We start from the raw sequence: 144,179 nt of genomic DNA, 5'->3' as shown, positions 1-144,179 counted from the left end.
AAGCAACTTGACAGAAAATAAATTTTCAACAATATTTAGTAGTAGCTTATCAGTGGTGACTGTCAGTCTATGTGCATGTGGCAAAAATGTATGGAAAAATCAATTAAAAACATAAACAAACAGACGATGAACACTATTAACAGAAATTAATACTGTATATAATGCAAAATTTGGTGGTTATGTATGTTGTTTCAGGGTTAGCATCATCTGGGGTCCTCTGAGGGTCAGCATCATCTCTTCTCAGGTGTTCTGGATCCAGACTGGAGCTTGTGTAAATCCCAGTTACCACAGGATGTAAATCCCGTGGCAAATCAGAGAAACAAATAGAGACATAATTAGCATAGCTGCAGTTAAATTCCAAGTAAAATTCATTAGTTTAACCCAAGCTAAAGTATAATAATGTTCATTTGTTCAGATATAAGTGCAGTCCAAAATTATGAGATGCATTATTTGAATGCTTCGTGAAAGAGATGGTGTTTTTAATCTAGATTTAAACAGAGAGAGTGTGTCTGAACCCCGAACATTATCAGGAAGGCTATTCTAGAGTTTGGAAGCCAAATGCAAATCTCCTTTACTGGACTTTTCTTAGGGAGCGTGATGGATTGTAGTGTGGTAGAAGACTAGTTAGGTACACAGGAGCTAAACCAATTAGGGCATTATAAGTAATAATATTTTGTAACTGATACGGAACTTCATAGGTAGCCAGTGCAGAGACTGTAGAATTTGGGTAATATGATCATATTTTCTTGACCTGGTAAGGATTCTAGCCTCTGCATTTTGGACTACCTGTAGCTTGTTTATTGAAGATGAGGTTTGCCTGCTCGTATAGCCCTGCCATGTAATGGTAAAACAAACTTGGCTTGCTTTCGGTGAAGGAGGCTCAAAACCCGAGGCTCAGCTTGAGCTCTGAGTAAGAAACCCCCCATCGGTGTGCTTGAAAGAGAAGAGATTTAAAGGAGGAGAAGCGGTGGTGGAGGGATGCCGGAAGTATATACGCTTGGACAGAACAATGACTGCTGCTTATATAAGGATGAAAACAATGATAGGCAGGATTGGTTGTTTAGGCTCCTCCCGAACCTGCGTTGTGAACTTCATATAGTTTTGTAATCGATCTATGAGTATGTCATGATCTATGGTGTCAAACACAGTACTAAGATCAAGTAAAACTAGCAATGAGATGCAGCCTTGATCTGACACAAGAAGCAAGTCATTTGAAATTTTAACAAGTGCAGATTCTGTGCTATGGTGGGGCCTGAAATTCTTCATACAGATAATTTTTTTTGCAGGAAGGAGCACAATTGAACAGGTACAACTTTTTCTAAAATTTTAGACATAAATGGAAGATTTGAAATGGGGCTATAATTTGCCAGTTCACTAGGATCTAGTTGTGGTTTCTTAATAAGAGGCTTAATAACCACCATCTTGAATGGTTTTGGGACGTGACCTAAAGATAACGTTGAGTTAATAATGTTGAGAAGCAGTTCCTCGGCTACAGGTAACAACTCTTTCAGTAATTTAGTGGGTACAGGATCTAATAAACATGTTGTTGGTATAGATACAGTGATAAGTTTATTTAGCTCTTCCTGTCCTATATTTGTAAAGCACTGCAGTTTATCTTTGGGTGCGATGGATGAAACTGAAGTATTTGACGTTGTAAAATCTACATTTGTTATTGTATTTCTGATGTTATCTATTTTATCAGTGAAGAAATTCATAAATTCATCACTATAAAACTGTGAGGGAATATTTAAATCGGGTGGCGTCTGATTATTTGTTAATCTAGCCACTGTGCTAAAAAAAACCTTGGATTGTTTTGGTTATTTTCAATTTGTGGATATGCTCTCTATGTCTACAGCTGGACATAATGTTTTTTCATGCAATTCTAAAAACTTCCATGTTAGTTTTTAACACTGAGCTATATAGTTTATTTCAGTGATATGCAGCATGCACGGTACAGGGAAATGGTCAGTAACATCACTTTGAGGGTCGTTATCTATATCAGTAAGATCGATTCCATGTGATATGATTAAATTTTAGTGTATGATTAAAACTATGAATGGGCCCGGTGACATTTTGCTTGACTCCAAAAGAGTTTATTAAACGCAAGTCCTAATGCATAATTTCTATTATCAATGTGAACTTTAAAATCTCTGACAATTAGCACTTTATCAATGATAACCAATAGGTCTGAGGAAATCTGCAAATTCTTTGAGGAATTCTGTATACGGCCCTGGTTGTCTATACACAGTAGTCAGAGCAAGAGATACAATAGATTTCTTTTGCATATCTGACAGTGTAACACGAAGCAGAAGTATTTTGAATGATTTAAACCTGTATGAAAGTGAGTAACAGTGAGTAAAGCAATGGTAATGTGTGTGAATAGAGTATTAGCAACGTACGCGGGATTAGCAGCAACCACGCTGCCAATGCTAACAAGCTATAAGCTAAACAGCTCGGGAAATCAAAATAAACCTAGTAATAACAAGGCACTCTGATTGTTTTTGTTGTAGAATATGATAGAGGATGTATTTTTGTAAACAAAAATAATAGAGTATAAAATAGATTTTGAGAGAAAAAAATAGTCAATAAAGAATTAACATGAGCTCAAACTCAAGACACGCAGCAGCAACAAACAGGCCACTGTCTTCTCCATATATATATATTTATATATATATAATAAGTTTTGCCCTGTATTTGCATTGTTACCTGATTTGTATGATTCTTTTAGTTAAGAGGTCCACAACAGGGGGTCAACGGCAATCTTGTGTCTGCCAGTTATTGTTTGATCTCAATATATATATATATATATATATATATATGCACTAAATAAAAATACACATTATTTAACCCACAGAAATATGAAACTACAGGCATGTTTTTTATAGGCTTAACTTAAAATTCAGCAGTTTTACATTACACAAAGAGCCTATAAATGGCCAAAGATCCCAACTTCACTAAATCAAGCGCTAAAACACAGCAGATGGCATGCGCAAATAAACAACACCATCAGCAGGCCGACTCTATCTTTGTTTTTGTGCACTGGGTACAAAACTAATGGCGGCACAACAGTTCACAGTTTGTTCATCCACTGCAGAAGGTGGTAGACTGTCACACTGTGTCTGTCCTTCTTTCAGCTCCCCGAACAGAGCAGAGACATCCCAGCTCATCCGTGGAAAATGCCGTTATGCCCCGCAGGGAAGGGCTTGTGATCGGCTGCCTGTCTGCATGATCCCCCTTGAGCCCTGATTCTATCTCTGCATAGAGCCATTAGCCAGATCTGCATGCTTAGATACACATGACTCCAAGGTTTCTGCTTTCCTTGGAATTAATGCAGCTTATCACTGCGCCATAAGTGTTGCCGGTGACATATAAAGCTCCCTGCACCTGAATGATAATCAGACGTTCTGTACGGTACACTACTCAGGATATGTTACAACGTGGAAAGTGGGTTTGTTGTGTGCGCTGTCACCTACTGCAACGTGTGTGTTCATGCATGTTTGGGTTTGCGAAAGAAAGAGAAGGTGAGAGAGCAAGCAAGCATGTCTTGCTTGCACTCTCTTACATGGACAGTGAGTCTGGCAGAGGCCAGCGGGGGTTTGTGTGTTGCCATGGAAATGTGAGGCAGGCTTGAAAGAGCAGTGCGGTTTGCCCAACAGGACATGTCTTAAATGGACCGAAGGAACACATGTGAACCTCTATTCCTCTCTCTCTCTCTCTCTCTCTATCTCTCTCTCTCACTCTTGCTCTTTCTCTATTCAGTATTTATCATCTTTATTTGCAGAGCATTCGAATTGTAGCACTCTTTGCCAGGTTATAATGTAATATATTAAAACCTCTCTGGCTAATGTGGCTGAAATTATATACTGTGTTATTTTTCCTGTTCTTCATTTAATTTGATTTATATTTTTGTTTCATATTTCAAGTCATGACCGCAGTGATTGTCGAATTTCTGAAAAAAAAAAAAAAAGTTAATAACAAAAAATGTGTGTTCTGTGCTAGTACGGTTTGAGATGTGTCAGGAAAAATAAACATAATTAGGACTCTGTAATATAGAAGTAATTATTTTTAATGACATGTTTTGTGATGTTTACACTCTAAAAAAAATCTAACCTAAGGTAACATAAAATGGACCTCATGTGGTAAATATCTAAATTAACTGGTCTTATTAAAGTCAAAATAATATTTAATAAGGCTAAGCTAATGTGAGTTCAACATTCCCTGCTGAGAAACATGCTTAAACCAGCTTAAAATGGTTTGCTGGTCTTAGCTGGTTTAAACTGGTCTCTCAGCCTGACCAATATTTCTATTATATGAAATAAATAAAACAACTAAACAAGTACATTCTTGCCTAAAAAAAATTAATGTAATAAAAAGCCCCTTAAACCTACATTCCGTGACACAAAACCTGTACTATTTATATAATTACAGTGGATTTGGGTGTCCGCCATGATACTCGCTGTGAGAAATAGAGCAAAACAGAATGATTCAAATGGTTGGAGTTCTGTTATCACTAGAATATTGCACTTCTCTCAGCCAATCTGATTCGAGGACCAAAAATAACTGTTGTAAAAATATACATGAATACATTAAACAACAATAATAATATTAATAATAAATAAATACTATAATTGTGTATATAATAACAACTAAAATAACACTTGAGTCCAACTTGGTGTTATAGCCTGACCAACTGAAAATTTCCCCAAAACTCCTCTAAAACCAGCATGGGATACCACCTAAAACTAGTAAACTGGCTTAGGCTGGTTTAAGATATTTTTCTTAGCAGGGTTTGGTTATACATAGGGTCAAATCAAGGTCACTTAGTCACTTAATTTTTGGGTGAACTATCCTTAAAGACAACGACTGCACAATCTTTGATAGTAGGTATGATATTTCTATAAACATTAAAGGGATACTCCACCCCAAAATGAAAATTTTGTCATTAATCACTTACCCCCATGTTGTTCCTTACTCGTAAAAGCTTCGTTCATCTTCGGAACATAATTTAAGATATTTTTCCAAGTTATACTGTCAAGGTCCAGAAAAGGTCATCAGAGTGGTCCATCTGCCATCAGTGGTTCAACCGTAACATTATGAAGAGATGAGAATACTGTTTGTAAGCGAAGAAAACTAAAATAATGATTTTATTTAACAATTCCTCTCCTCTGTTTCACCGCAGGGCCATTTTGGAGATTATGAGCTGAACATAGGCAGCGTGCACTCTTCTAAGTCAGCCGCGCCACAAGGTTGCGCTGTTTTATTTCAAATCAAAGTGTAAATATACGTAAAAAACGTATTCTTGTGGTGCTGATAAGAGCGTACGCTGCCTGCTTTAAGAAAGATTTTTTATTAGTATGTATTAAATGCATGATTTTTCCATTGCACAATGAATTAAATTTAAAAAACGTACTAACACACTCATACAATTGTGGTAATATCTGGAGGACAGCACTCTACCCTTTGGAAAATAAATGGAAAAAGAAAGAGCAATTCTCACTCAAGCTTCTATTTATCACAGGTCAGTGTTTGACATTCTAAATTTGCTGAGACAAGATGCCGCTGCAAACGTGGGCCGGTACATTTACAAATCCTCGCTTGCTCAGAGATCTTTATTTAGAGAAATAAACAAGGAGTAACAATGCTGAAACGCAGAAGAATGAATGTGACCTTTTCCAAACGGAATCAAGCCTGACATGCATTAAATTAATATCACAAATCAGTTTGAGTGATTTGCTTATTTTGTACACAATCATTTTAGTTGGCAGAATCTGCTCCGCCATGTATCCAGGCAACCGAGTCGTGCATTTGTGACCCCTTTGGGAATAACAGTGAAAGGGAAGATGTACATTTAAATTAGGTTAAAATGACAATTTGTTTCTGTTCTACATTTCTTTTTATCACCAGCCCATTAACTCCTGTCAGGTCTGTCATTCCCTCAATCTGCTTTACTTTTTATTAAACCTCTTTGCCTGTCACACATACTTAGCGCAAACAAAGCAAGGGAAGGAGGAATCCTCAAAAGTGGAGCATTGTCGTGATTGGGTTTGGTTTTGCGTGCAGCGCCGAGGCCCTGAGCATGGACATTGTATTTTTTATTTTTTTTTATCACGCGTCCTTGAGACGTTTTCACACTCGGGCCTTAAGTGCAGCCGTGGCATTGTGAACAGGTGAATGCACACGTGCTGTGAAGCGTCCAGGTAAATGGCCCACATTCCTGCTCAGAATGGTGATGTCATGACCCCGTATTGAACAACACCTGGGGAAATGAGCAGCAGAGTGTGAATGAGATCTTTCAGTCAGATGCACAATGCAACACAAGTTGACGTTTAGTTGCCACTGTCGGCTTGTTGTGAAGCTCTGACAAAATAGATATTTTTAAATAAACAAAAGCTTGAACACACTTCGCCTGCATCTCGTCTCTGGTAATCCACTACAGTTAAGCTGTGTGGGCCTGACAGGGACTCGGATGAAAGCGTTCCTGACTAAGACTGACTTCACAACAAGAGAAAATTTTGCTGAAAAACAAAACTTAGAACATTTATTTCCAGTCCTGTTCTCTCTCTCTCTCTCTCTCTCTCTCTCTCTCTCACACACACACACACACACACACACACAAATATAATTGCGTTCCCCTGCAAACACTTTGTGTTCCCTCGCAAAGATATCTCTGCAATCTCTCACGAAACCAGTTGATTTTGGACAAACACTTCCTGTGCTCTATAACGCTTGCAGTGGTTAATACAGCTCAGTATGTTCACAATGGTTGGTTCATAGACTTTTATTTTGAACTCGGACTCAAGTAAGAAACACAGTCAGTACTTTCTTCAAGGCACAGTTTTGAGACATTCTAAAATGCTTAATGTGGCTTAATGTACTAAAACAGTGACATTGGAAAATCAAATTCAGTACAAACATTATTAATAAAGCCTATATTTACAGACAAGCAGAATAGCACAGAATATGAGTGAATGCAAAGTTTCTCAAGGGAACACAAAAGATTTGAAAAATAATACTTCTTTCCACCATGTCCCTTTATGGACCCCATAGCCTTGGAAATAAATAACATAAATACAGTTTTAGTTTAAGTCCTAAAATTACTAAAACTGAAATAAAAATAAAGCTTAATAGAAACATAAAAAAATAAAAATAAAAATGCACATAACAAAAAGCTATTTCAAATTATTTTGTTAAAAATAATACTTTTGTTTAGAAAGGATGCTTTACGTTATTCAAAGTGACAGTAAAACACTTAAAATGATGCAAATGATTTATAAATAAAAGTTTTTTTTTTTCAACAACATCAAAGAATCCTAAAACAAAACACACACACACACACACACAAAATAAAAATAAATAAATAAATAAATAGCACAATTGTTTTCAACATTGATAATTATAAATCTTTCTAATCTTTGATTTCTGAAGGATCTTGTGACACTGAAGACTGGAATAATGATGCTGAAAATTCAGCTTTTCATCACAGGAATACATTTTAAAAGATATTCAAACAGAAAATATTTTAATATTTAAAAATACTACCTATATATATATATATATATATATATATATATATACGATCAAATACATGCAATCTAGGTGAACATAAGAGACTTCTTTTAAAAACATTTTAAAAAATTTATTGACCACAAACAAGCACAAAATTAGCTTCAGTACTGCAATCCTGGCTCAATATCTAGATGTAATTTTGTTATTTATAAAATAAAATGTTTTGAAATTTCAAATCTCAACATTCCCCAAATCCTGATTTACATTACAGCTAGCTGTCCTTCAGATCATTGTTGATGTGTTGACTATGAATTCTCAAGTGGTTCACATTGGTGGTGTTGAGTCATTAGACCAAAAAGTTTTAAAGGTCCATAAAAGTGATTCCCAACTCAATTCGCTCACTTGAAAACATCACCAGCTGCTCATAAATCAAAGCTCTTTCATGAGAAAAAAAAGTTATTGCAGACATGCAGAAATAACACTTCTAATGACATAACATTTCTTCAGTTCAAGTTTGAAGTGTTTTTTGACAGCTCTGAAATGATTTATGAAATAAGATTCATGAAACACTCTCTCTGGGTTCTCTAGGCTCTCTCTCTAGGTTCTATATTCTCTTTCCTGTCAATAAATAAAACTACACTTCATTTTTTTATACATCTAACCCCCCATAAATAAATAATAATAATAATAATAATAATAATAATAACTGAGCTATTTGTTAAGTGGAATTAATTTAATGCAAGTACAGAAACTTCATTAGTTCCTTATCAAATACTAAATCACATTACTATATCAGACTACAAGCAAGACATGCCAGCAACACCTGTCGAGGCTAAGCAAGTGTCGGCAAAGATAACCTGAGAAATCTTTCTTGACTTTCTTGTCATCATTAAAATTCCCAGGGCACTTCTTGCAGGAAAGCTAGGGTGATAACCTGGCACCTTGGACAAATTCCTCGCTGCGGCCTATTGCTTATAGCCTCCTCCATCAAAGAGAAAATTCTCCCATGCCCTTCGATGATAAGTGGCCAGTGCCCATGGCCAGCCTAAGTACTTCTGCAAGCTTTACAGTGTAATTACATATGGAAGTGCCCAGTAAAAATAATGAACAACATGCACTTTTATGTAATTGTGTTGTGGAACAGTCTGTGATTTTTGTTGTTGTTAATTACATTAATTAAAGTAATTTATTAGCAACATGGGATCCATAATGTAAATCATTAGTATTTACTGATACTACAGCTCCTTTATTTCATGGATTTTTACTAAGAAATCACCAGACTGACACACTTATTCCTCATGGATCCTGATTATACCAAACTGTACAAGTGCCACTGATGAGTTTTCAAAACGCTGTTAAAATTGACAGTTTTTAGAGAAACGTTTTATAATGCCAATTTACACTTAAGGGATCCGCAAAAGGCCATTTTCACAAAAGGAAAGTATTCAAACAAGACATCAAATGTTCTCTCCGGCAGGGAAATTACTACAAGCTTTTATAGTGTTTTATAAGCTCTAGCAATCTTCAACCTTGTTTTAGGTGGAACGGCATTGTCAAAGCTTTATGAATCTCTACTTTTAGAGAGATTTTAAGCTTCAGCAATTACAAAACTCAGTAGAAGTCTAAAAAGAAACCTCCAAAAGAATAATGATGCTTTACAGCAGGTCCAAAACTCAGAGATCTGTTCAAATCAAAGCTAGAAGCCTTGGAGTTATGATTGATGATCAGTTGACTTTTTCAGACCACATTGCTAAAACTGTCCGATCCTGCAGATTTGCTTTATTCAACATCAAGAAGACCAGGCCCTTTCTTTCGGAACATGCTGCACAACTCCTTGTTCAAGCTCTTATTCTGTCCAGGCTGGACTATTGCAATGCCCTCTTGGCAGGTCTTCCAGCCAATTCTATCATACCTTTACAATTAATTCAGAACGCGGCAGCAAGATTAATTTTTAATGAGCCAAAAATAATACATGTCACACCTCTGTTTATCAATATGCACTGGCTTCCAATAGCTGCTCGCATAAAATTCAAGGCATTGATGTTTGCCTACAAAACTACCACTGGCTCTGCACCCATTTACCTAAATTTGTTACTTCAGACTTATGTGCCCTCTAGAAGCTTGCGTTCTGCAAGTGAACGTCGCTTGATTGTGCCATCCCAAAGAAGCACAAAGTCATTTTTAAAAGGGCTTTTAAATTAAATGTTCCCTCCTGTTGGACTGACCTCGCCAACTCAATCCGGACAGCTGAGTCCTTAGCCATCTTCAAGAATCAGCTTAAAACACATCTCTTCCATCTTTATTTGACCCTCTAACCTTAACACTCACTATTCTAATTCTATTCTTTAAAAAAATCTAGCTACCTTTCTAATCTTTTTATATTCCATTTTCTTTTCATTAATTATGCAATTGTATGTGTGTGTGTGTGTATGTGTAAAGACCTCTAACACTAGCTTGCTCTATTCTTTTTTTATTCTATCTGTTTTCTTTATATTATATTATTTAAAATCCCATGCTAGGTGTACTGTGTTAACCTAACTGAGACTTGTTATAGCACTTATATATCATTGCTCTTTTTGTTGTTTTTGATTGCTTCCACTGTCCTCATCTGTAAGTTGCTTTGGATAAAAGCCTCTCCTAAATTAATAAATGTAAATGTAAATGTAAATGTAAAAGTAAATCTCCTTCCCTTTAAAACATATAAAATATGTTATTTGCTGAGTGCAAAATAGCATCTACATTTTAAAAAGCTGGTATTTGCATCACAATACTATCAAATGATGTTTCTCTTTCTCTTGCTCTTTCTGTTGCAAGAACTTGTTTTGGGTGGAAAAAGCTTATTGTTCAAATGACATGTTTTATTTACATTTAAATGTTGTGTTCTTACAAACAATTGCAGAGAATTAAGTTCAAGGTTTTCTAGTTGTGGCACACAATTACTTTTTGCTGTGAGTAATTATGACAGCTTTGGTTTCTTTTTTCTTCTGTGGTCCAAATATTCTCTTTATGAACAACAATCTCTGTTTAAATGTCAAAACGCTTCCATATTTGGTTGTTGCCGCTCTGAGCCTCTCTTGACCCCCAACCCCTTCCAAGTCTTAATGGCCTTTTCGCCAACCATAAGCAGATGGAATATTTACAGTATACCTACTCTTCCTGAGCATGTCCAGAGTTCACTGTAAGGTCTGGCCACTTCTTATTCCGCTCTGTGAACATCCCCCTCATGCCGCAGGGCTGCAGGGTGTGTCTGAGGAGGCGTATGAAGGGAGGTCTGCACATCTGGCCGAGTCTTCTGCAGGGTTTGAAACTGCTGCAGGAAGGTGAGAAAGAGGACATAGGCTTGTTAGTATCTGTTTTTTTTATTATATATTTAGTATTATTTTATATTTAGTATTATACTATTATTTAAGTTTTTAGAAAAGAAAACCTCTTTCTTCTGTGGAAAACAAAAGATATTCTGAAAAAGGTTCAACATTTGACATCCATTGTATGGATAAAAAAGCCACATAGATGTTTCTAATCAGCGTTTTTGTGTGTTGCACAGAGTATTTTTTAAGTTCTTTGAAATGAGATTTATACTTGGAAAAAATATCTTCTTATTTCAAGTTATGTCTTGAAATAAGAAGTTTATTTGGGAAATAACACAGCATACGATATTAAGACTTGTTTTGAGATAATGTATTTTTAATACAAGTGTGATTTATCTTTCTGCACTGGTGGATTTTTTCTTTTTTTAAGAATAAACAAGTTTAAAAAACAACAAGTGAAAAATATCTGCAGTAAGACTGGAAGACATAATAGACACAAAAAACATCTTCATATCTTATGCAATATTGCTTCTCCACTAAATGTATCTTGTTTCATGGATTTTTAGATTTTTTTTTCACTAGAAAACAAGCAAAAAACTATTTTTTTTTTTTTTTTTGCAGAATGATTTCTAAATGCAGCAACACAGTTGAGGAGTAAATGAAAGAAGAGGAGGAACGTGATTTGTAAATGTTGCTAATCAGATTCAGATTAATCTCACATTTTAAGTGCCAGGGCTCAATGGCTACATCTATACAGCATCAGAAGTTCTGTGTTTTGCTGTACAGCTTTGAAAGCCACTGCTGGTTAATTAAGATTTGACGGATTAACTGACACCTTCATTAGACTCGTCTAATAATTAATGTTGTGTCATTGTGATAAGACTTTAGAAAATTATGCACATCACTATGTTTGCTATTTGATTCCTGTTGCTATATGGTTAAGGGTGATATTCATGATTAGCTTGAGAATCCAAGAGCTGCTTGACTTTGGTTATTTGTTCATACAGGTGGATATGGGATCTTTTAACAATTCCATGGTAAATAAAATATATAGATAATGATAGCATTGGTCAGAAAAGAGAATGATATGCAATTTGACATTACTTCCTTCTTAAAAATGTAAATGTAAAAAACATTGCTAGATTAGATTTACACTTCTTAATAGTCTCTAAAAAGTTTCTTTAGTGATGCCATTGAAGAACCATTGTTCATTCCTCAAAAAAAAAAAAAACTTTCAGTGATCAGTTCTTAAAATATATATTTTTGTTGTTATGTAGTGTGAAGAACATTTTAATAATCTAAAAAAACTTTACATTATAAAAAACCTTGTGTGAAAAATTCCATAGATGGTGAAGTTTCTTCGAGGAATGATAGATGCCAATAAAGAACCTTGATTTTTACGAATGTATGATGTTATGGATAGTTCACCCAAAAATGAAAATTCTGTTATTTATTATAAACCCTTATACCATTCCAAAAAGTAAGACCTTCATTCATCTTCAGAACTCAAATTTAAATATTTTTGATGAAATCTGAGAGCGCTCTGACCCTACCTAGTCAGCAATGCAACTACCATGTTCAAGGCCGAGAAAGGAGTAATTAATGACAGAACTTTCATTTTTGGGTGAACCAACCATTTAACTGCAGGAATGTGTCATCACAGTCTAAGAGGGTTCATAGTATGAACAGGATGTTTTGAAAGTCACGCCAGAATTGAATCTCGAACACCGCTTATGTGAACGCAGCATGCACACTCTCTGCTAAGCTACGATTCATGATAGTCCAGCATATCTGAAGCAATTTTAAAATGAATACAATATGTGCTCAGAGTTCAGGCAACATTTTGTGTTCAGGATACCCTTTCTCTTAAGGTGCTGCTCACGGCGAGGTGAAGGTAATGCCTTCGGAGGCAGATAATACCCTGACACTGCGCTCCCAACATTTTTCGTTACAACATCAAAGAGGTACAGATCATGTAAACAGAGAGCACATTACATCAAAGCAGAAGACTTCATGTTTATACCCCCTTACTCCCTCTTGCTCTCTCTTTTCAAACACCTGCATTTACTCTGCAAATAGGGCCAGTCGTGGTTATTTTGTTTTTCCACTCTACTCGGCTCGGAAAACCATGCTCTGGCTGCTGGGGAAATGTTTTCTTTGTTCCCAGATGAAGAAACTCCTCAGATTGCATTTGAGAATGTTATCCAATGGAATATGCAATAAATGTGCAGAAGCACATAAAGTACCACATGCACCTGGGAACAGATGTACATGTGTTCCATATATAACAGTCAGAGATAAATATATGCCACAAAGTTGGAGCCGGTGGATTCATATATTATCAGGATTTTCCGCCGGTCGGAATGGGATCATATCTTCAAAGCTGGTCCGGATTGACATTCAGCTACTTCTGAGAGAGTGTGTGTGATAAGCTGGCAAATGAGACTGTAAGAAGCATGCGATTCAGAAGAAAACACGTACGCAAACTTGATATCCCACAAAACTAGGTGTGAACTGTTTGCAAAAGACAACAGGGTAACATGTATCACCAGCTAAGGATTTGCAAACTGTTTGCAAAAGACATCAAGGTAACATGTATCACCAGCTAAGGATTTGTACAAAGAGCCAATTGTTAACAACTAATTACAGACGCTCACCGCGATCATAAATTAATAGTGTTTCAAGGGGCAGAATTAATCCTAATGGAAAAAAGCAGCTTAAAACGATACCAAACCTAGAGAAATGTGCAAATAGACACTGTCTGCGCTAATCCACTAAATCTGTGATATTGATTCAAAAGCATTTTTCTCTTCCTTTTCTTTTCTGTTCTTTTTGACAAACCGTTTCATTAGACCACTGTATCGTTAAGAGGCTTAATATGCTGTTTCCTTGCTGGCTGTCTTCTCTGTGTTTGGTGCGTGGATAAAAAAAATAGCATGATAGACATTAAAGCAGAGCTCTATCACTGTTGGCCATGTCGGTTTGACGAGAGCCCCACAACAGATTCACACAGATGTAATCCCACTAAACAACCCGATGGCAGATAGCCTAGAAGGTAGAAAACAAGCATCTGCTGGAAGAGTAAACAGCACGGCAGGGAAAGAGGTGAAACGTGGCTGGGAGCATGTACACAGACATTAAACATATATCTGAGAAAGAGAGAAGAGACAGAGAGAGATCTCAAAAGCAAGATGACAAATTCAAACACCAACTACTTTGATAGTTAAGACATGTTAGGACATGTCATATTTTTCTTGTTTTCTCTGTGGTAATTGCTGTGGATGACAGTGTGTGATGTGCAAGACTGCAATGTTGGGGTAAAATAACTTGTACTAGCTAAACTAGCGCAAATACCAATGTCACGGGTTCAATTTCAATGGAACAGGTATAGAAAAATCTGTTGAGCTATCCACAGAGGAAGCGTTCTTATGAAATCGAACAGATGCATTGTAATAAAAAAAAATTACAATACTAAAATCATTAAAATAATGATTTTAATTTTTTAAAGTAGCATTCTTTTCAAAATTCTAATTGTTATATATTTTGACTTATTATTATTTTTTTTATATAATTGGAGTTTTAGTATTCCGTATTAGTATACGTAGAAATTAAAATAAATATTCAATCAATCAATCAATCACTTCAGATTTAAATAGCAATCACTTGTAGAATAAAGTGATGTTTTTCAATCAAAAACAACATTCTCCAACACTGGACGTTGAGGACACAGTGTAACTGAGGTTATTCTGTCTGTATACAAGCCTTTCTTAAAGTTGCCCACTGTCTAAAGCACAAAGTCACAACATACCAAATTTATAAGTTGCTTCTTTCTAGTCTGATACTCTCCTGTCTGTCCTACAACCTACCAACAGTTTCTGCCCTGTTAGCTTTTCCAGAGGGGAACTGAGGTGGGTCATGTCCTGGATCAGGCCAGAGGGTTAGGCTTCTGTTTGACACCCCAAGCATCAAAGCATTACAGCTGAAGTCCAAAAAAAAAAAACACAGAGGTTTAATGCATATTTTAAAAAGTGGAAAATAAATAATATAAAATGGATTCTTAAAGTTTAGGCTGAAATGTCAGAATTGACGAAAACAAATCTCCCTCTGCCTGTTTTCCCATTGCCCTCTGTCTCCATTGACATGTTTTACCAACCTTTACAGGGCCTCTATGTGCTGACTACCCAGCTTACATCTAGACTAGCATTTCTTTAATTAACTCACAGGATGTTCTGTTTGACCCACTGTGCTCCGAAGGGGATGACGGCTCATGTTGCACGGGACATGAGTCGTGAGTCGGTAATTGTCACCGAAAAAGCCTCATTCTTTCTTTTCTCTAAATTAAGTCATCTCTCTTTTTCTCCAAATTAATGCACTCCATCTAAAACCTACCTGGACCCACCCCCTCGTAGCAGAAACAAACCCCTCCTTTTTACTCTATTCCTCATGCTCATTAAACTATAATGTGGTTTTAATCAGCTCATCACCTCTGGAATAGATCTGTGGAGATGATTTTCTCCTCCCAGAGGAAAACTGTACTGCTCAAAGGGTCTTTTATAGCAGAGGAGACTTTAAAGATATGTTTCATATGAGTAGCAACATTGATGTTTCTCCTGCAATTCCTATGAGAAATACAAACACTTGCATCTTCTGTTGGCTGGATAAACAGACCACCCATCCCAAATTACACAACTGGTTGAACTAATATGTATTTTAAATGTACAAGTTAAGTTCATTTGACAGGAGAGAAAATTGTGCCACTTGTAATTTTATAAAAGCACTTACAATAATTTAAACTTGCATATCATTTAACCTTGTAAAGCCTGACATACATGTATGGGATAACAGTAGTATATATATATATAATATAAATATAAATATATATATATATATATATATATATATATATATATATATATATATATATATATATATATATATATATATATATATATATATATATATATATATATATGTATGTATGTGTGTGTGTGGGACATATCAGGACACAACTCTGTATAATGACATGGGTATGAAACAGGTATTACAAAGAGAGGGTGACTTATGAGGACATAACCCATGTCCCCATTTTTCAATTTCAATTTTTTTTAGTTTTTTTGAGAAAGTAAAAATGCACAAAGTTTCCTGTGAGGGTTAGGTTTAGGGCCATAGAATATACAGTCTGTACATTATAAAAACCATTACGCCTATGGGATGTCCCCACTTTTCACAAAAACAAACGTGTGTGTGTGTGTGTGTGTGTGTGTGTGTGTGTGTGTTTGTGTGTGTGTGTGTGTGTGTGTGTGTGTAACGATCGGGAACACCGGAGACGAGAGATCCATGAGCAGTGAGAGTATTATTGGGTAATCCAAATCAAAATCCAAAAACAGGCAAAAGGTATAACCAGAAACATCAGTCCAAAAACAAAACAAACAGAAACAAGAAACAGGAACTTGAATACTAGGAACGCAGAGGAAACCAGGTGATGGAAAGTAAGGACTCCATGAAACAAACAGAAACAGACCAGTTTAAATAGGCAGGGTAATGACTATGAAGTGAAGACACCTGAGTGCAATTAACAGGAGTGCAATTACTGTGATGAAGGGACAAGGCCTTGTGGGAATTGTAGTGCCTGAGGTGAGGTGCCTATGGGGAAGCGAGACCACTAGTGGACACCCGGGGAAACACAGACCAGACACCGTGACATTACCCCCTCCTCTACAGAGCAGCTACCAGATGCTCCACCCGAACATAAGAACAACCCAAGGAACACAGAGACCAGGAGGGAGGTGGACCGGTGGAGGACCAGGGGGAGGGATGGAGGGCCAGGTAATAGAGGGTAACAGAGACAGGAAGAGCCAAAGCACAAAAACAACAATGAGACCAGGAGGGAGGTGGACCGGCGAAGGACCAGGGGGAGGGATGGAGGGCCAGGTCCAAAGAGGGAAACAGAGAGAAACAAAACTAAAACAAAAACAAAACACAAGGCCAGGAGAGAACAGAAAGTTCAGGGGCCCAGGGCCGAACCGACAGGGCAGGAATCCAGGGTGGAGCAAGGTGGAACTGGAGCCATGCGGTCGAGACAGAAACCCACCAGGGCGGCGCAGAAGACCACCACATCCGTGCGGTCGAGACAGAAGCCCACCAGGGCGGCGCAGAAGACCACCACAGCTGTGCGGTCGGGACAGGAGCCCACCAGGGCGGCGCAGAAGACCACCACATCCATGCGGTCGAGACAGAAGCCCACCAGGGTGGCGCAGAAGACCAACACATCCATGGGGTCGAGACAGAAGCCCACCAGAGCGGCACAGAAAACCACCACATCCGTGGGTCGAGACAGAAGGCCACCAGGGCGGTGCAGAAGACCACCACATCTGTGCGGTCGAGACAGAAGCTCATGAAGATCATTGGTGACCTGACTCTGCTCATGAAGATCATTGGTGACCTGACTCTGCTCATAAAGATCATTGGTGACCTGACTCTGCTCATGAAGATCATTGGTGACCTGACTCTGCTCATGAAGATCATTGGTGACCTGACTCTGCTCATGAAGATCATTGGTGACCTTAATCTGCTAATGAAGATCACTGGTGACCTGACTCTGCTCATGAAGATCACTGGTGACCTGACTCTGCTCATGAAGATCACTGGTGACCTGACTCTGCTCATGAAGATCACTGGTGACCTGACTCTGCTCATGAAGATCAATGGTGACCTGACTCTGCTCATGAAGATCACTGGTGACCTGACTCTGCTCATGAAGATCACTGGTAACCTGACTCTGCTCATGAAGATCACTGGTGACCTGACTTTGCCCATGAAGATCATTGGTGATTTGACTTTGCCCATGAAGATCATTGGTGACTTGACTTTGCCCATGAAGATCACCGGTGACTTGACTTGACTCCTGAGATCTAACTGTGGTAGTGCTTAACTCATGAGTGTCAACGGTGACCTGACCCGACTCTGGAGGGTCAACGGGAACCTGACCCGACTCTGGAGGGTCACCTGTGGCTGTCATCTTGTGCAGAGACGCCGGACCGGCAGCTATCTTGTACCGTCTGTGGACCCCGGTCTAGAGTCGGCCATCCCACCGGGAGAGACAGGTGTGGCTGGGTTATCCCACTGAGATCGATGTTGTAGGTAACTGGTGAACCCCCAAAAGTCCAGGATCTCCAGCCCCTTCATCTTCCACCCAGGCAAAGGCTTATCCAGGCAGCCGTTGAATAGGTCCTTCAGCGCCTCATAATTGTACCCCAATCCTACCGCCAACGTCCAGAACTCTTGTGCCACACCACCCACCGGATTCCCCCTTTGATGGAGGGTGGTTAATTTACTGAATCTTCTCCTCCGCTCCTCCATGCTGGCTGGGGAATGGAGACAAAATCCTACACGGCTGGATCTGATTTGATGGAGTCCTAACGATTGGGAACACAGGAGATGAGAGATCCATGAGCAGTGAGAGTTTTATTGGGTATGGGATTGGGAGATTTAACAAATAAATTTTCATTAAAAGTCTTATTATAAAAGCATAAACTATCAATCAGATGAGAGAAGGGATGCATACAACAGGTTTTATAGCAACATTTTTAATCAGTATTTCAGTATATTTCATAGAATTTTGAGAATCAAATACGATATAGTAGGATTTATAATGTTTAACTGTAAAGATGTGTAAATTATTGGCATTTATTGTGTTATGTTGTCATGGCAACAAAGCTAGAAAAGGTTAATTACCTTTTTTTACTTAAAAAAAAATATATCTTGTAGCTATATTATTGCGAGTATTTTATATGGATTTGCCCCATTCACGTCCATTGTAAGTCTTTCACTATAACAGATGTTGGTTATTTTCTTTTCAGAAAAAGAAACTACAAGTTGGAAATAATGTATCTAGCTGTCAATCAATATTATGTCAGAAATGCTGTCTATAAATGATATTCCCAGAATATTCCTTTAAGCGGAAGTCTCTTCCCTTTCTATTGAATTGCATTGTTGTCTACGAAAAGCAATTGAGATATTAAGATCTCGTTGTGGTTTTTCGTTCTTATGGGCTTTTTCCCACCTCCTCTGTGAGTTAAATAACCACTGTACACCGTCTGAGAAAATACAAGGCCAAACCTTTCTTCACTGTTTTTGACCAAACTTATATCCGGCCCGTAAACGAAGGCACCCAGAGGCAGGAAGCGTAAATAAAGTAAATTGCTATAGGATGCCATAACATGAGGCTGTTTGAAATAGAGGGTGAAGTGACAGTCATTTAAAAGCTCATCTGGCTGGGCTGACATGGCGTTACTCAACAAGATAAATGGCTGGAGTAGTCAGCTTGCTGTAGTGGCTTCACCAGCAGCCAGAGAAACCTACTTAATAGATATTACAAAGCAAAGCCAGAAAGTTCTGCACTACTCTGCTCACACAATCTATTTCTTAAAGGCTGCCCATGTTTCTTTCCCTACAGTATCTCTCCTCTTTTAGCCATCTCGGCATGCTGCGTTTTCTCTAAAGCTTTCATCACCTCTCCTCCCCAGCTGCCTTCAGCATCGCCTACACACAGCTGCTTCGAGCATGACTTCCCGGGCAGATGCTTCCTCTGGACACTAGAATAGAGAAAGTATATAAGTTCAGTGTGCATGATACTGACAAGGACAGCGCTGTATATTTAACTGCAGTCAAGGAGGAGGAAAATATAGAGACTTCATCTATTATGGGAAAAGTGTTACTTCAGCTATGGGCACTTTGGCCCTGACTAAACTCACTTTAAACAAACTTTTCACACTCTCGCTAGCTTAACTTGTCCAGTAACAAAGTTCAGAGGTGTATATATTCATGCATCACAAGAGAATTGTGTAACATTTTCTGAAAACCAAGAATATTTTCAGCATATTTGCAATTCTTTATTGTGTTTAATGTTGATCTGACATGGAAATGAAGATGGCAGAAATGACGTGTGGCATTCAATATTTTTAATAAAAGTAATATGACGGCGACCAAAGTGTTTTTAACTAAACCACCGTCAACTGGGCCAATGTGTTTTGTTTATGTTTGGAAGTGCTCTTGAAGTTTTGCCATGTCCACTTATTATAAGTGATGCTTATTAACTCTTTCTTGGCCAAACACTGAATTTTCCGTTATTCATGAGACAACGCTTCCCTGCCAAACACAGAATTTTCCAACTTTCCGGGTTTTCACTGTTATACACTCTGGGATGCTATTACCCATCTCCTGAATAAGTCTTGAAAGTTCTGATCAAAAACACAGGCCAGGAAGACGCAGAAACAAGCAATCTCATATTTAAGCATATGCATATGACTAACTGCATATAAATGAAAACTGCAAAATGTTACAGAGTGAAATGTCAATCCAGAAAGGTAAAGGCCTGTGCAAGCTTTGGGATTATTGATGGAAGCCATCTACTGCATCATTGCTTAAATAATATATCCTGATCCAGATATTTGCTAAATAAAAATAAAATAAATAAATAACAAAAAAAAAAAAGTTCTCAGCTTTTTGCTCAAAATGTTGCTTTTTTATGACACCTAACAACATTTAAGTGTTGATAGAAAAAAAAAAAACTTGAAGCTAGAATAAAAGATTTAATATTTTGATGTATTGCATGTTCATACAACAAAATATTCTGGGGGCCAGAAATTTTAGTCAAAATCGAAAATCTGCAAAAACATGCAGCTGGAAACTTTTTTCAAAAACGCTGGCGGGGAAAGAGTTAAATCTTTGTGCTTGTTGTTTGGGGCCATAAAGTGATCCAGTTCATGAAGTTAATAAAGAGGGTAGATGCAGAATGTTATATTTTAATATGTGGCTTGTTTCCAAGATGAGTTTATTAAAGGCTTGTTCTTATTTGCTTTCAACAATAATCAACATTAATGGATCATAAATGTATCTTGTGATTTCGTACACTGCACATACAGAAGAGACACTATGATGCATGTTAACATAAGTCTAGTTGTTTGGTTCCAAACACACAGTGTAGAATTTTGTACATGCAGTTCTCACTGAATTTAGTCAAATCTGGAGTCAAATTAGATGTAGAATGCAGTTGTCTCTCCTGTAAATTACTGAACAGAGGAGTGACTGTGTACAGAACAGAATCAAGAACGAAAAGGTGACTTGACAACCAAATTTAGCTGCAGTGTGTATTTGGCCTACTTTGTCTTCTCCCAAGGCTAATTTCACAATAATTTCACAAGACCAAACCATGCTTCATAATTTCTGACCAAATTCATATTTACCCATTAAAAAAAAAAAAAGCCGGTAAAGTAGATATACATTCTTCACAGAAGAATTCTGTCTATTTTATTTTTTTCTTTTCTGAAAAGCAAGAACATTTTCACTATATCTCAAAATATGCCTTGTTTAATATCGTTCTAAGATGGAAATGACATATTTGTCTTTGGCTGATTTCACAAGTAGCATATTACGTATCTGAAATACACACAACATATTATGTTTATACTTTTGGCATAAATTGACAATTGCAGCTTGATTGGAAATTAAACAAAAAAAGTTAAATCTTCCTTGATTTCCCTTTGTTTTCTTCACACATTACATTTCTCATATTTCATTTCAAGCACCCTGTCCACTGAGGGTTTGTTTCCATGATAACTGAGAACACTAACTTGTGAAAAAAAACTTTATTTCGGACAAATGGTTGGTTTTAGAATTAAATGAAGAAATAGTCACCAGTCTCTCTGTGTGTTTGTGTGTATGTGTGTGTGCTGTATACACACACACACACACACACACACACACACTATCAATTATATGCTCTCCCCAATACAGTTGCAAATGGACTTTGCCTTTTCATTTGAAATTTGGCAGTCACTGTGTGTTTGCGACAGCAAAAATGCAAACGGTAATGCAGGATTTGCAATTGCATTTATATTTTGTTACAATGCTGAAACAATGGCTGAAATCTTTACAGCGATGTGACCATTGAGTACCTTGTTCTTATAAAGGCTGGTTAAGTACATTTTCCTTATTTATTCAGGTTGATTTACATTTTATGTTTGTGACTTTGTATAAAGTTACAAATGTGTGTAGGTATGTCAATATGCCATTGTTGACTGTTTAGGTACAACATATACACATATAGATCTATATATCTATATATGCATGTTATTTGTACTCGTTTTGTTTCTTGCTTTCATCCTGCTTGTTTTGATTTTATATAAAAGCCTAACCAGGGATGAGAGCTGCAGACTAGCTTTATGCTGTATGCCCTATGTACACGGCATCGGTTGTCTGTGTGTAACAATGCCTAGTGGATTGTCCCAGTTAAATAAACAGACAAACAAATAAAATACAAATATTTTTCATAGCTTTATATAACATAAATTAAAAAGGCGTTTAAAAAGCCAAAATAATTGATGATGGCATGGTTAATATGATCTAAAACAGCTGATGTTCATTTAATAAATGTTTTGTTGTCTCATTGTTGTTTTTAAAGCATAAAAAGTCCCCAGATGCATATGTTTGATGGATTTGTGAAATCAAATCTGTGTATGTGTGTAAGGGAAGAAGAAGGGTGGTGAAGATGTAGGGGCTATTTGTGATAAGGGGGTTGACATCAGTTGATAACAACGTGCGTGAGCCAAAACACCAGACTCTTTGAGCTGTCAGTCAGGTTTACACACACACACCCACACCCCCCTCCTTCCTTCTCAAACCTATCTGAGATGTCAGATTGGATAACTAATAGCCCCATCGATGTGGAAATAGCATCTCAAAGCAAATTAGATGCTGATGTCTCTCAAACAGGAAGAAAATCAATTACACACCATTTTTAGTTTTGCTGCTCTGAGACGTAAAGGCCAAACACAATTATCAACAACACGGAAACAAATACAATACGAACTGACAGAATCACATGAGCAGCTATCTAATAGATGTCAATGGAGACTGACTAGTAGAAAGCAATTATATTACATAAATCACATACCACAACAATTTAGAAGGAACTGCAATCAAATTGCATTTTCTTACCTCAAATGGCAACAGGCTTTACTGATAACTTAAGTTATCATTTTACCTGTACAATAACAGACAAGTATTAAAAAAAGAAAGAAAGAAATTGAAACAACTTGTGCAAATTAGAGTTAAATGAACTCTGGTCAGTCTTATCAATGCAGAGTTAATTTTGCACGACAAATGTTAATGTCGCTTTTTATTACATCTATATGGAGATGTTTAGCTTTAATTACCTTACAATGTATTTTCACTATATGTAACTACCATATAGATTTCAAAACAGTCAATCCACAGTCAAATGCACACAGCCTACATAAAGTAGCTGTGCCTTTTCACGAGCCGTTGTGACTTCCGTAAAAATGTGTCGTCAGAACTACTTAGTCATTCCCTTTAGTCACCACCCCAAGCACCATCCACCGTCCCACCAGAATGAGCAACAACAACACGGAAACACGTCGAGAAAATGCTGTTCAGTCGATGGATGTCAGGAAACTACATCATTGCACAGGCTTCCGAACAGCATTAATATAAGAGACCAGTGGCTAATGATCATTTATTCGGAAATACCACAGCAATTTAGTTCAAACTAAACCGTCTGTTCTGCACATTTCACAAGTGACTGCTTCATCAATCAGGCACAGTTCAATGGCGGTTTTTCAAAGAAGCTACTCATCAAAGATGCTGCTGTTACTACATTGTTGGGTCTGACCTTAAACCCGCAACCCGTAAATAAACATCTCACACATTTTATGTTACATTATTGAGCCAGCATAATCTGAAATTATAGTTTGTAAATGGTTATGCAACGCTTACGTGATGTTAACGTCAACTTACTGTATCAGTAGGAAAGCAATAGTTACATAGCTTCCTGCATTCAGTGTCTGAAAAAAAAAGTTTTATTACCTTTCTGAACCATCCTGTTGTAAGTGCATTTGAGGAGGTGGTTGGTTGTCTCCTGTTGACACTAATTCAGGGTCTGAGTTCGGTTCAAACGTGTAAGGCTGGACAACATTTCCCTCAGCAGTGGCCATCATTACCAGTGTTTCTATTTACCTTATTTGTGAGTATCACCAAGACACAGCAGGCTACAGCATACATGACCTTAGTTACCTGTGGTTGGTCTGGCCGTGTGTCACTCAGAAAACAACATGCCAATCAGAAGAGAGCCTCAAGAATATTAATTAGACAGGACAATTTGACCTGCTCTCAGCAGAGCTACTGAGGGAAGAGCTGTAAAATATATTGAGATGGTTTTTGGTAATTATACCACAAATACATATTCTTAAGGACATCCAAACCTAAAATAAAACTCCATTGGCGTGACATTGCGCCGCTTCTTAAAACACTAATGCACTTCTCTTGTTAAAGTCTATTGTGCTCTCACATCTCTTTCTTTCAGGATATTGAATGCCTTTTTCCCCTACAACTCTCTGTTTAACCTTGTTCTTGTTTTGTCGATTGCTGTTTTTATTTTGACTACAATGTTTAATTATGCTTGGCACAAAGACACCGTCTTGAACAGCATTGGACTTAGTGATTTGGATCATGCAATAAATACTGATTCTCTTCACATTTTATTTTCTATTTCTTTTAATGATATTGTGCTACAACAATGAAAATGTTGTAGGCTAAAACCTGAAAATGAGTTATGCTTCCATCGTCCCAAAAAGTTTTTTATTTGTTGTTGTTGTTTTTTACAGGTTTTTGGCTAGCACAAGCTCAAGATATTTTCATGTTTTATTCTATGATACAATATACATCAGTAATACCTCCTTCTGAATTTTTAAAGCTTTTCCTTGCCTAAAAAAAAGGCAGTTTCTAACAAGTAGTTAGATAGGACTACAAAGGTTAATGGTGGTGACATTAAAATCATGCGACCGTAGTTACTTTATAGGACAATTTCAGCTTCTTACTTCTGCCGATTGTATTTAGGCTTCAAAATGTATGACATCTGTGTTGATTTGTAAATATTATGATGAACAAAACATGTAAGAATTATAATATTTTGTTGGTCACAGAGCTTCCTGCTCTGCAATATTCCAAAATGATATTGGGTTTTATCGAAGGAACTATGGTGATGTAAACTTACGGTTTGGAGAACTATTTACTTACTATACATACATTTAAAAAATAAACACTGTCTCTTTTCACATAGAGACATTTTATTAATCATAAACATTACATTTTTACCACCATTTGTGGTACAGTCATCTTGAACAATACATCAAATTGTCTGGAAACATCTTAACAGCCACATGGAACAACATGCAACCATAAAGCAATGCCTTGGTAATCACCTACAACACCTCACCATATGCAGATGTCAAGAATACATCTGAATGCAGAATAAAAAGACATTATCTGGTTTGTCCTTACGTGTTCTTTGTACGCTTCCAACATTCAATCCTATTGTTTGGAGGTATCAACTATAAAACACTTTAGTTGCAATCAGCAGCACTTTCGATGCAAATGAGCTCTTCTGTTTTCAAGATTCCGTTGTAACCAGAACAAAGACAATGATGACAATAATGCATGTTGTTCCATCAATTTCTCTTCTGGTATTTTCGCTACAAGAATAGACACATAATCATTCATCTACAGTACACCATTGTTACTGTGAAATTTCTAATTGTTCCCATTACAGATTGTAGCCCACTGATTTACAATGGACATAGAAGCCAGTTATAATTACTCTGTGATATATGGGGGTTATAATACCATATTGAACACTGTAATACGATAAAAGGCCTCCACGCCATCAACCTCTGTCACAATCCGTGGGGGCGTACGCCGCCTCAGAGCACTGAGGTGTGACAGACCTTTGATGAAGGACTTCATTTAGACCTGTTTGTTCAGTGGCTGGTCAGTCTGAGCTGAAAGAGACCTGCAGGGGATCGCGTTAAGAGACCTCTCATTAGAGAGAGTGAGGCATTATGGAGTCTTCAAGCCCATTCGATGGCCACATACGGTTTTAGTGTTTGTTTTTGGAATTTCGGCGTCTCGCTGGGGTAGATCACAGGAAAGTGCTGGTAAGATCGTAACAACATAGAGTCGAGGGGATTATGTCACCTGTTCATGGTGCCAAAACTCATATTGGACAATGCTCAGTTTAAGTGAGGACAAATACTGGCCTCTGGCGAAACTGGCAGGTTTAAATAGCACACTTGCCATTGGAGAAGATGGAGACTTCCAAACTGTTCCATAAAAATGTATTACGTATATGAACATATTCAATCCAAGCCCTGAAGCTGATTCAGTCTTTACCTTATGTGGGAAAAGGAGAAGCAAATGTCTACAATTTTGAGCAGCATGGGCTAAAACAATGTTCTCACCAAATCCGAAATAGCTTATCCCAGGAGGAAAAAAAATCTATGATACTTGTTATGCATAATTATTATACTTTTTTCTTCATCAGCATTGATATTGGATATTTAATTATGGATTTGTAAAACTTTAGAATAGGGAACACATATTCACTATTAAATAAGAGGTTTCAATGAACAAACTCTCATTGAAAAAAAATTGTTGCTTATTAATAATTAGTAAGGTAGTTGTTAAGTTTAGGTATGGGGTTGGATTAAAGGGATCTAAAATCTTATCATGCAGAATAAGGCATTACTATATGCTTTATAAGTACTAATAAACAGTCAATATGTTAGTAATACACTAATACACAACTAGTTAACACTGAGAATTGGTCCTTAAAATAAAGTGTTACCAATATGAAAATATACTACTAATTCATTAATAAATAAATAAATCTTTAATAAATATCTATTAATTATGGAAGCCCATTTCCACCACTGATAGAAAAAATAAAAAAAGGTATTCATAATTTTGTTTATCTTAATTATAACTCTTTTTGATACAAATTGCCAAAAAAAAAAAAAAAAATCTCAAAACTGCATGATATAAACTTGCATTTGTGAATTGTAAAGTCAGAATTGTGAGATATAAACTCGTACTTGCGAGTTATAAAGTCCAGTCTGACGGGGAAAAGACTGATATTTTACTGACTTCATTTCTCAGAATTGTGAGATTATATTGCAATGCAATTGCTATTGCACCAAAGGTGGAAAAAGCTGTTCAGATTAATAAAATATTGTTTGCACTCAGAAAATGACACAATAAGAGGATCATTTGGGAACCCAACCATTGTGGTGCTATGGACATTCTGCAAAACCCTCTTTTTGTAACCTTTATTTTAAGTCATAAATATGTCTGTTAAGAAAAAGAAATATTAGACAGCATTGTGTCTAGAATGAGGAAAGTGCATCACGTGCACTCATTATGATGAGACATGAGCCACTTGGGAAAGGAGAGAGACAGATCACAGCAATATTTGTTTGCTTACTAACAGTAGAAACATAATGCTACCAGTGCAGTTTCTTTTCCAAGCACCATTTTCTGAAGCACACTAATGAAAAATAATTATTTAAGCTTGCTCTCTAAGTGAGAATCTGCAATTTTACATTGTGTTGGCTAATGTTCCTTTGGATGGACGCCATACACATTAATCATTGTCTTTGAATTTAACAAACCTAAAGGTTTATAATCATCATTATTATTTATTCATTTACATTTTTCAAGCATTGCTTTAGCAATCTGAGCTACTGTGAAAATTAGTCCTCCACTGAGGTAGCCAAGACATCAGCTCTGTTCCAAAACCTAGTGAGCTGCTTCTTTATAGGCAGCATTTTAAATCATCATAGGCACACTCTCGACGCGAAGCCTGCTCCAAAGTGTAATTTATTCAACTTAAACGTAATTATGCTGGCTCCTAAGACACCATCTTTTGCCCAAATGGAAAGGCAACATCATATGTATCCTTCACAGAGGAAGTATTCCCAGAATTCACTGAAATGAACAAAGAAACAAAGTTGATTATAAGGATTTTTTACCTCTTTCAATACTGAAAAGTATAAATAGTTTAAAAAAACTGACTTTTTTTCCCAAACGTCCTGGATGCTAAGCTTATTAAAGTCATTCCTCTCATGTTGTGTGAATTTAAATCAATTGTGTGGTTCACTGTTGCTGCCTAAATCGGTCACTTATGAGATTTAATTTCAGTTATAATGATGCATTAGAAGGGAGCTGCCAATGTAGTTAGTAGCATCTCATACGGGTTTCACATTTTTGTAAAAAAAAAAATATATATATAGGTTTATAGTGTTTTTCCATTGCTGTCAGTGATTTTTGTCTACCGCATGTGGAATAAAACCGTTCAGCATTCTGACACAGCAAAGGCAACAAGCCCTCGCAGAGAAACAGCCAATGTCAGTCATTTTTCTTACATTATATGATCTCTATACTTTCAAGGCTTCAGATGATGGGGTATTTGATGCAACTGTAGGAATTGTTATATGTAGAATGTGAAATTTCCTTCCATAAAGTCAGTCGGCTTGAAAAGCAAACTCGCTGAGTTTTCAATCAGTATACCTGCTCTGTTTTATTCAAAGCTTTCAGGTGAAGATCAGAGTTTTGGCAGTCATGACAACTCACTATGTGTTCTGTAGAAATATAATAAAACATTACAGTGTATGTATTCTGCAGAGTGTTTATTATTTATTATTGTAGCACAGCATCTGCAGTCAGTAAAGGGGCCTGCATGCTGACAGTGATTTGCAGAAACGAAGTCATTCATTTTCTATGAGAGTTTGTGATTTCTGGCGGCAGGAATGACAGTGCCAGGTGTTGGCGTGTCCAGCAGGGTCACAAAGATGATACAAATTTTACTTCATGCAAATGACCAACAAATCTATGCAGCAGCTACAGTACCAGTACGAATGAAAACAATGGAGTTCATGTGATCTGTCAGTAGGGAGTGATTTCACTGTTCTATATGATTTGTCTGTGCTCACATGGTATGATATAATTATGCATGGAAACTATGTTAGAAATTGTCAGCATTGAGTTTGATTCATGCATTGATAATTGTTCATCTTGTTCGTGATATGATGAATTATGCACTACTGTAATTTATATACCAACACTTTCGCCTCCAGAATGAATTTTGAGCAGGAAGAAAACAGATTCTGTTTAAAATAGAATTGAAGCTTATTTTTACCAGCAAACATCTAATTTAGACAGACAGAAAGACAGACAGACAGAGAGATAGATAATAGATGGATGGATGGATGGATGGATAGATAGATAGATAGATAGATAGATAGATAGATAGATAGATAGATAGATAGATAGATAGATAGATAGATAGATAGATAGATAGATAGATAGATAGATAGATAGATAGATAAAAAATCATTACAGTTCTTCGATTTCCAGCAGTAGAAACTAGTGACCAACAGTATAGTGACTTTATGACCTCCAATAATAATATCTCTGTCACTGTGAATGGGGCATTAAGTGGTGTTTTTAGGGGCCGGCAGAGTTAAAAGTGGTGGGTCAACCAAAATATAGCTTTTACATAAGGTCAACAAACCATCTGAATACCAGTGTGCCCTTACATTCAGAGATCCACAAGGCACTAGCTAAATGTGTTTGGCCTTCTCTTAACATTACTTTCCTGTTCGGTGTCCAAGGCTGGATCTAATGCTTCGAAAGCTGCAATTTTGTCAGGTTCCTTGGGCAGAAATATCTTGATCTTCATGCACTGGCTCTATGCTGTCATAGAGCTGTTGACCCTGAAATGTGTAGAAAAGTTTCCTTCTTGGTTTTGTTCCTAAGCCCAGTTAATTGTTCCCCGTCGTCTTGTCACGTGAATCAGCCTCAAGGCTGAAGCATTAATTCACACAGGTTTCTCAAAAACAGAGTCGTTTTAATGCGTACATGTCAGTTTGTGGAAACAAAAAATGCCCACACACATTATGCTTTTCTATTCATTACTAAAATCATCAGCGTGATAGTCAGAGATAGAAACAGAAGAGAAAAGAGTGAGTTTCAGCAGCAAAAGAACAATGTCTATGTCATCTGCATGCATATTCTGTGAAGTTGACTGTGGGGAAATGTCAAAACCATCTCAAGCTCTAAAGTGGAGAATAATCAAACTGCTTTGCTTGTGAAATAGAGCACTAACCAAAGCAACTCCTCTGCACCCCCCTCTGAGTTTGCTATGCCATTATGCAGTTTTATCCCCTTTGAATATCTCTGAATATACTGATTGACAGTGGGGGGTGTCATTATCGCAAACTGTGTGAAGAATGAGTCACTGCTATTACACAACCAAAGAACAAAAGGGGTGATTTAAAAGTCTCTCACCTTTCATTAGAACAGGTTTCAGGCTGTACAAAACCTGCATATAGACTTTCTTTTGTGAGACAACTTGCTTCCGTCTGGAGTATTTAACAGAATTCTGTAAAATATGTCTTTACTACTGGTTGGGTTTCTAACACCACTTCAGCAAGGTGGGAAATGCAATTTAAAGGCAAGTGTGTCTTTTGTCATCTTTTGTGTTTTTTTTTTACTGTAATGCTTGTGAGTAGGAATGCATTTTTTGCAGTTATTAATTATAAATTACTAACTATAATTAATAATAATTATAAATTATATATATATATATATATATAATTAGATCAGCATGCCCATAGGTGCACAAATGGGTGCAAATGCATTTGCTAATTAAACAACGTGGCGCTAGACGGGAAAATGCGAATGGTGCCGGACTAAAACTAGCAAACGCACTTGCACTGCGCCTTGCATCGCATTGCACCGGGTGTATGATAGGGCCCATTATCTCTAATGCGTAATTTTCGACAAAGTCTCTCATTCCAACAAACGCAAAAAAAAAAGGAAAGACAAGTGCAGTCTGCTCTGATTGGCCAACTGACCAGTGCAGTGCATTTTGGCTGAACACCAAGCAAGCACTTGTCGGAAATGTAATGCCCCTTTCCATAGTTGTGAGCTTCATCTTTAAAAATAAATGTAAAGACAGTAATGTCCTTAGATTTACCATCAGTTCAAAAGAGTTGCATGACAGACACAGTGATGAAGCTCGTATGTGTTTGCAGTACACAAGCCATGGACGGTTAAAGGTGTCATATGATGCGATTTAAATTCTTCCTTTTTCTTTGGAGTGTTACAAGCTCTTGGTGCATAAAGAATTTCTGTACTTATGAAGAGTAAAGTCTCAAATCCAAAGAGATATTCTTTATAAAAATTAAGATTTGTCCACGGCCTCTAAAACGGCTTGTTTAAACACGCCCCCACATCTCTACATCACTATGTGGGAAGATTTGCAAAACGCCGGCCAAATGTTCACACAAAGAAATAAGGCATGCCTTTTATTCTCTCTGTTGCTGCTGGCGCCATTTCGTTGAGAAGCTGTGTGTTTCATTGTGAAAATGAAACTCTTCTTTTTGGCCTTCCAAAAAAGCACAATATTCGCTTTGACATGCCTAGAGCAGATCCGTGCTGGTCACTGAGGAAATACATCAACTTTGCACTGTGGCTCGCCAGATCAGCTTTCACTTTGGATGAAGCGGAGACCAGCAAATCACAAATGCAGACATGGTTTTATGTTTACGCAGCGCAATATGCAACGCAAAGCAAGAAAAGACAGTATGAGTCATTATATCAGTAATTATGTTCCCACTGGATGCAACAACTGTCTCGTTTGTAAAGGGTTTTATTGTTTGTGTCCTGTCATGCTGGTGTTCTGACTGGGACACACCATAACAGTATATGTGTTGGGGTGGTGTTGGCGCAGTGGATAAGACGCATGCCTTTGGTGTGAGAGACCCGGGTTCGAATCCACTGTGGTTCGAATCCTGGGTTTGAATCCACTGTGCGACACCAATGTGTCCCTGAGCAAGACACTTAACCTCTAGTTGCTCCAGAGGCGTGCGACCTCTGACATATACAGCAATTGTAAGTCGCTTTGGATAAAAGCGTCAGCTAAATGAATAAATGTAAATATGTCGAGGGGTGTAACATTTCCGTCAGATACTTGAAACATTTGGTCAATAACACACCCTGAATAGCTGGCCAATCAGAGCACATCTTGCTTTTCAGAACGACAAGCCTTGTAAAAATCAATGCGTTTCACAAGGCAGGGTTTTTGAGCCCGTAAGTCACGACTTCAAACCACGACTCACGACTTTGTAGTGTTCCAGGCAAGTCACGCCAAACTTCCTTAGTGCAAGGAATTGTAGATTATAAATTTTATTGCAACATTATATTGTCCTAAAATCTATTTTTCAACGTGTACCACTTGAATAAACATTGCATCTGTAAGCAATATTTTCCGTAGGGGCTGCCATTGTTGTTTTCGGGCCTTATGAGACATCAGAGCCTAGAACTGGGAGTACATAGATCCAGTTCACGGGTGGGAAGTCACGGGTTTGACTGCTGTTCCAGTGCACTTCACGGGTAGAAGGTTGGAAAAACAAGGGTTACAGGTTGCCTGGAACGCGGCATAAGTAATCATAAATTCCTAAATGCATCTACTTTCACAAGACCAAAAAAAGTGCTTTTGCTTTTGCCTAGATACACACAGCATCTCCCTGACATGGCTGCTTCGACACTAACTGTGATTACTGAAACCACACCTTCTTTCTTGCATGAACGCTTGGGCAGCATTACACAACTATTTACACATAGTGACGTAAACATATGGGGGGCGTGTTTGAATGAGCCATTTTGTGGGGGATGGCAGAGTTTTAACTTTGATAAAGAAAATCTCTTTGGATTTGGATTTCAAGAGTTTGCAATATTCTAAAGAGAGAGGAAAAATTATTTATTGCATTATATGACCCCTTTAAGTAAGGTATAAAAATGACAATTATATATATATATATATATATATATATATATATATATATATATATATATATATATATATATATATATATATATATATAGTTGTTGTATAAAAAAAATCGTTTTACACTACAACTGTAAAGTTAAAATGCAAATATTTATGGTTGTCTTAGTGTCTTCATTTTTACATGCTAAATCAACATTTGTTTTGATGGAAAAATGCACTACAAGTATGGGTAGGTGGCTGCCAAATACACATTAAAGCAACTCAAACTCAAAGCACATGCAGAGATGAGTGTTTGTGTGGTATAGCATATACTGCAAACAGAGCAGCTCTGGGATACTGCAGACACCTCAGATAATGAGCTGGTGTGTAAGAACACAGTGCCATCCTTCACTCTGAAACACAGCACATATATTCATTTAATTAAATTGCAGCCTTAGCGAGTTGATAATTGGACTAGGTCATATCGCAGTCTTGCTATTATTTAGATCAATTGTGCAGCCCCACTTGTGAGACACAAAGACATAGTGGGAAAATGCTGTCTCATATGTAGCTGACCTCTGACCTCCTCCCTGTTGCATGTAGGCTGGACAGCATGGGTGAAAGTATCGCTTTGATTGGCTGGCGCCAGGCACATAAATGATTGACAGCACTTAATGAGAGCCCAGGAGAGGTAACCCAACAGCTGTTTGTTTGCTGCTAATGAGAGACTGGTAGAGGAGAGAAAAAGGCTCACACACTGGAACTCTTTGAAAGAGTCTGCCTTCTGAGCGCTTGGCAAAAAGAGAAGAAGTCCTACCTCTCCCTGAGGGCCGTGCTCCGGGGTCTGCTGCAGTGAGCCGCTCTGGAGACTCCTGGGTTCTGCCACCGCTGTTCACCACAGATCGAATTTGATGTTTGCACAGAGACCAGGGAGATGTGGCTCATAAAAGCTTTGCTCTGTCTGTGATAATTAGGTTTAACAAGTTTTTATTGATCTTTCATAAAAGACGATGATATGAAAAGATGATGAACCATTTTAAGGATTTAGGTCATGTGATTTTGGTAACAATACACGCTGGATTGGCTCAGTTTTATCTGTACAGAATCCTACTTCAATTGTTCTTTCTCTTTGAACTGTTATAACCAAAACACCCCCCCCCCCCCACAGCATGGTGGAAATAATTAACTCTGTAGTTTCCGACTCGAAAAATCATAAACGTCTGTTGCATTCTTTCCGAAGGACATACTGCCTGCTGTCTTTCTTTTATACAGACCTCTTCTCGGCTGGTGGGAGCTGCATGATTTTAACAGACAGCATCAGGTGGCATGCTGTTACACCCAGTTTAGGAGACCTCTACCATGTTGAAAACATACAAGGCTAAAAATAAAAAAATTTGAATCCTCAGTTTCGCAATGTAAACACTGAATTAAGCATAGCGGGTTCTACTTTCTGCTCTGCTGGTCTCACGACAATCAATAAAGGTCTTGGCAGACTGTTTTAAGTTACTTAAAGTGATAGTTATGGCATAATTGGAAATTCTGTCATTGTTTACTTACCCTCATGTTGTTCTAAACCTCCAAAACATAAGAAGATATGTTTAGCAGAATGTCTACAATGAAAGTGGATGAGGACCGGTGCTGTCAAGCTGCAGCAAGGACACAAAGCATACTAAAAGTAGTTCGTACAGACTTGTGCGCTAAATTCAGAAGTCATACGGCAGCTTTTTAAAAAATCTTGTTTGACATCTTCGGTCATTTTTTTCACTTCACACAGTTTTTTCAAATTACACAGTTTACAAAAGGGATGAGGGTGTGTAAATCTTCATTTCAGGTAGGTGATATCATTGAATGAAAGATGAATGAATGAGAGTTCACAAGTTCACGTTAATATAATGCTTGAATGAGATGAAGGTAAACTTGCTGGCTTGCTGTCTGTAATGGAGGGCTTGAGAATGAAACATGATTCAAGCTCTCAACTATCTCCTTGACTAGCTAAATATTGAATATAGAATGGAAATTAGTAGAAATAGATGTGGAGTTAGGGTAATTGACAAGATTAGATGAACATACTTCTCCCAAAATTTAATGTAGAACTCCAAGATGAGAGAAATAAATGTCAGCATACAATCATGACTATCACATCACTGGTATTTGCATGACATTCTCTTGCTATCATGGCTCCTCAGATAGCACTGATGCTAACAAAACACACAAGACACTAGGTATGTTTACATGCACCAATTTTCCATGGATTTATCAGAATAAATTGAATCTGCTTTCAGATTCTGAAAGTGCTGCTTATGAATCGTCAACTTTACAGTCCGATTCACTCACACACACACACACACACACACACATATATATATATATATATATATATATATATATATATATATATATAATATACACTGTATGTGTTATGAAAACACTTCACTGAAGCTACTGTGAGTGGAATTGTAATTTTTGCTTTAATGACAAATCTAAAACAAAACTGACATATGTAAGAAGAGCTTTTTTAGACAATCGGTCTTCTCCACTGACCAGTGCATGAGATAAAAATAAACAGGAACGTTCGTAAGACATAACATTTATGCAACTATGTATACAATTAGGTGATTTTTTTAAATCTGTCACACTTTAAATACAAGCAAAAGTCTTTATTCCAGGAATCACAGGAATAATCCACAACAGTATGGACAAAGTAAACTCGATAGAGGGGATACGCAAAGACAGGTACTTAAATACTATAGATAATTAAAAAAACAGGTATATAGAATGAGACAATTAACATGGGACATGGAACACATGGGAAGGGAAGTACGTCCTGATATTGCTGAGTTAGATGTGTTCCTAGGTCAACATATTTTGTTGACCCTGGAACAACATTTTACTCAAAAAATGTAGTCTTGACCATATCCCTACACCTAAACCTAACCTTAACCATGAGTGATCCTTAAAATAAGAGGAAATGATAGATGAATGACACTGATGTACAAGCACCTAACAGTGATTGTAAGCGTAAACTTCACAAAATCTATTAACTTGTTCTTCAAATCTGATTGGTTAATCACAATGTTGTTCCAGGGTCACCAAAGATGTTGTCCCAGGAACATGTCTCACTTGGTAAAATCAGGTTCTGCGGAAGAAATCTAATGTATCTCTTGCTCTGGCTACTGTGTATAGACCACCAGGGCCGTATACAGAATTCCTAAAAGAATTTGCAGATTTCCTCTCAGACCTTCTAGTTACAGTTGATAAGGTGCTAATCATGGGAGATTTTAATATTCACGTTGATAATGCAAATGATACATTAGGACTTGCGTTTACTGACCTAATAAACTCCTTTGGAGTCAAGCAAAATGTCACCGGGCCCACTCATCGTTTTAATCATACACTAGATCTAATTATATCGCATGGAATCGATCTTACTGCTATAGATATTGTACCCCAAAGTGATGATATTACAGACCATTTCCTTGTATCGTGCATGCTGTGATATTAACTATATGTCTCAGCGTTACCGTCTGGGCAGAACTATTGTTCCAGCCACCAAAGACAGATTCACAAATAACCTGCCTGATCTATCTCAACTGCTATTTGTACCCAAAAATACACATGAATTAGACGAAATTACTGACAACATGGGCACTATTTTCTCTAATACATTAGAAGCTGTTGCCCCCATCAAATTAAAAAAGGTTAGAGAAAAACGTACTGTGCCATGGTATAACAGTAATACTCACTCTCTCAAGAAAGTACCTCGTAGTCTTGAACGCAAATGGAGAAAAACTAACTTGGAAGTTTTTAGAATTGCATGGAAAAACAGTATGTCCAGCTATAGACAGGCTCTAAAAACTGCTAGGGCAGAGCATATCCACAAACTCATTGAAAATAACCAAAACAATCCAAGGTTTTTATTTAGCACAGTGGCTAAATTAACAAATTACCAGACGCCACCTGATTCAAATATTCCACCAACGTTAAATAGTAATGACTTTATGAATTTCTTCACTGATAAAATAGATAACATTAGAAATACAATAGCGAATGTAGATTCTACAGCGTCTAACACTTCAGTTTCATCCATTGCACCCAAAGATAAACTGCAGTGCTTTACAAATATAGGACAGGAAGAGCTAAATAAACTTATCACTGTATCTAAACCAACAACATGTTTATTAGATCCTGTACCCACTAAATTACTAAAAGAGCTGTTACCTGTAGCCGAAGAACCGCTTCTCAATATCATTAACTCGTCGTTATCTTTAGGTCACGTCCCAAAACCATTCAAGCTGGCGGTTATCAAGCCTCTTATTAAGATACCAAAACTAGATCCTAGTGTACTGGAAAATTATAGGCCTATTTCAAATCTTCCATTTATGTCTAAAATTTTAGAAAAAGTTGTGTCTGCTCAATTGAGCACCTTCCTGCATAAAAATGATCTGTATGAAGAATTTCAGTCAGGTTTTAGGCCCCACCATAGCACAGAAACTGCACTTGTTAAAATTACAAATGACCTGCTCCTTGCGTCAGATCAAGGCTGCATCTCATTTCTAGTCTTACTTGATCTTAGTGCTGCGTTCGACACCATAGATCATGACATACTCATAGATCGATTACAAAACTATACAGGTATTCAAGGGCAGGCTCTAAGATGGTTTAGATCCTACCTGTCCGATCGCTACCATTTTGTTTACTTAAATGGGGTGTCATCTCATTTATCATCAGTAAAATATGGAGTGCCACAAGGATCCGTCCTAGGTCCTCTTCTATTTTCAATATACATGTTGCCCCTTGGTAATATTATTAGAAAATACGGAATTAGCTTCCACTGTTATGCTGATGATACTCAGCTATATATCTCAATGAGACCAAATGAAACTTCCCAATTATCTAAGCTAACAGAGTGTGTTAAAAATGTAAAAGATTGGATGACAAATAATTTTCTCCAATTAAATTCGGATAAGACAGAGATATTAATTATTGGACCAAAAAACACCACACAGAATCTTGTAGATTACAATCTGCAGCTAGACGGATGTACTGTTACTTCCTCTACAGTCAGAAATCTGGGTGTTATATTGGACAGCAATTTGTCTTTTGAAAATCATATTTCCAATGTTACAAAAACTGCATTCTTCCATCTTAGAAACATTGCCAAGCTACGAAACATGTTATCTGTTTCTGATGCAGAAAAGCTAGTTCATGCATTTATGACCTCTAGACTGGACTATTGTAATGCACTTCTAGGTGGTTGTCCTGCTTCATCAATAAACAAGCTACAGGTGGTCCAAAATGCAGCAGCTAGAGTCCTTACGAGGTCAAGAAAATATGATCATATTACCCCAATTTTACAGTCTCTGCACTGGCTACCTATTAAGTTCCGTATCAGTTACAAATTATCATTACTTACCTATAAGGCCCTAAATGGTTTAGCTCCTGCGTACCTAACTAGCCTTCTACCACGCTACAACCCATCACGCACCCTAAGGTCACAAAACGCTGGACTTTTGGTAGTTCCTAGGATAGCAAAGTCCACTAAAGGAGGTAGAGCTTTCTCACATTTGGCTCCCAAACTCTAGAATAGCCTTCCTGATAATGTTCGGGGTTCAGACACACTCTCTCTGTTTAAATCCAGATCAAAAACGCATCTCTTTCGCCAAGCATACGAATAATGTATCTCTTAAATTGTGAGTGTAGTTGCATCTGCATTTTTATTCTTTAGCTTGGGTTAAACTAATTTTACTTTGTTGGATCAGCAGGTATGCTAATGATGTCTCTATTTTGTTTCTATGTTTTGCCACGGGATTTACACAAGCTCCAGTCTGGATCCAGAACACCTGAGAAGAGATGATGCTGACCCTCAGAGGACCCCAGATGATCCTAACCTTGAATCAACAAACAGAACTAACAATTATTGCTACATGTGTGACTGCATCATATAATTACTATTAATTAATAATATTGATAGTTCATCGTCTAGCTGACTACATCTTGTATTATTATTATTATTTTTTATTTTTTCTAAAATCCTGTCAAACGTGCACAAACTACTAGCTACTACTAAATATTGTAGAAACATAATTTTCTGTAAAGTTGCTTTGTAACGATTTGTATTGTAAAAAGCGCTATACAAATAAACTTGAATTGAATTGAATTGAATTGAATTGAAAGGGAACACAACAAAATAAGTCCAGGGAACACAAAGAAATAAGCCAAGGGATGTGACATTACTCCCCCCTCCCGGTAGGTGCGACCTCGCACCGTAGAACAACAGAGAGGGGAATGGGTGGGAACCAAGGAGGAGTTTCTGGTGGAGGACGGACACCCAGGAGGGGGCCGGCAGACAGAGTCCACAGAGAAGAGGATGGAGGGAGGAGCCAGGGAGAAGACAGGAGGGGCTTGGAGCAGGAGGAGTCCAGCTGGGCCCAGGCCACAGCCATGATGTCGACCCATGGTGGAGCCGACGGAGGGAGGAGCCATGGAGGAAGAATGGCCGCCGACTCCAGGGGACCGACCAACGGCAGCAGAGAAAGTGGTAGAGGAGCCTGAGGCAGAGATGGAGAGACAATGAGCCAGGGCGATGGGAAGGATCCAGAGGTCCTAGGCGGAGCCGATGGCGCCGGAGACCAATGTGGAGATGTGGATCCAGGAGGCCGCGGTGGAGCCAAAGCGACAGAGGACAGAGATGGAGCCGAGGGGATGAAGGAGCCTGATGGAGCCAGAATGCCGGAGGGACTAGGCGAAGCCAGAGGAGTTGAGTCCCGAGGCGCAGGATGGTTGACGCCAGACCAAGGTGTAGCCGGAGGGACGAGGGAGCCAGGCGGAGCTTGTGGACTGTTGGGCCATGATGGAGAGGAAGGAGCCAGGTCTAATGTAATGTAGTAATGTCTGCATTAACGTAAACTTCTGTGTGAAAGAGAACTTAGTTTAGTACTCACATGCTGTGACAGCATTTTTTTGTCCTGTGCTTCGAACGTGTGCTCTAAGAAAACTGTATATCAGAAGTGTAAACTTGTATGTTTTAAAATGCATGATTTCAGCACGATAAACATGATAATCAGAACCAGAACAGATAGTTTTAGCAGGTCTGAGCTGTAATAGCTCTATTCTGGAAAAGGTGTTGGAGAGCAGCAGATCATTTGCATTTAAAGATACAGGCCTGAAAACCAGGCTTGTTTCTGTATCCACTCAAAATATACATATTCAAAGTGATATAATAAATGATCTATGGAGTATTTTGAGCTGAAACTTCACAGACACATTCTAAAGAAACGAGAGACTTATTCACATAGTCTATTGTAAAAAGGGGCATATGTCTCCTTTAAGTGTCTTCATTCAAAGCTTAAACGCACATCTCCATTCATTCCTATATGTGCTCTTTTCTATATAGTGTGTTCTATATAGTAGCCTTCTCTTCGTACTGTTTCACAATCTAGCATCCTTTCTTCAGCATGAGAACAACAACAGCCTCTCTGTCTCTCTCTCTCTCTCTCTCTCTCTCTCTCTCTCTGTGTGTGTGTGTGTGTGTGTGTATGTGTGTGTGTGTGTGTGTGTGTGTGTGCGTGCGTAGGCGATGGGGGAGTGGATTTATGGGGTAGATTAGAGCAAACGTGAACACGCTTTGCCAGCCGAGTGTACATTCAAACGCCCGTGGGTGGCGCCAAAAGAGCAAAGAGCCCTCAGCTCTTTACTGTTTAATGCATCGAACTGTATTTGTTCATTGGATGCGATTCCAACGCGATCAATACTCATCATATTTTACGACCCAATTGCTCAGTATTATGATCCATGCACGATCAAGTAATGACACAGCGAGCAGAGCTCCGTGGGTGACCCTTAAGGTCTGATGCTTAAAGACTTTGAAGCCACCTTTTTAAAACTAACAGCTCTTTAAATGAAAAACAGATAAAGAGTTTGCTCAAAGAAATGATGATGGATGAGACTCACCTCCACGCGATTCGTTTCCCCCGATCAGTTTCAAAAACTGGTTCAGAAGCTATTATTTTAATAAGGCCAACATGGTCCATGCCACGTGCTCTTTTTTATTAGCCTATTATTATTACATTTCATTTATAGGTATGTTTTGTGTAATGTTATGCCTACCAGCCCAGTATAGGCAACAGCTCATTAAATTATAGAAACATTTGCAACATTTGGAAATGTTCATTGTATAGGCATACCTAACTGATGTTCGGTCATTTAAGTAACTCACATTTAGGTCCATCAGTCAAATCCTCAGTTCAGTCCAAAGGCTCTTACCATCAGACCACATTTCTCGTTCCGAGGTAGGCGGTTTTGAACACAAGAAAGTTCAAAGATCAATGACTTTTGAACCGATTCGGTCGAATTCTGGTTTAGTGCAAATAATGAATGGTCTGAACCGATGTGTCCACGAATCTGACTTGCTAATAGGAAGCAATGAAACACAATAAAAAAGAATATGGGCCATATATATTAGGCTATTAACAATTATGCTATTTTCCTAATCTAATTGTGCCTTTTTCATCAAACAGCCTGTGGCGCGCGAGAGCCCCACCTCCTCTCGCTTTGCGCGTCCGCCTGCGCGCGCTTCTAGAGGGGAACAGCGCGCGGTGCTGAGAAATCTCTTCGCTCACTCTCTCACATGCATAGAAATGCGGGATTAACCCTGTGCGGAGAAGATCCCTGTGCCAAAACTGCGTTGATAGTCTACTTCTGAGGAAAGCGAAGGGGGAAACCCGACTCCATACGCTCTACCATATATTGTTACATTTTTACATTATTTCCGGTAGATTACGCTATCATTCCGAGACGAATTACGAGTGTGATAAATCTTGTGAGAACCTGTACCGTCCTAAAATTAGTGTTTGAGTATTTATGGACTGAAACGGGGGAAGTTGCTGGCAATTAGAACTGTTCCTGTGTTGAGAAACAACAGAAAAGACATTTCTACACCCATCATCAACCGTATTTCTAATAGATTAACACTTAAATGAGTGCCGACGTTATCAAACTGACGCGGAGTCCTGGGAATGGCGAGGAAAAATAACGCGGCTACTTATGGATTGGTTTCCAACGAAGGGATTTTATGTTTTCTTGATGTCTGGATTCTTTAAAGCAGGTGTTTAGGGCACCGTTTAACCACGAAGGAAACGTCCACTGTAGTTGATCCTCAGACAAGAAGCCTCATTCTCGGCAGGAAAAAGTGATCGACGAAGGTAGGCAACGAACTTTATTGACGCAACTAGAAAATGAATAAAGCTGAGGGGAATGTTCGATATGTCGATGGGTCGTATTTAATTATTCGACACACGGGCTTGTACGCCGTTGCAGAAACTATTGTGATTTTGAAAGATTACGTATGGATGTCAGAGAATTGTGGCAGCCCTTGTTATTTAGAGATTCTGACCACATTTAGTCTTAGTTTATTGTGCTGCTGAATCAATCGGGCTGTTTAGGTTTACATGCAAATAACCAAATGACACTTGTTTGTTGTCGCTAGTATTTAATGCGACGCGAATTCACGAATCGTATGTATTAGTGCAGTAAACGTTTTGCAGATCTTTTGGTGCGTATTACGAAAACAGCTGCAATGAAGATAGTTGACGAAGGACCAGTTGAATGTGCTGTTTGCCGTGCGCAACTAACTGCAAGTCATGTATAACATTATTATCGTTCATATCTCGCCATCTAGCCGCACTGGGTTGGATTGTATTCCACAGGGCTGCAGATATAAAGAAAATCGCAGTGGTGCGCCCACCTGGGCTGGCAGGGTCAACAGCAGGATCAGTGTTTGGTCAAATCCCAGTAAGACTGATTACAGGATTCCCCCATCCACCATCTCCACCCACAACCCTGTCTGAGCTCAAAGGACAGGATGGTGTGCATCTACAACGTGGGGTTTATAAAAAATATAAAAAAATAAAAAATACTTTCATACAACCCCAGGTGAAGTAATACTACTAATTATTATTATAATTATTATTATTGTTTTTGCTACATATATGATCACATATCAATATCAAAAAAGAAAACTAATAATGCACTTAAAAAAAAGAAAAGATTCTACTCCTAATGATCTCGTTCAAGGATAAAAATAGTGCATGGTCTTTAACAGCCATTACTGAATTCATTTGCCTGTAAAATGGCCCAGCGTTTGTCCACAGGGAAAGGTATGGCTAATAATATGGGTAACTGATTTAATTGGACTGAGCTGAAATTCTAAACCTGTTGAACCTGAATAAATGCGATAACAGATGATTTACTGCACTGCATAAAAATAAAAGGTCACAATACTTCAGGGAAAATAAAATGTCTGCATGAACTATCATTCTCAAGAGCAGAGCGAAAATGAGTTCAGAACTAGTTTAAGGTGGCTTTCATGTATGTTCATTTCTGAAATTGTTGCAGGCATCTTGTGGAGTGTAAGCAAGGATTGAAATGTACAACTGAGGGTTCTGTCTAAAAGTGCTTGTGGTGTATTTTCAACAGACCTCTGAAAACCTTAGTACTGTGTGAGACTGATACACTGGCTGAATGTGCCTGGTTCATTTAGATTGTCTAGGTGTTTACCAGCGTTCACACTGGAAGTAATACATAGTGAACATGCCTCTCCACAGCATGTAAGAAACTGATGTCTTTGAAACAAACCCTATAGTTAATGTTTTCATCAACATATTTTTCAGCACTTACACTAGAGTTCAGAGCATATTATAATAACCTTTTGTTCATGAGGCAACACCAAATAGCTAAAAATTGAACAGCACTTAAATAGTTTGTCTAGTGTTTGTAGACTCTAATCAGGATGAGATGAAGTGCTTATGCTCTTGGGGTATTTGAAGAGTCTCTTATGTAAAGTGTGTTTCCGTGTTTAATTTTTTTAATATTATTATTATTATGATTTGCTGGATCCATGTATGAATCTGTGTCAATTTATTGTGACTATTGAGGGAGTGAAAATTTATAATGGCTTCTATAACCTGTGAAAGGTTACATGGAAAAGCAGTCAAATGAAACCCCCTCCACATTTCAACAAAATGTGTCCACTTCCCTGTGAACTGCCCCAACAAAGGCAAAATGCAATTACTACATCCATGCTAGAACTGAGGAAAAACAGCTTCAAAGTTTTTTGATTGATTTTTACACTGTTTTCTCTGAATCTGAGGATAGTTGAGCTAGACCTGTCTGTCAGAGGACATATCATAGACTAAGAGACCCATTTTCGGTCATAACCCACTTTTGACAAAATGTGTAGTTATTGTGCTTTTGTCTTTGTAGGGCAGTGAATTTCTATTCAGTTTGAATCGAGTGGTTATACAGTAGAACTGGCTTTAAGGTTCCTTGGTTGTAGGAAGTTTTATTGGCTGGAATTTTTTTTTTTTTTTTTTGTGGTCATAAATCATTACATGCACTAATTCAATGACTTTCTGGCAGCATACTTAAAGCCCTTAAGGTCTATAAATTCTGAAATAAAAAAAAAACAATGCACCAAAACGCCACAAAATTGCATTTTCTACAATAGGACATAATGCATGGGCCAACATATCATCACCATTATGAGTATTTTCACGTCCGTAGCAGTAGATCCAGTGTTCCAGTTTCACTGTATTACAAGGGTCCACCTTCCCACTGCCATGAGCACAAGTTATTGCCTGGGCCTTCAGAGGCTGTGCTTTATGCCACAGTCCCTAATCATGTTTTTACCCTATACACTATCAGCACAGCTAAATTGACAGGAGGCTGCCCTGCAAATGCAAAAAGAGGACACATCAATACCTGGGCAATTAGTGCATCAATATGCTGCACTCCAAATCTTAACAGATACGAAGGAATTGGATTTCTGATTGGATTTCTATGCATTCTTGTGTTTAGCTATTTTGTATAACACTTATTTACTTTCCTTTGGATCATGGGCGCTTGCAAAGCCTGTATCGATTCTGGTTTGACTCATGCTCCTTTCTAGATGTTACATGGATGTTTTGCGTATAAAAATACAAGGGCTTCAAAGACCGCAGCATTAAGTGTCCCAGCTCAGTAAACTGTCTGATGTCATTTAAAGGCACAACATCTTCTCACTTAAGAAATAATTAAACTCTAAAACTATTTGGTGCTTAAAAAGGAGAGAAACCTAGTTCCAGGGGAAAACAGATCAAAGCAGACGCTAAAATAGAGGATAGTGATTAATGAGGAGGCCAAGCAGGTTGAAAATCAAACATGAGAGCATTACAGTGTGTAAATTAGCCTGAAACTTCTGAGCCTTGATAGGACAGATATTTCTCATCTTTTTTGCGTAAATCTGTACTTTGAGATAAGGGCTGGCCTTCAGGTCCTCTGTGACCTGGGAGTGCAGTGTCTTAATTTACCGGTGTTTCACTGAGGGGAATCTTTCAGCCTACATTCTGTGATTTTTTGTGCTATGTTAGCAGTCTTCTTCGGACCTTTTGTCTCATCAGCACTTTGCATTGAGAAACTGCCTATTTTACGTTATGGGCCAATCAAATGAGTGTAACCTTCATTAAAGGGAAGTCATCCAAAATAATAGCCCCATCACTGGCTGTGAATATGCACCGGATTAAGCATATGTTTGAGGAAGGTGCATTATAAACTGCATATAAGATGGTTTAATTTATCTTGTAAATAGTACAAAGCTTGCTGAGCTGTTGTTTTGAGCCTAACAGTAACCCATACCTTCTTATTAAAAAGCCCATTAAGAAGTGTCTTATTGCGTGTTCTAAATCATTAATTTTCAAAAGCAGCTTAGCTTGGACAGGCACTCAAAAGGGTGATAATTAACATTTTCCTGTGTGGTATTAATAGGGATGATTTAATTCCCAGATTTAAGAAATTAAGCATTTTTGCAGCAGTCATGCTACTAAATTATTGGCTGATGGTTTCAAACACCTTTTTGAATGACATATGTACAGTAGGTCTTCTTTGTCTTTCTTTACATAGAAGTATTGTCTGCTCAAAAATGAGGATGATAAATAATGTAAGATAATGAGAGAGGAGGCTTTTAGTGGTGTCAGGGGAAGAGGCATTTTCCGGAGAGCTTTTTCAACTCTTAGCCTTGGATTTAGTGCTCATAATGTGTACACAAAACAGTGTGTGCTGTGTGCATTCTGTTTCACCCTCAGCTAGTCCCTTACTGGTAAAGTAAAAAAAAAAAAAAAAAAAATTCAAGGAAGTTTGTTTTTCTATGTTTGTTCAAGAACAGCACCACATGACACACTTGTTTATGATTTAACATGTTTTTCACACTGTTTTGCAGACTGAAGTGTTACCTCTCCAAGGGCCCATGGATCTCCCGGTGGTTTTGTTTCTGCTGTGGGGACTGTTGCTGGACTTGCTGAGTGGTGCTGTGGGTGGCATTCTATATCGTGTGCATGAGGAACAACCTCCAAGCACACTGATTGGCAGTCTGGCTGCTGACCAGGGCCTACCAGACACTGGACACCTGTACAAACTGGAGGTGGGCACTCCCTATCTGCGGGTGGATGGCAAAACTGGAGATATCTTTACCACTGAGATCCCCATAGACAGAGAGACATTGAAGGATTGTCGTAATAAAGGCAAGCCCTGCTTTCTTGAGTTTGAGGTGTCCGTCACAGACCTCATTCAGAATCAGAGTCCACGGCTGATAGAAGGAAGGATCGAAGTGCAGGATATCAATGATAACACACCACAGTTTCCCTCACCTGTCCTTACCCTCTCAGTTCCAGAGAACACCCACGTGGGGGCACTCTTTTCAATTCCACTGGCCACTGACAAAGATACGGAGAGAAATGGAGTAGCTGACTACACCCTATCAGCAGGACCAGAGGCTGTAGCACTCTTTGGTCTGCAAGTTGCAGAGGACCGAGGTGAAAAATTACCTCAACTCATTGTATTGGGAAGCCTTGATCGGGAACGTAAAGACTCCTACGATCTCACCATCAAAGCTGTGGATGGAGGCAATCCACCTCGCTACAGCAGTGCCTTGCTGAGGGTTGTCATTGCTGATGCCAACGACAATGCACCCCAATTTGAAAAATCCTCCTACGAAGCAGAGGTTGCAGAGAACAGCCCAATTGGACACTCTGTGTTACAGGTAAAATGGCAAACATGCTCAGTCAAACTTTAGATCCAAACAAGGCAAGATACATTGCCTATTGCATCATGTTGGAGTGTGAAAATTTAATGAGTGCTGCTTTTCCAACCTCCCAGATGTCTGTTCTTTACTTTGATGCCTTACATCAGTGGAGCAGGATTACTAAATTAATTTCCCTTAATTATCATAATAATCTAGTTTGATCATCATGTACACGTTGAACAATAAATAAGTATAAAAAATACACATTAATTTGGTTGAGTAAAATATGTTCATTTGGTTAAATATGTAAATCACTATAAACTTTTTGAATCTAAAATATTAGATTATTGAAATGATCTGAGTAGTCTGTGAAGTTTCCAAGGAACCCCACTCTCTATAGATATCCTATGCCCTAGAAATCCCGTTATGCAATGCTTTGACTATGTTCCCAGTTTGGTACTATAAATAGATTCACTCTGTTTAAATACCCAATATTTAATGCCCAGTGTCTAATGGATATAATTTTGCAGTCTGCAGTATTTTTTTGTTCATTGTCTTGAGTATGTGTAAAATTTTGCTGTTATTTTAGTAGTTTACATTTTAACTGATTTCAGTACAAATCATGTTTTAATAACTATATTTTCTATTGCAGGTGAAGGCTAATGATTCAGACTTGGGTCCTAATGGTGAGATTGAATACACATTGCATCAGGCCGTTGACCCTGTGCCAAAACTTCTCCGGATAGACCGCTCATCAGGCATCATATATGTCAAAGGCCCATTGGATCGTGAGGAGATCAACAATTTGAAGTTTTACGTCGTTGCACGAGACAAAGGCCCCTCACCCAAAAGTTCCAAAACATATGTTTCTATTGATGTAACTGACCAGAATGACAATGCACCAGCAGTGGAGATTCGAGGCATTGGTCTTGTGACCCATAGTGATGGAGTAGCAAACATTTCAGAGGATATGCCTGTAGGCACTGCAGTGGCATTGGTACAGGTTTCAGACAAGGATGAGGGAGAGAATGCCGTGGTGACCTGTGTGGTTGCTGGTGATGTTCCTTTCCAACTTCGGCCAGCCAGTGATTCATCAGTTGATAACAAGAGGAAGTATTTTCTGCAGACCACAACACCTCTGGACTATGAAAGGGTTAGGGACTACCGGGTGGAGATAGTGGCAGTGGATTCAGGCAATCCGGCTCTGTCCAGCACTAACTCACTAAAAGTCCAAGTGACTGACACAAATGACAATTCCCCCATTTTCTCACCGACTCTGTTTGAAGTAGAGTTTGCTGAGGAGAATCAGCCAGGAGAAAAGGTGGTAGATGTAGTCGCCTCAGATGCAGACAGTGGCACTAATGCAGAGCTGGTCTACAGTATTATTGCAGACTCTTCAACTAGGGGACTTTTTGAGATTGACCCTAACTCAGGTGAAGTACGTGCTCGGAGCCCTCTTGATCGTGAGCACAAGGAGCGGTACGAGTTCCGTGTTACTGCAGCAGATAAAGGGGTTCCCAGTCACAGGGGTACTGCCACAGTTGTAATCAAGGTACTTGATCGGAATGACAATGATCCCAAATTCATGCTGAGTGGATATAGCTTCTCAGTCTTGGAGAACATGCCACCCCTTAGCCCTGTTGGCATGGTAACAGTACAGGACATGGACGAGGGTGAGAATGCTCAAGTGCAACTTTCTGTGGAACCTGATGTAGGCAAATTTGTGATCCAGAATGGTACTGGGACCATTCTGTCCAGTATCTCCTTTGACCGAGAGAAGGAGAGCAGTTACACATTCCGCTTGAAAGCTGTTGATGGAGGGAATCCACCAAGATCATCCTATGTTGGCGTGACCATAAATGTCCTCGATGAAAATGATAATGCACCAGTTGTCACCAAACCATCTAACTCATCATTCATACGTCTATCACCCATGACTGCTCCAGACAGTGTTGTGGAAGTGGTCGAAGCGGAGGACATTGATTCAGGCTCCAATGCTGAGCTCGTATACAGCATTTCTGGGGGAAATCCACATGATCTTTTTTACATCTCTCCATCTAATGGCGAGATCACATTAACCAAGGAACTAACTCGGAAACACAGTGGTCTGCATCGACTGGTGATAAAAGTGAGCGATAGGGGCAAACCTTCCCGTCACGCCATTGCCTTGGTACACATTTACGTAAATGAAACCATTGCCAATGTAAGTCACGTGGAGGCACTTGTGGGGCATAGCTTGTACACCCCACTGGACATGGACATTGCAGGAGACCCAGATTACGGTTTGGCTGCCCAAAGAAGCAACATTGTATATGGTAGTTTGGCTGGAGTGGCGGGAGTGGTCACTGTGATTGTTGTAGTGGTCTTCATCAGGCATCGCCTTCAAAGAGAATCTAAGAGTGGTTATCAGGCTGGCAAGAAAGAGACCAAAGATTTGTATGCCCCCAAGCAAGGGCCAAAAAGTGGCAAGGGGAGAAAGGGTAAAAAAGGTAAGCCACCAAAATCACCCAAACCTCTTGGAGAGGATGAGGAAGTCAGCCTTCAAAAGAGTCTGAAATTTAACCTTGATGGGGTCAACGACAGCCCCAGGATCCATTTGCCTCTGACATATCCGCCTGGAAGCCCTGACCTAGGCAGGCACTACCGTTCCAATTCCCCATTGCCCTCCATCCAGCTCCAGGCCCAGTCCCCATCTGCCTCCCAAAAGCATCAGGCTGTTCAGGAGCTTCCAGCTGCCAACACCTTTGTCGGAACAGGCGGTGATGACAACTCCACCGGCTCAGACCAGTACTCGGATTACAGCTACAAGACCAATCAACCAAAATACAGCTCAAAAACGGTACCAATCTTTATTTCTTATTTTGTATGTGTAATGCTATGATGGAAAAATTGGTTTTGCTTGCAATTGCTGATATGAGGCATTTCAATTTTGTTCAGAGTGGTACTTGTGCTAAAGTGGTGGGTGTTGATATGTGAATATTTTGCTATATGCTAAATGTTATTCTTCTCATTTCGTTCATTAGTTGCTTGGTTAATTCATAATATATGACATGAAAAATCATCTTGCCAACAAGAAGAATCTGTCAGTTTGAAACATGTCAAAAATGGCTCTTGTATTGCATCATGTACCCTTTTATATATTATCTGGCCACCAGTTCACTGTCTGAAAATACAATTTACTTTGTGATCAGACAATTTCAAAGGTCCAGTCATGAAATGATTTCATTGTATTTTTGTAGTGTGGTTAGAATGCAAAATGGGCATATTTGTTGGAGCTCATGTTTTCTCAGATTTCTCATGAAATCTGATCTACTCAGTGAGAGGCGCCTGTGTGACCTGCCGCTATTGAATAAGTGCAAAGTCATTTTCTTTGGCTCAGATGCCTATTCAGTCTGACCCATTTAGATGCCAATTCAGCATGCTAATTTCAGATTGAATCCAAGGGGAAATAAAATTAAAGCAACTGGTGCTACAATTTGTGTGTGGATCAAGGGGAAACAAGAAATTTCAAATTGAGTGTAATCTCCAGTGAGAGGGGTAGTGAAGTTTACTGGGCAGAGGCTTGAGACAGAAAGCAAGGGCACATGGGTCCTGACTCCGTCAGTACCAGTCTGGTGTTTGATAAAGCCAGCAGATGCTATATGACAGTCAGGGTGAGTGCAGGCCTTGTAGACTCACTGACTGGGGAGAATAGTTACCCACGGCAGCTCCCACACTGTGATGGACAGCATATGGCATGGAAGTGACAATAGACTCCAGCTATGGAGAGTGTGCTGCATTGGTGTGTATTGTTTCTGTGTGTGTGTGCTTCCAGGTTTCTGCGTGTACTCATGTAATCCATTTGTGTGAATGTGGGCTGAGTTTACTCTGTGTGCACTGGTTTCAGCAAGTCGACCTGACCGATCAGATTCTTACTCTGTGACATAAGTTACATAAATGGATATTTGTATCTGTGAGAGTTGACTGATAGGTGTGTAAACAAGGGACAGATGTTGACTCGTGTGACATCTTTTGGCAGATGTCCATCCCATCCCAAACCCACATCAGGCTTAACAGATTGACCAAAATAAAAAATTAAAATCTCAGCCCAACTGAGTGACAGATGTGGAGAGTAGAGCGTGACAGAGCGAATGGTAATACGCTCACCAATGACTCTGTGCAATGTGCTCAGGTGCGTGACATCCTTGGCTCAAGCTCTCCCAGTTTAAGCTCTTATGAGTGTAAACACAGTGGCCTTGTTTGCCGTTTATTGCCAGTGAGGATTGAGCGTGATGACTGGCTCCACTGCTTTCCTTCCTGGTCCGTAAAAAACTCATTAAGAGGAGTTTGTTTGTTCGGAAAGTCTTCTCCTGACGTGTGAAAAAAAAAAAAAAACTCAATGCTCAATTCACAATGGCATGGCCTGACTCAGTGAGCAAAGATTTGTTTGAATGTGTTGCTGTGTGTTGTGTTTGTGCGTGTGTCTTTCACGGTTCATGGATCTTCCCAAAACTCTCTCCCTATAACCTCCAAATGTGTTAGACTGTGTGACAGTTACCGAGGGGACTGCATAGGCTCATCAAGTACAGCGTTGATAATTAGCATGGTCATGGCAAAGATCTAACACCTTTTTTGTGATGTGTTCCTCTCTCTCCGGAACAGCCTTGAGTGAAAGACATAGCGCACAGACAGGGATCAAGGGAGAGAACTTCCTAGTTATTTTTAAATGGGCGTGATGAGAGCTTGTGAAGCTGTAAATCTGTGCCTAAATTAAACCCATACAATTAAAATGCTTTATTAGACAGAGATAAAACTCAATTTTCCCCCCTCTTCACCATGGGCTGCCCTTCATCTCCAGGATGGGAAGGCAGGAATTCAGGTTGGATTTTGGGGTGGGCTTTAATTAGTGAAACACATCTCTTAACCTTGCAAGTGCGAGTGTGTTGGAAGAACGCTTATAAAACACTCAACACACACACTTGGGGCTGGGCAGGTTATAGTATAAATTAAGAGATGGTAGAAATGTCTCATCTGGCAAAGATTTTGCATCTTTAACTATTAGTATGCATGACTGCTTTGCTTTTAATGATGAGGAGGAATCTTTATAAAGAAAGCAGTGTGAAGCACAGTTCAGTTATTTAAGTTACATATGTGTTTCACAGCTTTCCAGTAGAATTCAGTTATATGATATATTGGACTGTGTTTTTTTTTTTTTGACAATAACATTAAGTCAAAGAAAAAAATATGCTTTATCGTCTGTGACATTATCGTCTTGTTGTTATATTCCATTTATGCTGTCTGCACCTGATAATTCTAAAAAGTGTTGGGTTTGCATTTGATGATGTCCATTTACTGCTCAGCTCACACAGCTCAAGTGGTGGAAATACATTATTGACTGTAATTGGATTATTCAAAACATTCATATTCATATTGTGTATAGATTGTGTTGCATGTTTTAAAATGGTGTTTTAATTGAAATAGTTTGTTGTTATGCCTTAGGTATAATTTTTTTTATTTTTTTTTATAATTCCCTTAAAGGTATAGTTCACCCAAAAATGAAAATTCTGTCAACAGTCATTCACCCTTATGTAGTTCCAAACCCGTGAGACCTTGGTTTATCAGGAACAAACATTAAGATATTTTTAATGAAATCCGAGAGCTGCATAGACTGCAGCACAATTACCATGTTCAAGAACGAGAAAGGCATTGGACATCATTGAAGTAGTTCATGTGAAATCTGTGGTTCAGCCTTAATTTTATGAAGCTATGAGAATAATTTTTCTGCACAAAGAAAACAAAAAATAATGACTTTTTTCAAAATTTATTTTGTCAGTCTTTGACTTGCATTCACATGAGTACCAAGACGCAGATGCCTGGTGCTGCTGACACATTTGCATTGGAACTATCAGTTTTCTGGTATTTCTTTTGAAATGTTACTTAATGTAAATGTTAAGAACTTACTCTTTTTGTTGTTACTGTTGCAAGTATTTACATGTGAAATGTGTGATTTCTGAGCACAGTTGCAAAAATAATGTTTGCCCTAACACATTTAAAAAACTTGTTGGATGAGCAGGTACTTCTGTCCCAAACTAACACCATTGGTTCAGCTATTAACTATATATTTAGACTCCGGTCAGGTCCCTCAGTTCCATATCACACTTTACCTTTAATTCACTAAACCATTTCAGTTAATTTTACAGGACAAATAACTATTGTGATACAGTCATACACTACGGATAAAGTGGTATAGAATTTCTCATAACCTGATATACAATTTATAAGATTCAGTTTACCCCAACTCAGTCCGGCTGCTTTGACAATCCACGGCATGGCAAAACTAAGTAAAAGCAATGATGTGCTGGCTAACAAAACACTGTAGCTGAAAAATAGCTATAAGCCAAGCCCTTCCCTGCTATCTCCACCCCATCTCTCTATCTTCATATCTACCACACATGCCTCAAATTCTCTGGCAAGCAAAGATTTAAGATAAGAGGATCTACCATCGAAATGTTGCCTTTCTACAGAGTGTTCTTCCTTTTCCTCACCGTCTTTTCCTTTTTCACTTTACTAAATTATGCACCCTATATAACAAATCCAGTATGGCCATAAATCAGCCCCAGCACCAAGAGAAGCTAAAGGAGTAAATATTCAGTACCTTTAGAGCTCCCTACTCTTTGTATGGTTCATCTCCTACTCAAATATTCACTATGTGAAGCAGCCTTGCCTTTATGGAGGCTGCCTCAAGGCCCTTTCCAAAATCCCACATTTTGAGCATCTGCTCAACCCAGCTCTGGCTAATATCCATAGCAGAATGCAGCCGTAAACCTCAAACCTGGCGCCCACCCTTTCAGATCTCTCCTCAGTGAATACAGCCCATAATACTCTCAGACTGCTCCTCATTAGAGCACAATACTGCCGGCACTCAGCTCCCTCTCGGTGGACCAATCTACTGTCAGGTGCGAAGGCCTCACAGGCTCATGCTCAGCGTGAAGACAACTGCTGCACTTACAGGGATTCAAGAGTTCGAGGCACCCTCTCTGCCATCCAGCCTGTGGGAGCGAGCAACTAAGCAATTATCAAGAAATACTTTGCAATTATATTCTACAGAGATCGCTCACACTGAGGGAAATTAGTACAATAAGAAGAAATTCCATTGCACCTTCAGCCAGTATTATTGTGTCAACATGGCAGATGTCGTGAAGACAACAGTGTGGGTCACATATGCATTCTTGTTTGCTCTTGGACTCTCACAGGAGGGTCTCACTGGGACTAACAAGTCTCTGCAGGCACTTGCAGACTGACTGGTCTTGGCTGACACTTCAGAATCGATTGACCTGGACAAGTGCTCAGAGATTTAGTGCACCGGGCAGACATATTCCAAATGAGTAATCTTGTCCAGTAGTGATAAGATGGTATAGCCATGAAAGACGGTTTACAATTCTTTCTCAGCCATTTTGTAGTCAAACCATATTTTGGCCACCAACCAATTTTAGTATGTTCAAGTCGGTTCTTCTGCCAAAATGATTCACTAGATATCACCACTCTCCTGGATCTCTACTTCAAATAAATGAGACTGACATGACATTTTCAGTCTGGGCTAATCGATTCTCATGATCTTGACAAGCACGTTGGGATAGGCCCTGCAGAACTGACACAGTAGAATTGGATCATCTCTCTCCTCCTCCCTTCATCTCAAAAGGACACAAACTTTTTCAGAAACTTAGGATTTTGAGTAGAGGAAAGGCCTTCAAAAGTCTAAATCTTCACGCCTCTGGTCCAGTCCCTGTACGTGTTGTTGGCAATTTCGATCTAACATCCCAACCTGTTAAGAGGGATTACAGCCCCTACCCAGGAGGTGCTCCACTGGCAGGAGACGGTTTCTCTGTCACCGAACGAGATGGCTGATGCTGTTGAGCTGTTCGACAGCAAAGCGCAGCGCACCATGGTAGCACACAGATGTGCAACTAATGATAGTGTCGTCGAAGACAAGGATGACAATAATGATAATGATTATGGTAATATGCAAGTGTTCACAGTCAGATTCATTTCCTCCCAAATATATTTCTGCACACAAGCACAAGGAGCTTGATTTATGCGAATGTTGTCTTGGAAGCATTTTTCTACATGGGTGTTTACGAAGCGCTGTCATTTTTTGTATTGCGCCAGAGGCAGAGAATCTCTGATTTCATCATATTACATTTTTGCTTATATATGAGAAGACAAAGCTATGATAAGGATGAATGTAGATAGTTTGGGAATAATTTTCATACAAATAATAATCATTAATTCACTTTCCATTAACAGCACAGCTTTTTGAAACTCAACCAACCTGGATATTATAATATGGTGATATATTGATGTACAGTATAAAGACATTTGATGGAATTGGCTTAAACATGTGGTTGGTAATATGAGATTGAGATTTAAAGTGCTTGATAATTACTATCAGATCAATCAGGTGATTTTGTAATAACTGACAGGCCTAGAGAGAGTGAAATTCTCAATTTCCCTAAATGTTTGCCTGAGCAGATGAAAGGCAGTGGCAGTTGTATTCTGTGCCAGTTGTATTCTTGGTCTCATTTCACCACTGACAGAAACACGCTCTTTGAGTGGTCAGAGTTGCACTTAATAAAAAATGAGAAGCTCCTCTAGGGAAAGCTATGTAGAGGCTCAGCTCCCTTATGGCATTGCCTTTAGCTCAAATATTTTATCACTACTCATTCCAGCCTCCTTTACCCTCCACCAGGCAGATTAGTGCTTTTATCAATAAGCAGCTTAGCACCAGTGCTTTTCTCAATAATGTGCTATGCCATTTCTCTCCTGCTGCTGTAACTCCTATGCTTTTCTTTCTTTTGGCCTTCCTCTATACCGTATGAGTGGTTGTATTTGTTTTCCTTTACAGTAATGTAAATTTTTTTTATTTATTATTTTTTTTATTTCTTTTTTAAGTCAGCATAGTGCATTTTCACCTGAAGTTCTCACAACCATCTTAAGTTGTTCCTTTTAACAATATTTTAAATTTGTGAATAAAATGCTAAAATGTCTAACTTAGCCAATTATACAACAAAGCAATTAATATAGAAATGAAGTCAATGGATTACAATATTCTACTATAATGATTTATAGTAGAAATGATTTCAAATGATTGCACAGACACTATTTAACTGAGATGACATCACTGAATCCAATGATGACCTGCCTTTAACTGTCATTTTGCATTATTGACACAATGTTTTCCTAATGAATGTTGTTCAGTTGCTTTGACTCAAAGTATTTTGTTTAAAGCGCTATATAAATAAAGGTGACTTGACTTGACTATAATCACTTGAATTTTAGAGTCCATAAACTGTAGGTATGCATGCATATATGTTTTAGAGATGCAACAATTACAATTTTCTTGGCTGATTTCAATTTCAGATTTTTTGTTAGTGTGATCTACCGATACCAAATTTTGCAGATTCCGTTTATAAGAAATATAATTAACAGCATATATAAACTAAAATCTACTTTTCTTCAATGCAAAGTTTTATTTTATTATAAAAAACACAAAAAAGTGAAAAGTCAGTGAAAAAAAGAAAAAAAAAATCCTGCAAACAACAGCACAAATAAATGCAATAGAATAAAGAGAGCTATGAAACAAATTTTTTCAGGTTAAGTAAGTTTTTATTCAGATAAGAAATACTACAGAAATTGAAGTAATCAAATGTAATTTTTTATCAAAGTTGATTTATGTCTTCATTGGACATTGGACAAAATAAATACAAATTAATGCTTACCATTAAAGTTATAAAACATATTCAGTAGGAGTGTCGCAATATACCGGTATTGACGATAACCATGTCATCCAAAACAACAATTATCGATATCGTGTTAATTTAGTGTGTGCAATATAACGGTATTATTGATAACCGCGATATTTTAAATTAACAGGTCTCTTATAATTACACCACATGTAAATACTCCAGCATGAGTACCTGGTTAAAGCTGACACCTGTCACACAAATAAGAAGACACAGGGCTCGCAGCTACTCTGTGGAGAGCCGTGTTCATCAGAGTAAGTTGTCATTATTTTACTAGTCATAGAATGGGAAACATTATATTAACCTGTTTACAGCGGTTTTCTGTGTTCATTTATTGAAGTAAAGGGTGATTATTTTAATAAGTATCACGTTTTCTTTACTCGTCTTGTTTTTGTATTTGCAATCAATACAGCCTGCCTCATCTGTGGCCATTCTTCAATAAGGTTAATTAGTTAACATTAGTTAACATACATAAATATCGTAAATAATAATGAACAGTATTTACACAGCATTTATTCATCTTATTTCATGTTCATTTCAGTATTTTCATAATAATAATAAAAATATTTCAATACTTTTTAACTCACAATTATATTGTTGGGTAAGTATAGGCAACTTTATATAAACTGCAGGCATCAGGGAGCCTATAATGAATATTCGTGGCATCCCCCACGAAACGGTTCTCATTCGTGCTTGAATATGAATCGCCCCATGAGTAAACATCATGATGATGATGATTCAGTTCATCTGGAAGAGAAAACAAAAATGCGAAGACGTCAGTTGTGTGGGAGCACTTTAAATTGAGTGAGGACAAAACAAAGGCAGTGTGCCAAATATGCGATTTGAAACTGGCCTACCACCATAGCACATCAAGTTTGAAAAATCACCTGAGTTCTTTAAAAAATATGCCTATAGTGTATTGTTGGTGTAATAAAGCCCTGCCCGCATGAGGTGCTCTGCTTCTGGCTCGCATTGTTCTGTAGTTTATTTAAAAGTTTATTATTATTTATGTTGTGTATCCATATTGCACCAAAATGCAACAACTACACTCATTGGGTCTGCAGCATGAAGTCGATTGGATGAATGGTCCTTGACATAATAAAAATGAAAACAGACAGATACACAGAGATTCCTACCTTTATTATACTGTGTCTTCACCAGATGCGACAGTGGTCGTGTCGCGCCGCAACAGCTAAAGTCTGTCTACACTGGATGTGACAAAGCAACCATTGAAAATCATTTGTAATTTGTCAGTACTTCATAAATAGAATACAGCAGCAGTTTACTGTCAGGGATTTGTCGCACCATGCCATGCCGCATCCAGTGTAGACAACATAATGGGTTCTATTATATTTTGTTGTGCCGCGCTGCTCGCATCCGGTGTAGACACAGTGTTAGAGAGAAGAATATGTTCTGCCCCCTCCCTCCGTAGCTTTGAATATTTGGTGTTGATTATTACCGAAGCTTCGAAGCAGAGTGTTTTATTTGCATCATTGACAACTAGTTCAATTATTGGTTTAAGATTGATTATTACTGGATAATTTGAAACTGTGTGTAAATGCAATTTAGGTTAGTTGGGACAACATTTGAGGGAATATTGTTACAAAGTAGAAATTGACATTTTTTTTTTGTATTTCTGTGTCTCAAAAAGCCCTGTATGCTAGATAAATATAATTAGTTTTTTACACTCTGCTTAAGTTTTTAGTTCTGTCTTTTGTGTTCTTTCACCCTTTCTTCATCTTGCTTTATCTTTTAATGTGTAAATATAAGTTGTTATTTTGCTCATTCAAAGGCCAACAAGGCCAGTCAGATTTCTGAGGTGTCAGTAATGAAGTGGCTCATTCTCTCAGTGCAATGAAAAATCAACTTTGCATGATGTAATTGCCTTGTCATAGGCTTTGCCTGATAACTGTGAAGCACAACATTTCTCTGTTCGGTGTGTTGCCATGGAGAAATGGACAACAGCTCTGCACTTGCTGAGGCTTATTTCGAAATATTGATGATATTAAAATTGAAGGCACTTTAAATAAAAAGGCAAACAATCTCCCGAAGACTGAAGATGCCCTGGGTCTCATATATTTTCATTTCCTTAATATAATTTTCAGATTTGACAGAGTGAGAAGATCTTGTTTTGCCATCTCACTAACAATACTTCATTTAAGCAAGTGTTGAGGAAGCCACCGAGATGACTGGTAACATGTTTTGGAAGTTGGCTTCCCAACATGCTTCATAACTAGGTTAAACTAATACAGTAGGTGGTAGGGGTGTGACGAGACACTTATCCCACGAGACGAGACATGCGACTGGGTTCACGAGAACGAGATGAGACAAGATTTTTTGACTTTTTTTAAAGAAATCCTAAATTTTGAAATATATAGGAAAAAATAGTCAATAATTCATCTGAAAAATGATTTGAAAAACTATTTTAATGAAAACACTGCAGAAGGTTTTGCCACGAACTCAACTGACAAGTAATTGCACAAAAATTATAGATAGTATAAATAAAAATAAACACCACAAATATCCCTTTAAAATGGAAGTGAAGCAGTCAGTCAAGTCGTTTTATTTAGTAAACTGATTTCCAGTTTAATAAAAAAGTATATATAATAACACGATTAATGTATCCAATTAAAAGAATAAAGCAGTGGCTTCCAAACTAGGGGGCGCAGCAAGGCTGAGGGATAGTTAGGGCCATATGAAATTTATTTATTTTAATTTTATTTATTTTTTATTAGAATTGTTCTGTATTGCTTTTAAACTCCTTTTTAGCAGTTAAAAAACATTTATCAATTAAAAATTATGTCTAATTAATCTAAATCATGAAACATATACATTTCGCAAGTTTAGGGCCCTATGAATTTTTTTTTTCTTGCTATATTTTTAATATTTTTTTATTGTTACCTAATTCTGTGTTTTAGCATGTTTAATTATTTGAATGTATAAACAATTTATTAATTGTATTAATATTTATTCTTAAAGTAGCCTTATGATTTTTCCCCCCTCAGAAATTCTTTGTTGTGCATTTACATTTTTATGGTTATCACAATGAAGGCATAAAACATTAATTTCATTTATCATTTATCTTTTAATTATTGAAAATTAAACAAACTTTATTTTTTGGCAAACAAAGGGGATTTACTATTAAAATTAAAGCATGGACGAAATGTTGTGTGATTAATCCTTAAAAAATAATGTTTGTTTAATTTTTGTAGTAGTAGAAGTAATAAAAATTTTTTAATGCAAATTCCTTTACAGTTCTGTGTAAGTGATATGGTGCTAGTTTTACTCAAATGGTAAAATGCTCATGAAGTGACATAATGTGTTTCTGTCCTCATTTAGTGAGAAAGCAGATGCTGAAATCACCGCGAGCGTCAGGTGCGCTTCTGTGTGTAGTAAATTAAATAAATATAAAGACTACACTGCATAATTTTCCCACTTATCATGAGTCCACTTGATATTACATAAAATATCTTACATATCACCACTGATGAAAGTGCCATTGTAATGCAAATATATTAGAAAGGTCTGCGTGAGGATATCGTCACGTTCTCATGAGACCAGTCAGATCTCGCAAGACACATCAGATCTCGCGAGATCTCGTGCCACGATGAAAATTTAGCCTACTTACGAAGTTATGAGCATTTCTTAGAACAAGTTCAAGCAGGATAAATACCGAGCCTGTACTTACCGACTGTTCTCTAAGCCACACAGTATTACACCTTATTTTAGATTTGAAACATTTATCAGGTGTGCAGTATTATATATTTAATATGAATTATGTGTTATATTATCCTAAAGTAATGGTGGTTTACTTTTCATTGAAGCATTAAAAGTGGTAGCCTATTTTAGTGAGCTAGGCTACATACATGGATATATATACAAAATGTCAATATTCTCACATATTAGGCCTATATTTGTCACAATTACATTTTTTAATTATATATATAAAAAAAAATCCTTTAATAAAACAGTATGCATTTTTGACACTCATGACTTTGTTTTTTTGTTACCTGTCCTTTATATTGACAGAGAACAACTTGGGGAAAAGAGATCTATTTGTACACTGATTGAGAAATTGTTTAGTGTTTTATGAATTATTTCCTTTATTTTAGTAAAACGTGTGGCACTGTATAATTTCGCTACCATTATTTAGGCCTAACTAAGACAAGAAACTAACAAAATAAACCTGGCTTATAGGTAAAACTTATCACAAAATCAGCACAAACCAACCTGAAAACTAATGTCAGTCCATGCCAGCCCAAAAATGGCATCCATTTAGCACATGAATCCAACAGAGTTGGTTTAGTGGACACTGTTCTAATTCTATTCTGTGGGTCAGTGGGAAAGTTTCAGCTGAAGAGAGTAAAACAAGGGCAAAGACCTCTCAGACATCTCACCCCATTAAAGCGGTAGAGATCTGAACGCAATCCATTAAGCTCCATTAGAGAGGTATACATTCACACACACACTAACACCTTCACAGCCTTGCAGTGGTGTGTCGTTACACTTACAATCAAGTTTCATTATGCAGACATACCATTCATACATAATGCAAGTTACAAACTACCAAGAGAAAACGTGTTCATATTTGACCATGATATGTGTCGCCGCAGAAAAAATGCCTGGGGGCAGACTTGGTAGAGCTTTGCTTTTATAAACCTACTGTTAATATCACTTACTGCGAGCAGACCCTGATCTCGATTGAAATTAGCATTGGAAATCAACAGGACATTTTTTTTTTTTTTACAGGAAGGGTGGCAGGAAACGAAGGAACAGTCCTGCAGTCATAATGCGCTTGCTCTAATTCTCTGGTTTTGAGCTGTCAGTGATTCAATCATACATCACATCCTGGCACAAACAAACAAGGAGATACAACTAAATCAATTCTTCAAATCCACCGTTCATCGTCAGAGGCTTGTCAGTCAAGCCCCTCGACAGCCCCAAGACGGCCTCGCTCTTACTGAGATGTCAATGAGCAGGCTCAACACCTGACCCTGTCAAAATACAAGTCCTAATAAGATCTTCCACTCTTTATCTCCACCCCTGAAGAGAATTGCTACATAGTGCAGTTTTGGAGAAACCAGCAAACCAATTATGTTCAAATTGTTCAGCCCACATCTTCAGTGGCAAGCGTGTTTAAGGCCTAGTTTAATATCTGAGGCTTCAAAACTATTCGTAGTCATGATGGAAAACATTAATTTTCTTGTGTCCTGGATTGGAGTATAATCCACTTACTGGGAAAAAAGTGAGAAATCACCAAAAAAAAAGGTGCCGATGAGATATGCTGTTGCATAATTCTCTCTCTTGCTTTTCCTGGCTGACATGAGCAGTGATCATTATTTCTCTCACTATCTTTACCCTACTGGGAAGGTAGGATATTAGAATATTTCATGAATATTGAGCTCTCCCTGGCTTTTTGGCAGTGGCAGAAATGATGTTCTCTGCTGTTTCATTTTGGCAGTAAAAGGAACAAGGCTTAATTGCATAAGTCTATAAAATGGGGGAGGAAGAAGAGCTTCTGACAATGTAAATTGTTCTGATGCGCCTCCTTGTATTAGTCTCAAAAGCAACAGTGTCAACCGGAATGTAGTCAAGGGTGACGAGGAATAGAAAGAAGCACTGAATACATCAGACAATAGCCAGCTCTCCAAGTACCCCACAGAATCAGTCTTTGCTTTAGCCATCTGCAAAATAAACTTCTTGAACTTGAATATGGTGTAACTTGCTCAAGTCCACCTGGGACCAAGGAATGGTACATTTGCAATTTTATATTGGTCTGTGTATGCGGTTTTGATTTCTGTTTAAATGGATAATATATCTTACAACATTGATTTCGGAAGCTTTTCCCCCGCCCCCTTGTAGAAATGGTCACTGGTGTTGAATAACATGGCTACACTTGATCCAGATCCAATATTTTCCACCATGTTGGAATCCCTTGTCTGACCAATAACTACACACTGGTATGAAAGAGAGCAAGAGAGAAAACGAGAGAAGAGACATGCAGGGAAAGCGTCCACTGCGGTCTAATCCTTTATTTCCCGTGGTAAGAGATTCTTCGGGTGAGTGCACTAAAGCACGTTCAGAGAATATTATTTGCATGGCAGTCTCATGCTCTTATCTGGATAGAAGGCATGTTTAAACACAAAGGCCACTAAGAAGAGAGGCAGAGATAGCACTGGACAATGCACCAGTGATAATTATCTGTTCAAAAGCACTTGTCAGGATGATGAAATCCAATTAAAGCGCTTAAAAAAAAACAGCCAGAAAATAGGATAAAACCAGTCGATGCCCAGATGGTGAGTGTGATTTCACCAAGTACAACATGTTCCTGGATCAACATCCTTAAATTATGGGTAGGGTTAGGTTTAGGGGTAGGGATTGGGATTGGGTTAACTCTGTACTTATGGAAAGTAATGTTGATCCACGATCAACAAAAGATGTTGATCCAGGAACATGTCTTACTTGGTAAAATCATGCTGACCATGCACGGATGGTGGTTGCGTTCATTAGCTCATTCATTTCTGACCCTGACAGACAGTCATTTTTTTTGTGTAGGTTTTTCATCTGATCTCTTTAACTCATGTTTTTCTGTTTCCATAATATGAGAAGATAATTGATGATAATAACACATCATTATCAGCGTTATTTCTATGACTGTAATCAGAATGCAGAGCAGATGCCCTTATCTGCAGTCACTGACATGGCTCTCAGTTGTCCATTATGCACTTGGATACACCGAAGAATTCAGGTTAATTATCTAGCTGCTGGAATACACTCAATTCATTCCCAGTTGGGGTTTGAACCTGCAGCCAGCAGGTCACCTGCTTGACCGTGCACTATGACAGAGAGGAAGAAAGGATGGCATTATATTTAGAAATTGCTCTACATTGCCTTGCCAGTATTATAGTTTGGAGAGTGACATCATTAAAGCTCCATTGGATGTGAAATTGAAAGATAGAGAAGGAGAGAGAGAGTGTGTCCTGCAGTAGCTGTGCTCTGCCATTCATTACACACTGATGCTCTCTGAGTGGACACGCAATACCAATAAATGAGTTTATCCTATTGTGCCGGCAGTGCATTCTGGACTGCTACCTCAGCTGCGGCCTTCCTCACACATCCTACAGTCATATCAGTCCCAGCAGGGTAGAGAAAGATAGTGAGCAAACATAAGAGAAGGAAAGGAGAGAGAGAGAGAGAAATGTTTTGCTTGTTATTACCACCCCTGCTTCAATAAAAACAAATACCTAGGCTGGTATATTGCAAATGTTTTAAAATCCACTATTTGGAGGGTTGCCTGAACCAAAGAGGGCTATAACACCTGGTGAGAGCCATCCAATAGCATTCCTATTTATCTTAGTGGCACCTTGCAAAAGACCCCCTGGAAAGACAGTTTGAAATCTACCATCTAAGCTTGTGGGCTCAGTCTCAAACCCTTTATAGTGACTATGTTAAGCTGTGACGTGAAAAGCAGTAAACACTGGACAAAAAGAACATTGTTAAACTTTCAAAAGCCTAGAAAAAAGTGAACTGTAATATAATAAAAAAATAACCTGCTGGTGTAGTTAGGGCATCTACCAGCAGAGGGCTAACAGGGTCACTCTAACCAGCCAAATCTAGACCTTTTTTGTCTGAATGGCTAGTTCACTAATCAAACTTTTGGAAGCTGATCAGACATATGTCTTAGGAACATTTACACTACAGTTCAAAAATTATTATTATATTATTATTATTTCATAAAAGTTAATATTATTTTATCTTATTTTATTTTGAAAGAAATTAATAATTTTAGTCAGCAAGGACACATTTAATTGAGTAAAAATTATATTTACACTGTTACAGAATATTTAATTTTTTTATTTTCTATTTATCAAATAATCTTGAAAAAGAAAAACGTCATGGTTTCCTCAAAAATATAAAGCAGCACAAAGTTTTATTTTTATTTTTTACATTGATAAGAATAAGAGAACAAGAAAATATCAGCATATTAGAATTTTTAAAGGATCATGTGACACTGAATCCCAAATAAAATACAAATGCAGTTTTGCCGTTACTGGAATAAATTACATTTTAAACTACAGTACGATAGAAAACAGTAATTTTAAATAGTCACAGTTTTACTGCATTTTTGGTCGAATAACACAGAGCACTAACAATTAACATTTACATTCATTGCATTCCCTGGGAATCGAACCCACAACTTCGACATTGTTTGGGTCTTGCTTTACTGTTTGAGCTACAGGAAAGCCTAACATGTATATATGTAAAAAACAATCAAGACAAACTAGTCAACCTCACTATCATCATGGCCCATATCTAGTCTTTGTACTTCAGCTATATCTTCTTGGCAGGGTCAACTGCCCAGCTCAGTATGTTTAAGACGTTCAAGAGGTTTGTCCTTCATCTAAACCAAAGATCTTTTCTTTTTTATCAAGTATAAATAAAGTATTCGGCCTGGTATATAGACAATCAAAAGGATCCTTGAGAAGGACTGCAGAACAAGATTGAGGATATCCTATAAAGCTCCTCCACAGGCTAAGAGAATGTACGTATATCTGTGTGTGTGTGTGTGTGTATGCCAGTGGGGGAACTTTGAAGGGGTTTTAGGGAAAGGATTCATGCTTGCTGTTATAAGGAAGAAGCAAACCAATCGGACAGTAACAAATGAACCATAACCTTTTCTGCTCCAAGTATGCTCCCCCCTTTACCCCCTTTTCTCCCTCTATTCCTCTTTTCCTTCTGTTTCCTGCTTATATCGTCTTTTTCTGCATTTCTGAAATGTCTTTGTGTTCAGCGTGTCTCTAAAGAAATGGCCCAAGGCAAGGTCTCAATGTGTGGCATGAGTAGCACCAGACGATTAATTCAGGAATTGGTCTGAATCAGGGTGGTGTGCTATTCTGAACTGAAATAGTATAATGCATACTTAAAAATGCCACCTATATATATATATATATATATATATATATATATATATATATGCTCAAATACTGTAAATGTGTAGCCAGTATACAGGAAACCTTCGGTTCAGTTCAGCTTCCAACTCATAAATGGAAAGGGAGCCATATTGTATTACATATTCTATTACCAGCAGTGACTTAATGTGTATTTAAGATAATGTAGTACAGTCCATTTGGGATTTTAGGTTCAGGGTAATACAGTGGGTGAGGAAGCTCTTTTCTATCTATAATTACAATCCTTATAATAGACATTTCTGCTTGAGTTTTGAATTGAAATGCCAGGCAAGGCGACTATTAATTGCTTGGCTACATCTGCATTTGTTTTTTCTCTCTCTTGCACTTTCTGTTTTTCCCTCCCTATTTTGCTTCCTCTTTTTTTTTTTTTTTTTTGGATGCCAAGCACTGCAAGCTGATAAGAAAAGAAGAGCAGGGCCACCCTGATGCTCACTGAGCCTGTCTATCTCCCCCTCTCCATGCTCACTGTGGTAATGCTAATGCGATGGGCCAGTCCGCTAAAGCTTCTACACTTCATAACCAGGAACACACGACAATGCGTCACACAGCTCAACCGCTTCGCTTAGCAGCACACCAGTATCTGTCTCCTCCAAATAGCATAGGCTAATACAACAAAACCGCCTTACTAAGAGTGTGGTTGCTAAAGATTGCCTCTGGTATCAACAAGATTCGGGGAAAAAAATATTGACTGTTTTCTACAGGACGATAGATAGAAGATAATTAACAATACCATAATGCAGTATAGCATGAAAAAGAGGTTTTCAAGATTGGACTCTGTCCCTTTGAGAAGGGTTTCAGCAAGCTTTTAAAATTATCTACTGTTCACTGTAGCGTGCAATTATGTGTTAGATTGTTTGTAAGACTATCATGGTTCTTCATCATTTAAAGACCTTGGAGAGGCAGATGTTTTCATTACTTTGCTAATACATGAACACTTCGAACAAAATTGGTCTGAATTGCTATACTTATGTAATCACGTTCTAAAAACAGATGACTGTCTTTTAGTTGCTTGCAATGCTAATCACAAGAGAAAATCACAAGTCTATAATCAAACTCTTTCCTTTACCTTATTCTTCAGCTGCTACCCAATTTATATTTACAAACACCACTTTATATCACAAAATATTCCATTTTGTGGACCAGCACCACACAAACATTTGTCAGGAGTCTTGTTTACAACATGTTTATCTTTCCCATGTCTGCCTTTTTTTAAAGGCTTACCAGGAAGTGAGGAACTACTCACACCTTAACTGGGTGGCAAACTTCCCAAGGCGTAACTGTTAGGTATGGTAAAACGATATCATACTCACCCTCCAATTTTCATCTAAAAATATCAGACTAGAGAAAGCGGCATGAAGGCACAAGTCTCCAGAGCACTGATCCTGAAAATAGACAGTCTCTTTCCATTTGTTTTATTTGTCAGTTTTGCATACTTTCGTTATCCTTGTTTACAGTCTTTCAGCAGTCATTTAGCTTTCTTCACACTGAATACCTGTTTAGAAATTAATATTTTCCCCCTCATTTCCCTTTTGGATTAATGTCTGAGTAAACAAAAGACCAGAAATGTGAAGTCCGAGAAGCACCAGGGTTTTTTATGCTCACAACAAAAAGATTTGTGGAAACTACAGGGTCTCGCTCAGGGACGGATTGTCTCTGATTAGCAGTCCATATGAAGTGTCAACTGGGATTTGACAAGTATTATATGAAGCAGGCAATCCCCACTGGATATTTTTCCTGAGCTGAAACATATTGTCTTCTATTGTTCACCAAAGACAGAGATGTGCCCTCCTGAACGACCTGTGTCATTGTGTGATAAAGCTAATTATTAGCTTCAACTCGTTTGGTCGTGTTGGCCATGTTTTTTAAAAAGCTTTCTGTGCCAGTTTTTTTGTGGCTTGTGGGAAGGGAAAAAAGTAGCATATCAGTGATATATTGACAGAACACTGCTCTGCCCCACTTTTCTGTGTTCAAGCTTTGTTGTTCAAGATGGCCTCATTATGGAGGCACGGATCAACTCCAGTGTTGGGGAATCCTGTGCCCTTTATATCAGCTTGGTGTACAAGGCTTTGGGTGCCACATCTGTATCACTCTTCGGCTTTATTTCTCCATTACAATCATAGGACAGCTGGGGTTCCACAAGGGTGTGTGCTGAGCCCATCCTGTTTTCCGGCATCGCCCTGGCTACCCAGCTGGGGTCCAAATGAAGTATGAACCACTTTTGTCCTGTATTCGCTGGTTGGGTTTGCAGCACAGCTGGGATTCAAACCAGACTGCCCTGGCTGTGTTCTACATACTCCATCTCCATGGAAGCACAGCTGGGGAGGGATACAACCCCCTATACCACCTCTGCCAGAGCATCACAGCTTGAGCCTCCACAAGTCTTAGGGCAATCCGCCTGAATTGACTGTGACTGAGAACCTCAAACACAGCATATGAAATGAGCTTCCCTTTTTTTTAATCTTTAAAGCATTTCTCGTGGAGGAAAAATCTTTTTGCAACTGTTGTTTTTCTTACCATCACGAAATACTTTTTCCAAGTGATACTGGTATGTTTTGATACTCACAGGCAAGGTTTGAATTACGATTGGGTAGTGCAGACTGCTTCATAATACAATACACATTGTAATAAGTATGTTGCAATGCAATACAATACATTGGATATTATAATTGGATTGCAGTTGAACTCCGTTTCAATCTTTCTCCTGCCAGCCTCAGAGTTTGTACTTATTTGAACTACCTGCTACTTCAATATTTAACTGTAAGATGGGGAAAAATCTACCCTTAATAACTAAATGTGCATTCACTTTGAAATTGTCATTATCATATTTAGACAGATATGCAATGTGTGCATGTGCAATATTATGTTGCACCAGTCAATATATATATATATATATATATATATATATATATATATATATATATATATATATATATATATATATATATATATATATAATACATGTATACATATAATAAAGTCAGTGCATATAGTGAATACACTGTAAGCTATCGTTGGACCAACCCTCTTTAACCAACCAAGTTCAATCTCCGAATACAGTTTCAGTGGATGGTTAGTTGATGAACACAAAAATGTTCAGTAATCCACTGTCTATGAAGATCATGCCACAGTCTGTGTTTCTGATATCCAGTTTATCTATGGATTTGAAATGTTTTTACTAGGGATGCACCGAATATTCGGCCACCGAAGATTTTCGGCCGAAAATGGCCCAAAAGAGCATTTTCGGTTTTTGGCCGAAAGACTTTTATCACCGAAACAACACGGCCGAAATGTTGTGATGATGACGCAAACAGAAACCGCGACCTGAACGTGCACCTGCATAGCGCAGACCACGAGCTCCCCGCGACATTCACTTCACACCAGTGAGAACATTCTCTCTCTTCTTATTCCTTTATTCGCAGCACTAAAGCGTCTCCTAACAAAGAGATTGAGACGGACCACGAAGTGAGAACAAAGAAAGGTACAGTCTTATAGAGTCTGTTAGCACACGTCTCACTGAGATCTTTTCGGATCCTCTGCACTTCATCGCGAATGTGCTTGATCCGCGTTATAAAGAACATTACTTGGATGCGGAAATAATAATAAGATCATTACTTGGATGCGCGCTGGATGCGGAGAACCCGCGTGGAGACGGAGAAGCGCCAAGCGCAGGAGACAGATCAGAGCGCGGAAAAAAGACTCGTCTCTTGGCATTCACCCTCGTTGTCTGATATTTTCAGTGAAATTCTGCAAGAAAGTGCCTCAAATAATAATACATTGGCTATTGTTCTAGTTCTTAGGCTACTATATATGTGACATTTTATTTACAGTAGCCTATATATATATATATATATATATATATACACACACACACACATATATATATACATATACATACATAATATCAGATTGTAGCCATATTTCTGCTAGATTTTCTGCTAGATTTCTGCTTTAATTTGATAAAACAAATTATTTATGCCCTGCCCCTATTTAAATACACTCTCTCAAATATTTCTCAAATGTCAGGCAGATGACAAGCTCAACTGCTCAACAGCTAGATGGTTATCTGTCTGAAGTCCCCATCTCCAGAAGTGATAACAGACTTTCCTACTGGAGAAGTAATGCACTTTCTAGTCCTACAGAGAACAATTTCAAATGCACTTCACCTAAATGCACTTTGCTTTTATGAGAGAACAGTTCATTTTAAAACCTTTCTGCAGGCCAGTAGGCCTGTACATTATTATTTAATATTCACATGAGTGGGATACATTTTTAGTTTGAATTTTATTTTATACTGTGCATTGTTGCAATGTGCTTAATAAATATTGCATAATTTGTAATTATGTATTTTTATGTTTTTTATAATTTATGTAATTATAATTATCTTTGAAACTTTAATATTAATTTATGCAATTGCAATGTCTTAATTTTAGTAAAGTTAGTACATGGTCATAGCAATAAATGCAATGGAATAATTGGCATAATTTCTTTCGGTGTTTCGGTTTCGGTTTTCGGCCTTGGTTTTCTCTTTTTCGGTTTTCGGTTTCGGCCAAGAATTTTCATTTCGGTGCATCACTAGTTTTTACTTCTGTTTGCTCAAAAAAATAAAAAAGATATAAACAGGTGAATTTGGTGAAAACATAACATTGCTGTAAAAAGAAAAATATTGTGTTTTTAATAATGACTTAATAATGTCATAATAAGTGTTTTAAAGTTCAGCCTGAATTTATATAATAACTCCAGCAATTTTCGGAACTCTGTAATTATGAGTTTCTGTTTTACTCTCACTCAGTTCTTTTAAATTTCTTATTTAATTTGGGTGATTTTTTTTAAAGTCTGTATCTTCCTCAGCACCGTGCACATTTGTGTTAAACTAAAGGTGGCTACTTGATAGAGCAAATATATAAATGATGAATTTATACTTTCACTTTGATGAAATTTCATCAAAGTGCTTATTTGAAAGAGATTCTGATGCCATTTGATATGGCCTGTGTTAGCTCTATATAGGCATGCTGTGTGATGAAGTCTGTCTGAATTGAATGTAATTTAATGCGAGCTCTTTGTGCATTTATCCATAATAGGGCAGTATGCACTTAACAATCACTGCTGCAGGCTAATTTCGGTACAGGCAGGCTGGCCATCCCTTGCCCCCCGCTGCCTGTGGTCACTGACTCCAAAAACAATTACTTATGGAGAATTTTGATAATTTGAAAGTAATTCAGTTTATTCTCCTTGATTTCACTGGTAATAATGCCTGCTTCACAGTCAAGCTTCAAAATGTGCTTTGGAGGAAAATGGAGGAATTTCTTAGAATGCTACAGTGATGGTTTAAAAACAATGTGAAATCAAACTTACCTGATGTAACTTAACAACTTAACAAACTTAACACATGTTGTTGCGTGAATTATCAAGCCGTGCTATTCTAAAGAAAAATGTTTGTTTTCATAATCATTTGCTTTCATAAAAATTTAATAACTCTGCTCATGTAGCTATGGCTGGGCAGGTGGGAAAAATTACATGAACCAATAATATCACTGCCTTGGGATCACAGTCCAATCAAATCCTGGTGGATAAAAACAAATTCTGCCCTGCATTATTTCCTTTTCTATTATGCTTCACTCAGAAATATGTCACATTGTGAGTGGTGAATGTGGTGCAAATGCCATTTCACATGTTTAAAGTCAACTAAATTGCTTTCTTAATTAACATTTCTGGTTATACTGTGTATAAATCATTGCTATTGTTAAAAACAATTCCTTCATCAAACTTTGAAACGGCTTTCCTTTTCAGCCCTGTGGGATACTGGATAATTTAATCACTAAGTGGCGATTTAGACATTGTTTTAGCAAATTTACATCAAGATTTGGCACCTTTCTGGTATGTAATGTATTGCCCATTTTTCACAATCCAGTCAAAAAAGGCCTGCCCTACATTACACTTTTAAAAATAAAGGTTCTTAATTGCTATCTATGGTGAACCTTTATCAACCATGGAAACTTTCCACTGCACAAAAGGTTCTTTATAGTGGAAAAAGATGTGTTATTTTATTAAAATGTTGTACAAATGCTCTGAAAGTTTCTTTGGGGAAGAATTTTTTTTTGTTTGTTTTTTTGTAGCATCATTAACTCCCTCTTGGAACCTTTGTTTATAAGAGTGTATTTTACTCAGAAATGCTACGCAAGAGAAGTTAAATGCATCTTGAATGTGGCTTTATGTTGTCTTTTAAAGGAATGCTGGGGTCCGGAGACATGTGGTGGTTTCAGAGATCAGAGATTAACTACAGGGTGCCTTAGAAGGAGTAATAGATGGAGATGGAGCGAGACAGTCCAAGAAAGAAACAAGCAAACTAAAAAGAGAGGTTAGAGTAGCCTTGAATTGAGATTGTAGAGAGGGAGTACTCATGCAAGAGATGGGGTCACATCCCAAACACGAAATGGGGGTCAACTAGCGGAAGGGGGTGGAGGATAGAATACAGGGGGGATAAGTCATGCCGAGTGAAGACACGAGGGAGCCTCATGGGCCGGAGACAGCCGAGGTTGCTAGGAGACAGCGGGATGAGAAGATATGTGCCGAGTGCATACAGAGAGATTGTGTGCCAGTTTGAAGACGGCAAGCTTTGTGCCAGTGATTGCAGAAAGCTGCCGTTGTGAAAGGAATCAGACCAAATGAGCACAAGATAGACCAAAGCGAGATACTAAACCGGGATCTGTAAGCACACCAGCGAGCACGGGCATCAGGATGAACCTTCCCTCCAACTGCAGGCGTGCAGGTCTCGACACAGCACGGTGTCAAAAGGGGAAAATCATTACACGCAGCAGCCCAGCCCTGTGTATGCATAATTTAGATGGAAGATGTATCAGTAATTGGCAGGGTTTAAACATCGTGAGCTGGGGTAATTGAACAGTCTCCGTACTAATGGAAGCATGTCAGACATGAGCTTCCACCCAGTCGACAGTGAGTGACAAGCACGAAGGAGAGAGGGCTACAGACTTGGAGGAAGGAAGTGAGTCAGAGAGAGTGAAAGACAAGTCACTCTTCTCTTTGAGAGGATGTTGAGATGAAGATGTCATGATGAGGAAAGAAAGTGTTTGGCTAGCTCACAGCCACAAGGCTTCCCGGACGGATTCTGCCTCCTTAACATGAGCTTTGGTCTGGGTTGTCATTTTGCTAAGCAAGCTGAGGGAGAAGTAGGAAACACATTAGAGTCCCTTCGGCCTCCCCGGGGGCAGCCACGTTGAAAACCGTCCCATTTACCGTATGAAAAAGGAATCCATCTGTGTAGTAAGTACTAGAGAGACCTGGATTATGAAAAGAAAAAAAAATGGATCCAAAACGGCTGTCTCAAGCAGAAATTGTCAGTGACCACGAGCAAATTTAAAACTGCTATTACACTCTGAGGCATACTGCTGTATCTGTTTCTGTATAACTTCTGTGTATGGGTCATGCCTGGGATATAGTTTAGTTTGGAATATACTTTTTTATTTACTTACATATGATTCATTTTCTATATACCCCACCTAATGCATTAAATAACTTTATAGGTTTAACCAAAACCACAATTTAATTGTTTTAGTCCTTAACATTTCAGATGGTAATCAGCAAGAAATGCTTTCATTCTTAATTGTCTTCTTGGTTCTTGGTAAACATAGCTGTAAGGCCAACATTGTCTTTCTGCTGCAAATGTGGATGCAATTTCTGATGTATAATGCTTGTCAAAGTTTAAGTAAAGTGACCCATACTCGGAATTCGTGTTCTGCAAGTGCACACACACAGCAGTAAACACACACCCGGAGCAGTGGACAGCTATTTATGCTGCGGCGCCTGGGGAGCAGTTGGGGGTTTGGTGCCTTGCTCAAGGGCACCTCAGTCGTGGTATTGAAGGTACTCCCCCCACCTACAATCCCTGCCGGCCCGAGGCTCGAACCCACAACCTTTGGATTGCAAATCCGACTCTCTAACCGTTAGGTCAAAAAAATTATAATAATATTTATAGCAAAATATTAGTTAGTCATGATTTTGTTAAGTATATATTTACTGAAACCATGTCTATATTATATTTTTAATTAAAAGTATTGATAAATTATGTAAATAGAAACAAGTTTATAACTTTTGTGGTTTTCCACTCAAAATGGCCATCGCTCCTCATGTAGTTCATTATAATTCAAGTTTATTTGTATAATGCTTTTTACGATACAAGTCATTGCAAAGCAACTTTACAGAAAATTAAGTTTCTACATTATTTAGTAGTAGCTTATCAGTTGCAACTGTCAGTTTATGTGCATATGACAGAAATTTTCGGAAAAATCAATGAAAGATGTAATCAAACAGACGAGGAACACTATTAACAGAAATTATTATATGATGCAATCACACTTATAGCAAAATTTGGTAGTTCTGTATATTGTTTCATGTTAACATCATCTGAGGTCCTCTGAGGGGTTGGCATCATCTCTTCTCAGGTGTTCTGGATCCAGACTGGAGCTTGTGTAAATCCCATATGGCAAAACAGAGAGACAAATAGAGACATAATTAGCATAGCTGCTGTTCCAACCCAGTAAAATTAATTAATTTAACCCAAGCTAAAGAATAAGAATGCACATTTGATCAGATATAGCTGCAGTACAAAATTATGAGATGCATTGTTTCTGAACCCTGAACATTATCAGGAAGGCTATTCCAGAGTTTGGGAGCCAAGTGTGAAAATGCTCTACCTCCTGTAGTGGACTTTGCTATCATAGGAACTACCAAAAGTCCAGCGTTTTGTGACCTTAGGAAGCGTGATGTATTGTAGCGTGGTAGAAGGCTAGTTAGGTATGCAGGAGTGAAACCATTTAGGGTATTATAGGTAAGTAATAATAGTTTGTAACTGATACGGAACTTAATAGGTAGCCAGTGCAGAGGCTGTAGAATTGGGGTAATATGATCATATTTTCTTGACCTCGTAGTGTAACAGAATAGACCATATATGGCAATATATGTTATAAAATAAGTACATTGTATAAATTTATGGATTAAATAATACCCTTATAGTACCCTTCCTGACTATAGTATGCCTTTTATGACTAAAAAGTATGATTTTAACCATTTTCTGCACCACTGTTAAAGAAACCTGAATGATGTCTTTTCTGGTAAATGATGTGTGTGCATACTAAATTATTATGAGGTTAGATTGATTAGTGTGGTTGGGTTGGGTTGAGTTCAGACTGAGAAACATAAAATTTACATTTAAATAAAATATACTGATTTTTTTTTGTAAAATATTTTCACAAGAAAGGAACACAAATGAATGCTTACAGTGTTGTCAAAAATCATCATAGGAACTGTGCACAAGTACAAACTCACTGAATTGCCTCAGGGACATGACAAAATGCTTGGTTTAAGATAAATGTGAGACATTATTTTATGTTAAAAGAAAATATTAAAATACAGTCATTATTTTTATTTACTTATAATGGGCATACCAAAGTATTGTGAAAAGCTTATAACAATTCATTTTGGTGAACCACCACTTTAAAACTCTGGGGGACAGAAATATTAAAGAGTCCCAGGAATGACCCATATATAAAGCTGAAAAAGCAGCCATTACGCCAATCTTCAATGTCACATGAACCATTCAGAAATCATTTTAATATGCTCAATTAACTAATATCAATTATTACTGGTGCTTAATTAGTAATAATGGTTCATGTTGAAAACAGTTTTGGCTGCCTTGCATTTTTGTGGAAACCGTGATGCATTTTTTTTTTAAGATTCGTTTCCTTGAACTTTTGATCTATCTATCTATCTATCTATCTATCTATCTATCTATCTATCTATCTATCTATCTATCTATCTATCTATCTATCTATCTATCTATCTATCTATCTATCTATCTATCTATCTATCTATCTATCTATCTATCTATCTATCTATCTATCTATCCAAATGTAGAGCATCAATGTTTTCAACATTCTTGTGACACTGAAGACTGTAGAAATGGCTGCTGCAAATTACACTGTACATTACAGGAAGGACTTCTGACTTATATGAGAAAAAATATATTTAAATAGAAAACAGTTTGTGATTGTCATTGTGATAATTATGATAATATTTCACAGTATCATTATTATTTTTATTTTAACTGTATTTTTTTATCAAATAAATGCAGCATTGGTGAGCAGAAAGAGACTTTCTTTATTTTGCATAAACAAAAGAAAAAAAAAAACCAAACTATTGACCAGTACCATATTCAGCTTTAACAGAGCCAACAGAAACACACATATAGATTAGTCAGCTGATGAGCTCTTTTTTGTGAGTAGTGTTTTTTACCTGGAACTAGGTGATTCAATTATATCAAAAGAAAAGAAAATTGACTGATGGCTTCAACAAAAGCTTATATCAACAACTAATAACCTTGAGGCTGATGGAGGGTTTGTCTTGAAAGGTTTACAAAAGGTTTTTTTTTTTTTACTTCCAGATACTGGACTTTGATAGAGTTTGTTTTTTGTAGAGAGTGCATGCACATTCATTGGACTGGCCTGATTTAACAATACAATTTATATTTGATACTGCTGTTGTTAGCTTTGTTGTAAGCTGTCTTGAAATACTTTCTTGAAATGTAATCTTGACAATTTTGGTAGATTCTGGTTTCCCCCATTCAAGAAGATAGGAGCCGCACTTGTATTCCAATTACTAAATTCGGAAAGCAACTTTCACACCAACCAAAGAAACTCAGAACCAAAAGCCCCACAGCATCATCAGGTGAACGAAATCTCACACTCTGAATTGGCCATGTGTAGTACAGGGAGTGCAAGCAATGAGCTGGGAATTGGTTTCCGGAGTGGCTCATAGTGTACACTCATGCTCCACTCCTCTTTTCTGCTCTCCTCTCTCCTTTCCATTCATGAATCAGAGCCATGAGAGCACCAGCAGCCCTCATAAATAAAGCAAGAGGGGAGGAAGGAAACCTCTCTCTCTTTCACTCCCTCTTTCGAAAGTCACAAAGCATCGCTCGATCCCCATTACGTAACTATTGAAAACAAGCCCAGCAAAAACCCTTCGCAGAGGTCTGAGGAGTGTCCTAAGAGAACCTACCGAATGATGAGCCCCGACTTTATATTTTTTCACACACGATCAGAAAGCATTAAAGGTAGGTACACAAAGTGTGCAAATGGAAGCTTATGCATCACAATCGATCAGATCTTCTTTTTTACGCTCTTTCTCCCTCATCAGCCAACTGAAGACCAAGCATGGATATTGATCTTTGATGTTTGGCATAACTATAAATGCGCACAGAGAAGAGGGAGTTTTATCTCTATTGGATTTCTCCTCCCCTATCTCCTGGGACCCTTCACGCACTCACATCAAAATGCCACAAAAATGCCAGCAGGGAAATGGAAGCATTATTCACATAGTGGAAAGATGCTGGCAGTTACAGCCCTTCTTCACATCCTCTTCATTATCTACCTCACCTGAAAATGCCACTGCCTTTCATGTGACTTATCCCCACATCAGACGTCCATGCAAATTAAAAAACAGAGTCAGATTTGAACCAGGGAAAAGCATTTCTTTTTTATCGGTTTTGAAACCTTTCTTTTCCAGGACTGTCATTTAAACAATGCAGAAAGCGCAGGCTCAATATAGATAGACAGAATGCGAGGGAGAGTGGAAGATGGGGAACGGCACACTCTATATTTGATGAAGTGGATCAAAGCACTGCCACGCTAGCTGCCACCACTGGCGTCTCTGCCTTTTTATTTAAATTCAATACATTATTTATTTTTAGCTTGACAAGTTAATGCGGGGTTCTTTGATAGGAACTCTGGTAAAGCGCAAGGGGCTGTGTCTTTTCATATGTTTGCCTTATATGTTTATGGGGAGCAGCAAGACAAGAAAGCCTGTCAGATAGACGCTGATGAAAGCAGCTCTGAAAATGTCACTGAGCCGCCGGAGGTGAGATGGGTCCGCAGACATGTGACATCTTTAACTGGAATGACACAGATCACCGAAAACAAAGTGGAAATTAAATCAAGCCTCTCATTTTCTCGTGGGTGGCAATGAGGAGAGACAGGCAAGCGAACACGCATACTTGTCAGATGCACACACGCTCCTTGAGATACCTTTAGTCAGCCGAGTAGATCGCAAATAGGTCCAGGGAGATTCGCCGGCATATCTCGCCATCCCCATAAAGATACCGCAGCGGCAGGACAAATGACGGAGGAGATTTATGGAGAAATCAGGCAGTTTCAGTTCTGCTAAATTGGTCTGCGTTGTTCTGCAGAGCACAAAAAAGTGCTGTTATTAAGAGAGAGTTTGGTGCAGATGCCAGGCAGGCCTCATTAATCTGATGTTAGGAGCTGCGTTATTGAATGCAGTCTTGGGGGAAGGACTTCAACGGGTTATATCCGAGAAGATGTTGTGTCTGCACTGTTGGAGGGTTAAAGATAATGGCCCACACTCATTTCTTTTTCCGATGCTCCAGAGACACCAGAGTGCAGTCATGTGATGTGATGTGATTGTGCGCTCCCTGCTTTCCAGAAACGACTGGCACATTTATGCATTTACACTCCCAAGCAAACCCACCCACGTCCAAGGCCGGAGGAACTCTCTCCGGATGGCTCTCAAACACGAGAAATCCATCTACTAAGTGTCATCGCAATGAGTTTCCTACCGCAGCTGGTTTAGGCTAATGAAATGTGTCCACTGAGGACGGCGGGGAAAACAGAGTGAAAAAATAGAGACGTTGTCGACATTCTCTATCCTTAAAGCCAAACACTCTTTTTCCATGGATTACCTGCTCACTCAGAGAATGATCAGGTAATTGAAGATAACACCACTTCAGCTTCCAAATAGTACCGTGTCAGTGCTAATACCAAGTTGGCATAACAAGTGGGTCTCAGATTGTCAGGGCGCATTTAGGACTTCATAGAGCACCGGTATTCCTTTCTAATGCCTACTGAGAGCTGCGGCTGATGCGGAACACAGAAAACGTCTCCTTTATTCCTTCATTTTAAGGGGAATATTGCAAATCGTTGCTGAAAAATAAGAAAGCGAGGCCAGACCTGGTCGGAGCGTGGGAGCGGGTCCACAATGGGGCTTGTTTAATTTTGGCTACCTAGATTTAACAACCCTGCTGCGTTTACAAAGGCTTGTTTGAAAACTAATAATGAATATCAATAGCATAATTACCGAGCTGATGAAATAAAAGAGGCCGGACACCACGCACTATTTTCCATGAAAAGGGGAAATGGACGAGAGCTCTGTCCATCAGTGTTAATTACATGGAGTTTTATTCAGCTCGTGAACTAATTAGTGTCTTTTTTGAGGCGAAATATAATGGACCACCTGGTCATTTCATTAGACGCCAAAGGCCTTTATGGGTTTAAGAGCCAATAAAGCTTGTTCTGGAGCCTTCTAATTACAAACGAATAAAAGATACGCTCATGAATATGGATGTGTAAGCCATATATGTAAAGCTTGATAATGAGGCATTTTGTGAACACTGATGCTTTCCTCTCCATACCTTTTGGACAGTGATAATAAGTGATGATAATGAAGCCTTATAGATTTATATGAGCTTTCAAAAGTTGTAGCGAAAGGATCTCGACGTTTTCGTTTTTCTCATTGGCTCTTCCTACAGCAGTTTACACTGGCAGGTAAGACAGCACATCACTTTAAAGTTAATATCACACAAGCCTAGTAACACAAATACAATCTACACACTGTCAGCACATTGCGTATATATTTGTGTGTTTGAGATGCAGAGAGATCACGGTCTGTCAGAAACATGTCTGTCTGAGCCTTCCAATACTGTGAGCTAATGCTGTTTGATGTATTAACTATGAGGATGGGGGCAGTGGGGGTGTGTTAGCATGTGTGAGTGTTTGTGTGGGAGAGAAACAGAGAAAATTAAGTGTGTTTTGCCTTTGTGTGCCGCTGAATGAGAAGGGAGGAGTGTTGAAGTTGTTTGATGTTTTAATAATGTTTCAGGCTGATTGAGTGTCTCTTTGTTAGATAGTTTCGAGTTTCAATCAATCTCTCATTTCAACCAATGAGTAAACACTTTCACAGAAATATGAACAGAAGTCACTCAAATGTGATGGCTTTGATGTGATTATGTGTGTGCGTGCATAGAGTTGAATGGAATATTGTCACTAAAAAGAACTGCAGTACCAAAACTATCGTTTCACAAATTTCGGCACCTGAGGCAGATGACAATGTGTTGCTATTCAATGTAGTTTGACAGTGCAGGAAGTGTAACGTGAAGCGTATGTTAATGTGTTTACCCATGAGATTCATTAAATGTGCTTTTTATGCACTTAGCTGATTTGACATTATCACAGTTTTATTCTGTAATTTAGCTATGAATCAAATCCTGATGGGATGTTTACAATGCTCATATGAAATATATTTTTGTAAAACAAATAATAAGGAGACCATCAGACAGAATTTTTTTTAAACATTAATTTGGTAAGACTTCTTATATTATTTCATTAGAGCAGCTTTGCATGTTGTTTGCATTTCCTGATGCCATATACATATTCCATTATGTTTTTCCATCAAAATGACTTGCTTACACATTTAGTTTTCTTTATTAATAAAAAAAACGATATTAATCATGAATTATTTGCATTTGACTTAATCTATTCACAGCTCTTGTTTCATTTCATCATTTGCCAAGGCTGTTTATTTGTTGCATATAGTATTGATTTAGTATCAGTATTGAGGAAACAGAGGCTAGTATCATAATGACGCCAAAAAGTTAATATTGATCTAACTCTAGTGTATGCAAATGTTTATGTGCATACATAGAGCATGAACACACTGGAATGTTGCCAGCATAAAGACTGTGATTTATCTCCAAGTTGGCATAGATGTATCTTTAATCAAAGCCTGTTTTGTTGCTATGCACTTTAAAATTATGTGTGTGCCTTCATCACAAGTCAGACTGAATTTGAATAATTGAAAAGCTTTGAGTTATAATGGCAACTCATTATGTTCGCAGAGCTGCCTATTGCTTTAGTTGATGTTCGGGGTTCAAAACAGCAATGGCCACTATGGCATTATAATGCATTAATGTGTGATCACAGAGAGCCTTCTTTAGGAACAAACACTGTGTATGTGTTAAAAAGAAAATAAAACTAAATAAATAAATAATAATAATAATAATAATAAAATGGTGTTAACAGTGTCTCCAGAAAACTAGCACTGAATAATTATTTTCACAAGTATGTTTAACCTGCATTTCCATAGACGTTATTACCTTGTAGCATTTTAAGTAGTTTAGCTTAGCTTAAATAAAACATTGTAACTTTTTGATTAACATATATTGTATTCCCTTTCCTGTATTGTCTAAGGAGGTCCAGATCATTTTAGCCATTCACTTCGTTCATATGGTTTATATAAGTAAAGTGGTCAAATAAATTATTCAAATAGTGAAAGAAATTATTTAGTGATTCATCTTAACCCCTGCAGATTTTTTGTCTTAGTCCAGAATTGAACCAAATGCTCCTATTCATCACAATCATTCATATTATACCAATCATGGTTCCCCTGCTTCTTTGAAGTTTTGGGGAATTGAGAAAATCTTACCTTCACCCAGAGGTGGTGACATTATTAATAAACTTCTATGCAGGGAAGCGTTTTGGATACATACACTTAACACTCGAGAACCTCTAGGTCTAAATGATGAATTGAGTTTAACATGCTTCCTTTAAACACCTAAGCATATTAAAATACAGTGTTTAAGATTAATATATTTTTACTCCCATTGTATTGTGATCTTTGTAATAATGTGGGCACTTGCCCTTTAATGATTGTTTTATGAGTGTGACACCTTGGTTCAGAGGGATGTATTTGTTTTGGGTGGCCAACGCCCCCTTAATCACACCTGTTGATGATCCTTATTAATGGCTTCATTGCTCATTCTCTCCAAGGACTCTGATGAAGATGTAACCACATCGAAACGTTAGTCATTTATTTTTTGTTATGCACCTTTAATAAATAATTTAATCAGTAGACATCTGTGCTGCACCGGCGATCCCTTTTGTTTGCATTCATATTATACATTTGAGTTGTCTAGTTTTATTATTTCTGTTTTAGAGCAAGTAGCAATGGTTCTGTAACAAGGAGTCGGAGGCGTTCGGATCCATATGCAGCATTTATTAAACAGAATGGTCATACAGGCAGAGATCAGGAATGGCGTCAGGTGTGTCAGGGATAACCAGAATCGTAATCAGAAACAATCAGGGATCGAGACAGGCAGCGGAGAATCAGAGTCGGAATAAACAGTCCAAAGGTCAAAACACAGGAATAATAAACACAGGGAAAACGCTCGGAAATGTCAGACTGGCTAAACAAGACTTCGCAGTGAGTGAGAGTGAATGTGCAGCTTTTATGTGTGTGTGTAAATGAGGTGCAGGTGTGGCAAGGAAATTGGCTGATGAATGAGGTGCAGGTGTGGCAGGGTGATTGTGATGCAGTGACTCATGGGTAATGTAGTTCGGGTGTGGTGCAACAGTATGAGAGGTGCTAGTGTCCAAGTGACATCTGGTGGTTGATGGGTGGAATGGTCCTGAGTGGAGTGCCCTCTAATGAAGTTCATGGGCACTCCATCTAATAATCGTGACATAGCCCACCCCCAAAGGAGCGGCTTCCAGATGCTCAAAACAATCTAGGAGGGCGGTGGAGCGGAGGCGGAACAGGGGGAGGGATGGAGGGCCAGGTCCATGAGGAAGTGCAGTGGACTGGGGCAGAGCAGGTGGAACTGGAGCCCTTCCTGGGCCTAACTCAGGAAAACAGGAGCCCCTCCTGGGCCTGGCATAGGAAACAGGGGCCCGCCATGGGCTTAACTCGGGAACGGGAGCCCGCCTTGGGCCTAAATCTGGAACAAGGGTCCACCAAGGCAGAGCAGGTGGCGTGGCAGCCCACCAGAGTGGAGCAGGTGGAGCTGGAGCCCACCAGGGAGGAGTAGAGGACCACCAGAGCTGAGAAGACGGGACAGAAGCCCACCAGGGCGGTGCAGAGGACCACCACAGCAGAGCAGACGGGACAGAAGCCCACCAGGGCGGTGCAGAGGACCACCACAGCCGAGCAGACGGGACAGAAGCCCACCAGGGCTGAGCAGAGGACCACCACAGCCGAGCAGACGGGACAGAAGCCCACCAGGGCGGAGCAGAGGACCACCACAGCCGAGCAGACGGGACAGAAGCCCACCAGGGCGGAGCAGAGGACCACCACAGCAGAGCAGACGGGACAGAAGCCCACCAGGGCGAAGCAGAGGACCACCACAGTGGAGTCGATGGCACCGGACCGCAAGTCTGCTCAGGTGGGACTGAAACAGAGAACATTGACAGGTTAATAGCGGCCTCCGTGGCCGTGATGAGATGGTAGCTGGCCTCCTTGGCCATTACAGGGCAGGCGGTTAGTTCATGGAGGACCTGAATGAATGAATGAGAGCTCATTGACGGCCTCCCTGGCCGTGACAGGATAGGACGAGAGCTCTGAGATGTGACGAGGCTCTGGGAGTTCGGCTGAGATGTGACGAGGCTCTGGTAGATCTGTGGTGATTTGATTGGGTTCATGAAGATCAGCTGTGACTTGACTGTGCCCATGAAGATCGTTGGTGACTTGACTTGGTTCCTGAGGATCAACTGTGACTTGACTTTGCTCATGAAGATCGTTGATGACTTGACTTTGCTCATGAAGATCGTTGATGACTTGACTTTGCTCATGAAGATCAACTGTGACTTGACTTAGTTCACGGAGGTTAATGCTGACTTGACTTTGCTCATGAAGATCGTTGGTGACTTGACTTTGCTCATGAAGATCGTTGGTGACTTGACTTTGCTCATGAAGATCGTTGGTGACTTGACTTTGCTCATGAAGATCGTTGGTGACTTGACTTGGTTCCTGAGGATCAACTGTGACTTGACTTTGCTCATGAAGATCGTTGGTGACTTGACTTTGCTCATGAAGATCGTTGGTGACTTGACTTTGCTCATGAAGATCGTTGGTGACTTGACTTTGCTCATGAAGATCGTTGGTGACTTGACTTTGCTCATGAAGATCGTTGGTGACTTGACTTGGTTCCTGAGGATCAACTGTGACTTGACTTTGCTCATGAAGATCGTTGGTGACTTGACTTTGCTCATGAAGATCGTTGGTGATTTGACTTTGCTCATGAAGATCGTTGGTGACTTGACTGTGCCCATGAAGATCGTTGGTGACTTGACTTGGTTCCTGAGGATCAACTGTGACTTGACTTAGTTCACGGAGGTTAATGGTGACTTGACTTTGCTCATGAAGATCGTTGATGACTTGACTTTGCTCATGAAGATCGTTGATGACTTGACTTTGCTCATGAAGATCGTTGATGACTTGACTTGGTTCCTGAGGATCAACTGTGACTTGACTTAGTTCACGGAGGTTAATGGTGACTTGACTTTGCTCATGAAGATCGTTGATGACTTGACTTTGCTCATGATGATCAACTGTGACTTGACTTTGCTCATGAAGATCGTTGATGACTTGACTTTGCTCATGAGGATCAACTGTGACTTGACTTTGCTCATGAAGATCGTTGGTGACTTGACTTTGCTCATGAAGATCGTTGGTGACTTGACTTTGCTCATGAATATCGTTGGTGACTTGACTTTGCTCATGAAGATCGTTGGTGACTTGACTTTGCTCATGAAGATCGTTGATGACTTGACTTGGTTCCTGAGGATCAACTGTGACTTGACTTAGTTCACGGAGGTTAATGGTGACTTGACTTTGCTCATGAAGATCGTTGATGACTTGACTTTGCTCATGAAGATCAACTGTGACTTGACTTTGCTCATGAAGATCGTTGGTGACTTGACTTTGCTCATGAAGATCGTTGGTGACTTGACTTTGCTCATGAAGATCGTTGGTGACTTGACTTTGCTCATGAAGATCGTTGGTGACTTGACTTTGCTCATGAAGATCGTTGGTGACTTGACTTTGCTCATGAAGATCGTTGGTGACTTGACTTTGCTCATGAAGATCGTTGGTGACTTGACTTTGCTCATGAAGATCGTTGGTGACTTGACTTTGCTCATGAAGATCGTTGGTGACTTGACTTTGCTCATGAAGATCGTTGGTGACTTGACTTTGCTCATGAAGATCAACGGTGACTTGACTTTGCTCATGAAGATCGTTGGTTACTTGACTTTGCTCATGAAGATCGTTGGTGACTTGACTTTGCTCATTAAGATCGTTGGTGACTTGACTTGGTTCCTGAGGATCAACTGTGACTTGACTTTGCTCATGAAGATCAACGGTGACTTGACTTTGCTCATGAAGATCAACGGTGACTTGACTTTGCTCATGAAGATCGTTGGTTACTTGACTGTGCCCATGAAGATCGTTGGTGACTTGACTTGGTTCCTGAGGATCAACTGTGACTTGACTTTGCTCATGAAGATCGTTGATGACTTTGCTCATGAAGATCGTTGATGACTTGACTTTGCTCATGAAGATCGTTGATGACTTGACTTTGCTCATGAAGATCGTTGATGACTTGACTTTGCTCATGAAGATCGTTGATGACTTGACTTTGCTCATGAAGATCGTTAATGACTTGACTTTGCTCATGAAGATCGTTGGTGACTTGACTTTGCTCATGAAGATCGTTGGTGACTTGACTTGGTTCCTGAGGATCAACTGTGACTTGACTTTGCTCATGAAGATCAACGGTGACTTAACTTTGCTCATGAAGATCAACGGTGACTTGACTTTGCTCATGAAGATCAACGGTGACTTGACTTGGTTCCTGAGGATCAACTGTGACTTGACTTGGTTCCTGAGGATCAACTGTGACTTGACTTTGCTCATGAAGATCAACGGTGACTTGACTTTGCTCATGAAGATCGTTGGTGACTTGACTTGGTTCCTGAGGATCAACTGTGACTTGACTTAGTTCACGGGAACTTGACTCGACTCTGAAAATTCAACGGTCAACTGACTCGACTCTGGAAGGCCAACAGGAACTAACCCTGACTCTGGAAGGTCAGCGAAGACTTGACCTGACTCTGGATGGTCAACAGTGACCTGATTGGACTCTTGTTCTGGACGGTCAGTGGAGACTTGACCTGACTCTGGAAAGTCGACGGGGACCTGACTTGACTCTGGAAATTCAACTGAGGCGGCCATCTTGTGCAGCGGTGTTGGGCTGGCGGCCATCTTGTGCAGCGGCGCTGGGCTGGCGGCCATCTTGTGCAGAGGCTCTGGGCTGGCGGCCATCTTGTGCAGTGGCGCTGGGCTGGCGGCCATCTTGTGCAGTGGCGCTGGGCTGGCGGCCATCTTGTGCAGTGGCGCTGGGCTGGCGGCCATCTTGTGCAGTGGCGCTGGGCTGGCGGCCATCTTGTGCAGTGGCGCTGGGCTGGCGGCCATCTTGTGCGGTGGCGCTGGGCTGGCGGCCATCTTGTGCAGAGGCTTTGGGCTGGCGGCCATCTTGTGCAGAGGCTTTGGGCTGGCGGCCATCTTGTGCAGAGGCGCTGGGCTGGCGGCCATAACAGGACAAGGCTCAGGAGTGGTGGATACTGCAAAAGTGCTGTGTTCCTCCTCCACAACACCCACAGTATATGCAGAGCTGCTCAGTTGGAGTGCCAGATCAATATAATACTGCAGAGTCCAGTGAGGATCATGCAAAGGCATGAGTGAGCCAAGCGGCTCAGATAGGCCACCACGAAAAAATATCATCAGGCACATCTCGTCCATGATAGATAAATGGGCAAACTCAATAAAGTTCTTCACATAGTCCTCGATGGGCCTAATTCCCTGACGTAAACGCATAAGTTGGCTTACTGGATTCATGGCTGACCTGGATTTACTCCTTAAAGCTGCTGGATCCTGGTTTGGCGAAGTCTTCTATAACAAGGAGTCGGAGGCGTTCGGATCCATATGCAGCATTTATTAAACAGAATGGTCATACAGGCAGAGATCAGGAATGGCGTCAGGTGTGTCAGGGATAACCAGAATCGTAATCAGAAACAAGCAGGGATCGAGACAGGCAGCGGAGAATCAGAGTCGGAATAAACAGTCCAAAGGTCAAAACACAGGAATAATAAACACAGGAATAATAAACACAGGAATAATAAACACAGGAATAATAAACACAGGAATAATAAACACAGGAATAATAAACACAGGAATAATAAACACAGGGAAAACGCTCGGAAATGTCAGACTGGCTAAACAAGACTTCGCAGTGAGTGAGAGTGAATGTGCAGCTTTTATGTGTGTGTGTAAATGAGGTGCAGGTGTGGCAAGGAAATTGGCTGATGAATGAGGTGCAGGTGTGGCAGGGTGATTGTGATGCAGTGACTCATGGGTAATGTAGTTCGGGTGTGGTGCAACAGTATGAGAGGTGCTAGTGTCCAAGTGACATCTGGTGGTTGATGGGTGGAATGGTCCTGAGTGGAGTGCCCTCTAATGAAGTTCATGGGCACTCCATCTAATAATCGTGACAGGTTCACATGTTAGTCTTTCAAGTAAATGGTCTTAATACATTGCAAATTATAGACTAGTTGTACATTCATAAAGATGTTGTTCTCCTTAGCTACTTTTTGTTAGTAACATGTGGCCAACTAATTGAAAATCATAAAAAGTTTTAGCACACTGTTTAAAATAATAATAATAATAATATAATATCAATAATAGTAATAATAATTGTACAAAAATAAAAGTAAATAAAAAAAATTATTCTTTGCTGTACATTTTACAATAAAACCTTTCACCAGAATTTCACATTTAACAGCAAAATATCTAAATGTATGCAAATCAGATACATATCAGAAGGCAATATTTTAACCAAATTATGCTATGAATTTGCAGTCTGTTTCAGTCTGTGCCTGATTTTTGTAGCTTAACAGAGCTCATCTGCATGTACTTTAGCTATATGAAAAACAACAGCTTGGACATTTGAACAACATGAGATTGTAAATCAGTAAATAATGACAGCATTTGCATTTGAGGGTGAAAAAAAAAAAATAACGTTTTAATTGCTGATCTTTATTAGCAGGAAGTGGTGTTAACACATACCGTTGCCTAAGTTTTCAAAGTGAAAAATGTGGCGTAGCCTGCAAATGTCCGCAGGGATCGAGACCATGTGTCAGATCCTTTTTTATGTGTTTTTTTTTTTCAAGCCAATTGTGAATGTCTATGCCATTTACAGTTAGACTGTGAGAGTCTGGATGTTTTAGAAGAGTTGAAAGCTCTCTGTGTATTTGACACGATCCCTACACTGATAAGGTCCCTGGAGCTTTATAGCCACGGAACTGCCGTGTTAAATACAGACTCAGGCCAGAATCTACTCCCAGTCTGCCTCTCAGTTTGTGGTCAGAAATGCACTGAAATGAGTTGCTTTAACATGGGAATAATGAGTATCGCTGTCTCTATGTCTCACTATCTGTTTCTCCTAATGTCCTGCAGTAATGTAATGGAGGTCAGTGTCTGCTGCAGAACATCACCTCTGGCTCCCGATTAGTCCACTGACCTACAAAACCCCCTATGAAAGCCCAGCAAAGCCTGTGTCTCAAATCCCAGCTTTCTGATTGGCTGAAAACATCTCCAATAAAACTAATGCGGATTTAAATTTGCAGCTTGGAGAAACCTCCTTTCCCTCCCATCTGCTATTGTAATCCCCAACTAGCTGACTCACTTCTTGATTTCCATGAGAAACGACGGGCTATCTTTGAAACAAATCCGAGAGAGGGAGAGAGAGAGAGAGAGAGAGAGAGAGAGAGAGAGAGAGACTGGTTCTGGGAAGGCTGGTACATTTCAATCCCTGTGTTATCCAGGGGTTTGGAAGCAGGTGACAGGACCCTTAAGCTTATTCAAATTAATCAACTAGTGTTGAAATGTTGTGAAATCTGCTAACTTACATGTAGACCAACACCTGCCTACTTTTCTCACATTTTTTAAGCTGATTATGGAAGAAAATAGCAGAAATGGTAGCACTGTCATATTAGTCAAAATATTTAACTAACAAATATACAAGGCATTGGGGATATAAAAGGCGATCTTGTCAATGACATGTTGTCTTGGGCCCTGATGGCAATTTATTAATAATTATGGATGCAGTGATATTGAAATTCTGTCCCGTGATGATAAGCTGATGACTAATAACCAACAAATGGCCAATATAAAAATTCTATAAATAACAATGCACAATAATCAATATAATCTTTAATACTGACTTTAATAATAACCTTCCTTAATAAATAATAAAAAAAAACATGATATAATGTTTAACAAATTTAAGTTAATATATATTCACATATTTATAAATATGAGATAATGTGCTTGTTAATGTTAACTAATCAACTTATTAAACATTACCAAATGGTTAACAGATCATTATTTGTAATGCTTACAAATGCCATTAAATTTTCAATTCATGTGATTCTTTTAATCTTCAAATCCTTACAATGTTAATAGTAGTTTACAATGTTAAAAAGCTTTATTAATAAATCATTAACAAACATTTTATAATGCTTTACAGATCATTAGTTCACGTTTAGAAATTTCATTAAACATTAATTCAATGCATATTGAACATTTACAAATGATTTTAACAGAAATTATACAATGATTACAAGTTTGTTTGTTTGTTAAGTACTTTTGAATGCTAACAAATATCATTAAACTTCAGCTCACATATTAGCTAATGCTCATTTTACATTACAAATGTTGTGAAAATATTGCTTAATTAATCATTTTAAGCACTTAACACATTATTCATGTTAGCATATTATTCATTAACTCAATCACAATCTGTAAAAGTCCCATATTTGTTTTTTGTTTGTTGTGTAGACTTCTACTATTTGCACATCTTAAATCATTTATTAATTATTTGTTAATGTTTTTGCAGTACCCAATCTAAAGTGGAAACTATTCATCAATTGTAAATGTTTATTCAACCCTTATTCAACAGTACTTTACAAATGCACACTTTTCTGAAGATCCGAGACTTTAAACACTTTACTGGCATATTTAAGTGATAATGTCAATATATTATGTAATATTTTAGAGATATACAATTTTTTTATAATACAGCTGTGTCATAATTATCCAACCCCATTCATCATTGCTGTTTTTAGTCAATTATTTGTATGGTGGGAACACAATTAAACCTTTAGAAACTCTATTAGAAAACAGAATTACCTTGAGCTGTTACACATACATACAATTAGCCCATGCTAGGAATGGGTCACGATTTTCAAATATTCGATTAGTTGATTTAATTATAGAATATCGACTACTGTAGGTTGTGCGATTATTGTCTTTAACAAATTCCCCATGTTTTCCATGCTGATGCGGTGGTGTTGCATTCATGTAAGCAGAGGGTGGCGCTGCCGGTAACGTGCCTAAAAAACAGAAGAACACATTGTATCAATAGGCACACTGTAGACTTGCATGGGATTAAAAAAAGACTTGCAAAGCATGTAACGGTTACAGTAAGGACAAAGTTCTGTGCGGACCTCAAACACCCCCGACTGGGTTAGAGGTGTGGTTGAATCCTTATTCAGAAACATGTGGAAAACAAATTACGTGTTCACATCTGATCTCTTCTGGAAGCTGATTCCAACTGCAGGCAGCATAGTAACTAAAGGAGGACTCCCCTTGTTTTGTGTGTACCCTTATTTCTAACTGACTTTATCCTAGTGATCTGAGTGCTCTGTTCGGTTTATATTCAGTGAACAGATCTGCAATATATTTCGGTCCTAGGTCATTTAGTGATATATATACGAGTAAAAGTACTTTAAAATCAATCCTAAATGTAACTGGAAGCCAGTGTAAGGACCTGAGGACTGGTGTGATATGCTCAGATTTTCTGGTTCTAGTCAGAATCCTGGCAGCAGCGTTCTGGATGAGCTGCAGCTGTCTAATGGTCTTTCTGGGAAGGCCGGTGAGGAGCCCATTACAATAGTCCACCCTGCTGGTGATGAAGGCATGAACAAGTTTCTCCAAGTCTCGACTGGAAAAAAAACATCTAATTCTTGCAATGTTTTTTAAATGATAGTATGCCGATTTAGTTACTGCTTTGACATGACTATTGAAACTAAGGTCCGTCTCCAAAATCACACCAAGATTCCTGACTTGATTTTTAGTTGTTTGACCCCTAGACTCAAGGTATGCATTCACCTTGAAAACTTCATCTTTGTTTCCAAATGCAATGACTTCAGTTTTTTCCTTATTTAACTGAAGATAGTTCTAGCACATCTAACTATTAATTTAATCAATGCATTGGCAGAGGGAGTCAATGGGGCTGTAGTCATTTGGAGATAAGACTAGGTAATCTGGGTATCATCAGCATAGCTGTTAGATTACAATACATAACATTTGACTTACCACGTAAACAAGAGTAAGGAGAGATGACTGATAGGATGATGCCGAATGATTTGCAGATCCTGAGCACCACTGAAAAACATCTCTTGTAAAATGTGTGTGGTAAGTACTGCCCCGTACGTGTGATCGTGAGTCTCGAAAGTGATTGTAAAAATCAAACGCGCATTAATAAGCGATTGAAATGCCCCACATATAAATAACAGCTCCATGATGCCCGAAGTGTATAGACAGTATAATTACCCAACTATATAATTGTGACAGAAGATATTGATGTATATTTTTTTCTCACATCTATTCCCTTTAGGTGTTCAATATTTATTTTTTTTAAATGGAAATGTCCTATCCTTATGAGACATACAGTGTCTCTCTCCCTCTTTCTCTGTTTATGAATGTTTGTGCATGTATGTGGGGGAGGGGTGGGATTTTCGAATAATAATCAAAGTGATTTTCAAATATGTTTTTTGCTTGTAATGCCCATCCCTAGCCCAGTCATGTGCTGAAATTGAGTAGCAAATATGTCAAGTCAACAGAGCTCTCACAAAATCTATAGAGAAGCTATAGTGAAGAAATAATTGTATTACTTTAGAAAGTCTAAGGCTACATGAGGATTTCCATGTCATTAAATATTCCTAGAGACACAGCTTGTAGCCTTATTCCTTAGCTTAAAATATGTTGTACCAGAAAACCTTTCAGGGTATTGAAGAAAAAGCACAATATAATAAATGCTTGATCATGGCAACTGAGGGAAAAACCTGCAATATAATGCCAAAGACTTGAAAGATGACCCGATGAAAGGAGGAAAAACATTTAAATACAGACTATAAAAAGAACACAAGGCAAGTATGGTCTTCATGTTGGGCCATCTTGCTGAATGCCATTCTTGACCAAGAAGAACATAAAAGGCCAACTTAAACATGCTAACATTCATTTACATAGACTGTGGAGTTCTGGAAGAACGTTTTATGGAGTGATCCAACTAGAACCTTTTGGACCCACGATTCAGCGGTATGTCTGGTCCAAAAAAGGCTAAGCTAATGAGTAGAAGAACACCATATTCATGGTCAAACATGTTGTTTTACTGTTGAAGGAAGTGGAAATCTTTACTGTATGAAGGACATCATGGATTCTTTGAAGTATCAGGCCATTTTGGCAAGAATTGTGATGCTTTTAATGCAAAGACTGAAGAAAATGATCAATGGACTTTCTTGCAGGATTGTCATCCCAAACTATATGCCTACATCCAAATATGATTATGCTTGGTTTAGGGATCAGTTGTAAAATGACCTTGACTGGGGTGTTAAGTCTCCAGATTTAATTGTCATTGAAGATATTTTGTTGAATTTAAAGAATGCAGTGGCAATGTGAAAGCCACATATTATCAGTAATCTGTAAGCTTTTTCAGGTGAGGAAAGGGCCAAGATTGCAGTAAAGAGGTGACCGAACCTTCTAAGCACCCCGAAGCAGTGTTTATTGGTTGTTTTAAGCAATAAAAAAACTCTGAACCAAATTTGACTATTGAGAGTTTAATAATAAATTTTGGACATGAATGTTAAAGAGCCAATTTGACTTTTTTCATTATTCATCAACTTCATTAGTTCTTTCATTAGTGACAAACAAATGTGTATTAATAACATTTCTCTAATAGTGTACTAATGCCTTTGTTGGATTGTTTTCATACAATTTTGTTTTCTGCAGTATAATGTCATGCAGGTCAAGGGGGTTGAATAATTTTGATTGCAACCGTACATATATGTATTTGAATTCCTTCTTTTCCTGTGGGTGAACATTCCATAAATGCCTACTCTTTTAATGTAAACTACTGGTACAGACTTACTCCATTTATTGCAGAGTACAGTGTAGAGCTTTGGTTCGCTTGTTTTAGTGTGAATTCAGATGCACAGAAACACACTGAGAGAGAGAGAGTGAGAAGGGGAAGTGAGCAAATGCCTTGACTTTCAAGCCATTATCACACCACACTAAGCACAGACAAACACTTTGCCTCGCATGCACACACATGAATGCGTAATCACAAACTCCTCAACTCTACATGCATCCTCGCTTAATTGGAAATGTCGGATCAATGCTTTCTGATTACCAGGTTTCACAAGATAGTTTGTTTCTGGCTTACGGCAGTGGTTTTATACGGCTCTGTTTTTTTTTTCTTCTTCTTTTTCTTTAAGAACTAACCTCTCTCACTCTCTCTCTCCCTCCCTCCCTCAGCTCACTTGCAAGACCCAGCTGTAGCCAGAGCTATACTCACCCATCTGTAATCAGCTTTTAATTCATTAAGAGGACAGAGCTTTGAATTCATCAGCTCTACGCTGTGTTGTTTCACCCACTGGCTAAAGTGGGTGGAGGATGAGATGTGAGCAGAATCATCTACTCCATCATTTGCTTGGGATCTTTGAAAGGCTTTGAATTCCTTTGATATTTGCAAACAGAATTCCAGACAAGACGTCCTTCTGATTTCAGAAGCGAAAGGAGAAAGAACATGAGCGAGCCGGCCTCGCTGCAGAAAAAAAAAGTAAGAGTCATTTTTACGTCTGGTTGAACACACTTAGGCAGCTGCCAAACCACAGGTTTGCTCGAATGGATCAATAAAATAATTTTGTCCTAGTTCCAGAGCGCTCTGAGCAGGAGATGAAAGAGATCTCCATCTTCTAATTAAAGGGGTCATATGACGTCGCTAAAAAGAACATCATCTCTGTATTTGGTGTAATGCAATGTGTTTATGTGGTTTAAAGTAAAAAAAAACATTATTTTCCACATAATGTACATTATTGTCGCTCCTTTATTCCCCGCCTTCTGAAACTTATGGATTTTTACAAAGCTCATTGTTTTGAAAAGTGTGGTGTGCTTTGATTGGCCAGCTTTCCAGTGCATTGTGCTGAATGCCTCAAGAGTGTGATGGAAATGTTACGGCCCTCACCATTAGGGATGCATTTTTCTGCAGATCGGGTATCGGTCAGACGAGACTGATCTAAATCCGATATTGTGCGTGTACTATTCTGTGTTATTGTTGAGCCCCACGAAAGGCACAAAAACATTCTAAAGCACCAAAACGTTTTTTGTGCACTACATTTAAAGTGTTCTGAAGCTGTTCCATAGTTCAGTGTGAGGTACAGATTAATATTTAAATCATTAAATAAAAAAACTTTGAAACTCTCTTCAAGAGCGCATAGTAACTTAGGTTTAAAATTGTTCAAAGAAAAGGCTCAATAAACTAGCGATTTCCGTACTAGTTGAACCAGTTCACCAAATCAGACTGAACTGTTTCGCATCTCCAGTAAAAATTAATCCACAAATTACTTAAATTATTCACTTTTTTAATTTGGCTGACACTCCCTCTGAGTCTAAATAATCCAATATCCTGGAGTAATTAAATTACTCAAACAGTACACTGACTGAACTGTGAAGAGAGAACTGAAGATGAAAATGAGCAGAGCAGCATGTGTGTTGTACTAACTTTTCTATATGGACTCTGAGGGCTGCACAGCCTGTGCACTGTGTCTCCGTGTTATTTCAAGCTCGTCATTCTGCACACGGGATGTGCATAAGCGCTCTGTGCCACTCTATATTGGCACCTTTAGTATTATATTTCTTTTCTGCGCAATCAAAGATTATTAATAGCCTTTCTTGTTATGTCCTATCTATCACATGTTGCTGCATTTATTACTGTGCTATACATTTAAAAGAAACATCTTTTAGATTTCTATATAAATGTATATACTTATTTTTCATTAATGTAATTTACAACAATACAAAGAGCAATGTGTATCCTTTTACCAGATTTTAGACGTATTCACTTTTATTTGTAAATAAAATATTTCACTAGATTTTATCAAATTATTGTGCACCCTTGATTTTTCTAGAGTATCTTTTGCTGCTGAACTATCCACTAACCTAGTTTATAATAGTCTTTTTGTAGTTGTCTATATGTAGTAGATTGTGTTTAACACACAAAAGAGTCCAATCAGGTCACCACAGATAAGTATAGAAATTCTACATTTAATAAAAAAAACTGTGCTGGTATCGGATTGGATCGGTATCGGCAGATACTCAGAATTTCCGGTATCGGATCGGTTCTCAACCCTCTACATTGCAAGTAAATTACTCGCATATGCGACTAAATCTTCACTCTGGGCAACTAAATGATGTCTAATATTAGCCAGTGGCTAATAAATTCTCAGATTTTACTCACCAGTGTGTGAGTTGGAGGCCAAGTATAAGTTTAGACCAGATATATGTTCACTCGCTGAACACTCTCTGACTGAGCGCTTCAGAGTTTCTCTCTCCGTCAATGGATGCACAGCACACCTGTGTTTGACGTACCGTAAACTCTACTGTAAAGGCGCACCACTCGCCATCGCTTTGGTGAGAGCAGAGAGAGTGAGAGAGTCTTACATACATGCAGAATTGATGCGCTACATGTAAACGATATACTTTGTTGTATTTTCCTGTCAAAATAACAGAGTTCCTATGATTTTTTTCAGCTTTTTATCTTATTGGCTGGTGCTCACCTATTATCATCCCTGTTTTGATTTCAGCAAAGTTTCAGCAGTTCGAGCGAACGCACACAACCTGATTAATATTCATGAATCCAGTAGCTCGCTAATCCTTAGTGCATTTTATAATGTGCTTAGTAGTAGAATTCGTATTATTATTATCATCTTATAAGTATTATAGTTTTTTTTTCCTTGTTTTTTTTTTTACAGAAACACTGAATGACCAACAAAGCACCACCACCAGTCCAGCTAAAATGTTCAGTTAAAATATCTATGCATTCATACATGGTGACCCAGTTTTATTTCTAATTACTAAAGTTATATCATTAAATAATACTTGATAATCATATTATAATGCTTACTGACTGATGTTAAGAGTGTACTTTCAGATATTTAAATAGCAGTGCCATTTTAAATATATATACAGTATGTATGTGTGTGTGTTCATGTGTGCTGCACGATTAATTGCATGCGATTGTCATGCATGCTGCGATTATAAACGCGATATTGCGTAGCTTGTCAGCGAACTACGGCTCTGTCTATTAAGTGCCGCTCCATTTGAAAGCAGGTGATGGACATTTACTGCTAATCACAGAACTGGCTTTACTAACGAGACACGCATGACAATCACATGTGATTAATAGTGGGGTAAAAAAAATTTAAACACAGAAAAGTAGAAAGTAGAAAGACTGAAATAGTATTTCTTGTAAAAGTACTCCAATAATCTTATAGAATACAGGTTACAGATCCATAAGAATTTCTATATTTCAATTTTTATAAAATCATGCCGTTTAGCTGTAAGTAAAGTAAGTAAGTAAATTTTATTTATATAGCACATTAAACATAGCAAAGCTATCCAAAGTGCTGAACAATGTAAAATCAAATTAAAAGTAAGAGGAAACAGAAAAGAACAAACAAGACATATAATACAATAAAACAGCAATGAAGTGAAATTAAAATGCTAAGGAGAAAAGATATGTTTTCAACCTCGATTTAAAAATGGTAATGGAAGGTGCAAGGCGGGAGTTTAGAGGCAATTGGTTCCACAGACGGGGGGCAGTGACTGAAAAGGCTCTGTCACCCTTAGTTTTCATACGGGAACGAGGGACAGATAAAAGAGCCCTGTCAGCAGATCTTAAAAGTCTTAGAAAGGTGTGTGAGGAACATACCAGAATTTAAGTCATTGCATTGTTTATTGCCAACATTTTCTTCCTCCATTCTAGAGGCATGTTAACCCTTTAAACCCTGACATATGAAATTGTAGTCTGAAACAGTTTTATTTTATTATTTTAAATGGAACCATTCATTGATATAAGCAAATATGGTGCTCATACTCAAGGAGGAAAAACACCTTTTACAAAAAAGTAAGATGAAAATTTGTAAGATCTAAGTAAGATTGTATAATAGTACAAAATACTACAGAAAATGCATATAATTATACGTTGTCACTCTTTATCTCCCAATAATATGTCTTAGTAAAATTATATTAACTTGGTTAGTTTTATTATTTTATTGTGGGGGTCAAAATATAATGCAATGCAATACATTAATCTTTTAAATCATACAGATAAACATTCCTCATAAGCATAATATATATTTATTTTGAATCATCATATCATGATTTCTCTTATAATTAGCTAATTTATTTCAGTCCATAAATGAATCTTAAAATATTAATTAAAATATAGAAGTTAATTTACCTTTTAAAAATATAAGATTTCACTGCAAAATGAGAGCCACAACCCAAAGGGCAACATTTTAGATTGATACTTAAGGCTTTATCAATGTATACCTTTACACTCCTACCTTCACTTGCTAAAAAAAAAGTATGAGAGACAGTCAATCAGATGACAGAAGGCATGTAGCAGATTGTGTACAACAGATTTTGATTGTGTTTAATATTTAGTCAATAATTTGATAATTTTGTATCCAAGTAGCGTTAATGATGCATTCTAAAACCTCTTTGTTTACGTAAGTATAGCAACACCATAAGAGAAACTGTGCTCGCTTTTCATTGGTTCTCATGTATATCGTCAATGCGGACGATTTAAATGTGTTAAATGTATAGGATTTGAGAACTGGGGCAGTTTCCCACACCACCTTTACAGTACTTCTACAAAACCACTGTGATACAGTAACTGTCTTTAGTAGTATAATTTTTAACTGTGTACTATCTTCCAAGCTATTCCATCATAGTCTATTAATAGTAATGCAAAAAAACTATTCCGATGGGAGCTCCTAAAGTCTAGCGCACGCTGTCATCTCTTCCCACAATCCCATTATATATCAGGTCCTTAAAGCAATTTGAAGCTGAGCTCCATGCATGCCTTCCAGCCAGGAGCTTTAGGGTCTGAGATATTAACTCTAAAATGGAGGTTTAAGAAGGAAAAAGGTGTCCACTTGGGAGTGGATAGTGAGGATTAATTTCTCAAGTGCTTTTCTCTCTCTTTTTTGTGCCTCTCTCCTTTCCCTTCCACCTCCATGTTGTGGCTTAATATTCCGACTGGCTCTCCCAGTGTCACTCAATATTTTCAAAACAAGGACTTTCAGAACACAGCACAAATGAAATGCAATTTAGGACACCCAGCCCAAGTGTTTGCCCACCTCTGAATGCAAACACTTGCAGTGGGGCCGACCAAGTGCATCCCTCAGGATAAAGGACTTATTGCAGAAAAACGGCTGCTTGATCCACCAAGATTAAATGGTAATATTCAGAAAACTTGACACTTGCGCACCACTGACACAGCTCCACTTTCTAATGTTGTAAAAGAGACTTGTGTTATTATTTTATGTTATGCTGTGACGGATCCGTACTATTCTCTCTCACAGGAAGTTAGATTTTTCACGTCGGAAAATTGCAGGTATATACCTCTCATATGTTATGAAATGGGTTTTTCTCCCCGGTCTTAAAAGAATCGGCAGATGTCTCGAGTGCCCTCTGATATGAAAAATTCAATTTAAAAGGATGAGAGAGAGAATGGCGCCCGGGCCTATTTTCATTCTCTCACACGAAGAGATATGAGAATGATGTTCTATTGTGAGGGGGAAATGATGCCAATCGAACTGCAGAGAAATTCCTTCATAATTCAATTCAATTTCCTCCAAATCCCAATGGCAGCCTACAGTTCCAGAAAGGTGGGGTGGGGGGGAGATGGAGAGATTGTGAGGAGGCAGAGAGGGAGTGACAGATGCCAGGTGAGAAAAGGGAGGAGAGAAAAGTAAAATATATAGGGTGTGAAGAAACTGGGAGGAGAAAAAGGTTAAAATTTAGATGGTGTGAAGGAAGTAAAGGTGAGATGGAGAAGTGTTACAAAGAGTGTAGATTAGAGTGTTTGTTTCGCATCTTATCCTGCTGATGGACAGGAGGCCGAAGAGTTTGAAAGGTTATGGGTTCACGGCAAGGTCAACAGTGACAGCCATTGCACTCTAAGAAGATAATGCCAAAGCTGAGTTGCGGATTCGGCTACTATATGTTTTCCCAGTCAGGACAGAGATTCTTCTAGATTAGATGGCTATCATCTGATGTTGCAGACAACAGAAATGATGTTATTTATCTTGCGCTCACCATAATCATTTATTGAATATAGTGTAGACCAGGGCTTATCAACTTTTACAAATATCTCACAAAGACTCAGAAACCCAGAAATGTAATAAAGGTAGATGAATTTTTTTAGAACAACTTAAAATCGAGAACAACTTAATTAGGAATTAAAATGTATACAAGTATATAAGATCTCTATTTGAATGTTTATTCAAATAGTTAGAGTTGATTGTTTAAGAGCATTTAGCTGTCAGGTTTCCTTTTGACCTAAATATCCGTAAAAAAATATAGTGTTTTTTTTTTTTTTTTTTTTTTTAAACATTGGTAATACATTAATGCACTGCTTGTTATATTTTCATCATCAGTATTTTTTATTATTAGTTTAATTATCATGTCGTCATTGTAATGTAATAATAATAAAAAAAAAACTTGTTAAAACTTTAACAAGCATTTCTATCTGTAATTTCGTTGACAAGATTAACACTAGGAGCATTCACTGAGAAAGCATTATGCTGGCTTTTAGTGCTCCTTAATTGCCCACGTTGTCTTTTCTTGGTGGCCAATTTACTAAAGAATTATGTAAATTATGTAAAGGTGTAATTCTCTTTCAGATGTGAATGTGTGTTCGTCTACACCTTACATTAGAATGCATGCCCAATTATAGTGTTCTTCTCTATAATTTGATCATCATTTGATTAAAAACTGCTGCCATGATCAGTAGAAAATGTGCACAAGCATCTCTTTGTCATAAAATTGTGATTCCTACCAGCTTTTTTGTGCATGTTAATAGAGCAGTGTTCATTGCGGAACGAAAATACCACTGAGTTTTGTGAATAAGGCTTAATTTGCATAGAAATGACACTAAGTTAATTCAGGTGCTATTTCAGCACATTTACCTGAATTTTATTCAGAATATCTACTTTAGCGTTCTGCAGAGATGACAGAGTTTTCATTGAATTATAAACTCCCTTTAATTTGGATTGTGAGTGATTAAGACTCTAAATTTTATATTGAAAAAAAAAATGCTGCAAACAAAAGTAGCATGCTTACTGTTAAGTGAATTAACTGCCTATGTTCTGTATTTTATACTGCATCTCTTCACAGATCCCCAGCGTTCCCTCATTTACAACTTTGTCCCTAGACCAATAAAGTGAAGTATGGATGCTTTCATTTAACTTTTTAGAATTTTGTAATTTTTTCAAAGCATTGAAAACAACTTTTTGTGCAGATGTTTCATTGACATGTCTGGAAAGGTCTGTTGTGCTGTCTGCTGTGATATATTATGTTAGAAATTGAAGGTTGTTTTCTCAGCTACTGTCCTATTGTTAATTTAGAGATCTTTCCTGCCCTTGTGCACCCACACTGAGTAGGAGATGTAGTGTGAACCACTGTGCTCTCGCTTGGTTTAAGTCAGTGGGTGAACTCTTGCCGCCATGCGTTAGTTAAAGGGGATCTGAACGAGCGTTCAGGCTGCAGGGCTGCAGGCGTGTGTGAGGATCAATGAGCCGCTGCTTCAGAAGGCATGTAGAGCAGAGGAAAAATGAGCTGCGCAAACAAACATGACAATGAAGAAGTGCACCTCGGAAGAGATGCAGCCAGCATAAAATCACAGAGAGCTGAGAAGGGGTGGGGGGGTAGGCACATACGGATCTGTTCTTATTTTCCATCCGACTCTTGCCTCTTCTGCTTTTCTTCTTCCATCTTCCAGAGTTGTGTTTTTCCTTTTTTTTGTAGGTGCAATAGCTTGGAGGCAAGAAGTGTGACACTAGGGTCTTCAAAGAGTCCAGACTTATCATAGAGACACAGGGAGGGAGAAATAGGGAGTTGAGGATGGGCACTCTTGGAATGTGTTGGAGAATGAAACAGAATGGGGGGGGGGGGGGGGGGGGGTCACGAACACCGGAAAAAGTGAAGACATGAAACAAGAAGAAGAGGGTATAGTGATTGAAATGAGAGAGGGCAGGAGAAAGCCATTGTCAGACCTGTTTAGCATTCACTAGTGGCTAATTGCACCAGCAAAGCTTGGTAGATACAAAAACCCCTCTGTGTCTGAGAGACATGAGAGCTTCTCCCTCAATAGATCTCCCTCCTTGCCTGGAAAACGGTACTCTTAAAGCAGAATTTTTAAAACGGGTACAGGGTTTGAGGCTGCAGCAGCACTGACACAGTAAAAGCCTGCATTGGCCCTACACAGAGTACAGGGGATCGAGCTGCCACTTCTAATGACAAATCTCATAGTTCACGCCATTTGGTATGACAGCATGCAGGAGTAATAGGCTGAATGAATCACTGGTAGGAAAAGCTCAGCCTCGCCACCCTGCCTACAGCTTAAACCACTCCATGTATCGGCTATCCATTTGTGGGCTATTTGATCTCAAACCACACCTCGTATGTGATGAATAGACAAATATCAGGCAGCGCTCCATTATACACTATACATTATACAGATGTATACATTATACAACCCCCCAGCCCAGCAAATGTCAATTTCTCCCACTGTCTCTGGGTTTTATTTCTGTCAAGTGAAATGGTCTTGCATATTCTATATTGCATGTTTGTATTATTCCATTTTTTCCATGTGCACTGTTCTAGTTTTTCTCCAATTCCTTAAGGGTCATGTTATCTATCTCTTTACTTTGTCCAATCATATTTGTGTTGCAAAATCAAACCGTTCTTTGGCTTTAAGTCCAGTTTAACAGCCAGTCCCAGTAACCCTAATACAGTTCTCCATTACTGGCCTTGGAGACAGCAGATTAGCACTCAACCTCTCCAGTCCAAGTCTCTCTACAATCTAAGTCTCAGTCTCCAGTCCAAGATCCCTCTCCAATCCAATGCTCCCTGCCTAGTCTCTCCAAAGTAAGACTTTCTGTCTGGTCCAAATCTCTCTGTCCTATCCGAGACCTTTTCCAATCCAGGACTCCCTGCCTATTTCTGGGCTGTCTCTCCAAAGCAAGTCTCTCAGCCTGATCCAATTCTCTCTCTCTGATCCAAGACTCTCTGACCTGTCCAAGATTATCTGCCCAGCACAAGACACTCTCCAATCCAAGACTCTGTCCACTCTACAATCTTAAGATTCTCTCTCAGACTCTTCTTCTAATCTAAGACTCTACAAGACCCTCTGCCTTCAAAGTTCCCAACTTTGAAAAAACATGCAGGTCGATTCTAATCAGGGATCACTTTATTCCAGGCATCAGTGCAGATCTCAAGCCAGCTAGAATGGAGACTGGGCCTCTTACATCCCAAGCCAAGGCCCTGTTCCTTTATCTTGGTCCTGCCTCACTGCTACCCCTGTTACACAACCCCCCACCCCCCCATCCCATATCTGCAGTGCTCCCCCTGGAGGGAGAGAGAGAGACTGGACCATGTGCTGAGACTCTACCCCATCTGCAGAACTGCAGAGCTGCAGCTTCCAGCAATAAGGGGGGATAAAAATGCTGACTCTCGAGCAATGCCTGTAGGAGCAGTTTAAGCAAGAACCCATATTTAAATAACTAAATGCCTCTCTAAGGTTTAAATAGCAACATGTCTAAAGTACAATTCTAGCTGCTGAGAATGCCATTATTCCAGGATGGTACCTGGGATGGCAATGATATTAGCAATTAAAATATCATAACTGTAATAACATTCTTTCCCTAATAAAACCACACTTGAGGATTTTTTTTTTCAAAGTCCCTTACTGTAGATCAAACACTACAATTTGCATACTACATGTGGCCTTGTAATCACTGCATCCCTTTACAGTGATCAAGCAGTGCCATTTGCATTTTCTACAAAGCATGATAAGAACATTTTACAATAGATAAAACAATGACTAAAATGTGCACCACCCGAAGAAGGGTTTGCACGTGGTCCCTTGCACATCAAAGACTACAAATTAATAAGAAAACTTAAAAAGGAAATATTTTAAAGAGATATATTTAGGAAATATATTAAAAAGTTACCGCCCCAAGACAAAGCATGCCTTGGTTTCCCCCTATATATTTTTCTCTATTCCACACACATACAACACTTCCACACAGTTCTGACAACAGTAGGAATAATCTTGTGACTCCATGTCTGAGTTTGCTAAGGAAGTCGATGTAATTAATTTGCAGTGAGAATGTTCGTCTACTCACTTCAGTGCCTCACTAACCGTAAATACCAGGGCACAAGGGAGCACACGAAGAACAGGCCTACAACTCATGAAAGTGACAGACCACAAAGTACAAATGTTCAGTGGAAGTGTGTGTTCAGTGTATGAGCAATGAGGGGATGTGTGAAAGTAAATTGATTTAGGGTGGGCAGAATGACCAAGATCTTATATCACCGTACAAGTAATTTAATGTCATGGTAAGAGTATATATCACAATATAGTTAATGTTGCTAGAAATCAAACCCCTAAATGTATATATCTAGTATATGTAGTACATATGAGTTTATATAACATTAATGCATGGTTATTTAATATATAAAACATCATGGGGTTTGATTTCAATCAACCATTTATGTATGCATAGTTGCGATCACACCACAGTTGAATTCTCTAGTACTGCAAGTTGCAAGTTACTTCTAAAACTGTAGCATGTATGTAAATGAGCAATATGTTGCATGACTAGCTACGCAAATGTACAAATTAGCAATATTTGTGTGCGCACTGCATTTCTGAACAATTTGGACATTCAATTTCAGGAGAAGTCAAGAACATTGTTGATGAATGAGCTTATAAATAAACATGCTGAATTACAGGATAAAAAGAAAGCCTTACAACTTTGGGATGGTGAAGTACGTAGCGTTAATGGTCTCTCTATACAGGTACGTTGTAAATGGCAGTGTTAATGGGCTTTTTATATGAACTAAAATTGCTCTCTTAATGGCCCTAATTCCTACTCTAAAATGGTTCTGTTTGCCAGTCTGTGTGTGTTTGTATGTGTGTGTGCAGCCTGGCACTATCGATCCCTCCCTGCAGTCGGAGAGCTGTGAGCTCACACAGAATTGGGAATGGAGTTTTTTTTTTTTTTTTTTTTGCAGGATTCTGTGATTTCCACTGTTTTATGAGCTCTGCTCCTCTGTATTTCAGCATGAGTGTTTGCCCTCATTGGCCTTGTGAAAAACAACGTGGTCACCTAAGCAGTGATATCGAAGAAGGGTTGTATTGCTTTCTCCCCTCTGCCGAGAGATACTCTAATAAGTGATTCCCTCTTTACCATTTCCCCTCAATTTGAACAAAATGTTTCCTCATTAGCCGCTCCTCTGGAAATTACATATTGAAAATGCCCCTCTGCTGAAGTGTGATATTACAAATTTAGTGGTCAATTAGCCTAGTTTTGGGGCCTAAAGTTATAATTACATTGTTTTGTGACTGAAAGCCCCTCTTTCCTCTCGATCGCAGCTCCCGCATCGCAGAGTGACATTCTCTACAGCCAATCCAGTGCAAGATCAGCAGGACTCCTCTCAGCAGAGTTACTATGACAGTGGTCTGGAGGAATCTGAGACCCCCAGCAGCAAGAGCTCTTCAGGACCACGTATCGGCCCCCTTGCCCTGCCCGAGGACCACTATGAAAGGACCACCCCTGATGGCAGCATCGGAGAGATGGAACACCCAGAAACCGGTAGGCAATTTAGACTTCTGTTACATCTCATTTGGCAGGGTAACACTGGATCCAGTGAAAAGTTGGCCAAATTTTGTCAACACTGCTTTGTTTTGGCCGAAGCTAGATCTATGAGTTTGGGGTCAGAAGCAGACTCAGCAGGGTCTGTGTCTTGCCCATCAGCAAGCCCTCAATCACAACAGCAAATCATTCTTAATGACCCTCTCACACAAGTGTGCTAATTAAAAACTCAGACTAATGGAGCTTTTGGTCTCTGAATAAATCTGCACTTTGACGTCTGCCCAGACAACAGTGTGCTGATCGTAAACAGCTTCTTTGCTCAAGCCAAACTGCTCTCACAGCAGCTGCTGGGGTCATAAAACAATGAGACAGAAAATGAATCCAAAAAAGAAAACGTAAGGACTAAGCGGGATAGCCTAACGTCAATTTTGTTTAGCCATTACTAAAATCTCCCGGAAACATACTAGACATACTTCTTATAATTCATTTATGTTGTCGCTCTTATAACCAGAAACATTCTCCGAGCAGCTGCCACTTTAAACGTTGCCCTTTCAAATTTGTCTCTGTTCAATTTAAGCTCTATTACTGCAGCAACCATTCCATAGTATCACTTTTTCGCACAAATCTTCTTCAGATTTTTGCTCTATTAGTGCTGTTGTGATTCATTACCATGCTGATATCCCTATGGATGTCTCAGTGAACTCATGTTAACATTTTAGCAGTGAAATATACCTTAGTCTTCTCACATCAGTGTTTTAACATGCTCCGTAAGACACAACGTCCTGTTGATTTCACACTGGGAACCTGTGCAGCGTGTGGGGTGTGTCTGCCAGCCCCACAGACATGCATCAGATTCCAGGGGAACCGTTTAGGAAGTGAAATGTCAGCACTGCATGTGACTGGCTCTGTGTTCAACAGACAAAATCCTACAGCAAATGAACACACAATGAACCTTCTGTTTGTACATTGCCTTGTGTGTCTCACCTTAGTCTGATGTGTTATGTATGGTTTTGCATGATGGTTTTTGGCCAGTATCTCCAGGAAGATAATATTATTTTAACTTTCTTATATCTGTCATGGAATAGAGCAAAAATTCAAATATATCCACACTGTCAACCTTCTGTATGATGAACAGAAATTTTAGTCTGACTAGCAATATTCACACTGTTGTATTTCATAGAACCCGTATAATAACTATACAATAATAACAACAAAATATATTGTTCATAATATTTTATTGTACTTTACTGTATATAGTATTGTTTCTTATTCAAATACGTTTTATTCAATTATAAACATTCAATTATATAAATTAATTATTATAAAAAAGCTAAAGCAGTATATTAATATAATCACAATAATACTTTTATACTGAAAAATAGCAAAAATTGTATTAAATAATAATAATAATTATAATAATAATAATAGTTATTTATTTCTTATTATTACTAAAATATTTTATTCAATAATGATATCAAACTAAATAAAGTAATAAAGTAATATATTAACACAATAATAGTAATTTAGTGTAAAATAACCCATAAATATTTAATCTTCTTCTTAGTATTATTATTAAAACAATAAATTATAAAAATGTTATTTAAAACAATATTTTTATATAATTTTCATCGCTGTGTCAATTACTTTGCTTTTAAATTTTCAATTTTTGGCCAGAAATCCACAGGGAGACCATAAAGCTTCTCTCTCTTTTTTTTTTATTTTTTTTTTTTTTTTTATGACAGACGTTTTTATAAACAATTCTCATTACAAAGTTGGGAAGATGGTTGGCACTTCTTGCGTTTTAAAATGCAGATTATAACTGACCCAAACTCACAGCACTTGCAAAGATGGAGTCCTGTGGAGAAGCATTTACTGCTAACCAAGCTGCTCTGAGACACTGAAAACACAGACTGCTCGCTTGTAATGACTTGATCTGTTTGCGTGTAAATAAACACAGTGCTATGCTGTAAGCACTGATCTGATGTAAGCAATCATCAGATCCACACAAATTGGCCAGGTTTTTTTTTTTTTTTTTTTTTTTTTTTTTTTGTCAAGTGTCAATTTTTCACCCCTGATCACAGAATAATGCCTTAAATGTTGGTGCTTTTAACTTTTGTAGTGTTCTTCTTTTTGTCCCATTGATGTCTACAAATATTATTTTGGTATTCTCTTGGGAAAAAAAACAACAACATACGGGTGAATAAAAAATTTGCTAAATGTTCATGTTTTGGTGAACTTCTCCTTTAAAGACTAGCGTGGCACAAGCTGGCTTTTTGTTTTTTGTGGGGTGTCGTGAGAGTGAGAAGACTGAGCATTGTTGGCATCTTTGATTTGATCCAGTTTGATCTGAAAGTGAGTGAGTCTGACAGCCCTGCTAGCACGTACACTGATCAGGCAGGGAGGGGAACTGTTAACCAGAGGTAGACCTAATTAAAGAATGATTCTCACCTCAAGGAGATTATAAAGAAATCCCTCATTGAGAAATGGAGGAGAAAATGATTTTAAAAAGGCAGTTGTTCCCACTCCCCCACCCCCTCTAGCCATCTACAATACGGTGCTGCTTCCTGCCTCCTATTTATTTTTGCGGTGGGATTTGAGTGACAGGGTGCCAAGCAGGGGCCGGTGGAGGGTTTCTTCGCTGCCGTTGTGATGATTGACAGGTGTGTGTGTGTGTGTGGGGGCGGGGGGTCACTCCGTTTAAGCTGGATGAAAAGCAATATGTGAACTTCACACACACATTCCTGTGCATCTGTGGCCCACAGCTGAAATGACACTGTGGATCCCGAAGCAGTTTGGCCTTTGGTTATGAAAAGTCTCCTTTTTTCTGTTGCCGACGTTGGCCCCTTTGAGCACGAAACGATTGTGTTTTATGATTTGCTCTGACCTTTGTTACCAGTCCTCTTGATTCCCAATTCTCATTGAGAGTGCTGGAACACAACGCATTGTTCTCTTGCCTATTTTAGATATACAGTGAACACCTGATTCAGGGAGCGACTGCAACTCTAAACCAATCATTTGCAGCCTGGGACAACGTATTGAATATCGTCCATCTCTCAAGCTAAGCAAATGGAAGATGTAATATTTCACATGCCCTTCACAGGATATTTGACACAACAACCATTGTTAGCTGCTATCAATTCAGAGCACAATATACATGATACCTCTAATCCATCCAAAAGACCGCAAACTGACGTACCAAGAGCTCCGCTAATGTTTCAGCCTGTCACTACACTGCTCGTTTGTCAATCGACTAATGATTGATTGGTGTCATCATGACAGAGTTGAGCAGCACAGAGCAGAGTCTAGTGATTTATATTATGCATATACGGTGCACTGCGTTCCCCACAACAGCCAAAAACTGTCGATCACACAGTTTGACATTGATCAACAGATATTTAATTTATCTTTGATTTACTGATTTTTTTCCAAGAGTGGAGTGGCTAGTATGTATGTAGTAGTAGTACATTAAATGATAACAACAACATAATAACATTATATTTAAAATGGTATTAATAATAAAAACAATTCAGATGTTTAAATTATGTCCCATTGCAAATAGGAAATTATTTATCAGCATTATTCAAAGACAACAGTGTTATTTTAGTATCATTGATATACTATTATAAATTTTTGTCTGTATAGTTTTTATTAAATTGTATTTAAGTACTTGATCTTTAAATCTTGCCTTGATTACTACATTAAAAAACATTTCAGTTAGTTCATTTTATTTAATTGTTTTTATGAATTATTAACTGTATACATGCTGGTGATAGAGCTTAACTATTTAAACCATAACATTCATTTAATGCAGTATCCAAATAAAGGTTTATTAATCCAATAGCTATTATTTATGCTGTTTGCATTTTGTTTTGTGTTTTTCACTTTTCTAGCAATGGCCAATTTTTGTCTCCACAACTTTTTGAAAGTTTTTTCAGCATGCATTTGTTTGGTTAGAGTGTGTTGTAATAGACCATCTATACGGTGCTGGAATGTGTTGTTTTTACCTCTGTATGTTTGTTGCGGATGTTATCAGTCGTGGAAAGCAACAGTGGCATTTTCTCTCCAGCTCGCGCCTCTCAGACTTGGACTCTAATCTATTGCTTTTCAGCAGCTTGCTATCCGTTCTAGTGAATTCACAAAACAAATGTCACCCCAGTCCAAATATGCATCCACCAATGAACAGTTGGCTTACTAATTAAATAAACCAGGATTAGAACCTGGAACATTTTACATATAAAGTAATAATGTTATTATAAAAATGTAATATTTTAATTGTGACCATAAAAAAAAGAGTAAAAGTGATGTGACATACAGCCAAGTATAGTGACCCATACCCATACACTGCATTTAAGCCATCCAAAGTGCACACACAGAGCAGTGGGCAACCATTTATGCTGCGGCGCCCAGGGAGCAGTTGGGGGTTCAGTGCCTTGCTCAAGGGCACCTCAGTTGTGGTATTGCCGGCCCAAGACTCAAACCCACAACCCTAGGGTTAGGAGTCAAACTCTCTAACCACTAGGCCATGACTTCCCAAGACACACTTATTGTTCAGTTGCTGACCTGCAAGATCCCTGAAATGATTAGATCATATTAAACATCAACAAGATCATGAACAATTTTGTGCATAACCTAATTAATATTTATTAGAAATATCTGTGCCATTTTTGTGACATCACAACCAGCATTTCTGTGAATTCTAACTGTGACGCTCATTCTAATTAAGTCTTATTTTGTGCTCCAGAAAACAAGTTTGTCTTTAACATCAATGTAATTGACATCTCTCATTTTGCTGTTTGCAGCAGTTATATCGTTCCATCAGTAAATATCAAATTGGAGCTCAGGCAGTTGTCAGACATATTCTTATTCTTAAGAAGTCAACAAAACCCCGGCGTCTCCTCTGCGCGAACACAGTCAGTTGCAGAGGTTTACACTGGATGCTGGAAGAGGAAGTCTTTGAAGTGTGTTTCCATGGCACCCGTGCGATTCCCCTTTGATCCTGGATCAGATTGAAGTGTATGATGTAATTTGGTGGTATATGGTGGGGAAGAGAAGGGGCGATGGTTTTAAATTCTGGGATTCAGTGATTTAGTGGAGGGAAAATGTTTTCTGTTTTGTGCTCTCTTACTCACCCTCTTTCTCTCCCCTCCCATTTTCTGTCTGTCTTCCTGTCTCTCTGAGTCTTTGTATCCCTTTCTTTCTCTCCATCTCTCTCAATTGCTCTGTCTTCCCCTTGTTGTCGGTCTCATTTTTGTCTCTCTTCTCTTTCAGTCTGTCCTCCTCTCTTTCTCTCTTGCTCAAGGCTTTTCTCCTTAGAGAAAAGGCTCAGACTGGCTTCCTGAGATCTGTGATACACAATTTGATTTTCATGTAACATGATCTGTTGCTATTGATTTCTACTTTTCTCATTCTGGCCTTAACATTAGCTCTGGTTTTTGGTTTGCTCTTGCTTTTTGTTCTGTACTGTGTTTTCCCGATCTTCCTGTGTATGTTTAAGTACTGTGGGGTGAATGTAAGAAGCACTTTTGTGCACAATATTTAAAAGAAAAAACCTGCATTAACCACTTGCAATCCAATTTAACTAGGTGCGGAATGCATTTAAATAGCTCTGTGTTGTATTTAAACAAAGTAATTGACTGTTTGCAATGCAAACACACCTCCTTTCTGTGTAAATGAGGCTCATTATTGATTAGACTGCACATTATTTTAAGGTATCCTTGTTTAAGTGTAATTATACATTTAAGAACAAGAACATGTACTTACTAAACTGTAAAATTATTTTTCAAAGTTGTAAATTAAAGATTAATGAAGTTTGTTTTACAAGAATGTGAAGTTCTACTTTAAATTAAAAAAAAAAGTTTAATTCAGTGCTTGAAGTTTCTTTGTAATTATTTGAATTTTACTAGCAATTTCTACGTGAAAATAGTTTCAAAGCAAATCCTAAATTTTTTTTATATAGAGTAAGGATTGCCTTTTAGTTTAGGGTTAGTTCATTTAATTGTATTACTATAATAAGTATATAGGGGCTTTCACATCAAAGGGACATTTTCCTAATTCCTGGAACTATTAGCAGAAGTATCCACTTTTTGGCTTATTCTCACTGCAGGAACTAGGAACTGTTTTAGTTCTAGGAACTCTGTCTAGGGCAGTGGTTCCCAACCTTTTTCAGCTCGCGGCCCACACAACCACACACATATGTTTGCGCGGCCCACTACAAAAAAATTAACTGACCCCGCTATTGTTGGGTTAATAACTTAGTTCTCAGAAGCTAGATTGTTAACTGTATTTACTGAATGAACTAGGGCTATGCGATATGGACAAAAAAAAAAAAAAACTTCCGCGATTTCTTTGATCAATTTTGCGTTTGTGACACACACCGATATGCTTTTACAGTCATAAATGCATTCAGGATTAATTTGAAACATATTTCCAAAAGAAAACCTATTAGAGCTATATCAAAAAGTTGTAACGTCTCTAGAACAGACATAAGTCAAAATTATCACTATAGTAAAGATGTAACAAAATGTATGTTTATTTCTAGCCTTTTACCGCGTGCAGTGTGAACGCTCTGATCCGTTAACATGGGCTCGGAAAAAAGGCACATCACAGACAGTGTGTGAACCTGGAATTAGGCATATGCCCAGTCTGTTCTGTTCTCGCGCTAGGCGCAATGCATTCTGATTGGATCGGATAGCATACTACGGGAGGTCAGGGCTGCGGAAAATCGTGCTGTAAAGTGATTTAGAAATCGTGCACACTCAAATCGTGATTTTATGACGATTTCTTTTAATCGCACAGCCCTAGAATGGACTGGAAATGAACAGAAAATAATTGGCAGCCCACCTGCAATACCACCGCGACCCACTAGGGGGCTGCGGATCACAGGTTGAAAACCACTGGTCTAGGGGAAACAAATGAGTTACTCCTTCAGAGTAGGGTCTAAAACAGTTCTAAAGGAACTACCAGTGACATAAATATATGCTGATTTGCCAAACGCATGCAAAACCTCGGCCACTCAGCATTTTTAAAAAGCCATGTAAAAATATTCACTCCACACACATGGGAAACAGCAATATCGGCATTTAGTTGTCTACAATGTTGTTTTTTTTTTTTTTCATAGCCTCGATGATAAAACTTCAAGTTTTCATTGGAGATTTAGTCAGATTTCAATGGTTTTTCAGTCGCATAAATTGTGTATTTACATTCCATCTCCATTATCACAAATTCCAAATGAAAACAAAAACAGCTCAGTGACACTGTAAAATAAAGTGTTACCACAGAGTATGCCTTATTTATAAAACTACATGCCTGTTGCAATTAACACTGCTCTATTACTGTTTGTGGAAGGCAGATGTAATGACAGTATCATTTAAAAGAGATGTTTGCATATATTTACAATTGATCACTGAAACAGTCTGAACATCAAATTATGCAGAAGAGTGATATAACCGCCATATATGCAGAAGTGCACTTTCAATGCTTGAAGTGAAGTACACCGAGAAGACCTTAATGTAGAATTTATTTTGAAACAGTTTTCACTCTGAAATGACTAGTAAATTTCACAAAGAAATTGCAGGTAACACATTGAATTAAGCATGACATTTTGAAGTAGAAAGCAAAACATATTCCAATAATCTTCAAAAAAGCATTTTATTTTTGACAAGATTATGCTGTATGGTTTCAGTAAAACATTCCAGATCACAGTAGTCCGCTGAATCCACAACCAAGCAATCAACCCGCAAAATAGGGAAATGCAGTGTAAAATATAATTCCTTTTGACAGTGAATTGGATGCTAAAATGCCTCTAAGGTTTATATATATATATATATATATATATATATATATATATATGTATATATATATATATATAGTTGTGGTTCAGAGCTTGGCTAAATACTTCCCATATAACCATCTTTGTAAAAAATCATTGATTTTGTTGAATGAACATTTGCCCAAGCAGCCATACATATGTATGCATATGCAGTAATGAGTAATTCATCACCATATTTAAGCAGATAAATGATACAGATACTGTATAATTATTAGATTAATGTTAATAAGAAATAATTTTAGACTCCACAGTTAATAAACAGGAAAAAGTCATCGTTTCCCATGGACTGAATGATTGTCAATGTTTTTTGCTATATTGAATTCAATCTTTTTAATAAATCTGTCATCATCGTGGACATTATTAGAATTTATGATCATCATTAGTTTAAGTGCTGGCTAATGCTTATTAGTGTCATATTAGCATTATGATGAAAAATGAACATGAAATCAAAAGTGTACAGTATATGACGGGCCACTTATTTCTTTTGCAGATCTCATCAGTGATTGTTTTGAGTGGTTAGTGTGTTCGTATGTGGCCCCATCTGCTTTAGTTACAGTAAATGCATTACAAATGAACCTGCCTGTATATAGACACATCGCTACAGTGGCGAAAACACAATTTTGGTGTAATACAACAGCTTGCGCTTTACTCTTGATGCTGTTTTGTATTAAAATTAACACCACACAGAGGCCACCCAAAATAGAGATTTCTGTACTAATGCGTATGGGCGCACCCAGTTTTGATTATGATTTTTTTCAACTATGATTTTTCATCTCTAGCGGTGAGAACGTCTGCCATAACAGGTTCTCTCTTAATTGGACTCGTTTGATTGGACGAGCCAGGTGTACAGAACTCATTTATGTAGGCAATCTGAGTGACAGTCAGCGAACAATGACATGCTCGCAAATGCTGATTTTCTCTTTATTGCAGCTTCCTCCACTCGAGAGAGAAGGAAAAAGAGGAGGGATTGACGCTGACGAATCATTCCTTCCTGATAAGTAGTTGTTTGACTCTGATTAGGGCTGCTAATTTTGATTTATGAAGGAACTATCAAGCATGTTTTTTTGTATCGAACATCGCTGTTTTTGTAGCAACAATCCAGTCTTGTGTGCGTCTGGAATAATTTGACTCTCAGAAATGCTTTTAAAGGCTCATTAGACATGATTGTCGAAACGCTTGGTCTCTAAGGCACTGATATTGGGTCCTACTCGTGTTAGATTGCTTTGGTAGTCTTTAAGACAGGCACTCGTTCGTCCCACAGGGAGAGGAAAGTACGCAGGTTTCCTCTCAGAGAGCTCGCTGGGAGTTTTACACAGGTCAGCGGTGACGTTTGACCACATCTCTGTGCCTGCAGTGTGTCCTGTGTGTGGTGATCAGCTTGGGCTGTTTGATCCCCAGATGGGGGTATTTGCATGTGGCCTGGCTGAGCCTCCTTTTGAAGCCCCAACATGAGCCACAGCACATATGGCCAGAGTGGAAAAAGAGACAGAGATAAAATGGAATAAAATGGCATTTGCATAATGATGAGGAACTTTAGTAATGCCCTGTGATTTTTTTTTCTTTCTTTCTTTCTTCTTCGTTCCTGTGATGTTTCGGGTGCCTTATGAAGTCCTAATAATGTAGCGTGTCTTTTGAACTCTGCTGACAGCTTCTCTCTTAGTTTCAAGCTCTGGGTTTTAATGAAATCACTTTTCATTTTGTCCCGAGCTCGTTCAGTCAGATGACACATTCAGATCTCATGCTGCTTTAGTGGTTGGTCTTGTTTGTGAGTGATTTGTGTTTGTGCGTGTGATCGTTTGCTTGTTTTTGGGCGTACTAATGTTCAGTATCTGACAGTGCATACATGTATGGCGATGGAGAAGAAAGTTATAACTGGTGTATATCCATACTTGTGTTGTAAACAAGTGTACTTTTAACATTTTAAACTGTCAAGCGTGGAGAAGTACCCTGACAAAACTTGGGTGTTGGATTTAAATTTTCACTCAGAAATGACTAGTAAATTTCACAAATAATTACAACAGCAAGTAACACATTGAGTAATTGTGCAGTATAAAGACTGAAATAGTATTTTCTGTAAAATGTACTACATTAATCTTTGTTTTATTGGAAAATGTATTTTTGTAGCACTTCCTTTGAACTCTGTTGACAGCTTCTCTCTTAGTTTCAAGCTTCGGGTTGTAATGAAACCATTTTCATTGTATCCCGACCTTGTTCAATCACACGTTGTGTTCAGATCTCGTGCCGTTTTGGCAGTCAGAATTATTTTTGTGAGTGATTTGTGTTTGTGTGATCATTCACTAGTTTGTTAGGTGAACCAAAGATGGCGTGTATGTGACAATGTGTGTGTTGAAAGAGAGGAAGTGAGAGGGACAGACTGAAGAACAGAGTGTTAGTCTGAGGGGGCTTGTTTGTCTTGTGGGTGCCAGCTTGGGCTGATGCCTGGGTGCCAGCATGGCGTGACGACGCGGGGCACGGCTCTGTTCAGACAGATGGCGTTGGGCCTTGTCAGGGTCCCTGCCTGTTAGTAGAATTGATTGCAGAGGCCCGAGCCAGCCTCTCTGCTCTCTGCTCAACCTTCCCCACAAGAGAGAGGTGCATGTGATGCTCTGGATTTTTCGGACAGTATTTTTTTCCCCTGGTGGTTGTTTCAGGTGGAGAGGGGAGGAGTGAAACAATGTGTCCTGGTTCTGTTTACCCTCAAGAGGTGATCTGTCAGTGGCTCTCTGGCCTTAATGCCAGTAGGTTCCAGCACAGCTATTGTTCTCATTGTTCTATCGTTCATTTTTTACTGCCTGTATTGTTCTTTACTGCACCGTTTACAGTTGCAGTGCAGTGGCAGGAAAAAATAACCAACTAGGGCTCAGATGTATCTGTGTTGCAGAGTTTGGGTGAATGCAAACAGAGTGTAAAGAGATCGAGAGAGTGGGTCACAGCCCGGTTTAAAAGAGTGTTCTGGTTCAGAAAATAATTTCAACTGTCCCATATTTCTTTTTAAGGCACATATAATGAATGTGAACAAGGCTATGAGCAAGATGAAAGAATGAATGAAAATAAAAACAATTTGGAGTATAGCTTTTGCCCGATAAGGTTATTTTTATGTAAGATTATTTCAAGGTTTTTATATATATATTTTTTTATAGTTTCTTTCACTAAAGGCCAGTTCTCACCAATAATGATAACTATAGTTATGTTTTGAAATTGTATGCTTCATTTAATCAGTTTTTCCTCTTCTCAAACGTTTTATTCTGAAAGCTCAATACATAAAAAAATAATTTAAAAAAAATCAAACAAGCACCTTCCACTAAGTTCATTTTTTTCACACATTTAAAAGTATTTTGTTTCTAATGGTGTACGCACGCCAAAAGGGAAGCAAATATTCGCATCATGTTACTAACTCTAGATTACTCCGGGGATGTTTTTGCATCATTTGCGTGAATAAAAACATTGGACAATGAAGAGTGTTTTCACACACATCATCAAAAACCACAACAACATTTGTTTCTGCCATTATTTCCATCAACAATATTGGAGATAAATATTTAGTTCAGTCATGAAACTCTAGATGTCGCAGGCTGACGGGTTGTTATATTCAGAGAGTTAAACGACTTGGTACAAGCTGATTGGTTCATGCTGCATATGCAGCCAATGAGCTTACTGCCTTGCATTTACTGTATATGGCTGGCTAGAGATTCCAGCTGCGCGCTTTCAGAGATTCTATGAAACTCTCCACCTTCCCCTGCCTCTGCTACAGGGTATTTTATATGCTATTTGTGCAGCAGCAGTATGTCTTAAATAGTCACTGCACCATATAATTGGCAGGAGCAGTTTTCTTGCTTGCAATAGCAGCAATAATCTACAACTACAGAAATAACCAACAGCAGTAGGAATTCAGCAGCAGCGTAGCAGAATCTATTCTGCCAAGACCAAATAAATTAACATTGTCCTATCCATCATCACCAAGCTAAACTCTTCTGATAGTTGTCATGATTGAACTACTATTGCTGTTCTGTATCTGTTGTGGAAGTCCTACATACCCCAGAAAACTAAACACTGATATGTCTGGGTGCACAGCATCATCCAGAAGTGCACACAATGTGGTGAATTTTAGCGTCTTTTCCAGGAATTGCACCTGGTTTACAGTGTTAAATCGGGCTTGTCAATAAACCTTTCACTGATTTGTTATGTGCACCAATGTGTCATTCAAATTTCCAACTCAAGCTGGAAATTTGCAAGGAAACTTGCATGGAAGACGCAATTGAGGGATGTAGTAATTTACAAACTTCATATCCACGGGAAGAAGGAGGTGGGAACCGGCAGACAAACAACTCTTTAATACCAAAATAAACACAAAACAGTGCGACAGCCTGTTACGATCAGAGACCCAGTGAAACGCAGGAGACAAGAGATCCAAATGCAGTGTGGGTTTATTTGGGAAATCCAACTCAGAATCCAACATGCAGAGGTCAAAACCAAAAATCCATCCAAATAAATAAACAGGAATAGGAACGGGAACAGGAACTCGGAAGACGAGGAACTCGGAAGGCAAGGAAACTGGGTGACGGAAAGAAAGGACTCCATGCAGACAAACAGAAAAGGACTGGTTAATATAGGGAGGATTGAGACACTTGCAATTGCAATTAACAGGAGTGCAATTACTGTGATGAAGGGACAAGGCTTTGTGGGAATTTTAGTGCCTACGGTGAGGTGCCTATGGGGAAGTGAGACCACTAGTGGAAACTCAGAGAAACAGAGACCAGACAGCGTGACACAGCCCCTCGCAGACAACTGTCACGCACAAACAAAAACCAAACACAAAACAAAACCCAGGCCTGGTCCTCTCTCGTCCTTCACTGTCGTCGCTCCTCTTTTGAATCCTTCCAATCTCCTCCATGGGACTCGAGACTGGTGAGTATCACTCCACCGTCCTCGCTCCGTTCCCACGGCTCTCGGCCCTGCCCCACTCGTCACAAGGGGATTACCATCTTTTCCATTGACTTTGTTTGTCTACTCATCTATCTACTCATGCAAATAATTACATTTGTTTTTTGACATCTCTCACACTAAAGGAGTACTGCAAGGGGTAGATATAAATGACCTCAGAAAAGTCATTTACTTAAGTTCAATATTATTTGGCCGTTTATTTTTTAAAATACTCACGACACCATATCGCCATATGAATTGGCAGTTTGCTTTCTAAAATAAACAGTGAAAATTTGTGGTCCAATCTGATCTGCTTTATTTTCTCTGTCTGTTCCTCTTCTCCAAGTGCCCATTTTCAGCCCTCCCTTCATGTATCGCTCCGATGTTTACCCAGGATTGTCTGTAATGACCGCGAGGCGATCTGGTGGAGATAACATCTGTCATTAGGACAAAGTGGATCACTCAAAGTACAGCAGTGGGTTCAGGGCTTGATAGGGTCTCGGCAATGTGAGCTGATCATAGATAAAAAATAGATGATTATCGCCTTCATGGAACATCAACATCAGCCTTCGGTTTGTGCCTCAATGAAACTGATTATACCCTCATCATGTCACATTACAATAAAGCACAAATAAGCCCTTTCAAACCTCTCAAATGCTCCTCGCTCATTTTCCCCACAAATAACGGCCACTTTTTCCTTAAGTTACATTATGTGTACTGACAACTCTGGCTAGATGTTGTATATCAAACTATAGCATAACTTTGCTGCAGTGAGATTTCTCATCTTCGTGCCACATATAATTAATCTCTGATCCCAGTTTCATCTCAGTCTGCTCATGTGGTCCAGCCTGAAGTTGTTTAATCCATTATGAAAGTCAATAACATATCATTCCATTGTTATTTATTTAATGGCCACATGATACTAGTTAATTCATAAACACCAGTAAAGCTGAAATGTTGGTGCTTCAATAGATTCTTTCAGCAAGTTTCAAAAGATTCAGTATTCTTTTTGTGAGTGGTCGATTTGAGCATGCTTTCTGTGAGCATGCGTGCCTGTATGCTAATCAGAAGCGAAACATTTTATACTGCCATGTGGATTGCTCATACAGTAAACACTTTTGATTGTCTGACAGATGGAGAACATTACAATACACATAGAACAACATAACCCAATAAATAAGAAGCAAAGTTGGGAACGCTGACATTATAGACTTGAGTTAGAAGAGTATAAGGGGAACTGTTAGACATCATAGAGACATGGGGGATAATTTTAAAAAGCGCATAAAAAACCTCACGGTTTTTGTATGCGTGATTGCTGTGGACGGATATTGCAGAAATGTGGGTGATGGTATGTGATGAGGCAAAGCCGGACAGATGATTAGCTCAAAACAAAGAGGAAAGAACAACAAATCTGAGCTCAGGCTGGGGCATCACAGTCTCTGTAAGGGGGTTCCTGACAAAATTAAACACATCACGGGCCAATAGACCCTATTTGCACTGTTGAATTGTGACTGTGATGACACATTTTTAGTTATTAAAATCATACATAAAAGTTCTTATATTTTCATTAGGCTGTGATTAATTGAAATCAAGTTTTGATTTCAGTTTTGATTCGAGATAAAAACGATTATCATGCCACATTGCACCCATTTCCTGTGGTGTGCTTTTGTATCTCCTAAAAAGCCCAAACTTAAGGCGAAATGAGTAAAAATAATGTGACTTTCCCAAGTTGGGACAAGTTTTATACACACACACACAAACACACATACATATGTATATACAACACCTTTATAACCCTTTAAGCTTTGGTTACCTGGAGGTGGGACAGAAACAGTTTTTCATTAATATTGGAACGACATGAGGGTGAGTAAATGATGACAGATTTTTGGGTAATTTTTGAGTGTTTTTTTTAATCAGTGGTGGGAGAAGGTAGGGACTGACAGCACATTTAAATCTTTCTCTTTTCTGACCAATGTTAAGCCATAGAAATGCTATTGTGAGTTTTCTTTTTCTTTTGCTATTGACACAAATAGAAAGGAAAAATTCTATTTTTAATAGTGTACATTCACCATTAGAGAAAACTACCCAAATTTGATGACTTCTCCATCTTGAGAACCCTGGAAATGTGAAAAGGTCCATCAGATGATCAAGGAGGTTATGAGCAACCAAAATCTGTGCACCACCTCTGCACCACAATGTCTTGCCCAGAAAAGCTCTCTTAGAGCAGGTAGAGCAAAGGGCACTTTTGAGAGACTGCTGGCTTGTAGCCAAATCCACTTCCACCCCAGTTGGGCTGCTCATATAGGCAAAGAAATGCCCTGGGGCTCATACCTCTATCTCACACACACACACACACGCATACACGGAAAGCCAGCGAAGCGGTCTCTAACTACTGAACTGGCCTGCCATGATTGATGGTACTAGAGGGAGAAGAGCTGTGTGGTTCTGACATGTACTTCCTTATTTTCAGCAGTGCTGAGAGGAGCAAGTCCACTGCGGCCACTCTCCATCTTCACCAGCGAGCCAATGGCAACACGGTCCGTGTAGTCAAACATACGCAGTAAATCCACAGACAGAACACAGTCACGTTCCCTTGCACGTATTGATGCGGCCATACACACCATTGCCCATTCGCTCCATGCTCTAATGCTTTGTGATTATACAGTCACACACCAGAAAGCCAGACTTTAATTGTTACCCCATAATCCAACAGCAAACTGATAGTGCCAAAGTGTGTTGCATCAAAGCCAGATAGGACCATACAAGCGCCAGCAATCACCATAATAAAACCCAGGACCCTGCTACAGCCAAGCAGCACCACTCTGGCGCCAAGAGGAAAATGATCCCTAGCCCAAAAATTGCTGCCCATCAGGAGGACCTGGCAGAAGCGAGTGGCTAATCAGTTCATCAAAATGGCTGCACCACCTCCCAACCTTTCTCCCTATCCTCTCTTAAAGGTAGAGGTCTGCATTCGACACAACTGAGTGCATCACAGAAAAAATTCTAAATCTCTGAGTACAACAGGGAAGATAACAATGTGCGTGCAGGACGTGCGAGATAGAAATCACTTGTGGGACTGCCGCAAAATATAAATATCTAAAAATAAAATAAAAGTTGTTTTAAGGTAGAAATTGTTTACAAAGTGCAGGCTTGGATATTCTCCAAATGGACATAATCTTGTAGAAACAAGACTAAAAATCAATCCCACACAGACCTCTACTTTGAGGATCTTTAGGTCTTCTAGTAGAAGCTTCTCATAAATTCTGTTCCTTCTCCAATGGAAAGCCATGGCACAGCACGGCAAACAATAATGGAGACCAAAGACAACCGCAGCAACCCAAATGCTCCAAGCTGCAATCAACACTCTCACAAGTACAAAAATAGAGTAGTACTGTGTTCAATAATGAATCAAATCTTCCTTGAAATCTTTTTTGCCCTTTCTGTAGTGAAAATTTTAGAGGCTGAGATTAGCTTAACAAAAGCCCCATGCTGAGTCGGTAGAGACTGAAGGATGGGTAGACATGATCAGTTGGTTGAAATGCTACTTGTTGTGCCCTCAAAGGCCCCTTACCCCAAATATGAAGGGTTTTATAACAGAGAAATGACCTGCTTTCAGAAATTGCCGTGTCACAGAAACAAAACAAGATAATAGACATCTATAATGCTTCAGCACCTGAAAATCTGCTATCATTACTTCTTAAATGTGTATCCTTTTTGGGATGTCTTTGCCATTATGTGAAGGATCCCAAGATCTGTCTTATTTTGTGTTATTTTCTCGGCTGATTTCTCTCATTTTCTTTGTCTTTCCTGGTTGCTCTAGAGAGTAACATGATGTACTCAGCAGTGCCAGCTTGTTAGAGGAGCTTCTGTGTCTGATAATAACCTCAGCATGTCAGGCAAAACCAAGCTGTGGCATTTTCCCTCCGCAAGAAGACGGTTGCCACAAATTATTACAGAAATATAGACATCATTGTTTTTTTCGTGGTTAACCACAGGGCAACTGATTTTTGATAATAGATTCTTATAATTACATGAGCATTTTGCACATTTGATTAAAACCGTGGACAATTGTGGAGTCAGACCGATTCTTTTCATCTGGTGTGCTTTTCCGTGAACTGGACTGTAATTTCCAGCTGATTAGAGCACAGTGGCGCACTCAGAAGCAGCAGGTAGAAGGAAAGAGATGGAGGGAGGGTAACGAAGGGAGAGAAAAAGTGGCAGACTGGAGAAAAAGTAAAAGAGGATGGGAGGGGGTGGGAGAATAAAAGCAGAAAAGCAAGGTAGAGAGAGTCATTCGGAAAAAGCACTAGAAAAAAGAGGATCAGAGAGACAGAGAGAGGGCAAAAGGCTGAGGGTACGTTAGAAAGTGTGCACACCGGATCAAACAGGAGGTGTTCTGTGAAATCTCAGGAAGAGCAACATGCCCATTTCCCCTCCCCACTACCCCTCGGCTGGAGATCAGACAGAAACGAAACCTGCCACAGATCCACGAGACCAGTCATCCCACTGGTTCCCTGATGCAAGAACACTGCAAACCCACCCTTACATGTGTCTTAAAATGAAGGACGGGCAAGTTTTGCATACTAAGGTGGTCACGGCAAAGCGCCTGTAGCGTGCAGTTTACCTTTTTTGTGCTCTTTCATCTTTCCTTTTCTGACTTCCCTTTGGTCTCTACCAGACTGTGTGCTGTGATTAAGGCTGTAAACCTAGATGGTTTCAAGCTTTTGTTGTACAGAGAAAACACCAAAGTGTAGTCCAAAGCCCATACACAATACCAATCACAGTAAATGGCAAAACACACATACCTTTAAGACATTTATGAATGCCGTAAGCTACTCAAAGCTTTGAAGGGCAGTTATAAACAAGCTACAGTCATTCACAGCCAATTAATGTGTATGCTGGACAAAGCCTTGCTACAATCGCAGTATCTGTGTCTGTGTATGTTGGACTTTGCAAAAACCAAATTCAGTGCTTTGAAACTATTTTCACCGAGAGTATATTTACAAAAGAAATGGCAAGTAACACATTGAATAAAATTTTGAGATGGAAAGAATGTTTTTTTCTTGTAGAACGTGTTCCAGTAATCTTTATTAACTATGTGTAACAGTGTAATTGATATTTTGAAAAGATGAATTTAATAAAATTTAATCAAATTAATAAAACTTGTGAAGTGCATGTAAATACGCTTACTGATTGTATTAAGGATAAGGTGTATGGTAAGCAACTGAAATATGGCACCTATAGTGAATAAATAGTTTCAGGTTTTTTATACATTTTTCCACAATGTAGCATACTAATTATTACCTGAACTGTTGTTTGCATAGGAGCATTTTAAAATTACTTCAAATGTGGCACGCCAAATCAGAAATACTGTAACTGTTTTATAAACACTACTTCTTTGATAGAGTGTAATAATTATGTTTTTTTCCCTGCCTACATATACATAGCTTTGGCTCCGTCAGCCATTTTGGACAAAACTGTTATGCTGCTTTAATTAAATACTATGAGAATATTTTAAAATATTTTGTACTTATCAATCATGCATGACTAGGTACATTTAGGAAAGTAGGGTTTTGATTCCATTTTTATCTTTACTCACATCTAAATGCATGCTTTCATTTCCAGTTCACCTAAACCAACTTCAAGGCTACACCTGCCTAGATAGAGCCACAAGAATATCACAAACAAACTTTTCTACACTCCAAACACCTCATCTTTCAAACGCCATCTGTAGCACACATCTTTATTGTACAAACACGTGTGCTCACACTATTACTTTGCAAATGCATTGACAGAAGCGTCATCTAACACACATGCTCCTTTTCCTACGCACACACTATCACTTACACATGCAATTATATTCCAAGTTCACCACACATTTTCTCCCACACATTCTAGTCCTCTCTCTCCCTCTCTCACACACACTCACACAAACAGGACTGTAGGACTCTAATGTGTTTGTTCCAGAGGGGCGAGTTGATCTATTCCGCTTGGTGAGATATAAAGCCTCTTTCCTCCTCCAGTAAACGCCCTCTTTTACACTATTCCAGACCTCTTTTGATGTATTGACCATGTCAACCCCTGCTTATTGGAAGTTTTTGAAGCATACATACGTCTGTGCGGTGGTGGGGTCAGTGTGGTGTTTTCGTGTGAAGAGAACTGTCAGTTATGTTGTGCCAGTGGAGCCTCACAGAGCTCTTTTTAATGAGTGCATTAAAGCTGCATGGATGTTCATGGCCAGTGGAGGTACGTCCCATGGGCCCCACCGTCTGCCTCAGGGCTGCCATCTGTAGATCTCTTGCACGTTTAAGGGTCTCCACTACTTTTCTCATCATTTTCTCTGTCTCTGGAAGATGAAGTAGTTTGGGACTGTAGTCAGAATCGAAAGTGGAGAGAAAGGTAACATTGCAGGCAGAGAGTGCAGATCAGAGGTTCTTAATGTTTTGTGGTCCGCAACACATTCTTAGGATAATAAATGCTTGTGACTATTGGAATTCCAAAATGGGAATCATGAATAATTTAGTGATTGCTATTGCTCTTAAGTATTTTGGTTCCATAGATGATATATATTTAAAGAAAAACAATTTGATTGCCAAATGATGAGCTTATTTCAGAAATAAGCTCATCATTTGGCAATCAAATTGTTTTTCTTTAAATATATATCATAAAGATTTTTCATTTTTTAGAGGTGAGTAATGCAATTAATTAATAAACCTGTGTCACCATTACTGTATGTTCTGTTTGTTACTGTCACAGTGTCTGGGTTGTGTTCCCTGGGTTTCCACTAGGTGTCCTCAGTTCCCACGGTGTTTATCATATTATCACTTCCTGTCTCCTTATTTGGTCACCTTCCTCCTTGTTTAGTTAATTGATTGTTCCCCACCTGTCTCCTGTTTCCCCATTATCCTTTCCCGCTCGGTGGCTGGGGAAGAAGCGTTAATTGACATACCGCTGGATCTCAAGGTGACGGAGCCCTTCTGTCACGTACGTTGATACAAGGAACACAGGAGAGATCCAAATGCAGGTACGAGGTTTATTGAGGGGCAATCCAAAAGGGGTAAACAGTCCAGGCAGGGTCAAAACCAGAATATCCAATAAACAAAACAAGAACACATGGGAAGAGCAGACTCTGGGAAGTATCAAGCATACAACAAGGACTCCGTGACAAAGGCTCAGACAGACCAGGTATAAATACACAAAAGGATAATGGGGAAACAGGAGACAGGTGGGGAACAATCAATTAACTAAACAAGGAGGAAGGTGACCAAATAAGGAGACAGGAAGTGATAATATGATAAACACCGTGGGAACTGAGGACACCTAGTGGAAACCCAGGGAACACAACCCAGACACTGTGACAGTTTCATATCACCTTCCCGCTTCTTGTTTCCTGCCACTCATCAGTCACCATGAACATTCATTAATCAGCATGCCTGTTCACTCTTTAGTTCTTTATCATTGTGTATTTAAGTTCCTCTGTGTTCACTCCTCTTTTGTCTGGTATTATTTGTGCTATGCACACTGTTTTGCAGTTGGTTTACTAGTTGTATTAGAGCCTTGCATTTTAGCCTGGGCACGATGGGCCACAACTTTTTTACACCTTTCGGGCAGGGCTATGGGCCAATTTTTACGCCATAGTTTAGACACGGACCGGGTCTCGGGTCTGTTTTAGGCTTTTCCTTATTTTTATACTTTAGACACCCATCAATTAGTGATGAAAAAATTGCTGCACTACCACGAAAGTCGAGAGTGCCTCAATGGTGTTTATTGTCCCGCCAGCAGCAGCACGAATGGTGCGTGCCGTCAGCGCAGCTGAACAGTTCTGCATTCAAATGCATGCAATAGGCTTAAGCTTGCCACAAAGTATTGACAAAAGTGCCAATCCTGACTCACCAGTTCCTCATTAGACGCACCTTTAGAGAGAAATGTATCTTTATGGATTATAATTATGATTTTAATGAAATAGTGTAATGATAAAACCTTTCATATTCATCCGGAAGAAGGAGGCGGGAACCGGCGGACAATCAAAATAACATTTTAAGAAAGCAAAATAAACACAAAACAGCGCACCAGCCCCTCACGGACGACTGGTGTGCGCAAATAAAAACCAAAACACAACTAAAAGCCCAGGCCTGGTCCTCTCTCGTCCTTCACTGTCGTCGCTCCAGTTTTATATCCTTCCATCTCCTCCGTGGGCCTCGAGACCGGCGGGTCGAACAGGTGTAGCTCATCTCCAATCCCTCCACCGGCCTCGCTCCCATGTCCCTCGGCCCCGCCCCACTCGTCACAAATAGTTTTTTTTTGTTTTTGATTTATTTCGTTAAGTAGTAATTTAAAGCTTTCTAAACATATTTATCATATTTGTGAGGCAGGTATTCGCTGAGTTTTGGTTCATTTTTGTGAAGCGCTCCTGTTGCTTTTTTATAAAAGCACAACATATTGTTGATATTTTGAGTGCATACAAATAAAAGTATACCCTTCACAGTTATGAATGATGTATTACACTTACCTTTATGAACAAAAATAACGGCGTATCCACTGGAAAAAAAAAATTGAAGTGATCACACTGGCGCCTCCATGTCCTGCAAAGCGCACTTTAGCGTCCACTCTCCGCACAAACTATTGGATATAGGGATGCACCGAAAATTCGGCCACCGAAAATTTTCGGCCGAAAATTGCATTTTCGGTTTTCGGCCGATATACTTTTATCACCAAAACAATACGGCCGAAATGTTGTGATGACGCAAACAGAAACCGCGACCTGCACGTGCACCTGTATAGCGCAGACCACGAGCTCCCCGCGACATTCACTTCACACCAGTGAAAACATTCTCTCTCTTCTTATTCCTTTATTCGCAACACTAAAGCGTCTCCTAACAAAGAGATTAAGACAGACCACGAAGTGAAAACAAAGAAAAGTAGAGTCCGTTAGCACACATCTCACTGAGATCTTTTCGGATCCTCTGCACTTCATTGCGAATGTGCTTGATCCGCGTTATAAAGACCATTACTTGGATGCGGAAATAAGGCAGAGCGCACGAGAAATGATCCAGGCCGCGCTGGATGCGGAGAACCCGCTTGAAAACGGAGAAGCTCCAAGCGCAGGAGACTGAGAGAAAATAAGACTCGTCTCTGCACCAGATGAGGGGCATGCACCCTCGGTGTCTGATGTGTTCAGTGGAATTCTGCAAGAAAGTGTCTCAAATAATAATAATAATACGTTGGCTATTTTGTTCTTAGGCTACTATATATGTGACATATATATATATATATATATATATATATATATATATATATATATATATATACACACACACACACACACACACACACAAATACATAATATCAGATTGTAGCCATTTTTCTGCTAGATTTTCTGCTAGATTTCTGCTTTAATTTGATAAAAATGTTTATTTATGCCCTGGCCCTATTAAAATACACTCTCTCAAATATTTCTCAAATGTCAGGCAGATGACAAGCTCAACTGCTCAATAGCTGGATGGTTATCTGTCTCAAGTCCCCATCCCCAGAAGTGATAACAGTCTTGCCTACTGGAGAAGTAATGCACTTTCTAGTCCTACAGAGAAAAATTTCAAATGCACTTCACCTAAATGCACTTTGTTTTTATCAGAGAACAGTTAATTTTAAAACCTTTCTGCAGGCCATTAGACCTGTACATTATTATTTAATATACACATGAGTGGGATACATTTTTAGTTTGAATTGTATTTTAATACTGTGCATTGTTGCAATGTGCTTAATAAATATTTGCATAATTTGTAATTATGTATTTTTATGTTTTTTTTTAAATAATTTATGTAATTGTAATTATCTTTGAAACTTTAATATTAATTTACGCAATTGCAATGTCTTAATTTTAGTAAAGTTAGTTCACGGTCATAGCAATAAATGCAATGGTACTAATAATTGGCATAATTTCTTTCGGTGTTTCGGTTTCGGTTTCGGTTTTCGGCCTTGGCTTTCTCTTTTTCGGTTTTCGGTTTCGGCCAAGAATTTTCATTTCGGTGCATCCCTAATTGGATATATCGCACATTTATCAAGGTTTCACTGTTTTATATCTATATATTTTATTTTAGGCAAGTCGTGATGATTTGAGAAGGCTAAATTGATCAAATATAGGCTCACTGTCTGCTGCTGGCGGCTTGGTCGTTACTATAAAAAACTAAAAACTTTTTTAAAGAACAAAAAATTCTCCAAATGTTTTTCTAAATGAACATAAAAATATTAAATGAAATATAATCACTTTGTCATTACTTTCAAAACTGAACTATTTTAATAGCTCAAACAATAGAATAAGCTGTTTTGGGAGAAGGAGGGAAAAAAGACAGGGTCGGGTAGGGCACCGGCCGGTAATTCTGATAAGCTTTCGGACACGGGCTGGGCAGGGGCCTAAAAAGGAGGTCTGTGAGGGCTCTAAGTTGGATTGCCTTTTGTTTTCCTTTAATAAACCGTGATATTTTTTTATATGTTTTTATAAACGTCTTCATCATCTTTGGAACTAGACATTACATCCTGAAGGCGCATTGGGGAAAATGGCACATTTGTTTGGTTTTATTCCAATACATTTTATTTTACTCACAGCACTTTGCTAAGCATTAGTGTTTCACTATGCACATGGGCAACGATGTGTAATGTTAATTCTGTGCTAATTTGATATATTATTTAATGTTTTTTAAAATGTTAGAAATGTCTGTAGAAAATGAGAATTGATCAAATATGAAAAACATATGAAACAGCAGAGAAAATAGACTTGCGTCCAGGTTTTAGCTAATTATTAATTTTAGCATGTGTATGGCTTCAAACCACAACCTCTCCCGTAATCTGTGATTGTTTCAGAGCAGCCCAAGTCTTTTTCTGTCTTAAGGGTTTTTAAAAGTGTGGGATGAGCCTCCACAGTGTGTCGCCAGAGCATGTCAAAGGCTTGCGGAGTGGTAAGAAAAAAAACGAATAAATTAATTAATGTTTAACCCTTTCAATCAATACTTTACAGAAGAAATAATATTTTATAAAATATACATAAAAAAACTTATAGAAGTTTGCAAACAGATCAATTTAAACCAGCAAACTTACAGAAAACAAAGTCATAAGCAAATGCATTTAAGTAGTCAGTTCAAAACAGTGCCAATGCTTTGAAAACCCGGCCGATAACATATGAGACACTGGAAAGAATAGACTCACATCCAGGTTTCAATAAATTATTAATTATAGCATGCATATGGCTTCAAACCAAAACTTCCACCATATTCTGATTGTTTTAGAGCAGCCAAAGCTGGCTCAAAACACCCAACCGCTGTATGAGCATATGATACGCAAACTATCTCTCAGTTAGATAAAGCAAACCAGTGTCACACTAGTAAATTTTTGATGGGTGACTTTTGAAATCAAGGTGAAGACGACTATAGTGACTTAACAGGAGTCATACATTAGCCATGCGATAGTCCGTTATTATTGATGCACACACTCTTGGCGCACTGATCACAACAGCATCGTGTTACACCATAAATAACACTGCAAATGTGCATGCCTCCATTTGGTCCTCAATTCCCAAAAGTCTTAGCAATGTCATAGAATGAAGTCATTTTGTTATTTTACGGATTTTATAGATTATAATAAACTATAAAAATTCTGCTAAAAAATGTATGATGAATAAAAAGGCGACAACCCTATCTCCATATCCAGCAACCCAAGGTGGGTTTGTGACTGAGAGGTTGAAAACCTCTAGTGCGAATGCCCAAGTGTGAGGAACGTGGTCCACAGAGTAGAATGGATCCTGAGAAAGAATGCATGTGGTTGGCGGATTACAGGGAGTGTGTGTTAATGTAGCTCTCTGTGTGGCTCTGTTGGAATGAGGTCACTGGGTCTCGGCCCTAATTAATTAATTAGGGAACAGTGGAATGGAAAATGGATAGCAATCAGCGGCTCACTAATTTCAGACCTGCCAATCAATAAGCCTTAGTGCTGAATTTTCCTTCAGGGGCCTTGGTGGGTCTCATTTAGTGTTGAATGTAGGATACTGAATGTGAGCATGCCTGTATGTGTATATGTACATAAATATTCAAGACATGTATATCTAGGGATTGCAGCCCAAGGGACATAAATGCAGTGAAAAATGAATTGCACTTTCACCCTTTTGCCACCAAACTTCCAGCACGTATGTGGGCATGCAGACATTCAAAGGCACCTAGCACACGTCAGTCAGCATTTGAAGCCATTTCAATTCAAATGACTTGAAGGAATCAAACCAGAAGAATCTGACCCACAGTAGCCACTGAAGAAATCCCAGTATGCAATGCATAACAACAGCACTGAGCATAGCAACAACTGCCTCTCACATAGCAACCACACCACAGTGCATAGCAACCACTGGCAGCTCTTTGTGTATTCCCTGTTAGTTGCTTACATTTGACGCTAGGTGAACTGCAGTGTCTCTGTGACTCACCCGGTAGAAATGAACTCGAGCATATCAAAACAAATTTTGATTTGCTGTTCTTTAGCATCATTTACTCATCATTAAAGACTGCTTTTTTGTGTGCCTTCCTCTCACAGATATTCGCTCACTGCCTGATGTTGCCATGACGGGAAACTGCAGTCAGGAGTGCAGCGAGTTGGGTCACTCAGATGCGTGTTGGATGCCCGGTCAGCCTTCGCCCGTCCGCAAGACCCGCAACCCCCCTAAACTGTCCACGTTTGTGCCTTATCAGGAGAGGGGGAGCCTGGGACGCCTGGCCAATGGGAGCGTGAGGCTGGGAGGAGAGGAGAATAGGCCACGCCTCCCACCTTCCCGTAGTGCCTACTCCAGCAGTGACCACACCCCAAGTGACCACGTCCCACTGGAGGAGGTGCCTCTGAGTGTGACATCAGAGTTCCCGCCTACCAGCCCCCGCTCCAATCACGCCTCGAAAAGAGAGATATACCTGTGAGATAACCACACCCACCATCTTTGATTGACGCATATCAGAAATTACAGAGACAGGGTTGCGAAAAGAGAACATCGAATTTGCAACAGGATATCAATCAGATAGTGGAAAAACACGCTATTGTCATAATGTCAGAGTAGATTAATTTTATTTATTTATTTATACATGCATTCATCTATTTATTATCATCACTTTTACTGTTCTTTTCAACTGTTTGTACTGTTTTTGCATACCATCAAAAACAACCAACGCATACTTTTATGTGACTTACCAACGTTTAGCTTCGCTAGCCTACAGAATGTTCATTGCTTCTTCTACTAGATTACCAAGTGCTGAAGTGGGCAGGAGAAACTGCTGTAAAAGGGTCTTGAGCCACATCCAGAGTGTCTAACACTCTTAACTTGATCCTGTCCTCAGAGGAGAGCAGTCTTTATACATGTAAAACGCTGTAAATACATTTTTATGGTGTACATATGAATATTACTATCAGGCTCAAGTTGAAAAATAGTGACAAGTTACATCTAAATCAGCCTGAACACCTGAAGTGTGTGTTGGTACCACTGCTTTCGAGGGTCTGAACATTCATAATGGCCATATGGGAACGTGAATAGATGATCTGGAGTGAAGGGAAAAACGTCCTAATGGTGCTCCATGACCCTTGTTGTGCCCGTCTAGGACCCAGATCCTCACCTGCTGTACTGTATATCCATATGCACACTGCAGCACGGTGTATAGTTTTGTGTTTGGTGAGGGTGGGCAGTGGGTTTAACAGCGATTAACTCACTATGACAGACCATAACATATGCCGGTCTGTGCATTCGTGTGTCAGGGGACCTACTGTCACGAAAGTAACACAAGTGGCTTCTGGCACATTAACACGTTATTCAACAGATGAGAATGTGCGTGCATACTTTTGTGTCGTGGCAGAACTTGTGTTTTTTGGCACTGTGAATATCTCCTGAACTCCCACGATATAGTGCAAACGCTGCCTGGCACTCGCAAAGACGCCTACGGCTCACACAGCACAGCCTCAGTGAGGAGGAGACCACCTGCCTCCCCTCAAATTATCAGTAGAGTTTTGTTAACTCAACGGTGTGTTAAGTCCACAAACACACCTAGTCTCCATCAAATGGGTCCATTTTTCGCCACACTCATATTCACTGTCCTGTTTTCTTTGTTTACATAGTTTTTACAATTTGAAATGAAATCGTTGTGTCACTCTATTTAGACTTTGTTTGAAGAACAAATGTATTAATGCCTTAAAACAGTTGTATATAACAATCACAATGGACAAATTAGACTGATAATCCTGTCTTGTCTTTCGCATGTCAATTGTGCATGTTTTTTTTCCACAGTCGAAAAATGACAAATGTTAGAAATGATCACATCACCATTCGCCATTTGCCTATTTTCAGCAACTTTTTTTTTTACGTAAATGTTCTGTCCTCCATTGATTGGGTATTTCTTCAGGTTAGTTTTTTTTTTCTTTGACACTGTGCTGACTATCTAACCTGCTCTAAAGCTGTGTCTCCCTCCAAGTTTCAGAGAATCTCTAGGGGACCATTTTGACAATGACTATCTAGTGTGCTCAAGAACCATATATCTGATGGACATTATCATTACTATTGCATCGCCTCAATATCTCTACTTTTTCAACACATACTGCAGCACAGTACCTGCCCAGATCCCGGTGCTTTGTCTGCAGGGGGGTTGACGATGGGCATTTCCTTAATTAGGGTGAGTAATGGGAAGTTATTACAACGAATTAGGGAAGTCGTGGCCTAATGGTTAGAGAGTCGGACTCCCAATCGAAAGGTTGTGAGTTCGAGTCCCGGGCCGGCAGGAATTGTGGGTGGGGGGAGTGCATGTACAGTTCTCTCTCCACCTTCAATACCACGACTTAGGTGCCCTTGAGCAAGGCATCGAACCCCCAACTGCTCCCCGGGCGCTGCAGCATAAATGGCTGCCCACTGCTCCGGGTGTGTGCTCACAGTGTGTGTGTGTGTTCACTGCTCTGTGTGTGTGCATTTCGGATGGGTTAAATGCAGAGCACTAATTCTGAGTATGGGTCACCATACTTGGCTGAATGTCACTTCACTTTATGAGTGTGGTGCAGTTGGCATATGCGAACACTCCAGCCCCCAAAGGAATCACAGAAAAAGATCCTGGTCCAAATGCTTCAATTGTTTAGCGAGTCACAATTTTCACAGCACTTACCTCATCATGACTGCCTTCAGCACCTCTTGCCGAATAATTAAGGCTGAAACGTATGGAAATTACTGGACGTAGCCATGATTAAATAAGGCGAATGATTATCCCGCCCTAAGGAAAGAAAGCACATTATGCTGTTTTCAAAGCCATTTAGTGACTCTGATAGGGAAAAAAAAAATCCAGCGAGAGTCATGATCCAGCGTAATTAGCCCAGCTCACTTTTCCTTCTTCGTACTGCAGCCGCGCTCTTCCCAGGCGAACGCTGACCTGGACTTAACACGGCTAAAAGATAGAGATGACCACAAAACTCCACCACCACTTAAAGGCTTTCATCTACTCAAACTCTGAGTGAAGCAGGTTCTGACCTTCCTCCACTCTGTTGCCGGCCTGAGTCAGATAGTCTGAATTGCAGGTTTTGACTCCTCTGGCTTCATCTCGGCTGTTTTATTCCTAGTAATTCTAAGGTTAGACTCCTAGAGTCCTTCGGCCCAAAATGCCGGAGGACGGACGGAGGAGTGTCCACTTCTCGTGGTTGTTTTTTAAACTGGTGTTTAGATGTGTGCTCTTTCACTGTTAGATGTCTGGATGTGATGAGACAACCGTAACGAACGAGGGAGTCTTTTCTTCGTCCTTAGAGCGAGACTTTTCTACATAGACTAATGAAAAATGGTGTTTGTGGTAAACATCTCTTAAAAAGTGTTCTGTACATAGCTCTCCACATTCCCTGTGCGTGGTGTCAAGCAGGCGACGAGTTGAGCATGAATTCCAAAGATAATTGGTAAAAACCGTTTACTGTTCTTGTTGAAATGTTAGTGCCGGTTCAGAAACCTTTTCTTGAGAGCTAAAGCGACGTTCACTGCACAAAACTCATCTTCACCGTTCACCCCAAACTGAAGACAGCTGCCTTGAAAGTATGTCTTTTGCAGGAGAGTTCAAAACTTGTTATCCTTAATTGTTAGTTATATTTATATAGGACTAAAAATGCTTGTGATGATCTGTTTTTGTACAGTTTTATGTACATGCAAGTGAAGCTTTTTAAATCTTACAACAAAAGCCGATGGCATATAAAAATCGTAAAGTGTTTATTGAGATGTGCACATCTTGCCTTGGATGGATTGATCTTTTTTGCAGAGTCAGTGTGAATGTGGCCGTTGTATGCCTGCACCGTAGTCATTCACTGGCTCCTGTCACCGAGGGCTTTATCAGATTTTATGTTTATTGTGAACAGTGGATTGTCTGATCCGACTTGTTTGTTTGATTCCCATGTGTTTTGTTTTGTTCCGTTTCCGCATGTTGAAAACAAACCACTTGTAATAAGTCCTTGCAAAGTTTGTAAAAAAATGAGTGAAGAAAATAAAAACAAAGAAATATGTTTGCTTATTGAGTCTTTGTTTAAGAATGAATCTAGAGACTGTGATCTCTCCATAAACCATTTTCATTAATAAAGCAAATTGATCTGACAAAGATATAAGACTCATCTCTCTTTCTCTCCCATTCTGGGTCTCTTTGCCTATTTAAACAGAGAAACAGGAAAAGGTTACAGTTTCGCCAGACTGACAGGAACTTAATAGAACAGAATAGCGAATGTGAGATCTTGTAATGTGAAGCTCTCACTTCACAAAAGCTGTCCATCAATATTAATGATCAAAAAACACAAGACCTCGAATTTTCTCAGTCTCGTAAACCTAATTCTCTTCTCTACAAGGAGTTAAACCGTTACACCCAAGACCTCCCAGTACTCGACAGCACAATAAAGAAGAAGCCATAAAGATGATAACGCTGAGATGAAAGACAATAAATCAATCCGGCTTTCATTTGGTGCGCTGTCTTTATAGATATGCCACAACGTAATTTGCGCACCTCTGAAATGATAGCTTTCACAGATAAAAATAAATGGATGTGAGCCAGCGAACAAACGCTGTGAAAAGTGAGCGCCATAAACAAGTTAAAAAGAATATCAAAGGTACAAGATGGAAAGTGAGGTAAATACAAGTATGTGAGTAACCAGGCGAATGTGAGAAATGCACGTTACGCTGTCAAGCGCATGTATAGTAGTTTAGAAGGCCAAACTGCCCTCTAATGGTCATCAGGGGAACTACTACTCCCCAAAAAGGCAAAGGATTAGCGTTTAATACCTGATACTCAACAGTCAGGATTAATGAATCAGATAGCCTTCCTTTCTGCTGGTGTTCTTCAGTTTCTTGTTGACATCACCTACAGCGTACGTGTTCCCGGGGATGTCGGATGAAACGAGTGAAGCTGCATGAATAATAATTGAGATCAAGATGATAGTAGTTTCTGGACCACATAGAAGTACATTTCGCAGACAGGGATGCTCATAGCAGCTTATTTAACCGAGGCTGCGATGGGAGGACCCACTGAGTTTTTTTTCATTAATCTCCTTCTAATGGATAGGTTTTCACTTCGCCTCGCACTCTGCAGGCTGAGCTTTAAAAAGAGCCGTTTCGCTGGTGTTTTGTTTTGTTTTTTGCGTGCGGCTGGGGCATTTGTTTCTTGTTGCGGAGGGAGCCTCTGCAGAGAGGGTCTTTCTTCAAGATGAAACTACCCCCTCGGCTACTGCCTACTGTTGATGTGCTGTTGCCATAGAAACCTGGCCCCTCTCTCTTTCTGTTCCTCCCTCACCCACGCTCCTTCTCGCTCGCTTCGTTAAGCGCAGTGCTGCTGGCAATTAGAAGCAAAGCCAGCGGCGGGGACGGCTGCCTCTCAAATGTACTCTCCAATTAAACACTGTCAAATAATGGCGTATCTCAAAACCGCCACCTCTTGCCATCCCCTCCTATCACACGACACATTTGTGCCTCTAAAGGAAGGATAGTTAAAACTGCACCTAAACAAACAGAAGAAGAGATCGATGCATGCACAAATTCCACCCTTTTCCAGCAGCATCCATAATGATGCTAAAGGCGGCATGCTTTTCCTGTAGTCACAAGGCATTAAAAACTTGATTATTCTTTTATTCAGCGGAAAATGCATGTAGCTGCAAGCCCTAAAAAGGTTTTATCCACAGTATTGATTGCACATTTTTCAGGAAAGTGAGGTGTTTCACAGATCGTGGGCACTTAAGACTCATAGAAAAGTGCTGGACTAAAGCCCTCTCATATTCAGCCATTTGTACCGCTGTCCTACATATCGACTCTCATACACTATAGACGTAATTGGTGCATTAAAATCAATGGTGCGATTTAAACAGCATCATCATTAAAAAGGTTTATGTGCAAAGTCAATAAGCACAGCAGTGATGGTTCGGAACCCCCGGAACATGCAACATCACACATGAAAAACTAGTTTTGCATCATATTGTACGTGCTAGGGATGGGATGGTATGAAAATTTAATATCACGATTATAGTGACTAAAATGATCACGATTATCAATATTATCACGGTTTTGTTGAAACAAGATGAAAGTGTTCAAAAATAGTTGATGCTCACACTGAAAACATTTCAGCAAGTTTTATATTTAATAATCAACAAACAACTAATAAAAAAAGCAACTCTATGCACTTAATTTAAAGAAAGATTAAATTCTGTGGCATTTCCTTCCTTACAATTAAAAGTGTAGAAGCATAGAAAAGCATAGAAAAGTCACTGACTTTCACCATTCCTTCTCAAAAAAAAAAAACAAAAAAACATTGTGCGCTGCGCTTGCATCAGACTGTTGCTGGCTGGACATGATTTAATAGCGAGTTATTAAAACCGCGATAATCAAACACGGTTTTAATGATAATTCATTTTTAAACGATATTACTAACCTTCAGCACATTTTATCACGGTTATCAATAAAACCGGTTATTGTCCCATCCCTAGTACGTGCAATCATGTCAATTTTTGTTCATTGCAGCTAGGTGCTGTATACGCTCCTCCACTGCCCAATAGTGTCAATAAAACGTCTCTTTGTCTCATTTAACACCCGATTACATCCCTCCTGAACTCAATCTTGCAATCATCTATGATCCCGAAACAGCCTAGAGTCATCCATCAGCCCTGACAAACACAGTGGCCATACGCCACACATCACGGTAGAGCCTCCTCACCCGTTCATTTGCCCTAAACACCTCCTCTTTCCACAGTCGCTTAGGTCTCAGGAGGCTCCTCCTGTATGTTCAAGTGGAAAATCACTTTTTGAATAACTACTTGTCCCTTTCACATTCGTTCACTACCTCGTCTATGGCATTCTGCTTGATAAAAATGGTCGATAGCTCATGTCTGGCAGAAAGAGAGAGAGTTGTAGTGTACTATAAGAGTCACATTTGTGGAGTAGTCCAACAGGACGTACTATTAAAAGTCATATTTTATTGACCCGTGCTGTGTGTGTTTGTCGGGTTGTTAAAACAGGATTATTGAAATCGCAAAGACATGGCAGAGAGCTCCAAATCAACAGTGCCTTCAAGAGAGAGGTAGCTCAACACTTCCCTGCCCACCTGCTGAGCACCATCACACACCTAGAGACTCGTTTGAATTCATCTTCTAATCCTAGAAACATGACACTTTAACATTAATCTAATTTACTGCAAGTCTCTGCCCAAATAGAATTAAAACAGCTTTTCAAACCACTGGCGTACATGCATTCAACGATGTCTGAGTCACCTGCTGTATGTATTTATATGAGAATATTTATATTCTGTACCTTAAAGGAATAGTTTGCCCAAAAATGAAAATGTTGTCCTCATTTATTCATCCGTTTTTAGTTGCAAACCTGTGTATGTTTCTTTCCTATGTTGAACACGGAAGATATTTTGAAGAACCAAACAGTTGTTGGTCCCCACTGACTTCCACAGTAGAGAAAGAAATATTATGGAAGACAAAGTCATCAACTGTTTGATTACCAGCATTCTTCAAAATATCCTCTTTTATATTCAACATAAGAAAGAAATTCCACTATGCATTCCTGTGCATTCTACTTCTTTAAACAAGGTGTGCGCTGCTACTTGTTTACAATCCGGGTTCTACGTCAGACTGCCGGCTCCTGCGTCAGTGAATGGGTTTTGAAGACTTGCATGAAATAGAAGAAATTGTTGAAAAAAGTCATCATATTTGTTTTGTTTGTGCACAAAAACCTTCTTATAGCTTCATAAAATTAATGTTTATCGAATGATGTCACATGGACTATTTTAACAATGTCCTTACTACCATTCTGACCTTGAACGTGGTAGTTCCGTTGCTGTCTATGGAGGGTTTATTAGATTTAATAAAAAATATCTTAATTTGTGTTTTTAAGTGATGACAACAAAAACAATTCATCCTCAAATGTACAACACATCATCTATGTTTTGTATTTAAACAAAAATGCAAGATATTAAAAATATAAAATAAATATATATGTAAATAAATTGTAATTTACTCATTCTCATGATTTTTTTTTCTGAAAACAAAAAACAAAAGAATGTTTAGAAATATATATTTATTTTTAAGCTTTTTAAACAGCATGAGGGTGATTTAATTATGGCAGAATGAAAATATATGTTTGTTTGTTTTTTACATCCTTTCTAAAGGAGCCGGTTTGTGCTGTAGTAATGATGAGACTGGTAATGTATTTGTCACTGTGGTCATTTTCAGGCATTAAGTGATGCCTCAAATATATTCAAATCTACTGACACCAGCAGGAGGCAATGGGGTCAATTATTGAAGCAATGATGTCTAGGTCTGTGAACTACTTTAATCTGTGTCAAATGCTTTGCTTGTCTTGATCCTCCAATAATAATGGGAATCCACACCAGCCCAGATATCCAGCAGTCTTTTGGAAATGAGGTATTTCACCTAAAGGGTCGAGGTTTGGCTGGTTAGCGTGGCTCATTAACCCCTGCTGGTAGTAGTTGTAATTACACCATGAGGCTGCATTTTTCTCCATTAAGCACCCTGCAAATATCATGGCACTTTCAATCAACAATGTAGGCAATATTAATTATTCCTCTACAGCTGATCATCATGATTTAGACCTTAATGTATGTAGTATGATGCTTGTTTTGCTCTCATAGATCTGGTTAGTGCCTAAATACCATGGCACACTGAATGAAAAAGCACTCCGTATTATGCCAATTTTATGTGTATTATCCTGCCATTTAGACAGGTTAGCAAATGTGATAAGCTGTTTTCTTTTCATGTTAAAGCGATCATATGATGCGATTTAAATTTTTGCATTTCTCTTTGGAGCGTTACAAGCTCTTGGTGCATAAAGAAGGTCTGTAGAGTTGCAAAGATCTTTAAAAAAGTTATGATTCAACCATGCCCTCCTAAAACGTCTCGTTCTAACAAGCCCCCACATGTCTACATCACAAGGGGGAAGATTTCTATAACGCCGCCCAAAGGCATACATTTTATTCTCACTGTTGTCGTCGCCGCCATATTGAGACGCTGTGTGTTTCGTTGTGAAAGCAAACTACAAACTCTGTTTGGCCTTCCAAAAGAGGACACAACTAGAAATCGTTGGTTAAGTTGTACAACACTGTTCAAGAACAGTTCAACCCAAATATTCAAATGTGTGCAGTGCATTTTACGGAGGATGAGGACTGTTTCCTGTGACGTGTAGCCTACAATGCCAGTGTCTGTTTCTACAAAGTGGGGCCGTTCCAACTTTGGAAGGACACTCTGGCGCTTCTGACTCACAGTCTGTAAGTACATTTACATATGTAAAAGATTTGCCACTGAATATTCAAGCATGAATTTTGAGCAGTGTAGAGAAGAGCTTGTTGTTTGTCATTTCTCCGATTACAAATGCAGACATGGTTTTATGTTTATGCAGCGCGAAACACAACTCAACATGTAAAAAGACAGCATAAGTCATTATAATCAGTAATTATGTCCCCACTGGATGCAACAAATGCCTTGTTTATAATGGGTTTTATTGTTTTTGTCTTGTCATGCTGGGAACACAGACTGTATAGAAACAGGCTGGGAAACATGACACCACATTTCCGTTACACGCTTGAGGTATTCATCTAATCACAAAACATTGAGTAGTTGGCCAATTAAAGCACTCCTCACTTTTTATAGAATGATGAGCTTTGTAAAAAACAATGTGTTTCAGGAAGGCAGGGCATAGAGGAGAAACAATAATGTACATTATGTGAAAAATAATGTGTTTTTTTTTACCTTAAATCGCATAAACACATTGCATTACACCAAATACACATATGATCATATGACCCCTTTAAATGCATCACACATGTTCTGATGCATCGCATTAAGCAGAGCAAAAAAACAAGGTTGTTATTTAATATTAATGGATCAATTTTCTTTTTTTTTATCTTACATCATTACCCTACTATATTATAGCTATTTTTGTGGAGTATTGTTTTTTTTTTTTTTTTTAGATTACTTTACAGTTTGTAATCTGAAGGATAAGGAAACAAAATGAAATCTCAGTGGATGCATCCTTTTATTTAAGAAATCATTTAGACAGTAGTATGGTGTTTGATAATACCATTCAGTTCCACTAACACATTGTGTGTTTTTCCATCTGTGACTCCTCGGTTACATCTACACTTGTGGGCAGCTGCGATTTTTATTTTTTCTCCAGTCTTATGGGAAGAGGTCCAGTCAGGCAAAAAAAGTTTCTTTTTTCAGTATGCAAAGGAAGCTTAAAAGGAAAGTTAGAGAAAATAAAAAAACTTCTTGAATCAAGAGAAGATTCGATATCTCAACGACAAGATTCTCCCGTGAGAAACTCACTTAGCAACCCTAGACAAAGTGGACAGAAGCAGATGCTCAAGAGGTAGAGTGTACAAGCAAGAAAATGGAGAGAAAGGAAAGATGGATCTTTTGTAGTAAACACAGCGGGTGCAATTAAACATCATGTGTACAGCTGCCCTGAACGATTTTATTGAAGGCCTTACGGAGTTACTACAAAACATGGTGCCGCTAATGGTGGAGAGAAGTGGTTTATTTTGGACGGAGATCAGTTGAGAGCCTAATCAGAGCTGCTTTTACATATTCATCCTATCGCGAGTAGGGCCGGATTATTTTGACGCCGTTTTGTGCAGCAACATTGTTTGCGTTTATTCTAGAGGTTTGTCGGATTGTCGGAATTCTAGATTGTTATGCACCTGAATGAACCCTACATGCACAATGAGCTATAGTGCTTCCTCTGCCTCGGCTCTCCTGGACTTGCTTGATGGCTTTGTAAAGACATTCAGGGTACAGTTGGAAAACACAGCGTTTTGTTGAGAAATGTTGTAGCTGCTGGGGAGAGCAGAACTGGCAGCTCCCAGAGAAGAAGAGACAGGCTACATGATGGAGTAGGGAAGGGGGCTCTCATTTAGAAGATGAATACTGACAGGCGGTCTCCCGGTGGACCTGCTCCTTCTGTCCAACGCGAAATCTAAAGGAGAAGCACTCCTGATTAAGCACACACCTGGGCGGCTGAGTGGCATCAGCTGATCTTAGCTGTGGGAGACTCTGATCAACCCCACGCGCTCATTTTCTGCTCTTTCAGTCTATCTGTATCAAAGTATAATTGCCATGCTGTCGGACAAAGTCTGCGGTTATATCTTAGGCATTGAGGAATGGTCTCACCTGTTTACGGCTGAGGTTGGATGTATGTGATTAGAGAGAAAAGCAAGTGCATTTCTGTGAATAATGAAAAACATTTTTATCTACTCCACCAATGTAGCCTAGAAATGTTTTTGTTTGTGAAGCGTGCTCTTTTTTTTCTCTCTCCGATATGCGATAACTCGAGTTAGGCATGCTCATCTTGGCCTACAGTGAAAGAGAAGTAAAATACATTACGACTTTAATGACAGGCACAGCCATTAATGACAGGCACTTCCCAGTGTCGCTTGCCATCTACCTTGGATTTTTTTAAATGCAGTCCTCCCTCTCGCTAAAGCTCTGATCTTGTAGTATCATTAAAGCTCACATTTTTTTCCTAGCCCTCTCCCTTCTGAATAAAACTTTCTTCCTTTCAGAATCGATTCCCTTCTAATTAAAACCACCCTTTCTTTGTGTCCGTCATCTAATTAAAAGGCTCCCATTCACTTTTCTGTATGTCGATCCACTTAGCCGCACATAAAAAAATCTCACCTTTCTCTGTTCGTGGATCTCTCCGGAAAGTTTCAGCCTCTACAACCCGAAGCTCTCTTCTGAAGACAATTCTTTCGTTGTTCCTCCTCTCATGTCCGCAGTAAATTGGACTGAGAGTTGTTGGTAATTGAAGATCATTGTCTCCCTCCTCAGGCAGCGAGGCTTCGCCGTAGCCCTAACAATACACCTCTCTCCCTCGGCATCCAGCCAATTTCAGCCCATCCACTTTGTTGCTTCCCAGACTGGATCTTCTAAAGCCATGTGGAATTGGAGGTTCCATCTCGAACCCAGAGTGCAGAGTCACTTTTTTCAGCTACTTTTCTTCCACTGTCCTCTGTGCCGGACCTGTATCTCCCAGGAGAAGTCTCTCTCCCAGTTCACTAACTTAAAGACCTGACTTGCTGTGTTTTCAGACAAGAACTACACACACCAGGCCTGGCTGTCCAATTACGAGTGCAGATTGTGCCTCAAAACAACAAAACACTGAATTCAAGATAATGGCGAGTCTCAAGGCCATTATTCAGCGCATGATGTGTTTTTGAAGAAATGGTTGAGGGACTTTGAATAGTCTCAGTAAAAAAAATAAAATAAAGCATATGTTTTGGGTGCCACATGCTGTCCCATTTTTTTCTTTTCCACTCTCCATAAATGTATTCTTTTGTTGCCAGGAGACAGAAAGTCTTTTGTTCTGGGGAGGAAAATTGGGGGAAAGTGAGACTTGATAACCTCTCAGCTGAACTCTCAATGATTTCATGATGGAATGGAGAATATTCTCCAGAGGATGTGTTGACTTCATAAAGAGTTTTAAAGTGTGAAAATGAGCCCTTTTTTCCGAGCAACACTAATCATGTAATGTAAAAGTGCTCTATTGTAGGAGAGAAGCAGGAAGTCAAATGCATTTTACATATTTTTCTTACACCAAAACTGACATGTTTCACTTTTATAATGAGTACTCCCTTCACACTTGACTAAACTTGTATTTCCTTTTTGTTCTTGTGAGATGGAGGACGCCAGCGGAGCTCTACTCTCTCTCTTTCTCATCACTGTGAATGTCTCTGAAGTAGAGTTGACGTATGCGGTCAGGTTTCTCAGTCATAGTCAGAAAATTAAAATAAATAACACAGATACATCCAAAAGATCAGTTGTTTGCGTTGGTTTAATTCTGTAAGAAAAAGCAGAGGTTTTGACAGGGAACCAGATGATCCGTGAGTAGCCGTGAACCTTATTCAGGAGAGACATCATACTTCATTTTCACAAATAAAAACAATACTGTGAGGGATAGATGTAGGGTCTGTTCCATAGGTACTGGTACTGTTGTGTCAATCAGGGTTGAACTTGCTATGAAAAAAAAATAAAAACAGGATAAAGGCTGAATTGTCTATTGTCCGAACCAAATTTGTAGAATTTAATTGCATACAATAAGTGACAGTGTTCAAGATTTGTGTTCAGCGATGCAGAATTATGTCCACAAATATATGTGGCCACAGATGATTTCACCTAGCTTCCTGAAAGAATTGACTACTAAAACGTTTGCAGTTAAAAAGTTTACAGACTCTATACTTAACGGCAACTTACAAAGAGTAGTTTGTCCAGGCAATTTAAAGCAGAGAAGCAAGATAAGCCAGTTTTCACTTACATTGTTCTCTAGACATTCAGAATTGAGACAGTGGAAAAATTAACATACCTAATTATATTTCAGGTGTCTCGGTGCTTAGCAAAAAGGATGACATGCTGGCTAGTGTGTAATTATAATAACTGGAAAATTTCCAGCTTTTATTGCAGATTTTATTTGTGTAGAACACTTAATGTGTGAAAGCATTTATACTGCATGTAAGATATATATACAATATTATAATTATTTTCCTTTCTTAGTGCCAGTGAAAATGTTAAGTAGAAATCTGAACTACTGGCCCGACAGAGCAAGTATAAAAATTATTGATCATTCAATTGGCACAATGTGTGAAAAATACATGTTGTAGGAATCGGATATATAACACAGTACCTTGAGACAGCAGAACAGGATTAAATATGGCGTCTGCCCTGAATAAGGCCATAGTACTCAAAGGTTTCAGTTATGTAAGCCAGAAGTCTATCTCACCTTTTTTTTTGCCCTCAGAAGGTGCTGTAATCTCTCTTCATGGTGAGGTAACTTTAATGGCCTGTTGTGTTTTGTGGCGGTTACGGAGCGTTTACTCGCAAGCTCTTTGCAGAAGCGCGGGAAGCGGGTGACAAATCGTTGGGTTCCTTGCGTCAGTCATGCGATAGGACCAGTCATGCAATGCAATGTTTCCGGCTGCTTCAAATGAGATTCATATCATGAACGAACACTCTCTTACCTTACAGCGCAGAGAGAAAATGGTCCAGTGCTAACCCTCTCCCAGCGGCTTTATAAAGAGGTGATCTTGAGGGAAAAAACACACTTAAGCTTCAGGTTTGGGGATGAGATGAATTCATCATTTTATAGGCCTGCATAAATGAAAGGATTTCTGTGAGATAACCTGCTTCATCTATTTTCACCCATAAAATTTAGACCTAAAAATGAATTATGAACGGAGTCTATTACTCTACATACTGCATATACAGAGCTTCAATCAAGCAATGGCCGTCATTTTAATATATGTCCATAATTCTTTACGAAATGTAATTTTCAAAAATAATTTATAATATAATAATAAGTTTTATATATATAATGAAGCATTCTTATCTAAATGTTTAACCTGTTGCTAGAAAAGCTATTCATACAGACCTGTCATCTAGGCAGCCATTTTGGCAAACGCCTATTTTACATTACATTTTTCATATTGATAAACTGATTTTTTTAAATCAGTTTATCAATATGTCACGCTTTTAAGATGAAACCATAACATGGCATATATTTGAAAGTATAAAAGCTGAACGTTTAAGATACATCAGTCAATATTTTTTTTTTAATCTAACATAAATTGTGTTGCAACCATATATGAA

General features: G+C 38.7%; 1 protein-coding gene across 1 annotated transcript; it reads left to right on the top strand.

Moving 5' to 3' along the window:
- The first annotated feature begins 41,085 nt into the window (after nt 1–41,085).
- On the top strand, nt 41,086–131,708 carry LOC132127306 (protocadherin-1-like). The gene is made up of 5 exons (XM_059539103.1): nt 41,086–41,699; nt 45,749–46,567; nt 47,202–49,388; nt 104,062–104,281; nt 129,597–131,708. Exons 2-5 carry the CDS (start codon nt 45,776–45,778, stop codon nt 129,968–129,970), a joined length of 3,573 nt encoding a protein of 1,190 aa, XP_059395086.1. The 5' UTR covers nt 41,086–41,699; nt 45,749–45,775; the 3' UTR covers nt 129,971–131,708.
- The last annotated feature ends 12,471 nt before the right edge of the window (nt 131,709–144,179 follow it).

This window comes from Carassius carassius, chromosome 45 (genome assembly GCF_963082965.1).
Source record: "Carassius carassius chromosome 45, fCarCar2.1, whole genome shotgun sequence".
Taxonomy (NCBI): domain Eukaryota; kingdom Metazoa; phylum Chordata; class Actinopteri; order Cypriniformes; family Cyprinidae; genus Carassius; species Carassius carassius.
Note: the sequence above shows the minus strand (reverse complement) of the source record. Positions and strands in the feature narration are given on the sequence as shown.

Bases quoted from the DNA above. Each gene is read 5' to 3' on its own strand.
- LOC132127306 (XM_059539103.1), top strand. From the start codon at position 45,776: ATGGATCTCCCGGTGGTTTTGTTTCTGCTGTGGGGACTGTTGCTGGAC. The intron at 49,389-104,061 runs GTACCAATCTTT...TCTCGATCGCAG, and splicing joins CAAAATACAGCTCAAAAACG to CTCCCGCATCGCAGAGTGAC. The intron at 104,282-129,596 runs GTAGGCAATTTA...TTCCTCTCACAG, and splicing joins GATGGAACACCCAGAAACCG to ATATTCGCTCACTGCCTGAT.